General features: G+C 38.0%; 1 protein-coding gene across 2 annotated transcripts; it reads left to right on the top strand.

Annotated features, from left to right (window-relative positions):
* Positions 1–58650: 58650 nt before the first annotated feature.
* On the top strand, positions 58651–121418 carry ELMOD1 (ELMO domain containing 1; the record flags this gene model as incomplete). Of its 2 annotated transcripts, XM_081238863.1 has the most annotated exons (11): positions 58651–58667; positions 77678–77823; positions 77961–77989; positions 78839–78936; positions 82245–82374; positions 103616–103749; positions 107408–107476; positions 107978–108001; positions 110924–110974; positions 112074–112207; positions 121246–121418. In XM_081238863.1, 11 exons carry the CDS (start codon positions 58651–58653, stop codon positions 121416–121418), a joined length of 1005 nt encoding a protein of 334 aa, XP_081094989.1. The 2 variants fall into 2 exon arrangements, with proteins under 2 accessions (XP_081094989.1, XP_081094988.1); XM_081238862.1 differs by lacking the exons at positions 58651–58667; positions 107978–108001 and having other exon boundaries at positions 77547–77823.
* Between the last annotated feature and the right edge of the window lie 1008 nt (positions 121419–122426).

The following is a 122426-nucleotide window of genomic DNA, read 5'->3' as shown; positions in this document are numbered from 1 at the left end:
AGCCATAAAAAGAAACGAAATTGAGCTATTTGTAGTGAGGTGCATAGACCTAGAGTCTGTCATACAGAGTGAAGTAAGTCAGAAAGAGAAAGACAAATACTGTATGCTAACACATATGTATGGAATTTAAGAAAAAAAATGTCATGAAGAACCTAGGGGTTAAACAGGAATAAAAACACAGACCTACTTGAGAATGGACCTAAGGATATGGGGAGGGGGAAGGGTAAGCTGTGACAAAGCGAGAGAGAGGCATGGACATATATACACTACCAAACGTTAGGTAGATAGCTAGTGGGAAGCAGATGTATTGCACAAGCAGATCAGATCAGTGCTTTGTGACTGCCTGGAAGGGTGGGATAGGGAGGTTGGGAGGGAGGGAGACGCAAGAGGGAAGGGATATGGGAACAGATATATATGTATAACTGATTCACTGTGTTATAAAGCAGAAAGTAACACACCATTGTGAAGCAATTATACTCCAATAAAGAAAAGATAAAAATAATTATCTATCCTAAAAAAAAAAAAAAAAAAACCTCATGGTAACTGCAAACCAAAACTCTACAGTAGATACACACACACACACAAAGGACACTAAAGTTTCTCATCAAATAACCAGAGAAGAGAACAAAAGAATATAGGAAGAAAAAATACCTACAAAAACAAGTCCCAAACAATTAACAAAATGGCAAGAAGAACACACATATCATTAGTTACCTTAAATGTAAATGGATTAAATTCTCCAACCAAAGGCATAGAGTGAATGAATGAATAGAAAAACAAGACCCATATATAAGCTGTCTACAAGAGACCCACTTCAGATCAAGGGACACATACGAAGTGAAAGTGAGGGGATCGAAAAATGTATTCCATGCAAATGGAAATCTAAAGAAAGCTGGAGTAGCAATACTCATGTCGGCTGAAGTAAACTTTAAAATAAAGACTGTTACAAGAGATAAAGGAGGACACTGCATAATGATCATGTGATCATTCCAAGAAGAAGATATAACAATTGTAAATATATATGCACCCACCATAGGAGCACCACAATATATAAGACAAATACTAACAACCATAAAAGGAGAAATCAACAGTAACACAAAAATAATGGGGGATTTTAACATACCACTTTCATCAATAGACAGATTATCCACACAGAAATTTAAGGAAACACAGACCTTATATGACACATTAAACCAGATGGACTTAATTCATATTTATAAAGCATTCCATCCAAAAGCAGCAGAATACAGATTCTTCTCAAGTGCACATAGAACATTCTCCAGGATTGATCACATGCTGCACCACAAAGCAAGCCTTGGTAAATTTAAGAAAATTGAAATCATATCAAGCATATTTTTTTCCAACTACAACACTATGATATTTGAAATCAACTACAAGAAAAAAACAAAAACATGTGGAAGCTAAACAATATGCTACTAAACAACCAACAGATCACTGAAGAAATCAAAGAGGAAATCAAAAAATACCTAGAGGCAAATGAAAATGAAAATACAATGATCCAAAACCTATGGGATTCAGGAGGGGAATAGGGGGTTGGATGAATTGGGAGATTGGGATTGACATGTATACACTACTAAGTATAAAATAGATAACTAATGAGAACCTACTGTATAGCACAGGAAGCTCTACTCAATGCTCTGTGGTAACCTAAATGGGAAAGAAATCTAAAAAAGAGTGGATGTATTTGTACGCATAAATGATTCAATATGCTGCACATCAGAAACACAACATTGTAAAGCAACTATACTCCAATAAAAATTAATTTTAAAAAAAGAACTATGGGGTGCAGCAAAAGCAGTTCTAAGAGGGAAGTTTATAGCAATACACTCTTACCTCAGGAAACAAGAAAAATCTCAAATAAACAACCAAAGCTCACAACTAAAGCAACTAGAGAGAGAGGAACAAACAAAACCCAAAGTTAGTGAAAGGAAAGAAATCATAAAGATCAGAGCAGAAATAAATGAAATAGAGACAAAGAAAACAATAGAAAAGATCAAGGAAACTAAAAGCTGGTTCTTTGAAGAGATAAACAAAATTGACAAACCTTTAGCCAGACTGATCAAGAAAAAGAGGGAGAGGGCTCAAATTAGTAAAATTAGAAATGGAAAAGGGGAAGTTACAACAGACACCACAGAAATACAAAGGATCATAAGAGACTACTACAGACAACTATATGCCTATAAAATGGACAACCTAGAAGAAATGGACAAATGCTTAAAAAGGTACAATCTACCAAGACTGAACCAGGAAGAAATAGAAAATATGAACAGACAAATCACAAGTACTCAAATTGAAAACGTGATTTAAAAAATTCCAACAAACAAGAGTCCAGGACCAGATGGCTTCACAGGCAAATTCTATCAAACATTTAGAGAAGAGTTAACACCTATCCTTCTGAAACTATTCCAAAAAATCTCAGAGGGAGGAACTCTCCCAAACTCATTCTATGAGGCCACCATCACCCTGATACCAAAACCAGAAAAAGATACCACAAAAAAAAAAGAAAATTACAGGCCAATATCATTGATGAACATAGATGCAAAAATCCTCAACAAGATACTAGCAAACAGAATCCAAGAATACTTTAAAAGGATCATACACCATGATCAAGTGGGATTTATCTCAGGGATGCAAGGATTTTTCAATATCTGGAAATCAATCAGTGTGATACACCACAACAACAAATTGAAAAATAAAAACCATATGATCATCTCAACAGATGAAGAAAAAAGCGTTTGAAAAACTTCAACACTCATTCATGATAAAAAGTCTCCAGAAAGTGTGCATAGAGGGAACATACTTCAACATAATAAAGGCCATATATGACAAACCTACAGCTAACATCATACTCAACAGTGAGAAGCTGAAAACATTTCCTCTAAGATCAGGAACTGATCTCGGAGAGACAGCAGTGAGTGGTGGGGTGAAGTGAGATCTTAATTCCCTGCCCAGGAATTGAACCTGGGTAGCCTGGATGAAAACCAGGAATCCTAGCCACCACACCCCCTGGCTCTTGCCCCCAGTGAAAAATGTATTTCTCAAGGAGGCAAAACAGTAAAAACAGGTACAAAGTTTATTATTAGAGACATAGCACAACAACAAGTGGGAAAGCACACATCATTTTAATCATCACCTTTTTCAGTTTTCATATTAAATTAGTAGGAGAAATGTCTCCATTATATGGTAACATATTTTATGAACCAAATACTGAGACTCATCATTTAAAATACAATCTGACAATAAAAGAATATATTTGAGATCTGGAGAGTCTCAGGAAATTCTGGATGGCTGAATACCTCATCCATGTTAGCAAAAACCTAAATCAAATTCTTCTCCACCACATAAATAACTATCACGAAAAAAAATCCATGCTTTCTTTATTATATTTTCCCCTCTTTCAGCAGAAAGCTGGTAGATTCTGAAGAAAAAATAAATTTAAAGCACTAATATCTATAACAAACTTGATCTTCAGTGCTATCTTACTTGAAAATGAATTAATTACATAGATTTTCAAAGAATCAGAATTATTCAGTTTTGAAATAAAAGAAGTCTGTTCCACAGACGCAAATAAGCCTTTAGGTTTTATGTTGATTGTAAGATAAAGAGAGTATACAAGATAAAGGCAAATGGCACAATATATATGTGGGGTAAACCATATAAAAATATTTTGGAATAAAATAGTGAATTGACAATATGTGTTGGAATAAGAAACTTGTAATTATGTTGTGTAATAGCCATTTGTTATAACTTTTGTTATAGCTGTATTTCATTTGTATCCTTTCAATAATTCATTTATTTATTTATTTATTTATTTATTTATTTTGGCTGCTCTGGGTCTTAGTTGAGGCATGTGGGCTTCTTAATTGCAGCATGTGGACTTCTTAGTTGCGGCATGTGAACTCTCAGTTGCTGCATGCATGTGGGATCTAGTTCCCTGACCAGGGATCGAACCCAGGCCCCCTGCATTGGGAGTGTGCAGTTTTACCCACTGGACCACCAGGGAAGTCCCTCCTTTCAATAGCTTAATATGACCAAACCATCTGTTTTAAGTGTAATTTTGCCTGAGATATTTTTCCCCTTCCTTCTTTTTTTTTTTTTTTATCTCTGGACTACATGTCCAGCAGAATTCTCTTAAATAAACTAGGTCCTGATTTGAATTTTTCACTGTATCCACATTGGCCATTTAGATTGCTCCCAAAAGTCAACAAAAGGCTGTTCATTGGCAGATTTACCATGGTAAAGAACATAACATAAGAAAATAGGCCATTATTTTAATGAAAACTGTATGTGAGATCCAAATAATTTAGGCTACTTATATATCTATTCTTGAAAAAAGTACAGATTTAAAATTTTTCCATATGATTCCTGACCCTAGCTCACTTTTTCTTTCCCTAAATGGAAAACTATTTTCTTCCTAGTGTTGAGAAATATCTCTTTTTCTAGGAATGGAGACTTCTATCCACACAATGGATTAGAAAAAAAGGAACCACTTCCTTGCCATGCTGGCCACGGCTTTCCTGACTGCATCTTCCAAGTCAATGCCAGAAGTTACAGGGAGCTGGATATTGTTGAGTATGTTCTGAGACTCTTGGACATTGATTCCGTCAAGCCTGACCACCAGAGCTATGAGTTCTGGTGTTCAGCAGTCTTTGATGATATCATCAGCAATGATAGCAAATTTCACTATTTACCTTAGGATCAGCAATGAGCAAATAAAATATTTAATACACTGAGCTTCCCTAACACTGAGATCCAAGAAGTTGGTTGGGCTTTGACCATGAAGAGAAATGATGTCATATGGAGCTATGTCTAGTCCATCACTATTCACAAACAGTTGGTATTCCCATTTAGTTTTATGTATTTTAGGTCATATCTACTAACTTAATTTTGAGTAGATGCATTTTTTATTTGTTGTCCATGGCAAATATATCTTTTTGTAGATATCTTGAATTGTCCTCAAAGTGTATCTTGGCATCAAAACAGACAACTTGTCTTTCTGGAATTTCACCAAAGGGTTTCAGTTCAACCTAAGTAGCATAAATTTCTAGGAAGAAATTCCATAACTTCTTAATTTGATTCACAGCCTAATTTTCATAGACCCCATAGAAGCCTAAATTTTCTCCTGTCCACTGAATTTGACTGTTCATCAAAACTGTCTTCAAAAGTGTAAATTTGCTCCTTAAAAATATATTCTGGTATAGAAGCAGTCACTGATTAAGTTTCAATGCCCCTGCCTGAGGCTGCCCATCAGCAAAGGCCATTGCAGGATGGGCCCATTTAAATTTCCAAGTAGGGACTTCCCTGGTGTTCCAGTGGTAAAGAATCTGCTGTACAATGCAGGGGACGCAGATTCAATCCCTGGTCAGGGACCTAAGATCCCACATGCCACAGGGCAATTATGTCCACATGCCACAACTACTGAGCTTATGTGCCTCAACTACGGAGCCTGCGTGCTGCAAACTACAAAGCCCACGTGCTCTGGAGCCTGCGTGCCACAACTACAGAACCCATGCACCCTAGAGCCTGCACGCCACAATTAGAGAAGAGAAAAACCTGCATGCCACAACTAGAGAGTCCTGCACATCAAAACAAAAGATCCTGCATGCCTCAACAAAGATCCCATGTGCCACAACTAAGACCCAACACAGACATAAATAAATAAATAAATAAATCTGAAAAGAAAGTCTATTTGTTTAAAAAAATTTTTCCAAGTAGGAGCATCATACAGTGTCAGTCACAATGTATTTGAACTATTGTCTTGTTGTCTAACATTATTTTCTTATTCTTGGATCCCTGCAGGATCAGCCATCTTTTAGAGATTAATTAAATTTTCTTGGACTTGGTTGACAGAGTGAGGGCACCAAGACTCACAGATGTTTTGGACCTGCATTGCCATGGGGGAATGACATCTTAAACAAATACCAAGCACAAAGGAGTCTGACTGGGTGATTGAGATGAGAGGAGAAGGACGCTTAGTAGAGATTTAATTCTTTATTGGAAACAAACCTGAAGAAAACACCCAGTTGTGTGTGTGTGTGTGTGTGTGTGAATGTGCACACGTGTTTGTGGCTGGTTTTTTGCAGTTTTTTTTTCTTGTAGTTGATTTCTAGTCTCATAGCATTGTGGTTGGAAAAGATGCTTGATATGATTTCAGTTTTCTTAAATTTTACTGAGACTTATTTTGTGACCTAGCATGTGATCTGTCTTGGAGAATATCCCATGTGCACTTAAAAAGAATGTGTATTCTGCAGCTTTTTGATGGAATGTTCTATACATATCTATTAAGTCAATTTTGTCTAATGTGTCTTTTCAGGCCAGTGTTTTCTTATTGGTTTTCTGTCTGAATGATCTTCCATTGATGTACCAATAAGTAGGATGTTAAAGTCTCCTATTTTAACATCCTGTCAGTTTCTCCCTTTGTTTCTGTAAGTATTTGCATTATGTATTTAGGTGCTGTTATATTGGGTGCATATATATTCACAATTGTTATATCTTTATGTTGGATTGACCCCTTGATCATTATGTATTATCCTTCTTTGTTTCTTGTTACAGTCTTTGTTTTAAAGTCTATTTTGTCTGACATATGTATTGCTACTTCAGATTTTTAGAAAATTTCCATTTGCCTGGAGTACCTTTTTCCATGCCCTCACTTTCAGCCTGTGTGTGTCTTTAGGTCTGAAGTCAGACTTTTGTAGGCAGCAAATACATGAGTCTTGTTTTTGTATCCATTCAGCCACTCTATGTCTTTTGACTAGAGCATTTTGTCCATTTACACTTAAAGTAATTATTGATAGGTATGTACTTACTGCCATTTTGTTCATTGTTTTGGGGTTGTTTTTGTAGTTCTTTTTTGTTCCTTTCTTCTTTTGTTCTCTTCCCTTGTGACTTGATGACTCTTTAGTGTTGTTTGGATTCCTTTCTCTTTGTGTCTGTATCTATTATAGATTTTTGATTTGTGGTTACTATAACATTTATATGTAGCAATCTAAATATATACATAATTAATTTAAGTTGCTGATCTCTTAATTTCAAATGCAGTTTAACAACCTTGCCTGCATTTTTACTCCACCCACCACATTTACTGCTTTTGACATCAAACTTACATCTTTTTGTTTTGTGTATTCCTTAACTGCTTATTGAGGATATAGATGATTTTACCACTTTAGTCTTTTAACCTTCCTTCTATCTTTGCATGTGGTTGATTTACTACCTTTACTGTATATTTGCCTTTAGCAATGAACATTTTCCTTTCATAATTTCATGTTTCTAGTTGTGGCCATTTTTGTTCACTTAGAGAAGTTTCTTTAACATTTCTTGTAAAGCTGGTTTCATGGGACTGAACTCTGTTAGCTCTGCTTGTCCATAAAATATTAATTTTTTTTTATTGGGGTATAGTTGTCTTACAATGTTGTGATAGTTTCTACTGTACAGTGAAGAGAAGTAGAGTTCCCCATGCTACACATCAGTTTCTCATTAGTTATCTATTTTATACATATTAGTGTATATATGTCAATCCCAATCTCCCAATTCATCCCCCCCATGCTTTCCCCCCTTGGTGTCCATACATTTGTTCTCTACATCTGTGTCTCTATTTTTGCCTTGCAAATTGGTTCATCTGTACCATTATTCTAGATTCCACATATATGCGTTAATATATGATATTTATTTTTCTGACTTACTTCACTCTGTATCATAGTCTGTAGGTCCATCCACGTCTCTGAAAATGACCCAATTTCATTCCTTTTTATGGCTAATATTCCACTGTATATATGTACCACATCCTCTTTAACCATTCAAACTGTCACTGTTTGCAGATGACATGATACTATATATACAAAATTCTAAAGATTCCACCAGAAAACTACTAGAGCTAATTGATGCATTTGTTAAAGTTGCAGGATACAAAATTAATGCACAGAAATCTCTTGCATTCCTATACACTAAAAATGAAAGAGAAATTGAGGAAACAATCCCATTCACCATTGCAACAAAAAAATAGAATACCTAGGAATAAACCTACCCAAGGATGTAAAAGACCTGTACTCAGAAAACTATAAGACACTGATGAAAGAAATCAAAGGTGACACAAACAGATGGAGAGATATACCATCTTCTTGGACTGGAAGAATCAAATATGTGAAATGACTATATTACCCAAAGCAATCTACAGATTACTGCAATCCCTATCAAATTACCAATGGCATTTTTTACAGAACTAAAACAAAAAATCCTAAAATTTGTATGGAGACAGAAAAGACCCTGAATAACCAAAGCAATCTTGAGAAGAAAAAAAAAATGGAGCTGCAGGAATCAGACTCCCTGACTATATAACAAAGCTACAGTAATCAAGACAATATGGTACTGGCACAAAAACAGAAATGTAGATCAATGGAACAGGGTAGAAAGCCCAGAGATAAACCCATGCACCTATGGTCAACTAATTTATGACAAAGGAGTCAAGGATACACAATGGCGAAAAGATAGTCTCTTCAATAAGTGGTGCTGGGAAAACTAGACAGCTACATGTAAAAGAATAAAAGTAGAACACTCCCTAACACCATACACAAAAATAAACTCAAAATGGATTAAAGACCTAAATGTAAGACCTGACACTATAAAACTCTTAGAGGAAAGCATAGGAAGAACACTCTTTGACAAGAAAGATATTTTTTGACTCACCTCTTATAGTAATGGAAATAAAAACAAAAACAAACAAATGGGACCTAATGAAACTTAAAAGCTTTTGCACAGCAAAGGAAACTATAAAAAAGATGAAAAGACAGCCCTCAGAATGGGAGAAAATATTTGCAAACGAATCAACGGACAAAGGATTACTCTCCAAAATATATAAATGGCTCATGAAGCTCAATATCAAAAAAACAAACAACCCAATTAAAAAATGGGCAGAAGACCTAAATAGAAATTTCACCAAAGAAGACATACAGATGGCCAAGAGGCACATGAAAAGCTGCTCAACATCACTAAGTATTAGAGAAATGCAAATCAAAACTACAGTGAGGTATCACCTCACACCAGTTACAGTGGGCATCATCAGAAAATCTACAAACAATAAATTCTGGAGAGGGTGTGGAGGAAAGGGAACCCTCTTGCACTGTTGGTGGGAATGTAAATAGATACAACCACTATGGAGAACAGTATAGAGGGTCCTTAAAAAACTAAAATAGAATTACCATATGACCCAGCAATCCTACTCCTGGGCATATACCCAGAGAAAACCATAAACCAAAAAGACACATGCACTCCAATGTTCATTGCAGCACTATTTACAATAACCAGGTCATGGAAGCAACCTAAATGTCCATCAACAGACAAATTGTCCATAAAATTTTGATCTCTCCTTCAAATCTGAATGAAAACCTTGCCAGGTATTCTTGGTTGCAGGTTTTCCCCTTTCATTACTTTAAACATATCATGCCACTCCCTTCTGGCCTGCAGAGTTTCTGCTGAAAAGTCAGCTGAGAGCCTTATGGGAGTTCCCTTGTACATAACATTTTGCTTTTCCCTTGCTGCTTTTAATATTCTCTATCTTTAATTTTTGTCATTTTAATTACAATGTGTCCTCTTTGTGTTGATCCTGTTTGGGACCCTGTGCTTCCTGCACCTGAATGTCTGTTTCCTTTCCCAGGTTAGGGAAGATTTTAGCTCTTATATTTTCAAATATGTTCTCTGTCCCTTTTTTCTCTCACTCTTCTCCTTCAAGGACCCCTATAATGTGAATGCTAGTGTGCTTGATATTGTCTCAGAGGTCTCTTAGACTGCCTTCATCTCTTTTTTTTTCTTTTTTCTGTTCAGCTTCATTGATTTCCACTGCTCTGTCATCCAGCTCACTGATTGGTTCCTCTGTGTCATCTAATCTACTAGTGATTCCTTCTAGCATGTTTTTTTCATTTCAGTTATTGTGTTCTTCATCTGTTTGTTTCATCTTTATATTTTCCAACTCCTTATTAAAAACTTCTAAGTTCTCACTCTGTTCATCCATTCTTCTCCCAAGTCCTTTGATCATTTTTATGATCATTACCTTGAACTCTTTATCAGGTAGATTACCTAATCTTCACTCTATTTAGTTCTTCTTCTGAGGTTTTGTTCCATCTTATTCCTTCATTTGGAACATGTTTCTCTGTCACCTCGTTTTGCTTAATTTACTATTTTTAGTTCTATGTATTTGGTAGGTTGGTTATGTTTCCTGACCTTGAAGAAATGATTGTGGCTTATGAGTTCTTCAAGATCAATACAGTGTTTTATTCATCTTTGTATCCCCAGCATCTAAGGTAGTGTATTATATATACTAGGTACTCAATAACTGACTATTAAGTGAATTATTAAGTGAATTAATAATCATTTTGGGGACTTCCCTGGTGGCACAGTGGTTAAGATTCTGCCTGCCAATGCAGGGGACGTGGGTTCGAGCCCTGGTCCTGGAAGATCCCACATGCCGTGGAGCAGCTGAGCCTGTGCACCACAACTACTGAGCCTGAGCTCTAGAGCCCACGAGCCATAACTACTGAGCCTGCGTGCCACACCTACTGAAGCCTGCATGCCTAGACCCCATGCTCTGCAACAAAAGAAGCCACCACAACAAAGAGTAGTCCCTGCTTGCCACAACTAAAGAAAACCTACTCGCAGCAATGAAGACCCAATGCAGTCAAAAATAAAAATTAATTAATTAATTAAAAATAATCATTTTGGACCAGTCTTTAGGCCACTGGAAAGCCTTCTCTAGATCATGTTTTGAGAAGTACTGCCATAGCAGCATGTCTAAGGATCTTAGTTTATTTTGTTTAAAGCATTCTCTGGCAGAATGAATAACTCACATAATCTAGGTCACAATTTTATCAATATAGATATTAACAGCCATACTGGGTCCAACTGTCACTTCAGTTTTGTACATAGAATTCCATAGGTCTATAAAATTTATTCTATTGGAAAGCAGAGTGGTCTTAATTTTTAAATTTTACACAACAATTGAGTAAAATTGAGACAAGGACTAATACTTTTTAAGCTCAGAGGTTTCATTTCTACTTTCATTGTGAAGACAATACATACAATACATACATCTCCTACTACAAATTCTTCCAGTCACAACACTTAAGACCAGAGCTAGATTAAAAATAAATAAATGGACCAGGACTCCCACTCCACCCACAAAATAAGCCAGGCAGGAAATTCCTACTTGCCCATTGCTCAGTCTAACCTTGCTAAAGAAAGAGACCTTTGGGTGGGGAAGTTCTTATTCAAATGAATTCCTAAGGATGGTGCTCAGTAAGAGATCCACCTGTCTGGAAAAGACCCAAACTCTGTGTCACTCGTAATGGACCAATGTGGCGTCCAAACAGATCACAGAGCACAGCATCTCCTAGGTCTTCCCTTCCTCCTCAGCCCCACTGCTGTAATTTGCGCAGACTTTAGAGGCACAACTTCCTCCTCCATGGATTCTCTATTCATCACTTCTAAATACTACATCAGGTAATCTCAGTTTCTTCAACTACCTCTCTGTTGATCTCATGGTACTCTGTTAAATATGCTTTTTAACCAGAAATAATGCAGCTGGATTCATGGCTAACATTTATGGACCACTATGGACCAGCCACTATGCTAAGCACTTTACAAATCATTTACTAATTTAATCCTGCCAGCAACAACACGAGGTAAATATTCTTTATTATTATCATCCTCACTTTAGAGATAAAGCTGAAAGAAGTTAAGTCCAGGTCCCCTAACTTCCAGGCTGGTGCTTGAACATTATGTAACCCTGTTGTAGCAAATGTCACCAAACACATTACAGCCTTCATTCAAACAATTAATCGTGAGACAGGCTGGGACCTGGGACCCTTTGCTGCAGTGCTGCAATACTTGCACTTGGACAAATGTCTCCTTGAGCAACAAAATCCAAAGAAACTATAAGAGACTAAAAATAATTGTATGCATGTGCAGTTGGGACAAACTAAGGACAAGAAGATATAAAAAGACCAAAAAACCCAACTGCCACTTCTGAAGAGCTGGGAGCAAAAACAAGGTGTCAGTAGCAAAAGCAGGGTACTGCGAATGCCCCCTGCACTCAACACCACCAAAGGGGTGGACAAAACACCTAAGCTACCTCTTCAGCCCGACCCATAGACTCACCACTACCTACCCTCACTCCATATAAGGAAACAGCTTGCCGTCCCCTCGGGGAGCAAGAAAGGGAAACCGTTGCTTGTTTTCACTCCCTCCTGCAGCTGCAGGAGCCCCATTAAAGCCTTCCCTGAATTTCTGGTCTGACATTTAGTCAATTTTTATTCACTGGGGTAAGGCCAAGAACCTTGGTTGATATCAATTTCCTTCAAATTACCTGGGCATGGGTCCCTGCCAGTTTGGCAGCCCATGAGAATTTCCTGGATTAATTCAAAGATATATTAGTCTCCAACAAGTCTATTACCTGAAATTCTATAAACCTCTCTGTATGTCATCCTACTAGATTATCTATTAGCTGTATTTTCCCAATGTTTATTAACTGATGAGAAATGCTTTATTTGTTTGCCTGTGACAAAGCTGCATATCATAGTAGTTTTCCTTGAACAGTACCTAGTAGTCAACTAAAAGATAAAAGATGTTTGATGATGGGGATATGTAGGAAAGCTGCTTCAGTTAGCAGAGCACAAGGTCTTGCACCTTTATGTACTTATAGGCTTAGCAGGTGTAACTGTAGCCATCATGAAGCAGAAAAGAAATGCCTGGAAATGGGAATGGGCCAAGGAGTTTTCTTTAAAACTCATTCTTTAAAACCCTGGGAGCTTTATAATAGATAGCTTATTTTTAGATATCTTAAAAGGACACTATGGTCAAGTCAGTTTTCTTAACAAACTCTGGATATGTTTATTAGAAGATGGAAGATAGTTGAGAGAGATGGGAGAAAGAGAAAAGTTGGTGATAGCCAGAAGATAGGGAATAAAGATGGAAGAGGATAGCCTATTGGTACAAACTAGCTCAAGATTGAAGAGAATATCTACTCTGCTGAGATTGATTAGGAAGAGGAAAGAAAGGGTGTGGAGGAAATACTTACATTAATAAGGTAATTCCTAGGGTGATGGTACTCAAGGGTCTCTCTTCTCTGGTGCAGTGGGGAGAGCTGGATGTACATTGTTAAAAACATGGTAGGTTGAGGAGGTGGAAAGAGAAAAATTTTAAAGATAGTTGCTGTGGATTGGAGGAACCAATAGTGATACTGATTTATAGATGATAGGTTGTGGCTTTAGCTAAAACACACAAATTTGTAATGAATTATGTCTAGGATTTTCTTTCACAATGCTATGTGGACCCTGAATTGTAGAAATCTGTGAATTTGTGACTAGAGGGAAATTAGTAGACTAGGAAGGGGAAAAACTGACCCAAATACTAGGTTTATTAGGAAGACCAATTAGAAAAGACCTATGGTCTGAGGAATCAAGAAGGGTTGAGAACCTGTATACATTCATTCATTCATTTTACAACCTTTTATTGATGATATGTCACATATTAATTGTCTGTTAAATTCTTTAATACAAGGATGAATAAGATCCTGCCCTGAGTTAAATGTTAATAGGTGGCAAGGCTGTCACTAATTGCTATGGAATACATGTGTACAAATATACTTTGGAAAAGTTGGTTCCAAGTGGTGCCAAGTCTGTCTCACATTCAGACAATAAGAGAAACAGAGAGAAAAGCTTAAGTTATTCAGACAGTAGGTAGATCCAAACAGTCAAATGATATACAACAGAGAATAACGATTGACATAAATAGAGGACAAAGGTGGTGAGAAAGTGAGGGTTTGTGAGTGGTACATGATCCTGAAGTTTGAGATGTTTGAGATGTAGGAGATATGGGAGTCCAGGCTGAATCTGGCCATTGGAGAAATGTCATTCCTTGAGCTCAGAAAAAATATATAATTTGGTATGGGGATTAAACTCTCTGGTCTTCCTCCATCCCCTTTCATTCATCATATGAATTGCAGGTAACTACCTAGAGAAATTAGCTGAGGGAGTCAAATGAAAGGAGTAAAAATCATTGGGAGGGATCCATGTCCATGTAGTTTGGTCGACCTAGGGTCAATATTAATATTTTTATTGATGTTTTTGAGAGGATGAATCAAGGCCTATAGATTAATTTGATGAACAACACAAAGACAAAAAATACTTGACTTGTGTCCTTGGAGATTATTCACTTTTTAGGTGTTTATTGCCTATTTTCTTCAAACTAGATTCTAAGTTCCATGAGGGCAGTCTTGTTCATTGTTGTTCTCCCAGCACCCAGAACTGTGCCTGCACATAATAGTTGCTCAGTAAATTGTTTTACATTGATTAAACAATAGCAGTAGACTGTGATAAGTGCTGTGATACCAGTACTCACCAGTGCTCTGGCAGCAGAGCATTAATTCTGCCTTGGGGGTTGGGGAAGCTTTCAGAAAGAAGGTGGGATTTGAGCTTGAAGAATGGGTAGGACTTTGTGAAGTGGAATGGAAAGAGAAGAGTCTTCCAGAAAGGTTGGAACACCATAAATAAAAGCAAAGCAGTATGAAACACATTGTATGTTTGGGGAATATTGAAAAGTTTATTTTTTGAACATGGATACTTTAAAATGTACTTAGTGTCTGTGGAAAGTAAATTTCCTTCCATACAGGTATACCTTACTTTATGGAATAGTTATGAAAGAAGGACCACAAGGAAATGTAAGAAAATTAAATTACTTTAAAAAGAATTTGGAGTGAAATTCTTCTGTCATGTGGATAAACCTGCCCACAGTGAATCTCTCCTGAAAAGCTTTTCCTTCCAAAGAGGCCTCATATATGGCCTTGGTCTAACTTTTTCCAAGAGGTTTATTCAGGAAGTATGAAGAAACTGGAGAGTCGAAAGAAAAGGTAATAGAGGCTAATGCTTCTAAAAACAATAAAAAGCTAGAAGGATCAAGGGTTTATTATTATTTAATGTGAGGAAGGAACACAACAAATATTCAGCATTTAAGGACTATCATTAATCTAACCTTTCATAAAAACAGTATAGTGGAGGTGGAACCTGCAGAGACTTTTATTTAGTGAACATCTACTATGGAACAGGTGCTTTGCATTCATTGCCTTACTTAATCCTCGCAACAGTCCAGAGAGACAGGGATTACCACTCTCCATTTTATAGATGAGGTAAGAGAGGGGCAGAATAGCTGGGTAAACTACTGTGGTGGTAAATGAAATTGAAATCAAGGTCGACCGTGAAGGTCACTGTCTTTCCCCTACCCTATGCTGCCTCTAACTTAAGAAACTTTTTAATTAGAGAGAAACGTTCGTTATTAATATGAAACATAATACGAAAGAGAGGCACAGGTCTCCGTGTGTGTGTGTGTGTGTGTGTGTGTGTGTGTGTGTGTGTGTGTGTGTGTGAAGTGAGTCCTGGTCCAAGTCCTATAGCCCCAGGCTTTGGTGTCTATAATTCATCCATTATAATTAACCCCAGGGTTAAGGTATTGTTTCTGAAACCTGATTAAAATGCAAATATGTAACCTGAGAGGACTGAGGCCATCTCTGTTACAAACCTGGGAGCTGGCTCTTTGAGAACTTGACCCGACTAGTCCAGTAGTCGGGAAAGCGGGGATTGCCCCGGCATCCCTGCAGGAGAGGTCCCTAGGCACAGGAAAGCAGGTGAGGGGTGGATGCCTGGTTTGGGGGAGCCACTCGGTGAGATCGCAGAGGTTGGAGCTAAGCTGAAAAACAAACGTGGCCCTCTGAACAGTTCTCTGCGGAGGGAGCGAGGAATACACCTTGCCTTCTTATTCCAGGACTCTTTGGGAATCCCATAGGCAGTCTTCCGAGGTTCACCATGTTCCAGACCACGGTTCCTCCCGGGGGTAGGCCCAGGAGCAATTAAACTCTGCCAGTGGAGCCTACTCCCCGCTCTCTGCCTAAGAAGCAGGGTCCGCAGATTTAACCCTTTCTCTCCAGACTCCCGCGCTCCCTCCCCCGCACCGTGTGGGCGGCTTGGCGACTGGGCATGCTCAGTCGCCGCCCGCGGTGTGCTTCCAGGGAAACCTCCGCACTCCCTACCCGGGCTGCTCTCAGTTGCCTCCTTGCCGCCGGCCTCCTGGGGTCCATCCCAGCTTGCTCTGCTCCTAGCGACCCAGATTCCTGCCCCGCCTCCTCCCCTCCCGCGCCCGCAGCCGGTGCTGCAGCCGCGGCCACCCTGGTGCAGGCTCTGCGCCCGGGACCGACCTCGTCGATCGCCGCGGTGGAGCTTGCAGCTGGAGCCTTTGGGGAGCGCGGAGATGGAGACCCGGCTGCCGCACGCCAGGACCTGCTGAGCTTCTGCCGCCGCTGAATTCATGTGAGTAGCTGCGTCCAGGGGCGACCCAACAGGAGCGGAGGGGAGAGGGGCGAATGCCCTTGAACAGGAGAGAGGTGGCGGCGAGGACTTTTGGCACCGTGAGAGCTGCGCTGTGTATGGGGCGCAACAGAAATGCCAAGACTGTGACAGAGGGGGCAGGAATGAACGTGCATACTACTTCGGTTCAGAGGCTTCGTGGTCACTCAAGACCGTCATCTGTTCTCCCATTTTGACCCCCAAATTGAACACCCGGGGGATACAGGTCTGCGCGAGAGGCTGCATCTTGGCCGGGGCGCGGGTCACGTAGTAACTGAACGCCGAGGGCTCTGGAGGAGGCATGCCTGGCAGAGGCCAAAATGCGAGGTGGGGACGAAGGTAGGCCTGGTCCGGGCGAGTGGCCTGTCCAGGTCCTGGGGTCCTCTGCCCCATGGCCTTAGGCCTCTGGGGCAGTTCAGGACTTCGGATTGGCGGACCGCAGAGCTGGGGGGTCATCAGCGCTACGAACCCGGAGGAACTGTCTGAGGGGCTGGTGCGCGGTGCCTCCTCCTACTGCCAGGTTCCCCTCACTTATTGGGGCACCTTCTTTCCTAGGCAGGTAGAATTGAACAGGCGAGTGGGGTGCCACGGCTGACAGAGCTATTAAAAGCAAAACAGTGAAGTGTGGTGGTGAGGCGTGCTGTTGTGAGTGCCTTTTTTCCAAGTGTGAGTACAGAGTGCCCCTATTCACGGTGTTTCTACTCCACCTCTAAGTAGCGAGTCCGGTAACACACCTTATGAATATTTCAGGAACGACCTCGCAGGCTCGGTTGCTTCAGATCAAGTTTAATGAATATGTTTGTCAGCTTTTCTGCTCTGCACAGGCAGGTGGAAGCCCCGTGCCTCAGCTTTCCAAATCTCATCCCTTCCCTGTACCAACTAGGAAAAAGACGCTAATAACCCCCAGTGAGCTTTAGATGGGTACCATAAATTGAGTCTGTCCTTTGGAGAGACCAGTCTTGGGCAGATATCCAGGCATTGTTCTGCATCTCTGCAGTGTGCGTGTTGTGCCTGGAGCTTGACAAACTGGAGCTGCCAATATGGTGGAAAGCAGGTAATGGGCTTATGTTGGAATAAACGTCTTAATTCATTATCATCTTACAACACCAGGTAGTTACACAGACTTAGTCATTCTCTCCCTTAAAGTTGAATATGAGATCTAGTTGAAATTTTTAAGAAGGCAAAATTTGTATCCCTCTACACTGGGAGGCTTCCATCTTTCCTAAATTCTTTCATGGAAATAAGAAATGAACGTCTTTTCTGTAATCACTGTCAAGAACACTGAAAGAACACATTAATGTAACGAACTTTCAGAATTGGAACGAGCTGTACGGCGTCTTTCCTTACACTTTAGGTTATAACTTCCATTGCACCATCACCATTAATCAGTAAACCAACACACACAACAGTTAATACTCTAAAATGGTGCTCCTTTGCAGAAGAAACCTGCTTTTTCCTCCCTCAATGAGACAAGGTATGTCTCTAAATGATCTGTGAGGAATTTCTCTGTTGACCAAGATTTCAAGCCTCCAAGATTTACATGATGCTGAAGGAGGCAACTCTCTTCTCTTGCCAGCCCATACACAGTGAAGCGGAAGCAATTCAGTTTACAGATATTCCACATTTAGAGAAGGCTCTTCCAAAAAGACCCACTGCAGTTACACCACAGGCTCCACCTCCACCTGCCAGGCTGCTCCTCCCCAGCCTGTTAGTGAGGACAGTATGTCTTATTGTGCTTGATTAATGAAGAAAAGGAATCCCAAAATGAAAGACATTTATTTCCCATATTGTGTTTTCAAAATTAAATTTTCAAAAAATTTTAATTATTAATACATAAAGACAAGGATTTAATTCAGGCATAGTAATGACTCTATGAATATCAGCTTTCCAAGAGATTTGGGGCAACATTACAGTATCCTTTGTGCTGAAATTATTGATAGATGGTATTAGAAGGGAATTCTATGAAATTAACAAGATAAGTAAAATTTTTATATAATAAACAGCATTTCCTAAAGTATGTTACTGAGATGCTCAGAAAGTAACCCAGCTGCATTAACAGACATAAAATATGGCCAACTGAGAAGTTTGCAGAGCTTGGATACAAACATCCAGGTGCTCTAAAGAAGCATTCCTTGAGTCCTCTGAGAATTTTTAAAGAGTCATTGGTAGAGCTGCCAGATTCAGCAATTAAAAATACAGGCTGTTCATCAGTTAAATTCAAATTTCAGATAAGCAATGAATAATTGTTTTTAGTATAGGTATATCCCATGCACTGTTTGGGATATACTTACACCAAAAATTTTTAAATTTGTTGTTCATCTGAAATTCAGTTTTGACTGAGCAGCCTGTATTTTATTTGGCAACTCTATAGTCACTGGAAATTTCTCATTCCTCTTTTTGGGGTCACTATGGTTTGAAAAAATAAAGTGGAGCAGAGATCATATGCAGTTCTGCAGGCAATCTGGGACAAGCCCAGTTCTGGTTCTAGCTATTGAAAATAACTCATGCTTAAAAGTGAGTAGTTTCAGTTCAACACACCTCGGCTTGCTAGGTTTAGTGAGAAGTGCCAAAACATACAAAGATGAGTAGGGGGAGTGGGGGTGGGGGAAGGGATCTACATCATAAGATACAAGACTTGCAGGGTCCACTCTAGGAGCCTGGGAAGGACACTGAATTCTTCTGAGCAGCTCCAGTCAGGGAGTGAGATGACCGCCAGTTTTGACAAGTCTGGCTTTGAATGAGAGAGTAAGATCTTATCCTGGGAGGCAAGGAATATAGAAACCCATGGCTTTATACCTAATGGAGTGGAGCTGGAAGTTGATGGCCTCAGTTAGAGGACAGAGAAGCCTGCGGGAAGTGAGAAGGGGATTCTAAAGGATGTTACATAGTTGCTGATGGGAGTGGAAGAGGGAGGTGAAAAGGGACAAGTGCAAGGATTGGTAACTGGTACTTGGGTGAATGCATCTCATTGCATTTAAAAAAAACAGTTGGTCTGCCCTTTGACTAATACCCAAAGGGCTCCTTCACTATTCTGCTACCATTCTGGTTTCCTCAGGTAAAAAAGCATCATCAAACAAATAGTTTTATTACTTTTATATAAAAGATGGTATTTAAATGTAATATTTGAGATGCTGATCAATATTCTGTTGCTTTGGCACAGATTCCTGAAATAAGATAAGCAGATGTTTTGGTTTTAGCAAATCTGTTGCTTCAAATAGGAAAAGATACTAAATTGCAATCATTTTCTGATTTAGTCCAGCTGTCTTTAAGGAAGCAGATTCTGATGATGGAAAGAATGTAGATTTTACAGAAATAGCACTATGTGAAAATGACCATATGCTTGTAGTACCAGAGAATACCTACTGAGAATGTTCCAAATTCAATTAATTCCAAAAAATAGCACACCACTTACATTTGTGTCTCTGAAGACCCAGTGGGTACTTTGACTATTGATCATTATAGGAATTTTCCAGGGAAGTGGAAGATCAAACCACTACAGAAAATCTTCATTTTCTGAAGATTCCAGTTTGCCAATCTCAAGCAAATGATGATAGAGAGCTATTCTAGATTGCACTTCTGTCAACAAATTTAGTTATCTCTAGGGACCATCTTCAGAAGAGCCTCATATGTTTATCATATGTATGGTTAAATTTCTACTTCATATTTTATAATAAGTTTTTAAAATCATAAAAATTACGCTCTGCTAAAATGTATAGTGAAACAGTTAATTTGGTACTTTCTTATAAAATGATTATTCCTTAAAATAGAACAGAAAATGCTTCTATTTCAGGTATTTGTATTGTTCCTTTTTGTAGTGTCTGCCAAACATGTCCTGCCTTATAATTCTGATAGTACATGAGAAAAAGAGTGATCAAGGACATACTGAAGTTGCTAAAATCTCAAGGCAATTAGACTATAGTTTCTATTTTCAGCGAAGTTTCATATGGATATGACTTATTAAAGAAAGCCTTACTTCAGTGATCTCTAATGACAACTTACGCAGACTGTCACCCAGAGAGAGCTTTAACTGAAATTGTGTGCTCAATTCACATTCTAAGTCTTCAGTAAATACTTTGAATTTAAAGAATCTGAAGACAGCATGTTCTTGCATCCCAGGAGCTTTTAACCCTCCAGCTCACTTATGCTGACCACAAGCAAGTCTTATTTTACATCAGTTTCTGTGCTATAAAATGGAAGATTTGCACATTTAAAAAGAGAATATTGTGTCAACTCCAATCATCTATGTCTATAAAATAAACATTGTGTTCTAAAGGATAAACAATGCCATTCTCAAAGTAATTAGACAATTTCTATATTGTCTATGTACTCTCTATAATGTTTCAGATGTCATCAAAATAATTCACAATTTGCTGTGTTTGATTTTTTGCTTTTTTGTTACAAAGCAAGATGATGATGGTAAATGCTTAAGGAGAGCTCATTAAGCTTCTTTAAAAAATCAGTTTCAAACAAGCTAATGACTGCAGATTCAAAGGTCTTTACATAGCTTTTAAACATAGTTTCCATTTTAATTATTGGGATTGGGACTTCATTAATTAGAATGCATGGTATAAGAGCTTATTTCAGCTGCTATAACTCTCAGTCCTATCCTTTGTATAAGTAGATTGCCATATGTTTTGAAGCTTTCATTCATGATGAAACTAATAATTTATTTATCCCACAGCTGCTTTTTGGTTTAGCAAATATCATCAATGATATCATAATCTCTGTTCCCTAATTGTTTTTTACATTACCATTTGGCATTATAAATATTTTAAGTATGAATCCGTCTCTGGAATGAATTTACTATACAAATACATTTCTTCCTTTTCCTTCAGAAGAAGAATCAGAATGCTCTACCCTTCAGTATTTGGAAGCCAGATTTTCTGAAGAGTCTATATTCCAGTAGAACACTTACATTTTAATTTCAGATTTTCTTTGGTCTTAGAATCCATTTAAGTCAGCAAAAATCTTAAAACAGTTATTTTTAATTGAGCAGTTTTATCATACATTCTTTTAAATGGTAAACGTTTATCAAAGCTTTTTCAATTAAAATATATATTATGCACATCATTAGTCAAAACAGTTATAAATATATATTCACCTAACATAGGCCACCTAAATACATGTATAATGTGTATGTAGCCCAATATGTGAACCAGTATATGAAAATCAAGACATAAAATAAAAAGTTTGGGTTATAGTTTTTGCTTCACTAAAGATTCAGTGTTGTATCAAATATTTCTTCTATTATTCCTTTAAATTATAGATAACCTACAATATTTAAAATAGAGCCAGACTCATCAAATTTTTACATCTACTCTATCCTTCTGGGACACATCTATCAATTAGACAAGTAATCCTTGTAGGTAAGATGCAGAAATGAGGTCTGGGATATGATTTAATAGCTGGATTCATCAGCTGTAACCAAAGAATGTTTACAGGTCTGAAAGCCACATAGAAGGTGGTTTCTGTTGGCCTCCTTCAGAGCTCTTCCCTTGACCCTGACATTTCTACAATTTTATCAGTGACTCAGATATACTTAGACCATACATATATCAGGTTTGTTGATAATGCAAAGCTCCAAGAACTAGTGAATTTGAATGACAATCAGGATTAAACTTAATATCCCTTAGCCCAGAGCAAGGGCTGAAACTAAGATTATATTCAGAAAGAATAAATGTTGGCTTCATTTAGTTTCTAAAATTAGTTGCCTAAGGATAGGGAGTGGAAGTCCTACTTTAACAACAGTTTGAGTTGTAAAAATTAGTTTTAGTTCACCTGAGTATCAACCAACAGTACAGAAGAAATTAATGCTTTCTTTGGTTGGATTCATAGAGTCCATATGAAAAGATCAGAAACAGACACTATAACACACTGTATTGAAAGTGATGCATTTTGGGCCACCTGTCAGTGATGTAATAAGGGGGACTGGCTCATGTGAGCCTGGGTAGGATGTTGGCTCACATGACCTTAAAAGCACCTCCTAAATAAGTTTATGCAGTTTAAATTGAGTTCCCAGGCACTTATACATGAATCTGCCAACGTCTAATTCAGCTTAGTAACATTTATGTAGCATATAACTATTGTACATCCTTTTCTTGATTAATAATGAATACCCTTATTATTTTCTACTTAAAGATTATTCCATAGATAATTAATCAATCATCACTTAAAATAAATGTATCTACTTTGTGACCACTACTGGGTTTACTTAGCTAAGATCATACTTGAAATTCTTAGATGAAATGATATGTACTTTGAATAGCCACGAAATAGGCACGTGTCCAGGTTCTAAAATAAAATTGCACAAATTAGACAAAGATGAAAGGCAAATGTATTCACTCAGTGTATTCTGTGTGTACTCTATTAGTCTACACTGTGTTTTGGCTTTCAAAGGTGTTTGTTTATAGTGTAGAGTGGACACCCATCATTCCTCTTGAACACTGCTATCTGAACCCCTTTCCCATGTTGGGGGGGGGGCTCTCCCACATTATGAGATAGAGGCCACTTCTCACTATAGAAGCTAAAAGTGCCAGATACTTCCTCTCCCAGACATCCTTGCATCATAGACATGGACCCAGATGCTGTCCCAGTGGCAGATGTTTCGGTTGGCAACACCCTTGACCAGTGCTGGGGCAGGGTTGGTGGAGCCAGTTACTGAGTCTGAACCTGGTAGTGGCAGTAGAGGTGTCTTTACTGGACTGGCTTTGTGTCATCATTTTAAGCATTATTTTTGACTACGTAACCTCTAAACCCGGTTCTCTAGCCCTCCTGGAGGTTCTGTGGAATTACCTTCAGAACAAATATCTTTTCTGCTTAAACAGGCAGAGCTAGTTTCTGTTCCTTGTAATAATAATCCCTGCTGGTACAGGGCACAAGTCCATGCTTACATTGGCATATTAGTCAGTCACTGGGACGTACTGAGTATAAAGCACTCTGAAAAGTGAAAAAGGAAATATTTATTCATTCTCTGAGTATTTCTGAAACAAGGAAACTTGCTTGGCATTTGATAGAAGGAGAGGCAAACAAAATTGGTATTTTCAAATTAGTGCTATGAGGACAAGTAGGAGAAGGTAGGGATACCACTGTCAAACTACAATGGAGGCAGATATTATGTGGATCTACTGATTCTCAAGATTGATTTAGTGTGGGGATGAAGGGTTGGGATAAGAAGAGATGCTTTTGGGGGAAAATATTGTGTTTCATCAATTCCAAGACTCAAATTGTTTTCTTCATCTTAACATTTATGAAATTGGGAACGATTATTAGAGTGTGTCATGTTTTAATTGCCACTTTTTCTCCTCAATCCATCTAACGTATTTTACCGAATCTAAGATGTAATTGATATATCTACTATTACACTTTTTACCATTAAGAAAAAAAGCTCAGTAAGTAATTACTAAAAAATGATGATACTTAACATCATACTGGGGGCTCTGGAGTAGAAGATTTAAAGAGAACCTAGGAGAATTAGGTCAGTCATGGAAATGTTGTGAGTTAAAATCCAAATTCCTTTTCATTGTTCTATTAGTCTCCCAAAGCTGTTGAAGACTAATAGATTCACCTGTAACTTCTGTTGTGAACAAATTCAAGTACTAATCATTATAGCCTTGCTTGGCTATAAAATATGCCCAGTAGAGTGACTCTCAGTTTTGTGGATGGCACTATTATTTCTGATAACTTTTTTATTTGGAAATTTTCAAATATATACAAAAGTAGACAGAATAATAACATAATGGATCCTAGCATTCAATAATTATCAACTCATGATCAATGCTCTTTGATTTCTAGCCCTACTCTCTATTCACCCAATTTTATTTTGAAGCAAATCTCAGATGCTATACCATACCATTTGTAAATACTTCAGTATATATCTCTAAAACACATACTCAAAATATTGTTACTATATTCCTAGAAATAAAATCTATAGTTTGTAGCACCTTTTTTAATAGACAAGTTTTGTATTTATTTTAAGTAGGTTTTAAGCTACCTTTTGTGGGGGAGGTTTTTAAAAAGAAAACCAAATGAGGAATACTTCAATGTCCACTGATTTCTTTTTAAGAAATTTATGTGATGCTAGTAGGTCATATCACAATCCTTCAATAATATCTATCTTGATTTTTCACTCTGAACTTTCTTTTGAATACGTTCTCTAGTTGAGGATTTGTTTAAAGAATATACTGCTGTTCTTGCCATTTCCAAAGCAATCTTCAGAAAAGTCATATCTATCCCTTTATTATTTTTGGTCCCAAAAGGAGGATTCATAATTACTGTATCAAATGACTTGAACCATGTCAACATTTGTCAGCTCAAACTCTTCCACTTTTCTATTAAATATTTTCATCTGTGTCAAATTCAACAAACAACCTGCAGTGCGTGGCCTGATGGATACTGTTCTAAAGTAACTTGGGCTTCTGAAACCATCTACTTGATGCAGGTGACTTTCTAGTTCCTTGAACCTTAGTTTCTTCTTTTTTGTTTTTTTAAAGTGTGGGTTCACAGGGTTAACGGACATTGATGGACCTCAGGAGTCTGGAATCACCACCATATGTGTGTCACCTTTTTTAAATTTAAGTTTTTTGTTTTGTTTTGTTTTGGGTTTTTTTGTGGTACACGAGCCTCTCACTGTTGTGGCCTCTCCCGTTGTGGAGCACAGGCTCCGGACGTGCAGGCTCAGAGGCCATGGCTCACGGGCCTAGCCGCTCCACAGCATGTGGGATCTTCCCAGACCGGGGCACGAACCTGTGTCCCCTGCATCAGCAGGCAGACTCTCAAACACTGCGCCACCAAGGAAGCCCTAAGCTTTTGTTTTTAATCAAAGTAATACTTACATATCATTAAAAACATCATATAATTATACAACATTATAATGAAAAATAGACCTGTTGCCCAGATTTCTTTCTCAGGTATACTCACTTTAATCCTTTTAGCTGATTCTTCTGATGTGTTCCACCTTATAATCTGCTAATATTGCTATTCCTCAATATTTAAAAGTATCAGATCTACTGATTTTCTACTACAGGAGTGAAGATTTAACTTTCATACCTAACTTGTCTCCCTTATATGCATTCACTTCTCTTTCCTCAGTTCTCCCATTATCACTGTTTTTGCCTAGGAGAGATACACATGTGTCTTGGTTTGGATGGTTTTCTGAGGGATAAATCTCCTGAGGACTAGTATTCTGGCTTCCTCTGTTCTGGGATTTGAGTGGAAGAAGGAGGCTGGATAAATTTCATGTTTATCATGTAGACTTTCATTTAACCTCCTAGTATTCAGTATGACAGCTCAATCTCATTTTCTTGTTTCCAAAAGTTCAGAGCCTCTCTAGCTCAACCTCTTCAATAGTTAATCTCACCTCTTTTGATAGAATGGAGAGGGGTTATGCCTACTTTCGTAAGGTGGGGCGGAGATCTAAGCCCTAACTAATCCTTATGAAAACTTTCAGCCAAGTTGTGTTGACTTCATTTTACACTCCACTTTCAGAAGACCTAGGCATCCCTAACTCCTGAACATGACTGAGATTATGTACTCTAATTTGTATTGCCTTTGGGTCACTTCCCTCACTGCAGGTTTAGTCAATTAGGCTAAGTAAATTACCATTTTCCCATCTTCTTTTAGCTTCCAGAATTCTGCTGACATCTCATGTGCACTCCTGTTACCCTTAGCCTTATGGATATATGCTTTTTGATTTCTTTACTCTTACGTTGGTGGGATTACATGTGTTTTATTTGTCATGTTTACATGTAAGCCCATGACACAAGTTTTAAGGGTACACTTAAAAGGAATTAAAGATGTGAAATAATGTAAATGAATCAGCAATAATTATAGTGAATTAATTACTGCTTAGTAAGTGTATCACATTGCCTATGTAAACTTCCACAATTACCATACTTGTTTTGCTTACTCCTCTTTTCTCCTTTACCCATAGTAAATTTTAATACTCTCTTAACCTAGTCATGCCACCTTCTTAGCAAAATATCCTACTTAACACATACTACTGTAAATAATATGTATCCCCAGTTGTAAAGAAGAAGAATTTCATACAATTAGTGATCAGAATTTTGTCACACATCTGTGAAGAGTCCATAGAACTGACATGTTGGTTAGGTACCCTTGTCTTAGAGTATAGTCCAGTTTAGTCTGACATGACTGAAACGAATTTTCATTGGAGACAGCTCAGAGATTCTATACTGACTTCAGAAAGGGCACTAGATTCCATGCGTGAGAACTGTTAGATTTCCCATTCCTTGTGGGCAAAGACTGTCTTATTTTGTGTCTCTAGTGCTTAGAAAGAACTGAACATAATAAGTGCATGATAAAGCTTACTGACTAGAATTAAGAGCTGAGGTCTTTTCCTACCAAATGGCTGTCTGTCCTTGGATAAGTCATTTGTTGGATTTGTTTGAGGCTCCAAGAGGTCACTTAGGAAAGGTATCGTGGCAGAAAAGGCCAAGAATGGAATATTGGGGAAGACCTACACTTAAAAGGCAGGCAGAGGAAGAGTGTGAGACAGATGGAAAACCAGGAGAACATGGAAACATGGAAGCCAAAAGCAGGCCTTTCAAGAAGTAACATCACATGAAATCACATCAAATAAGATAAAGATAAGAAAATGGAGCTTGGACTAGACCATGCTCTGCCTTCAACCAAACATTTATCTACCCACTCACTCACTGTGTAGATAAATGTTTATCACTTCTGAGATGTTTATGGTCGGAGCTATCTTTGTAGTATAAGGAAGTTGTCTTGAGTCCTGTGTATGTGTGAGGATGCATATGTGTGTGAATGTGAATGGAGGGATTGTGATAGGGGAAGGAAACCAGAGCTCAGACAGACTATGCAGGAAGGAGTTGGGAGGCTCTTTAGGAGGCTAAGAAGGACATGAGTTAGTCATATGTAATCAACCTATAACATATTGTAGAATTACTTAATTAACCTGGTTTAACCTGAATAAAAATGTTTGAGTCAGAGAGTAAGATTCTTGTGTGATTTGCTGCAGGCCATTTGTATTCTCTTTCATCAACCAATGGAATCTTCGAAGAAACACTGTAGCCTGGAATTTGGAAATAAATGGGCTTCAATCTTACTGTATTTCATCAATTCTTCCCCCCACCCCATCACTGAAATTGGGATTCATCATAATTTAATTAGCAACATTTTAATTTTCCTTAAAGGCACATGACGTAATGGTACACTTTACCATTGATGGTGCTGATGAAATTCCACTGGAAAGAATCAAACAATACTCATTCAGCATACATTTATCAAGTCATGCATATCAAATCATAGCTCTAAAGTGAGGTTAAAACTTTTTTTTTTTTTTTTTTTTTTTGCGGTACGTGGGCCTCTCACTGCTGTGGCCTCTCCCATGGCGGAGCACAGGCTCCAGACGCGCAGGCCCAGCGGCCATGGCTCACGAGCCCAGCCGCTCCGCGGCATGTGGGGTCCTCCCGGACCGGGACACGAACCTGTGTCCCCTGCATCAGCAGGCGGACTCTCAACCACTGCGCCACCAGGGAAGCCCAAACTATTTTTAAAATTTGTTTTACAGCACAAATTGTTGCAGAAGCCCAATCTAAATGGTCTACTTCTCAGAAGCATTCTCAGAAGAATGCTATTATCTCATCTGTGTGATCAGAGTCAGCAGTTGCCTTCAGAGCACGATACCCTGTTTGCCTTCAGGCCCGTGTAAATATCTGAATTTGTTTGAACTTTTCTGTCAAATGTTTATAGGTAGATACCCTCTCTTTGTTCTCATTATATGAAATTGAAAATTCTGCAAAAAGCATCAGTCTAGATTGGCAAAATCATATTCATTTAATTTTTATGCAAACATAAGTTTACCATTCTTTTATTGTGGTTTAATTTAGAAATTTAACTTTTAAAGCTAAAAAGTTTTTAAAACTAAAACTATTATATAGTTGAGAACATACAAAATCTAGATTGAGTATTTTTGTAGAAAATGGATTAATATTTAGATTTAGAAATTTCCTTATTCTTTTGTAGATTAAAGACAAATTTCATCAATCCTGCTCTCCCTCTCTTTGCTCCCTCCCTGAAAACAATAGATAGATGTAGGTGAGCACAGTGAAAGCCAGAAAATCACTATACTTTTAAAGTAAATCATAAACATATTTGCAGACAATCCTGAATTCTGTGGCTGGCATGGCCTCCGTTGTTATAAATCACAAAAATAAACTTTGGATGAGTGTTTAATTCCTGAACAAGGAAAAACGCTTGTCATTTTAGTGAGTATCAGCAGAACATTTTTTCAAGTGAATCACCAGAGAAGGAAGAAAGGAGAGTTCTGGAATGTGACCTTAAGCAGATTATTATGCATGAGCATTATACCTCTAATATGACATGCTGCATAGCATGTATGAAATGTAAATGCATAATATGAAAGATATTTTTATTTCTCTGGGATAGTAATTTTTTATATTGCTCTCCTCTCTCCTCATGTGCATATCTATATTAAGTAAAAAATTGCAATTTATACATGTTTCAGGTGCTCATAAATAGCCTTAGAAATTTTTCTTTCCCTTCTCCTTCCTCCCTTCCCACTCTGTTCCCTTCCCTTCTTGTTTCACATGGTAAGTCTGATTGCAGTACATCTTTTGAAGACTGAGTTCCTCATCTGTCTGTGTCTTCCTTGAACTGAAACTGTGCTTCTTAGGACTTGACAAAATAGGGAGCATAATGCAAACTTAGTCATTATCTAAATTTGCTAATTCAGAACTTATTTATTTGCCTAATTTGAACCTGATACTTGACCCACCTGATTTAAGAAGACTGACCTCCTTGTTTTGTTTTTGGGGTTGACTCAGCCAGAGCCCAGCAACTCACATTGCAGGTGACTTACCTGCTCCTTCTTACCCACAAACCACCTGTGCCCTTGCCTGGTGTTCTCACAGAGATGTGCTTCCTGCCAAAAGGTCAGGCTTGTTTCAGAGAACTTTCTCTAATTTCTTGAACACCATCCACAGGCATTCATACATGCAGAGCATAATAGAGAATTACTGGGAACTGTGAGCTGAATTAATCATATCTTCAAACTACCTTGACTTCAATTATCTGTAAGTTTTGGCCTATATCAGAATAGTGGCCTTTCTCTTCCATTTTACATTTTCCACCTAGATATAGCTTTTGCTGAAGAAAATGTGGGAAAAGAGAAGTCTATATCTGTTTCTGCAAAAGTCTCTACCTGACTGACTAATTGAGAGATGTCACCATTATGATTTCATTAGACTCTAGCAGGGCACAAGTACATACTATGAGACCATTTAGTAGGAAAACTAAAATTTCCACATAAGTTAAGATCATTTACTTGGAGTTTATCATTGTCATCAGGAAATTTTTTCAGTTACTTTTAGAAAATATTTAAGTGACATAGTATAATGATGACACAGGATAAATGGAATTGAACCAAATTAGCCATAGTCTTTCCTCTGATACCCAAAGCAGCTTTTGATCAATCTTACTCTTAGGGAAGAAAACTGTAAAAGTTATTATTTATGAATCTTATGGTTTAACATGTCATTGCTTTTGTTCTTCCTTCACCTGAAATGAGAAGAATAATTCAAACTGAGAAATTAAATCAGTGACAAATAATTTTGATATTGCTGATCTTGAATTTATCATCTGGAGAGTAAAGTTGTGTGTGTGCTCCCCTCTCTCAACTGCTAAGTGAATTTTTTTCACTGCTGCTAAAAAATGTTGCCCAAACTTTCTCTTTTTAATCTAGATTCTGGGGAGGGGGAGTAGAATGTGTTTTCATCTTTTTTTTTTTTTTTTTTTTTTTACAGTACATGGACCTCTCATCTTTTGATTATCATTAATTACAGTAAGTTATATTTTGAGGTTGACCCACTTGATTGATTTTTTTTTTCACCTAGAAGTGTTGCAGTATGAAAATGAAACAATAACAAGAAGCAATTAGGGAAATGTAAAGGAGAATGGAACTTATTTTGCTTTTTGATGAATGTAAGAAAACTCATTCAAGTTAGTATATATCTCCTAGGTAGATTTGGAATATTTTACCAGCCATTAGATGTATTTTATGTACGGTAAAAAAAAAAAAAAGGCAAACAAATATTGTCATCTACAAAGGGAAAGATGTAATGTATTACAGAAACTAAAGCATATAGAGGTAGACTGAAAGAAAAACAAGGGAAAAAGTTGATTTGAAGATGCTGTCACACGGACCAATGATTCAAAGAATAATTTGAGGAGAATGAAATCACCACACAAATAGCAGTGTGGACCAGGAGCTTGAATTTCATTGGATTTTTCTAAACCCAAGGGAACACAAGATTTACATTGGGGAGGGTGTTTTTATTAAGTTATTTCAGAAATACACTGCCAAGGATTCATATACCCTTGGAAATTAGGCCTCAAGGCAGAATGTAAAACCATCCTTTTTTGGCTCTGTTGTATAACTTTTTTCCATAAAACTTGCTTTAGAAACTTTTCAGACTAGTAGTACATTTGCTTTGAGAAAGGAAAGAGGTTAATTTTCAGTGGCATAGTAACTCTTATTATTCAAGAATCCCCCAGCTAGCTTCCAAAGAATGCTTAAGTTTTGAGGTGCAGCTATACATCCAGGCCTTGATTATCTACAGCTCAGCATTTTCATTTGAATTGAATACACACTATTATGCCAATCCAGAATTTTACCTCAGCGTTTTCCAGAGGCAGCACAGGACAGTGATTAACAGCAATGCTTTAGAAGCCAGGCTGCTAGGGTGACCTTGAAAGGTTGCTTAACTTTTCTGTACCTCAACTTTCTCAGCTGTAAAATGGAGATACTGACTATTATTCACTTCGTAGGATGACTATTAAGTGAGTTAATATAAATAAAGCTCATAGAATATTGCCTGGCAGACCCTCAAGATGGCAGAGGAGTAAGATGTGGAGATCACCTTCCTCCCCACAGACACATCAGAAATACATCTACATGTGGAACAACTCCTAGAACACCTACTGAACACTGGCAGAAGACCTCAGACTTCCCAAAAGGCAAGAAACTCCCCATGTACCTGAGTAGGGTAAAAGAAAAAAGGAAAAACAGAGACAAAAGAATAGGGAAAGGACCTGCAACTTGGAGAAGGAGCTGTGAAGGAGGAGAAGTTTCCAGACACTAGGAAGCCCCTTCACTGGCAGAGATGGCAGGTGGCGGGGGGTAAGCTTCAGAGCCATGGAGGAGAACGCAGCAACAGGCGTACAGAGGGCAAAGCAGAGAGATTCCCGCACAGAACATCAGTGCTGACCAGCATTCACCTGCCTGAGAGGCTTGTCTGCTCACCCACTGGGTCAGGTGGGGTCTGGGAGCTGAGGCTCTGCTTCAGAGGTCAGATCCCAGGGAGAGGACTGGGGTTGGCTGGATAAACACAGCCTGAGGAGGCTAGTGCACCACAACTAACTGGAAGGGAGTCTGAGAAAAAGTCTGGAACTGCCTAAGGGTCAAGAGACCATTGTTTCAGGGCGTGTGAGGAGAGGGGATTCAGAGCACCACCTAAACGAGCTCCAGAGATGGGCGCGAGCCACGGCTATCAGCATGGACAAAACAGACGGGCATGAAATGCCAAGGCAGCTGTTGCAGCCAACAAGAAGCCTGTGTGCAAGCACAGGTCAGTCTCCACACCTCCCTTCCCAAGAGCCTGTGCAGCCCGCCACTGCCAGGGTCCCGTGATACAGGGACAACTTCCCCGGGAGAACACACAGCACACCTCAGTCTGGTGCAACGTCATGCCGGCCACTGCCGCCAGAGGCTTGCCCCGCATTCCATACCCCTCCCTCCCCACACCTGAGTGAGCCAGGTCAGCTGCTACTTTAACCCCGTCCTGTCTGAGCAAAGAAGAGATGCCCTCAGGCGACCTACATGCAGAGGTGGGGCCAAATCCAAAGCTGAACCCCAGGAGCTGTGCGAACAAAGAAGAGAAAGGGAAATTTCTCCCAACAGCCTCAGGAACAGTAGATTAAATCTCCACAATCAATTTGATGTACCCTGCATCTGTGGAATATCTGAATAGGCAACGAATCATCCCAAAATTGAGGCAGTGGACTTTGGGAGCAACTGTAGACTTGGGGTTTTCTTTCTGCATCTAATTTGTTTCTGGTTTTATGTTTATCTTAGTTTAGTACTTAGAGTTAATTATCATTGGTAGATTTGTTTATTGATTTGGTTGCTCTCTTCCTGTTTTTTTAATATATATATATATTTTTTTCCTTTTTCTCTTTTTGTGAGTGTATATCTGTATGCTTCTTTGTGTGATTTTTTCTGGATAGCTTTGCTTTTACCATGTGCCCTAGGGTTCTGTCTTTCTGATTTTATTTTTTTTAGTATAGTTTTTAGCACTTGTTATCATTGGTGGATTTGTTTTTTGGTTTGGTTGCTTGTTCTTTCTATTTTTATGACTTTTTAATTTTTAATAATATTTTTTAATTTTAATAACTATATTTTATTTTATTTATTTTTTCTTTCTTTCCTTCTTTCTTTCTTTTTCTCACTTTTCTTCTGAGCCATGTGGCTGACAGGGTCTTGGTGTTTCGGCTGGATGCCAGGCCTGTGCCTCTGAGGTGTAAGAGCCAAGTTCAGAGCATTGGTCCACCAGAGACCTCCTGGCTCCACATAATATCAAACAGCAAAAGCTCTCTCAGAGATCTACATCTCAATGCTAAGACCCAGCTCCACTCAATGACGAGCAAGCTACAGTGCTGGACAACCTATGCTAAGACAGGAACACAACCCCACCCACTAGCATAGAGGCTGCCTAAAATCATAATAAGGTCACAGACACCCCAAAACACACCACCAGACGCAGTCCTGCCCATCAGAAAGACAAGATCCAGTGTCATCCACCAGAACGCAGGCACCAGTCCCCTCCACCAGGAAGCCTACAGAAACCACTGAACTAAACTTAGCCAATGGGGACAGGCACCAAAAATAACAGTAACTATGAACTTTCAGCCTGCAGAAAGGAGACAACAAAAACAATAAGTTAAGCAAAATGAGAAGACAGAGAAGTATGCAGCAGATGAAGGAGCAAGGTAAAAACCCACCAGACCAAACAAATGAAGAGGAAATAGGCAGTCTACCTGAAAAGAATTCAGAGTAGTGATAGTAAAGATGATTCAAAATCTTGGAAATAGAATGGAGAAAATACAAGAAACATTTAACAAGGACCTAGAAGAACTAAAGACCAAAAAACAATGATGAAAAACAACACAATAAATGAAACTAAAAATTCTCTAAAAGGAATCAATAGCAGAATAAGTGAAGCAGAAGAACAGAAAACTGACCTGGAAGATAAAATAATGGAAATAACTACCACAGAGCAGAATAAAGAAAAAAGAATGAAAAGAATTGAGGAGAGTCTCAGACTTCTGGGACAACATTAAATGCACCAGCATTCAAATTATAGGGGTCCAAGAAGAAGAAGAAAAAAAGAAAGGGACTGAGAAAATATTTGAAGAGATTATACTTGAAAACATCCCTAATATGGGAAAGGAAATAGTCAATCAACTCCAGGAAGCTCAGAGAGTCCCATACCGGATAAATCTAAGGAGAAACACACCAAGACACATATTAATCAAACTATCAAAAATTCAGTACCATGAGAAAATATTAAAAGTGGCAAGGGAAAACAACAAATAACATACAAGGTAATCCCCATAAGGTTAACAGCTGAACTTTCAGCAGAAAATCTGCAAGCCTGAAGGGAGTGGCAGGACATATTTAAACTGATGAAAGGGAAGAACCTACAACCAAAATTATTCTATCCAGCAAGGATTTCATTCAGATTCGATGGAGAAATTAAAACCTTTAGAGACAAGCAAAAGTAAGAGAATTCAGCACCAACAAACCAGCTTTACAACAAATGTGAAAGGAACTTCACTAGGCAAGAAACACAAGAGAAGGAAAAGATCAACAATAACAAACCCAAAACAATTAAGAAAATGGTAATAGGAACACACGTATCAATAACTACCTTAAATGTAAATGGATTAAATGCTCCAACCAAAAGACATAGACGGGCTGAATGGATACAAAAACAGGACCCGTATATATGCTGTTTACATCAGACCCACTTCAGACCTAGGGACACATACGGACTGAAAGTGAGGGGATGGGAAAAGATATTCCATGCAAATGGAAATCAAAAGAAAGCTGAAGTAGCAATTTTCATATCACACAAAATACACTTTAAAATAAAGACTGTTACAAGAGACACAGAAGGACACTACATAATGATCAAAGGATCAAGCCAAGAAGATATAACAATTGTAAATATTTATGCACCCAACAAAGGAGCAGCTCCATTCATAAGGCAAATGCTAACAGCCATAAAAGAGGAAATCAACAGTAACACAATCATACTAGGGGACTATAACACCCCACTTTCACCACTGGACAGATCATCCAAAATGAAAATAAATAAGGGAACACAAGCTTTAAATGATACATTAAACAAGATGCACTTAGTTGATATTTATAGGACATTCCATCCAAAAACAACAGAATACACTTTCTTTTCAAGTGCTCATGGAACATTCTCCATGATAGATCATATCTTGGGTCACAAATCAAGCCTTGGTAAATTTAAGAAAATTGAAATTGTATCAAGTATCTTTTCCAACGACAATGTTGTGAGATTAGATATCAATTCAGGAAAAAAATCTGTAAACAATAGAAACATGTGGAGGCTAAACAATACACTACTGAATAACCAAAAGATCACTGAAGAAATCAAAGAGGAAATCAAAAAATAGCTAGGAACAAATGACAATGAAAACACCATGACCCAAAACCTGTGGGATGCAGCAAAAGCAGTTCTAAGAGGGAAGTTTATAGCAATACAATCCTACCTCAAGAACAAGAAACATCTTAAATAAAACAACCTAACCTTACACCTAAAGCAATTAGACAAAAAGAACAAAAAACCCCAAAGTTAGCAAAAGGGAAGAAATCATAAAGATCAGATCAGAAATAAATGAAAAAGAAATGAAGGAAATAATAGCAAAGATCAAGAAAACTAAAAGCTGGTTCTTTGAGAACATAAACAAAATTGATAAACCATTAGCCAGACTCATCAAGAAACGGAGAAGACTCAAAAAATAGCATTAGAAACGAAAAAGGAGAAGTAACAACTGACACTGCAGAAATACAAAGGATCATGAGAGATTACTACAATCAATGATATGCCCATGAAATGGACAACCTGGAAGAAATGGACAAATTCTTAGAAAAACACAACCTTCCAAGACTGAACCAGGAAGAAATAGAAAATATAAACAGACCAATTACAAACACTGAAATTTAGACTGTGACTAAAAATTTTCCAACAAACAAAAACCGAGGACCAGATGGCTTCACAGGTGAATTCTATCAAACATTTAGAGAAGAGCTAAAACCAATCCTTCTCAAACTCTTCCAAAATATATCAGAGGGGGGAACACTTCCAAACACATTCTATGAGGCCACCATCACCCTGATACTAGAACCAGACAAAGATGTCACAAAGAGGGAAAACTACAGGCCAATATCACTGATGAACATAGATGCAAAAATCTCAACAAAATACTAGCAAAGAGAATCCAACAGCACATTAAAAGGATCATACACCATGTTCAAGTGTGGTTTATCCCAGATTGCAAGGATTCTTCAATATATGCAAATCAATCAATGTGATACACCATATTAACAAATTGAAGGATAAAATCCATATGATCATCTCAATAGATGCAGAAAAAGCTTTCAAGAAAATTCAACAACAATTTGTGACAAAAAACTTCCAGAAAGTAGGCACAGAGGGAAGTTACCTCAACATAATAAAGGTCATATATGACAAACCTACAGCCAACATCATTCTCAACTGTGAGAAATTGAAACCATTTCCTCTAAGATCAGGAACAAGACAAGGTTGTCCACTCTCACCACTCTTATTCAACATAGTTTTGGAAGATTTAGCCACAGCAATCAGAGAAGAAACAGAAATAAAAGGAATCCAATTCAGAAAAGAAGAAGTAAAACTGTCACTGTTTGCAGATGACATGATACTATACATAGAGAATCCTAAAGATGCTCCCAGAAAACTATTAGAGCTCATCAACGAATTTGGTAAAGTAGCAGGATACACAATAAATGCACAGAAACCTCCTGCATTCCTATACACTAATGATGAAAAATCTGAAAGAGAAATTAAGGAAACACTCCCATTTACCATTGCAACAGCAAGAATAAAATACCTAGGAATAAACCTATCTAAGGAGACAAAAGACTTGTATGCAGAAAACTATAGACACTGATGAAGGAAATCAAAGATGCTACAAACAGATGGAAAGATATATCATGCTCTTGGGTTGGAAGAATCAACATTGTGAAAATGATTATACTACCAAAAATAATCTTCAGATTCAATGCAATCCCTATCAAACTACCAATGGCATTTTTCAGAGAACTAGAACAAAAAATTTCACAATTTGTATGGAAACACAAAAGACCTGAAATAGCCAAAGCAATCTTGAGAAAGAAAAACGGAGCTGGAGGAATCAGGCTCCTGGACTTCAGAATATACTACAAAGCTACAGTAATCAAGACTGTATGGTACTGGCACAAAACCAGAAACATAGATCAATAGAACAGGATAGAAAGCCCAGAGATAAACCCACACACATATGGTCACCTTATCTTTGATAAAGGAGGCAAGAATATACAATGGAGAAAAGACAGCCTCTTCAATAAGGCTTGGAAAATGGACAGCTACATGTAAAGGAATGAAATTAGAATACTCTCTAACACCATACACAAAAATAAACTCAAAATTTATTAAAGACCTGAACCTAAGGCCAGACACTATAAAACTCTTAGAGGAAAACATAGGCAGAACACTTTATGACATAAATCACAGGAAGATCCTTTGTGACCCACCTCCTGCAGAAATGGAAAGAAAAAGAAAAATAAACAAATGGGACCTAATGAACCTTAAAGCTTTTGCACAACAAAAGAAAACATAAACAAGAAGAAAAGACAACCTTCAGAATGGGAGAAAATATTTGCAAATGAAACAACTGACAAAGGATTAATCTCCAAAATTTATAAGCAGCTCATGAAGCTCAATACAGAGAAAACAAAGAGCCCAATCCAAAAATGGGCAGAAGACCTAAAAGATAGACATTTCTCCAAAGAAGATATACAGATTTACAACAAACACATGAAAGGATGCTCAATATCACTAATTATTAGAGAAATGCAAATCAAAATACAATGACGTACCACGTCACACCAGTCAGAATGGCCAGCATCAAAAAATATGTATAACTGATTAAATTTGTTATAAAGCAAAAAATAAAAAAAAATTTTTAAAAATCTACAAACAACAAATGCTGGAGAGGGAGTGGAGAAAAGGGAACCCTCTTGCACTGTTGGTGGGAATGTAAATTGATACAGCCACTATGGAGAACAGTATTGAGGTTCCTTAAAATAAAAATAGAACTACCATACGACACAGCAATTCCACTACTGGGCATATATCGTGAAAAAAACATAATTCAAAAAGAGCCATGTACCTCAATGTTCATTGCAGCTCTATTTACAATTGTCAGGACATGGAAGCAACCTAAGTGTCCATCAACAGATGAATGGATAAAGAAGATGTGGCACATACATACAATGGAATATTACTCAGCCATAACAAGAAACAAAGTTGAGTTATTTGTAGTGAGGTGGATGGACCTAGAGTCTGTCATACATAGTGAAATAAGTCAGAAAGAGAAAAACAAATACCATATACTAACACATATATATGGAATCTAAAAAAATGAAAAAAAAAGTTTCTGAAGAGCTAAGGCGCAGGACAGGAATAAAGATGCAGATGTAGAGAATGGACTTGAGGACACAGGGTATGGGAAGGGTAAGCTGGTATGAAATGAGAGAGTGGCACGGACATATATACACTACCAAATGTAAAATAGATAGCTAGTGGGAAGCTGCCACATGGCACAGGAAGATCTGCTTGGTGCTTTGTCTCCACCTAGGGGGGTGGGAAAGGGAGGGTGGGAGGGAAACACAAGAGGGAGGAGTTATGGGGATATATGTATAGTTGATTCACTTTGTTATAAAGCAGAAACTAACACACAATTGTAAAGCAATTATACTTCAATAAAGATGTTAAAAAAAAAAAAAGCATCAGCCCACAATGGTAAACTGGAAATAAACTTAAAAAAATAAAAGAATATTGCCTGGCATATGGTAAGCACTTTGAAAATATTGGCTGTTATTCACAAAATCTTAAGCTGAGACTAAATTATTTTAATTAAATTTTATTTTTAAATGTACTGTATACAACATTTAAAAAGGCATCATTTCAAATTAGGCAAATTATAACAATGGAACAGTATTTGCTTTGTGGATTGTCTTTTATTTATGTATAAACATTATGAGTCCACAAGCATTTTGGTTGTTACAGGGCATACAGTCAGTTAGAATTTGAAGGACTACATAGAAAGTATTGTATTGGGCAAAAAGTTCATTCGGAAAATCCCGAACAAACTTTTTGGCCCACCGAGTAGCCTTTTCCGTCTCATGTAGGGATTCAGACCTTAAAGAAAGGAATTAGTTTCCCTGTCATTAAGTCTCTCATTCCCTGCAATGCTCAATAGATGGATTGGCTTCTAAGAGGTAGGGTCACCCTGTGGTACTTTACAAAGAGCCTCGGTGACTTCTTGCTCATAGGAAGCAGGGCAGGCTCCTCGATGCCAGGTAAGAGGACGAATTTTCAGAAGCAACAGACCATTCCTTGTGCCCCAAGGCTCATGTAACCCTGCACACAGCACTGAAGTGTCAGTCGAACTCCAGAGCACAATCATTTGATCCTTCCCTTCAGAATAGGGCAGGACAATATCCCTGTACACATGGAGATAAATTACTGCAGATAAGGGGAAAGGGTCAGGAAACCAGGATTATGATTATACTCTTTACTTTGGTTTAAAAAAAAAAAAAACAGGGATTTTTTTTTCTTCCAATGGGGAGATTTTTTGTTTGTTTTATTAGTGCTGTTATTGAACAGTGCTGTTAAAGAAGTGAATTTCTCGAGAAAGATGCAGAGTTCATTTCAATAAATATGTACTGAGCACTGAATGTACCAGGCACTGTATGAGGCCCTGGGGCTTCCCTGGTGCCCTGGAGGAGCATGTAGTCCAGAGGGAAAAGAAACATGAAATAGATCATTTCAGAACAATAGGAGAGATTTAAAATATAGCACATAATTCTGTTATCCACCCTGGGTTAAAAATCTCTTTAGAAACGAAGTTACAGGGAAGGGATAGCAGCCAGAGCTGTTTCCGTGTTCTCCTTGTGTGCTGTGGAACAGGTGGCTTTGGAGCTAATGTCTGACCAAGAAAGGGTGAACTTTATGTAAATAATACCTCAGTAAGTCTGAATTAAACAAAAAGTTAATATATATCAGTGTTTTTCAATTAGACAGATATAAACAACACAAGTAACATATTTCATCAAGTTAAAGTCTGGTGCATAAAACAGGCTGGTGTGTAAAATACTTGAGAAGTCTATCAGGGCTACCGTTTTATTAGAGGGCTGTGCAAACCAAAAGTAAACTCAAATTCTTCCTGAGTTTAGGCCTTGCCCAACCACTTGAGAAATGTTGTTTTGGCTACAAAGGAGTAGATTAACTCAGCACCACTCGTGGAAAAACAGTTCAAAGGACATTTCTTTTTTTTTTTTTCTTACATCTTTATTGGACTATAATTGCTTTACAATGGTGTGTTAGTTTCTGCTTTATAACAAAGTGAATCAGTTATGCATATACATATGTTCCCATATTTCTTCCCTCTTGCATCTCCCTCCCTCCCACCCTCCCTATCCCACCCCTCTAAGTGGTCACAAAGCACCAAGCTGATCTCCCTGTGCTATGCGGCTGCTTCCCACTAGCTATCTATTTTACGTTTGGTAGTGTATGCATGTCCATGCCACTCTCTCACTTTGTCACAGTTTACCCTTCCCCCTCCCCATATCCTCAAGTCCATTCTCTAGTAGGCAAAGGACATTTCTTATCAATAGTGGCTCAGAGTATCGTACATTGCACACCAACTATGATTTGTTCCTGTCTTTTATATAGATTTTCTAGTTAACTGTAATTAGGACATTAACAAGTGTGCCTCCTTTAAAACAAAGCTAGATTTAAAAATAAAGTAAGCAGTAATTCTTTTTGTTTTTCTATGGAAAACATTTAGAGAAGTTATTTAATGAGCACCCAACAAGCAGTGAGTTAAATAGCATTTGCAAAAGGCTTTCTTCCACCACCCAAAGCCATTTTTGGTGTTTCCTCTTTGGGGGCAGATAATTAGAACTAATTGTTGTCTTTGTTTCCTGTTTGGGGGACAGATATTTAGAACCAATTATTAGTTCCCTTCACCTGTCCCACCCAATCAGCAAGTCCAATTGATTCTACCTTCTTCATCACCACTGTTGGTGTCCCAGTTCAGGTCACAATTTACCAGAATTTATCTAAACAGTCTCCTAAGTGATTCTTTACTTGACAAAATGATCTTTTACTTTAGAGGAGGATATAATAAGAATGAGAAAATAATAATACCAGAAATGAGTAGCAACTCATTGATTGCATATTATATACATCTAACTATGCTAAGCACCTTACATGCTTTGGTTCATTCAATCCTTAGAACAGTCATACGAGGTAGTTGTGATTTCTCTCTCTATCTAAGGAGAAGAAAACTGAACCCCAGAGAGATTAAGCAACTTGTCTAAAGCCATTTGGCTATCGGTAGTGCCTCAGACATGAATTCTCTGTCTCCAAAACTCGTGCTCTTAACTACCATGCACGCTCTCTGCCATATTTGCCCAAATTTCCCTTAAATAGTAAAGATCCTTTGCCATATTAAACTATGTTGCATTACCAGAACAGTGCTGGGCACATAAACATTCGAAAAATTTTTTGTTTTGTTTTGTTTTAATGGACAGACTCAGGAACCCCTATGTACAGGACTGGAAGCTGAAATATTATAATACTTCATTTATTCCACATCATTAGGAATGAGTTTTTTAGGTGAACCAGTTTTCTAGCTAACTGAAATTAAACTATTTAAGGATATATTTTTTAATTTTTATAAAATCTTTCTGAAATGTATTCCATTACTTTTTTGCCTCAGTAGTATGATAGTTCTAATTTAATATTATCCTAATGACAAAAAATATTGTTATGACAAACAAATGTTGCATATGCTGTTTATTTAGTATTTCATCTAGGCTATGGTTTTAATTACCATTTATATGCTGAGGAAGCCCAAATCTTTGTCTCCAACTGGGATTTCTCTCCTGATCTTCAGATCCATGTATTATATATCCACATTCCCACTTACCCTGAAAATTCAAAATGAACCAAAGATCCCCAAATACACCTAGACCCCCAAATCTGTATCTCCAGAATTCCATATCTTAGTGAAAGATTATACTGTCTACCGAGCTGCTAGCCATAAACATGGGCATAATGTTTGACTCTTCCTTTTCCTTCATTAACTAACCCCCCAATCAGTCAATCAACAAAAGTCCTATTGATTTTGTCTTCTATATATCTCACCAATCCAAAACATTCTGTCTCTGTCTTTTGCTTTATCCTGCCATTATTATGTTTGCCTAGATGATTGTAACCTTATAAATGATGCCCCTACCTATAATTTCACCACAATCTAATTTATTCTCTATACTACAGTGAGATTACATTTTTAAAACTAGAACTCTGATTATGTCACATCCCGGTCTATAATTTTCAATAGTTCTTCACTGCTCATGGGATAAGGTTCAAAGGTCTTTAATATTGCATAAAGCCTTTGATGATCTGACCCCTTCTTGCCCTTCTGTATTTTGCCATCCCTGTTTTTACCTGTTCCTCTCATTGAGTACCACACTAGGTCATATTGAATGTTTTCCCCTCTATACATCGTGTATTTTCTTGCTTCTAGGAATTTGCATGTGCTATTTGGGGAACCCCCAGAATCCTACATCTAAGGTAAGCATCTCTCACATTCACTGTCACAGCACCTATTTCCACTGGTAATATTGTGGTTTAGTACCTATTTGTTTTTGCGTATCATCTTCTCCTCTGTCTTCCTCAAGACTGTTGGGTCTGGAGGATGGAATTCATGCCCCTCTTGTTCACCCTGTATCCCTAGTGCCTAACTCTGTGTCTAGAGCATAGTAGGCAGTAACATATTGTAATAATTTTTTTTAATTTTTAGAATAGTTTTAGGTTTATAGAAACATTACAAAGATACTACAGAAAGTTTCCTTATACTAGCACACAGTCTCTTCTATTGTTAACATCTTACATTAATACGATACATTTGTCACAATTAATGGACTGATATTGACACCAAATTTTTAACTAAAATCTATGCTTATTCAGATTTCCCTACTTTTTTTTAATTGGGGTATAATTGTTTTACAATGTTGTGTTAGTTTCTGCTGTACAGAGAAATGGAGTTCCCTGTGGTATACAGCAAGTTCTCATTAGTTATCTATTTTATACGTTTTAGTGTATATATGTCAATCCCAATCTCCCAATTCATCCCAGCCCCCCATTCCCCCTTGGTGTCCAGACATTTGTTCTCTACCTTAGTGTCTACGTTTGTGTCTCTATTTCTGCTTTGCAGACAGGTACCATTTTTCTAGATTCCACATATACACGTTAATATATGATATTTGTTTTTCCCTTTCTGACTTATTTCACTCTGTATGACAGTCTCTAGGTCTCTAGGTCCATCCACATCTCTATGACCCAATTTCGTTCCTTTTTAGGGCTGAGTAATATTCCATTGTATATATGTACCACATCTTCTTTATCCATTCATCTGTCAATGGGCATTGAGGCTGCTTCCATGACCTGGCTGTTGTAAATAGTGCTGCAATGAATATTGGGGTGCATGTGTCTTTTTGAATTATGGTTTTCTCTGGGTATATGCCTAGTAGTGGGATTGCTGTGTCATATGGTAAATCTATTTTTATTTTTTTAAGGAACCTCCATACTGTTCTCCATAGTGGTTGTATCCATTTACATTCCCACCAACAGTGCAAGAGGGTTCCCTTTTCTCTACACCTGCTCCAGCATTTATTTTTTGTAGATTTTTTGATGATGCCATTCTGACTAGTGGAAGATGATATCTTAGTGTAGTTTTGATATTCATTTCTCTAAAACTTAGTGATGTTGAGCATCTTTTCATGTGCCTCTTGGCCATCTGTATGTCTTCTTTGGAGAAATGCCTATTTAGGTCTTCACCCATTTTTGAATTGGGTTGTTTGTTTTTTGATATGGAGCTGCATGAGCTGTTTATATATTTTGGAGATTAATCCTTTGTCCATTGATTCATTTGCAAATATTTTCTCCCATTCTGAGGCTTGTCTTTTCATCTTGTTTATGTTTTCCTTTGCTGTACAAAAGCTTTCAAGTTTCATTAGGTCCCATTTATTTTTGCTTTTATTTCCATTACTCTAGAAGGTGGGTCAAAAAGATCTTGCTGAGGGCTTCCCTGGTGGCGCAGTGGTTGAGAGTCCGCCTGCCGATGCAGGGGACGCGGGTTCGTGCCCCGGTCTGGGAAGATCCCACATGCTGCGGAGCAGCTGGGCCCGTGAGCCATGGCCGCTGAGCCTGCGCATCCGGAGCCTGTGCTCCGCAATGGGAGAGGCCACAACAGTGAGAGGCCCGCGTACCGCAAAAAAAAAAAAAAAAAAAAAAAGATCTTGCTGTGATTTATGTCAAAGACTGTTTTGCCTATGTTTTCCTCTAAGAGTTTTATAGTGTCTGGTCTTACATCTAGGTGTTTAATCCATTTTGAGTTTATTTCTGTGTGTGGTGTTAGGGAGTGTTCTAATTTCATTCTTTTACCTGTAGCTGTCCAGTTTTCCCCACACAATTTATTGAAGAGACAGTCTTTTCTCCATTGTATATTCTTGTCTCCTTTGTCATAGACTAGATGACCATAGGTACGTGGGTTTATCTCTGAACTTTCTATCCTGTTCCATCGATCTATATTTCTGTTTTGCTGCCAGTACCATATTGTCTTGATTACGGTAGCTTTGTACTATAGTCTGAAGTCAGGGAGCCTGATTCCTCCAACTCTGCTTTTATCTCAAGATTGCTTTGGCTATTTGGGGTCTTTTTTTTTTTTTTTTTTTTTTTGCGGTACGCGGGCTTCTCACTGTTGTGGCCTCTCCCGTTGTGGGGCACAGGCTCCAGACATGCAGGCTCAGCGGCCACAGCTCACAGGTCCAGCTACTCCATGGCATGTGGGATCCTCCCGGACCGGGACATGAACCCATGTCCCCTGCATTGGCAGGCGGACTCTCAACCACTGCGCCACCAGGGAAGCCCTATTTGGGGTCTTTTGTGTCTCCATACACATTTTAAGAATTTTTGTTCTAGTTCCTTAAAAACTGTCATCAGTAATTTGATAGGAATTGCACTGAATCTATAGATTGCTTTAGGTAGTATAGTTAGTTTCACAATATTGTTTCTTCTAATCCAAGAACATGATATATCTCTCCATCTGTTTATGTCATCTTTGATTTCTTTCATCAGTGTTTTATAGTTTCTGATTACAGGTTTTTTACCTCCTTGGGTAGGTTTATTCCTAGGTATTTCATTCTTTTTGTTGCAATGGTGAATGGGAATATTTCCTTAATTTCTCTTTCTGATCTTTCATTGTTAGTTTATAGGAATGCAAGAGATTTCTGTGCATTAATTTTGCAGCCTGAAACTTTACCAAATTCATTGATTAGTTCTAGTAGTTTTCTGGTGTCATCTTTAGGATTTTCTATGTATAGTATCATGTCATCTGCAAACAGTGACAGTTTCACTTCTTATTTTTCAGTTTGTATTCCTTTTCTTACTTTTTCTTCTCTGATTGCCATGGCTAAGACTTCCAAAACTGTGTTGAGTAATAGTGGCAAGAGTGGACATCCTTGTCTTGTTACTGATCTTAGAGGAAATGCTGTCAGTTTTTCACCATTGAGAATGATGTTTGCTGTGGGTCTATCATATATGGCCTTTATTATGTTGAGATAGTGTCCCTCTATGCCCACTTTCTGGAGAGTTTTTATCATAAATGGGTGTTGAATTTTGTCAAAAGCTTTTTCTGCAACTATTGAGATGATCACATGGTTTTTGTTCTACAGTTTGTTAATGTGGTGTATCACATTGATTGATTTGCATATATTGAAGAATCCTTGCATCCCTGGGATAAATCCCACTTCATCATGGTGTATGATCCTTTTAATGTTTTGCTGAATTCTGTTTGCTAGTGTTTTGTTGACGATTTTTGTGTCTATATTCATCAGTGATACTGCTCTGTAATTTTCTTTTTTCGTGATATCTTTGATACTTTTTGGTTTCAGGGTGATGCTGGTCTCATCGAATGAGTGTAGAATTATTTTTTCCTCTGCAATTTTTTGGAATAGTTTGAGAAGGATGGGTGTCAGCTCTTCTCTAAATGTTTGATAGGATTCACCTGTGAAGCCATGTGGTCCTGGACTTTTGTTTGTGGGAAGATTTTTAATCACTGTTTCAATTTCCTTACTTGTGATTGGTCTGTTCATATTTACTATTTCTTCCTGGTTCAGTCTTGGAAGATTATACCTTTCTAAGAATTTGTCCATTTCTTCCAGGTTTTCCATTTTATTGGCATATAGTTGCTTGTAGTAGTCTCTTATGATGCTATGTATTTCTGTGGTGTCCATTGTAAGTTCTCCGTTTTCATTTCCAACTTTATTGATCTGAGTCCTCTCCCTCTTTTTCTTAATAAGTCTAGCTAAAGGTTTATCAATTTTGTTTATCTTCTCAAAGAACCAGATTTTAGTTTTATTGATCTTTGCTGTTGTTTTCTTTTTTTGTATTTCATGTATTTCTGCTCTGATCTTTATGATTTCTTTCCTTCTACTAAATTTGGGGGTTTTGTTGCTGTTGTTCTTCTTTCTCCAGTTGTTTTAAGTGTAGGGTTAGGTTGTTTATTTGAGATTTTTCTTGTTTCTTGAGGTAAGATTTTATTGCTTTAAACTTCCCTTTTAGGACTGCTTTTGCTGCATCCCATAGGTTTTTTATTGTGTTTTAGTTGTCATTTGTCTCTAGGTAGTTTTTTATTTCCTCTTTGATTTCTTCAGTGATCTCTTGGTTATTTAGTTGCACAATGTTTAGCCTCCATGTGTTTGTGTTTTTTACAGTTTTTTTTTCCTGTAATTGATTTCTAATCTCATAGCATTGTGGTCCGAAAAGATGCTCAGTACAATTTCCTATTTCTTAAATTTACCAAAGCTTGATTTGTGACCCAAGGTGTGATCTATCCTGAAGAATATTACATGTGCACTTGAGAAGAAAGTGTATTCTTCTGTCTTCAGATGGAATGTCTTATAAATATCAATTAAACCTATCTGGTTTATTGTGTCATTTAAAGCTTGTGTTTCCTTATTGATTTTCTGTCTGGATGATCTGTCCATTGGTGTAAATGAGGTGTTAAAGTCCTCTGCTATTATTGTGTTACTGTTGATATCTCCTTTTATAACTGTTAACATTTGCCTTATGTATTGAGGTGCTCCTATGTTGGGTGCACAAATATTTATAATTGTTATATCTTCTTGGATTGATCCCTTAATCATTATGTAGTGTCCTTCATTGTCTCTCGTAACAACCTTTATCTTAAAGTCTATTTTATCTGATATAAGTATTGCTACTCCAGCTTTCTTTTGATTTACGTTTGCATGGAATATCCTTTCCATCCCCTCACTTTCAGTCTGTATGTGTCCCTAGGTCTGAAGTGGGTCTCTTATAGACAACATAAATATGGTTCTTGTTTTTGTATCCATTCAGCGAGTCTGTGTCTTTTGGTTGGAGCATTTAATCCATTTATATTTAAGGTAATTATCAGTATGTATGTTCCTATTACAATTTTCTTAATTTTTTTGGATTTGTTTTTGTAGGTCTTTTGCTTCTCTTGTGTTTTCCACTTAGAGAAGTTCCTTTAGCATTTGTTGTAAAGTTGGTTTGGTGGTGCTGAATTCTCTTAGCTTTTGCTTGTCTGTAAAGTTTTTGATTTCTCTGTTGAATCTGAATGAGTTCCTTGTTGGGTAGAGTAATCTTAGTTGTAGGTTTTTCCCTTTCATCACTTTAAATGTGCTCTGTCACTCCCTTCTGGCCTGCAGGGTTTCTGCTGAAAAATCAGTTGATAACCTTATGGGGATTCCCTTGTATGTTATTTGTTGCTTTCCCTTGCTGTTTTTAATATTTTTTCTTTGCATTTAATTTTTGATTGTTTGATTAACATGTGTTTCAGCATGTTTCTCCTTGGTTTTATCCTGTATGGGACTCTCTGCACTTCCTGAACTTGATTGACTATTTCCTTTCCCATGTTAGAGAAATTTTCAACTATAATCTCTTCAAATATTTTCTCAGACCCTTTCTCTTTCTCTTCTTCTTCTCGGACCCCTATAATTCGAATGTTCATGAGTTTAATGTTGTCCCAGAAGTCTCTGAGACTGTTCTCAATTCTTTTTATTCTTTATTCTGCTCTGCAGCAATTATTTCCACCATTCTATCTTGCGGCTCACTTATCCATTCTTCTGCCTCAGTTATTCTGCTATTGATTCCTTCTAGAGTATTTTTAATTTCAGTTATTGTGTTGTTCATCACTCTTTGTTTGTTCTTTAGTTCTTCTAGGTCCTTGTTAAATGTTTCTTGTATTTTCTCCCTTCTGTTTCTGACATTTTGGATCACCTTTACTATCATAACTCAGGTAGACTCCTTATTTCCTCATTATTTGTTTGGACTTATGGTTTTTTACCTTGCTCCTTCATCTGCAGCATATTTCTCTGTCTTCTCATTTTGTTTAACTTACTGTGTTTGGGATTTCCTTTCTGCAGGCTGCAGGATCGTAATTCCTCTTCTGGTGTCTGCCCCCAGTGAGTGAGCTTGGTCCAGTGGCTTGTGTAGGCTTCCTGGAGGGGGGGACTGGTGCCTGTGTTCTGGTGGGTGGAGCTGGATCTTGTCCCTCTGATGGGCAGGGCCATGTCTGGTGGTGTGTTTTGTGGTGTTTGTGAGCTTAGTATGACTTTAGGCAGGCTTTCTGTTAATGGGTGGAGTTGTGTTCCTGTTTTGTTAGTTGTTTGGTGTGAGGCCTCCAGCACTGGAGTTCGCTGGGCGTTGGGTGGAGCTGGGTCTTGATGTTGAGATGGGGACCTCTAGGAGAGCTCTTGCTGATTAATATTCCCTGGGACTGGGAGTTCTCTGTTGGTCCAACATCCTGGACTTGGCTCTCCCACCTCAGAGACTCAGGCCCAAACCTTGTCCAGAGCAGCAAGACCTTCCAAGCCACACGGCACAGAAGGAAAGGAAAAAATAAACGAACAGAAAAACCCCAAGACTAATGGTAAAAGCAAAACCAAACACAGACACAGACACACATACACACACACACACACACACACACACACAAACAAGAGAAAACATAAAAGAGAGCAACTGAACAAACAAATGAAGCCAAAAATGAAACCAAACACTAAAAACTAAACTAACAAAAATAAAAAAACAAAAACAAATCAAAAGCAGAAAGCAAACTCTAGGTAGGTCTCTGGACCTGCTGTGGGCACTGTGGAGCCAGCTTAGACTCTGACCTGGCCCAGCTCCTGTGTGTACTTGCCCCCAAAGTCCACAGCCTCAATTGTGGGAAAGCTCATCTTTTCAGATATTCCACAGATGCAGGGTTTACCAAGCTGATTGCAGGGATTTAATCAGCTGCCCCTGTGGCTGCACAGAGAGATTTCCCTTCCTCTTCTTTGGTCACACCACCCCTGGAGTTCAGCTTTGGTTTTGGCCCCACCAAAACCAAAGCATGTGGTTTTGGTATGTGGGCCACACTCAGGCATCTGTTCTCCCCCCAGGCAAGAGGGCGAGAAAGCAGTGGCTGATTTGGGTTCACTTGCTCACTCAGGCCAGGGAGAAGGAGGGATTGCAGTCACAATTGGGTTCTGTGGGGAGTGCCTGCAGTGGCAGAGGCTGGCAGGAAGTTACAACAGCCTGCGGCATGCTGTGCACTCTCTTAGGGAAGTTGGCCCCAGATTGCAGGACCCTTGGCAATGGAGGGCTGCAGAGACTCCCAGGAAGGTGTGGGCAGTGACCTGTGCTTGGTCTCAGGAGGCTTGGTGGCAATGGTGGCAGTGGTAGCTGTCGCACCCACCTCTGGGGTCCGAGGTAGCAGCCGCAGCTTGCCCCAACCTGGAGCTCATTTAGTCGGTGCCCTGCTGTCTGTGAGTGCATGGAGAAAGAACTTCCTATGGCAGGCCCCTCCTTCTATTTGAGCACCACACAACAATGGTCACTTACTCTCTGGTTGGCCCAGGCTTCTTCCCGGACTCCCTCAGCTGTGGTTCACTAGCCGCCTCAGGCTGTCTTCATGCAGCCAATCCCAGTCCTCTCCCTGGGGTCTGACCTCTAAAGCCCGAGCCTCAGCACCCAGCCCCCACCTGCCCTGGTGTGCAAACAAGCATCTCAGGCTGGAGAGTGCTGGTCGGCACTGATCCTCTGGACAGGATTCTCTCTGCTTTGCCCTCCGTACCCCTGTTGCTGCACTTTTCTCTGAGGCTCCAAAGCTCCCCCCATCCCCGCCAGTGAGGGGGTTTCCCAGCGTGTGGAAACTTTTCCTCCTTCACAGCTTCCTCCCAGAGACGCAGGTCCCATCCCAATTCCTTTGTCTATTTTTTCTTTTGCCCTACCCAGTTACATGGAGATTTTCCTGCCTTTTTGGAGGTCTGAGGTCTTCCTAGCATTCAGTAGGTGTTCTGAAGGAATTGTTCGACATGTAGATGTATTTTTGATATATCTGCAGGGAAGAAGGTGATCTCCATGTCTTACTTCTTTGCCATCTTCCCATATCCCTCCTAGATTTCCCTAGTTTTAACTTAATGTCCTTTTTCTATCCCAGGATCCCATCCTTGATACCACATTGCATTTAGTAATCATGTCTCCTCCGGAGACAGCTTCCCAGATTTTCCTTGTTTTTGATCTTGAGAGTTTTGAGGAATACTGGATATTTTCTGGTATATCCCTCATTAGGTGTTTTTCTGGTGAAGGATCTTGCCTCGATGTTGATGGCTGCTGACTGATCAGGGTGGTGGTTGCTAAAGGTTGGTGTGGCTGTGGCAATTTCTTAAAATAAGACAACAACAAAGTTTGGTGCATCATTTGGCTCTTTCTTCCATGAACAATTTCTCTGTAGCTGTTTGATGGCATTTTACTCACAGAAGAACTTCTTTCAGAGTTGGAGTCAGTCCTCTCAAGCCCTGCCACTGCTTTATCAACTAAGTTTATTAAATCCATTTTTGTCATTTCAACAGTCTTCATAGCATCTTCACCAGGAGTTGATTCCATCCCAAGAAACCACTTTCTTTGCAACTCCTCATCCGTTCAAATTTTCTGAGATTGAAGCAATTTAGTCACAGACTCGGACTTCACTTCTAATTCTAGTTCTCTTGCTGTTTTCACCATATTTTCAGTTACTTCCTCCACTGAAGTCTTCAACCCCTCGAAGTCGTCCATGAAAGTTGGAATCAACTTCTTCCAAAATCCTGTTAATCATGAATGTTCTCAGTAGCATCTAGAATGGTGAATCCTTTCCAAAAGGTTTTCAATTGACTTTGAAATCCACTAGAGGAATCATCTATGATGGCTATAGCCTTACTAACATATTTCTTAAATAATAAGACTTTAAAGTTGGAATGACTCCTTGACCCATGGACTGCTGGATGGATGTTGTCTTAGCAGACATGAAAACAATGTGAATCTCATTGTACATCTCCATCAGAGCTCTTGGGTGACAGGTGCATTGACAATGAGCAGTAATATATTCAAAGGAATCCTTTTTTCTAGCAGAAGGTCTCAACAGTGGCCTTAAAAGAGTCAGTAAACCATGTTGTAAACAGATGTGCTGTCATCAGGCTTTGTTGTTCCATTTATAGAGCACAGGTAGAGTAGATTTATCCTGATTCTTATGGGATCTAGGATTTTCCAAATGGTAAATGAGCACTGGCTTCAACTAAGGTCACCAGCTGCATTGACCCCTAACAAGAGAGTCAGCTTGTCCTTTGAAGCTTTGACACCAAGCAATGACTTCTCCTCTCTAGCTGTAAAAGTCTTAGGTGACATCTTCTTCCAATAGAAGACTGTTTTGTCTACATTGAAAACCTGCTTAGAGGAGCCACATTCATGAATTACCTTAGCTAGATCTTTTGGATAACTTTTTGCAGCTTCTACGTCAGCACTTGCTGAATTTTGCACTTTGATGTTATAGAGATGACTTCTTTCCTTAAACCTCATGAACAAACCCCTGCTAGCTTCAAACTTTTCTTCTGCAGTTTCCTCACCTTCATAGAATTGAGGAGAGTTAGGACCTTCCTCTGGATTAGGCTTTGGCTTAAGGGAGTATTGTGGCTGGTTTGATCTTCTATCCAGATCACTAAAACTTTCTCCATATCAGCAGTGAGACTGTTTTACTTTCTTATCATCTGTGTGTTCACTGGAGTAGCACTTTTAATTTCCTTCAAAAGCTTTTTCTTTGCATTCATAATTCAGCTAACTGTTTGACACAAGAGGCTTAGCTTTTGACCTACCTTGGTTTCAACAGTCCTTCCTCACTAAGCTTAATCATTTCTAGCTTTTGATTTAAAGTGAGAGATGTGTGACTCTTCCTTTCACTTGAACACTTAGAGGCCACAGTAGGGTTATTAACAGACCTAATTTCAATATTCTTGCATCTCAGGGAATAGTGACGCCCAAGGAGAAGGAGAAAGACAGGGGGATGACTGGTTGGTGCAGCAATCAGAATACGCACAACATTTATCAATTAAGTTTGCCATCTTATGTGGAAGCAGTTCATGGTGCCCCAAAACATTACAATAGTAACATCAAAGATCATAATCACAGATAGAAATAACAAATATAATAATAATGAAAAATATTGAAATATTGTAAGAATTAGCAGAATCTGACATAGAGACACAAAGTAATGAAATGCTACTGGAAAAATGTCACTAATAGACTCACTTAGCACAGGATTTCCACAAACTTTCAATTTGTAAAAAAAATGCAATATCTGTGAAGACAATAAAGTGAAGCACAATAAAACAAGGTATGCTTGTATGTCCAGCCTGTATTTAAAGGGTAAAGAGTTATGCTCCACCTCCTTGAGGACAGAGTATCTACAGAAATTATTTGGAATTCTTTTGTGTGAAAGATTTATGTACATTTATTTATGTATTCAGTCATTTATTTATATCAGTATGTAGTCATGGATATTTATTTTATACTTTGAGTTATTATCCAATAATACTTTATTTTGTTACTCAAATTGTTCTGCTTTGACCATCAGGAGCTCTTTCAGTTGGCTCCTGTGTTTATTTGATATATCCCCAGTTGTTTGTCTTTTGAGCACTTCCTTACTTTCTGGCACAAGAAGACACAGCAGGCTTACCTTGTATATTTCCTTCCCAAACACTAGAATCAGTCATTTTTCCAAGGAGCCCTGGTTCCTTTAACTGGAGAATGTATTTGAAACCATGATCTGGGCTCTGGGTGAGCACTAACAGTTTTTAATTAAAATTTGGATTTGTTTCTAAAAGGCCCAAAAGTACAAGAGTAATATACATTCCCACCTCTCAAAATGAACACATTTTCCTCTTTATTTTGCTTTTTAATAAATAAAACACTTATAAAATTGAAGGCCATTTTCCCACTCCCCAATCCTAAAACACTCCCTCTTTTCCCAGAAACAACCACAATCTTAAGTTGACATGTAGACATTTTTTTCAAGCATGCATGAAATATTTACAGAAATAGCTATGTATTAAAGAAAATATTGGCAAAACTCCCAAGAAACAAAAGTCCAGCCACCAGATAGCTTTAGAGGTGAATTCTACCAAACATTTAAAGAAGAGTTGACACCTATCCTTCTCAAACTATTCCAAAAAATTGCAGAGGAAAAAATGCTTCTGCACTCATTTGATGAGGTCAGCATCACTCTGATACCAAAACTAGACAAAGATATCACACAAAAAGAAAATTATAGGCCAATATCACTGATGAACATAGATGCAAAAACCTCAACAAAATATTAGCAAATTGAATCCAACAGTCTAAAAGGATCATTTACCATACTCAAGTGGAATTTATCCCAGGGATGCAAGGATGTTTCAGTATCCACAAACCAATCAATGTGATATACCACATTAACACATTGAAGAATAAAAACCATATGATTGAGAGGGGCAAGAGACAAGATGGCAGAGCAGAAGAAATTGAGCTCATCTCCTCTCATGAAAAAAACAAATTCACAATTAACTGCTGAACAACCATCAATAAAAAAGACTTGAACCTACTGAAAAAGATATTCTACACCCAAAGACAGAGAAGAAGCCACGAGATGATAGGAAGGGTGCTTTTGCAATATAATCAAATCCCATATCTGCCAGATGAGTGACCCACAAACTAGAAAATAATTATATTGCAGAGGTTCTCCCACAGGAGTGAGAGTTGTGAGCCCCACATTATGTGCCTCACCCTGGGGGTCTGGCATCAGGTGGAGGAGCCTCTAAAACATCTGCTGTTGAAAGGCCAGTGGAGTTTGAATGAAGGAGCTCCACAGAACTGGGGGAAACAGGACTCCACTCTTGGAGGTCACACACAAGGTTTCACATGCATTGGGACCCAGCGCAAAGCAGTGACTCCATAGAAGCCTGGGCCAGACCTATCTACATTTCTTGGAGGGTCTTCTGGCAGATGGGGAGTGGTTATGGCTCACTGTGGGGGTGAGGGCACTGGTGGTAGAGGCCTCGGGATATTCATTGGTGTAAGCTCTCCTGGAGGACACCATTTTGGCATGAGATCTGGCCCCATGCAACAGCCTGCAGGCTCCAGCACTGGGATGCTCAGGTCAAACAACCAACAGGGTGGGAGCACAGCCCCACCCATCAGCAGACAGGCTGCCTAAAGTCATTCTGAGCCCACTGCCAGCTCTAAACACACCCGTTCCCACCAAAGGGATAAGACCCAGCTCCACCCACCAGTGGGCAGGCACCATTTCCTCCCACCAGGAAGCTGCACACCTTCTAGACCAGTGTCACTCACCAGGGGTCAGACACCAAAAGAAAAAGGAACTACAGTCCTGCAGCCTGAGGAACAGAGACCACAAACAGAGAAAGTTAGACAAAATGAGATGACAGAGAAAGATGTTCCAGACGAAGGAACAAGATAAAACCTCAGAAGAACAGCTAAGTGAAGTAGAGGTATGCAATCTACCTGAAAAAGAATTCAGAGTAATGATAGTAAAGATGATCCAAGATCTCGGAAAAGGAATGGAGGCACAGACTGAAAGGATACAAGAAAAGTTTAATAAAGAGCTAGAAGTTTTAAAGAACAAACAAACAGAGATGAACAGTATATATTCAACACCCATTTATGATAAAAACTCTCCAGAAAGTGGGCATATAGGGAACATACCTTTATTATAACATAACATAATAAAGACTATATATGACAAACCCACAGTTAGCATCATACTCAACAGTGAAAAGCTGAAAGTATTTCCTCTAAGATCAGGAACAAGACAAGGCTGTCCATTCTCACCACTTTTATTCAACATAGTTTTGGAAGTCTGAGCCAGGGCAATCAGAGAAGAAAAAAAATAAAAGGAATCCAAATTGGAAAAGAAGAAGTAAAACAAACTTGGTTTGCAGATGACATGATATTATACACAGAAAATCCTAAAGATGCTACCAGAAAACTACTAGAGCTCATGAATGAATTCAGTAAATTTGCAGAATACAAACTTAATACACAGAAATCTGTTGCATTTCTATACACTAACAATGAAAGATCAGAAAGAGAAATTAAGGAAATAATCCCATTTACCACCACATCAAAAAGAATAAAATACCTAGATATAAATCTACCTAAGGAGGCAAAAGGCCTGTACTCTGAAAACTATAAGACGCTGATGAAGGAAATTAAAGATGAGGGCTTCCCTGGTGGCGCAGTGGCCAATGCAGGGAACATGGGCTCGATCCCTGGTCTGGGAAGATCCCACAGTCCACGGAGCAACTAAGCCCACAAGCCACAGCTACTGAGCTTGTGTGCCACAACTACTGAAGCCCGTGTGCCTATAGCCCTGCTCTGCAGCAAGAAAAGCCACCACAATGAGAAACCCATGCACCACAACGAAGAGTAGCTCCCGCTCGCTGCAACTAGGGAAAGCCTGTGCACAGCAACAAAGACCAAACACAGTCAAAAATAAATTAATTAATTAAAAAATAAATAAAAAATGACACAAACACACGGAAAGACATACCATGTTCTTGGATTGGAAGAATGAATATTGTCAAAATGACTATACTACCCAAGGCAATCTACAGATTTAATGTAATCCCTATCAAATTACCAATGGCATTTTTCACAGAACTAGAACAAAAAATTTTACAATTTGTATGGAAACACAAAAGACCCCAAATAGCCAAAGCAATCTTGAGAAAGAAAAACAGAGCTGGAGAATCAGGCTCCCTGACTTCAGACTATACTACGAAGCTACAGTCATCAAGACATTATGGTACTGGCAGAAAAACAGAAATGTAGATCAATGAAACAGGATAGAAAGCCCAGAAATAAACCCACTCACCTATGGTCAATTAATCTATTGACAAAGGAGGTAAGAATATATAGTGGAGAAAAGGCAGCCTCTTCAATAAGTGGTGCTGAGAAAACTGGACAGCTACATGCAAAAGAATGAAAAAGAATGTTAGGACATTCTCTAACACCATACACAAAAATAAACTCAAAATGGATTAAATACCTAAATGTTAGTCCAGATACTATAAAACTCTTAGAGGAAAACATAGGCAAAACACTTTACAACATAAATTGCAGCAATATATTTTTGTATCCACCTCTTGGAATAATGAAAATAAAAACAAAAATAAACAAATGGGGAACTAATTTTGCACAGCAAAGGAAAGCATAAACAAAATCAAAAGACAACCCAAAGAATTGGAGAAAATATTTGCAAATGAAGTGACTGACAAGGGATTAATCTCCAAAATATGCAGCTCAATATCAAAAAAACAGACAGCGCAATCAAAAATGGGCAGAAGATTGAAATAGACATTCCTCTGTAGAAGACATACAGATGTCCAAAAAGCACATGAAAAGATACTCAACATCACTAATTATTAATGAAATACAAAACTACAATGAGGTATCACCTCAGACTGGTCAGAATGGCCATCATCAAAAAGTTGACAAACAATAAATGCTGGTGAGAGTGTGGAAAAAAAGTAAATCTTGTCCACTGTTGGGAATGTAAATTGGTGTAGCCAGTGTGGAAAACAGTATAGCCCTTCTCAAAAAAATAAAAATATTACTACCATATGAGCCAGCAATTCTATTCCTGGGTATGTTTACAAAAAAAATGAAAACACTAAAAGATACATGCACCCCAATATCATAGCAACATTATTTACAGTTGCCAAGATATGGAAGCAACTAAAGTGTCCATCAACAGATGAGTGGGTAAAAAGGATGTGGTATATATACACAATGGAATACTACTCAGCCATAAAAGAGAACAAGATTTTGATATTTGCAACAACATGGATGGGCTTGAAGGGTATTATGCTAAGTGAAATAAGTCAGAGAATAACATAATGCATGATATCACTTATATATGGAAGCTAAAAAAATAGTAAGTATAGCAAAAAGAAACAGACTCATAGATATAGAGAACAAGCTAGTGGTTACCAGTGGGGTGAGGGATGGGGGAGGGGCAAGTGACAAATAGGGGATTAAGAGATACAAACTACTATATATATAATAAATAAGCTACAAGGATATATTGTACAGAACAGGGAATATATCCAATATTTTACAATAAGTATAAATGGAGTATAACCTTTAAAAATTGTGAATCACTATGTTGTACATCTGAAACTTATGTAATATTGTAAATTATCTATACCTCAATTTTTTAAAAAGCGAAAAGACTGGCTTTTGTTTAGGCTGAGTTTCCATATTCCCTGGGCCGTTCTAGTGGGTAATTGTATCTCTGCAGTAAGCCATTTGTCCACAAGGTAGTACCTTACCTTGCTGTTGCAGCTAGCATTCCGTTTGTCTCTCTCTCATGAGGTAACTTCATTCTGCTATTGCTTCCAGCCACTATCTCTTCTCTAGTCTGTTTCTTCACATCTCATACCAATTTGCTGCTTTGTAGGCAGCTTCTGGTGTCCTTCCTTGTTGGAAGACCAATAACTTGATATAGTGGATTTTGTGAAAGTATATTGTAAACTGAAATGTGCTAAACAATTATATAATTTCACTGTGTTATTCAAAAAGCCCCCCAAAATGGGACATATCATTCATTTGTTTGCAGTACCTGCTCTTTATCAGCTATTTTTTAGCTTAGAGACATTACCAGTTGCTTTTAGTTATTTTTTGAGTTGTACTTCTGGAAGGTTGAGGCTGCCAGATTTAAGAACATTTGCGGGCTTCCCTGGTGGCGCAGTGGTTGAGAGTCCGCCTGCCGATGCGGGGGACGCGGGTTCGTGCCCCGGTCTGGGAGGATCCCACATGCCATGGAGCGGCTGGGCCTGTGAGCCATGACTGCTGGGCCTGCGCGTCCGGAGCCTGTGCTCCACAACGGGAGAAGCCACAACAGTGAGAGGCCCGCGTACCGCAAAAAAAAAAAAAAAAAGAACATTTGCTATCTGGAAATCAGAATAGTTAATTTAACAGTTCTTCATTTTTATCTTTCATACAAATACTGTTCTTCAAAATATAGGAACAGTATCCAAAATAGAGGAAAAGTTTACTATTGAAGGGATTGCTCGTGAAACTAACAATTTCTCCAGCAAGTGACTTAAAATGAGACACTAATTGTGTAATTATAAAGTGAAAGGCTTTAGCTATAATTGCCATCCATTGAATTGTATTGCTGTGTGGGCAGTTCAGCTGGTAAAGTTCTGGGTGCATAGTACCTTATCTGCTTACTAAAGTAAGCAGAAATTTGGGGGTTGGGATTTCCAGCTCCATTAACAGTAAGTGTATCTAATTTCTTCCACAGGTTACATTTACTTTGACATAGGCAAATTTGGAAGCAATTACTTGAGAACCATTTGTATAACACCTGGATAATCAAAACAGGCACAATGAAGCACTTCCTGAGGTAAGTATTTATGGTTTCCTGGATGAGCACTCTGAAATGGAGAAACTTCCTTAACAATTAGTATAATATTTCTGTTCACCATTTGTGATCCTATAACCAGTTCTCTAGGACTGCATAAAATAGCATTGTATTTTGGCTAAGAACAATTTTGCCATAAGGTTTCTCTGCCAACTCTATACCCATACTGATGTTAAGAGAGAGCACTTACAAGTAAGAGATTACAAGATATTATAAAAGAATATAGGCACAAAACCATAGGGCAGGCACACTTTGATGCCTTGTGTTTCTAAAGCCCCAAGGTTCAGGTTTGAGGCGTTAGTAGTCAAGGAATCAATATAATTTGTGTAGAATCATTTTCCTAAAAAAAAGTAATTTTAAATGTAGATTTTGGTTGGCTGGCCAACCCATAGAGGCATTTTCAAATGTTTGTTTTTGGTGAAAAATATATGTTCTAAGCTTTTGCTTTTCCTGCCTCAGTGATGTCTCTTAAATCTGCATTAATTTTTGGTTCCCTGAAGACTGTGCTGTATAGGGTACCATATATGTTTGTGTGTTTTAGAGTGATCATGTTTTGTTTTGAAAGCCATTTAGCTGGACCTATAGTTATAATTATTTTCAAGAATATTGACTGTCATTCACAATTCTATAAATAAAATTCTCAGAGAAATTTTACATTATATTAAAATATGACAAAATAAAGTTAATTTGGTCCTGAAAGTTAGAAAATAAGACACACTTTCTAGAACATTGAGTTTCTTTCCTGCAAGATGGTGGCCTACCTATATTGCATATTCTCGTCCCTTGTTCTGGCTATTTTCTATAAGAAAATAATTAGTGGGTTTACTTCTTTTAGGAAGTGATTTAATTCTTTCAGTGGCTGCAATTTAAGATTTTCTTTTTCCCACTGGTTTTCATTGCATTGTAATTCTGGAGCATCTAGGTCATTTTGGGTGGGATTCACTATGTTTTGGTGTAGCTACTGGTGTTTCACAATTCAATCTTAGAATTGCAAAAACCTCTCAGAAGGTCATTATTAAACCATTTACAGGCATTAACATTTGTTTTATTATACAGAATACTCCTCAGCCTGTTTATCTCAGATGTGTAAAAAGATAGTATTTGAAAAATCACTAGGTCATTTACCACCAAAGTATTTAACTCGATACATTTTTGGTTGCCATGACATTAACATATCTGTTTACACACTCATGAAAAATTGGTATCTATAAATCCCCCTTGAGTGTAAACGTCGTGTTTTTTAGCTGTAGACTAGTGTTAACAGAGAGCTTTAGTGTTAGCTGAAGCTTAGAAGTCAGGAGCTCCTTTTGTAAAAGGGGAGGTGGTAGTGGTGAAGTTTGTGCCAAGACTTGTACTACTGAATTTCTTCTTCAGTGTTTTTGTTTTAGAAAAACTTGAGAGGGCTCAAAACCAGCCATTTTAGGAGAAATAGTAGCATTTGTTTCTGTTAGTTTTTGTTAAATTGAATAAGTGCAAAACTATGTTTAATAGAGATTATATTTTTAAATTAATTTGTATTTGATGATTTAAAAATGATATAGTGAAAAATCTACCACTCTAATTTCACACAGAGCAGCACCAAGGGTAATGGAACTGGCATATCCCTATCAGTTATGTGTTCTGATACAAATTTTTCTCTTTTAACTTGACACGTTTGTTTTATAAATATGACTTAACATTGATAATTTGTGTGAAACTGAAGCTAGCATAATAAATGACACATCAAGAAAGAAACTTGAGGATTTTCATTGACCATTGGTTTCAAAATAATAACAATCTTTTTTTTTTTACCTTTTTGGACTATAATTTCTTCACAATGCTGTATTAGTTTCTGCTTTATAGCAAAGTGAATCAGTTATACATATACATCTGTTCCCATATCCCTTCCCTCTTGCGTCTCCCTCCCTCCCACCCTACCTATCCCACCCCTGTAGTCAGTCAAAAAGCACCGAGCTGATATCCCACTGCAATGTGGCTGCTTCCCACTAGCTATCGACCTTACGTTTGGTAGTGTATATATGTCCATGCCACTCTCTCGCTTTGTCACAGCTTACCCTTCCTGCTCCCCATATCCTCAAGTCCATTCTCAAGTAGGTCTGTGTCTTTATTCCTGTTTAACCCCTAGGTTCTTCATGACATTTTTTTTTCTTAAATTCCGTATGTATGTGTTAGCATATGGTATTTCTCTTTCTCTTTCTGACTTACTTCACTCTGTATGACAGACTCTAGGTCTATCCAACTCATTACAAATAGCTCAATTTCATTTCTTTTTATGGCTGAGTAATATTCCATTGTATACATGTGCCACATCTTCTTTATCCATTCATCGGATGATGGACACTTAGGTTATTTCGATCTCTGGGCTATTGTGAATAGAGCTGCAATGAACATTTTGGTACATGACTCTTTGAATTATGGTTTTCTCAGGTTATATGCCCAGTAGTGGGATTGCTGGGTCATATGGTAGTTTTATTTGTAGTTTTTTAAGGAACCTCCATACTGTTCTCCATAGTGGCTGTACCAATTCACATACCCACCAGCAGTGCAAGAGTGTGCCCTTTTCTCCACATCCTCTCCAGCATTTATTGTTTCTAGATTTTTTGATGAGAGCCATTCTGACTGGTGTGAGATGATACCTCACTGTAGTTTTGATTTGCATTTCTCAAATGATTAATGATGTTGAGCATTCTTTCATGTGTTTGTTGGCAGTCTGTATATCTTCTTTGGAGAAATGTCTATGTAGGTCTTCTGCCCATTTTTGGATTGTGTTTTTTGATTTTTTGTTATTGAGCTACATGAGCTGCTTATAAATTTTGGAGATGAATCCTTTGTCAGTTGCTTCATTTGCAAATATTTTCTCCCATTCTGAGGGTTGTCTTTGGGTCTTGTTTATGGTTTCATTTGCTGTGCTAAAGCTTTGAAGTTTCATTAGGTCCCATTTCTTTATCTTTGTTTTTATTTCCATTTCTCTAGGAGGTGGGTCAAAAAGGATCTTGCTGTGATTTATGTCATAGAGTGTTCTGCCTATGTTTTCTTCTAAGAGTTTGATAGTTTCTGGCCTTACATTTAGGTCTTTAATCCATTTTGAGTTTATTTTTGTGTAAGCTGTTAGGGAGTGATCTAATCTCACACTTTTACATGTACCTGTCCAGTTTTCCCAGCACCACTTATTGAAGAGGCTGTCCTTTCTCCACTGTACATTCCTGCCTCCTTTATCAAAGATAAGGTGACCATATGTGCGTGGGTTTATCTCTGGGCTTTCTCTCCTGTTCCATTGATCTATCTTTCTGTTTTTGTGCCAGTACCATACTGTCCTGATTATTGTAGCTTTGTAGAATAGTCTGAAGTCAGGGAGCCTGATTCCTCCAGCTCCGTTTTTCATTCTCAAGATTGCTTTGGCTATTCGGGGTCTTTCGTGTTTCCATACAAATTGTAAAACTTTTTGTTCTAGTTCTGTGAAAAATGCCAGTGGAAGTTTGAAAGGGATTGCATTGAATCATTAGATTGCATTGGGTAGTAGAGTCATTTTCACAATATTGATTCTTCCAATCCAGGAACATGGTATATCTCTCCATCTATTTGTATCAGCTTTAATTTCTTTAATCAGTGTCTTATAATTTTCTGCATACAGCTCTTTTGTCTCCTTAGGTAAGTTGATTCCTAGATATTTTATTCTTTTTGTTGCAATGGTAAATGGGAGTGTTTCCTTGATTTCACTTTCAGATTTTTCATCCTTAGTGTACAGGAATGCCAGAGATTTCTGTGCATTAATTTTGTATCCTGCTACTTTACCAAATTCATTGATTAGCTCTAGTAGTTTTCTGGTAGCATCTTTAGGATTCTCTATGTATAGTATCATGTCATCTGCAAACAATGACAACTTTACTTCTTCTTTTCCAATTTGGATTCCTTTCATTTCCTTTTCTTCTCTGATTGCTGTGGCTAAAATTTCCAAAACTATGTTGAATAAGAGTGGTGAGAGTGGGCAAATTTGTCTTGTTCCTGGTCTTAGTGGAAATGGTTTCCATTTTTCACCATTGAGGATGATGTTGGCTGTGGGTTTGTCATATATGGCCTTTATTATGTTGAGAAAAGTTCCCTCTATGCCTACTTTCTACAGGATTTTTATGATAAATGGGTGTTGAATTTTGTCGAAAGCTTTCTCTGCATCTATTGAGATGATCATATGGTTTTTCTCCTTCAGTTTGTTAATATGGTGTATCACATTGATTGATTTGCGTATATTGAAGAATCCTTGCATTCCTGGAATAAACCCCACTTGATCATGGTGTATGATCCTTTTAATGTGCTGTTGGATTCTCTTTGCTAGTATTTTGTTGAGGACTTTTGTATCTATGTTCATCAGTGATATTGGCCTATAGTTTTCTTTCTTTGTGACATCCTTGTCTGGTTTTGGTATCAAGGTGATGGTGGCCTCGTAGAATGAGTTTGGGAGTGTTCCTCCCTCTGCTATATTTTGGAATGTTTGATAGAATTCGCCTGTGAAGCCATCTGGTCCTGGGCTTTTGTTTGTTGGAAGATTTTTAATCACAGTTTCAATTTCTGTGCTTGTGATTGGTCTATTAATATTTTCTCTTTCTTCCTAATTCAGTCTTGGCAGGTTGTGCATTTCTAAGAATTTGTCCATTTCTTCCAGGTTGTCCATTTTATTGGCATAGAGTTGCTTGTAGTAATCTCTCATGATCTTTTGTACTTCTGCAGTGTCAGTTTTTACTTCTCCTTTTTCGTTTCTAATTCTATTGATTTGAGTCTTCTCCCTTTTTTTCTTGATGAGTCTGGGTAATGGTTTATCAGTTTTGTTTTTGTTCTCAAAAAACCAGCTTTTAGTTTTATGGATCATTGCTATCGTTTCCTTCATTGCTTTTTCATTTATTTCTGATCTGATCCTTATGATTTCTTTCCTTCCACTAACTTTGGGGGGCTTTTTTTCTTCTTTCTCTAATTGCTTTAGGTGCAGGGTCAGGTTGTATACTCGAGGCGTTTCCTGTTTCTTAAAGTGGGATTGTATTGCTATAATCTTCCTTCTTAGAACTGCTTTTCCTGCATCCCATAGGTTTTGGGTCATCGTGTCTCCATTGTCATTTGTTTCTAGGTATTTTTTTATTTCCTCTTTGATTTCTTCAGTTATCACTTCATTATTAAGTAGTGTATTGTTTAGCCTCCATGTGTTTGTATTTTTTACAGATCTTTTCCTGTAATTGATATCTAGTCTCATAGCATTGTGGTCGGAAAAGATACTTGATACAATTTCAATTTTCTTAAATTTACCAAGGCTTGATTTGTGACACCCAAAAAATGATCTAACCTGGAGAATGTTCCATGAGCACTTGAGAAAAATGTGTATTCTGTTGTTTTTGGATGGAAGGTCCTATAAATTTTAATTAAGTCCATCTTGTTTAATGTATCACTTAAAGCTTCTGTTTCCTTATTTATTTTCATTTTGGATGATCTGTCCATTGGTGAAAGAGGGGTCTTAAAGTCCCCTAGTATGAATGTGTTACTGTCGATTTCCTCCTTTATGGCTGTTAGTATTTGTCTTTTGTATTGAGGTGCTCCTATGTTCGGTGCATAAACAATTACAACTGTTATATCTTCTTCTTGGATGGATCCCTTGATCATTATGTAGTGTGTTTCTTTGTCTCTTCTAATAGTCTTTATTTTAAAGTCTATTTTGTCTGATATGGGAATTGCTCCTCCAGCTTTCTTTTGATTTCCATTTGCATGGAATATCTTTTTCCATCCCCTAACTTTCAGTCTGTATGTGTCTCTATGTCTGAAGTGGGTCTCTTGTAGACAGCATATATATGGGTCTTGTTTTTGTATCCATTCAGCCACTCTGTGTCTTTTGGTGGGAGCTTTTAATGCATTTATATTTAATGCATGTATGTTCCTATTCCCATTTTCTTAATTGTTTTGAGTTTGTTATTGTAGGTCTTTTCCTTCTCTTGTGTTTCTTGCCTAGAGAAGGTCCTTTAGCATTTGTTTTAAAGCCTGTTTGGTGGTGCTGAACTCTCTCAGCTTTTGCTTGTCTGTAAAGGTTTTTATGTCTCCATCAAATCTGAATGAGATCCTTGCTGAGTAGAGCAATCTTGGTTGTAGGTTTTTCTCCTTCATCACTTTAAGTATGTCCTGCCAGTCCCTTCTGGCTTGCAGAGTTCCTGCTGAAAGATCTGCTGTTAACCGTATGGGGATTCCCTTGTGTATTATTTGTTGTTTTTCCCTTGTTGCTGTTAATATGTTTTCTTCATATTTAATTTTTGACAGTTTGATTAATATGTGCCTTGGCGTGTTTCTCCTTGGATTTGTCCTGTATGGGACTCTCTGTGCTTCCTGGAGTTGATTAACTATTTCCTTTCACATATTAGGGAAGTTTTCAACTATAATCTCTTCAAATATTTTCTCAGTCCCTTTCATTCTCTCTTCTTCTGGAACCCCTATTATTCGAATGTTTGTTTTTTTAATGTTGTCCCCGAGGTCTCTGAGACTGTCCTCAGTTCTTTTCATTCTTTTTTCTTTATTCTGCTCTGCAGTAGTTATTTCCACTATTTTATCTTCCACGTCACTTATCCGTTCTTCTGCCTCAGTTATTCTGCTATTGATCCCATCTAGAGTATTTTTTATTTCATTTATTGTGATGTTCATCATTGCTTGTTTCAGCTTTATTTCCTCTAGGTCCTTGTTAAATGTTTCTTGCATTTTGTCTATTCTATTTTCAAGATTTTGTATCATCTCTACTATCATTATTCTGAATTCTTTTTCAGGTAGACTGCCTATTTCCTCTTCATTTGTTAGGTCTGGTGGGTTTTTATCTTACTCCTTCACCTTCTGTGTGTTTTTCTGTCTTCTCATTTTGCTTATCTTACGGTGTTTGGGGTCTCCTTTTTGCTGGCTGCATGTTCGTATATCCCGTTGTTTTAGGTGTCTCTCCCCAGTGGCTAAAGTTGGTTCAGTGGGTTGTGTAGGCTTCCTTGTGGAGCGACTAGTGCCTGTGTTCTAGTGGATGAGGCTGGATCTTGTCTTCCTGGTGGGCAGATCCACATCTGGTGGTGTGTTTTGGGGTGTCTGTGGACTTATTATGATTTTAGGCAGCCTCTCTGCTAATGGGTGGGGTTGTGTTCCTGTCTTGCTAGTTGTTTGGCATAGGGTGTCCACACTGTAGCTTGCTGGTCATTGAGTGAAGCTGGGTGCTGGTGTTGAGATGGAGATCTCTGGGAGATTTTCGCCGTTTGATATTATGTAGAGCTGGGAGGTCTCTTGTGGACCAGTGTCCTGAAGTTGGCTCTCCCACCTCAGAGGCACAGCACTGACTCCTGGCTGCAGCACCAAAAGCCTTTCATCCCCACGGCTTAGAATAAAAGGATAAAGTAATACAAAGTAAGATAAAATAAAATAAATTTATTAAAATAAAAAATAATTATTAAGAAAAAAAAAACACTAAAAATGTCGGATAGAACCCTAGGACAAATGGTGAAAGCAAAGCTATACAGGCAAAATCTCACACAGAAACATGCACATACACACTCACAAAAAGAGGAAAAGGGGAAAAAATCTTAAATCTTGCTCTCAAAGTCCACCTCCTCAATTTGGGATGATTCGTTCTCTATTCAGGTATTCCACACATGCAGGGTACATCAAGTTGATTGTGGAGCTTTAATCTGCTGCTTCTGAGGCTGCTGGGAGAGATTTCCCTTTCTCTTCTTTATTCTCACAGCTCCCAGGCTCAGCTTTGGATTTGGTCCTGCCTCTGCGTGTAGGTCGCCGTAGTGTGTCTGTACTTCGCTCAGACAGGACGGGGTTAAAGGAGCAGCTGCTTTGGGGACTCTGGCTCACTCAGGCCGGGGGGAGGGAGGGCTGCGGATGTGGGGCGAGCACGTAGCGGCAGAGGCCGGCGGGACGTTGCACCAGCCTGAGGCGCGCCGTGCACTCTCCCGGGGAAGTTGTCCGTGGATCCCGGGACCCTGGCAGTGGCGGGCTGCACAGGCTCCCCGGAAGGAGGGTGTGGATAGTGACCTGTGCTTGCACACAGGCTTATTGGTGGCGGCAGCAGCAGCCTTAGCGTCTCATGCCCGTCTCTGGAGCTCCTTTAAGCAGTGCTCTTAATCCTCTCTCCTCGCGCACCAGGAAACAAAGAGGGAAGAAAACGTCTCTTGCCTCTTCGGTAGGTCCAGACTTTTCCCCGGACTCCCTCCCGGCTAGCCGTGGTACACTAGCCCCCTTCAGGCTGTGTTCAAGCCGCCAACCCCAGTCCTCTCCCTGCGCTCCGACCAAAGCCCGAGCCTCAGTTCCCAGCCCCGCCTGCCCCGGCGTGTGAGCAGTCAAGCCTCTGGGGCTGGTGAGTGCTGGTCGGCACCGATCCTCTGTGCGGGAATCACTCCGCTTTGCCCTCCACACCCCTGTTGCTGTGCTCTCCTCCGTGGCTTCGAAGCTTTCCCCCTCCGCCATCCACAGTCTCCGCCCGCGAAGGGTCTCCTAGTGTGTGGAAACCTTTCCTCCTTCACGGCTCCCTCCCACTGGTGCAGGTCCCGTCCCTATCCTTTTGTCTCTGTTTTTTCTTTTTTCTTTTGCCCTACCCAGGTACGTGGGGAGTTTCTTGCCTTTTGGGGTGTCTGAGGTCTTCGGCCTGCGTTCAGTAGGTGTTCTGTAGGAGTTGTTCCACGTGTAGATGTATTTCTGGTGTATCTGTGGGGAGGAAGGTGATCTCTGCGTCTTACTCTTCTGCCATCTTCCCGATTCCCAGCTAAATGCTTCTTAAGTGTCAAAGCATAATGTGTTTGCTGCTTCCCTTATAAATAAGCTAATAAATGTATTATCCAATTAGAAAAAATCTGAATTTTAAAAATAAATCTTGGAAAGTGTATGTATTTAATCATTAAATTTTTATTTGAATAGTGATGTCATTAGTAATCTAAGAGAAACTTGTCTCCCTTTCTTTGAAAGGAAAAGGATAAACCATTAATTTATTTATTATTTTAGTTTTACCACAGTCAGCTATTGCTCTCTAATCCCTCGTATGAAATTTCCCTGGAATTAAAAATAGTGCCCTTTACTATAGCAATAAAATTTGTAATAATATCTCTCCATGATAGATTTATACCCACTACCTTTAAAAAGCAGCATGATTTCTTCAGGTAAAGAATGATAGAAAAGGGGGGACTTCCTAAGCGGTCCGGTGGTTGGGACTCCATGCTTCCACTGCAGGGGGCGTGTATTCGAGCCCTGGTTGGGGAACTGAGATCCCACATGCCACACGACGAAAAAAAAAAAAAAAAGAATGATGCAAAAGACCAGGGGCTCCACACTGCCTCCCCACTGCTCAATGTGCGAAATAATCTTGTTTTTCTAGAGGCCCACAAATGGTTTCTTTGTATGATTTCACTTTTCCAGTTCAAGTATCAAGTCCTCTGTGGCCTCTTTTCCTAGTAGAATGCTCATTATTTAGAGGGGCCCATTTACTAGGCCAAATACCTGTTGACAAATTAATTTCCAACTGACTGTCAGTGCCCCTAATTAGGAACTTCAACAGAGCAGCTAAAATTTTTTTAAATGTCATTTTAGAAAGTACATGAAATGCTGGAAACATTGAGCACTCTGCTGTTCTTTATGGCCGTTTAGATGAAAAGTGTTCTGTTTAGAAAAGTTGATTTTGATCCAAGAATTGTGATTATTTTGTATGTATGCTTCCTCACCAACAGTGTACTTCTTGTTTATTACAGGATTTCTTCAAGCAAGAATTAACTTTCATTAGCAAATTCATTGAAACTGTTCAAAATAAGCCACTTTTCTCTTACTATTCCAAAAGAAGATGTCAGAGTCACAAATTTAAGATGATGGAGTAGTGTTGTACTACAGGTACCCACACCCCCTCACCCCAGAGGCAGGAGACTACATGGTCCTAGGTGCATCTCCTGTTTCAGAGGCCTCATCCCTGCTGAATGGATTCCTCTAACAAAGAAGCACAAGACAGGAGCTCACTTTTATTTGGTAGCAGAAATATGATTCATTTTGAATAAGTTATTTATATTGGGTGGCTATTCTTGTGCCAGCTAGAGGATGAATGTTAAATGATAAAAGTGATCATAATTGCCTTATGGAAGGACACTGTTGTGAACTCAGCATAAACTTCACTCTGCAGCATATCAGTAAATGGCAGTAACAGAAAATGTTGGAAATAGAACATGTGTAAGTAGCTCTTTTTATTAAATCAGATTCTTCCAGTGCTTAAGCAAGGCATTCATCTTTGGAAACTACAGTGGCTCCTTTTGGAACACAATCAGAAAGCTATGATTGAAAACACAGAAACAAACATAAAAAAACTGCCATCTATGCATATAGTTGTTAAAAATAGGAGATGGTGGGGATTCCTTAGTGGTCCAGTGGTTAGGACTCCACACTTTCACTGTGGAGGGCCCTGGTTTAACCCCTGAGTTGAGGAACTAAGATCCAGCAAGCCATGCAGCACAGAAAAAAAAAAAAAAAAAAAAAAAAAAAAAAACCAAATGAACAAAAAACACACACGTAAAAAAAAAAAATAAGGGCTTCCCTGGTGGCGCAGTGGTTGAGAGTCCGCCTGCCGATGCAGGGGACACGGGTTCGTGCCCCGGTCTGGGAGGATCCCACATGCCGCGGAGCGGATGGGCCCGTGAGCCATGGCTGCTGGGCCTGCGCGTCCGGAGCCTGTGCTCCGCAACGGGAGAGGCCACAACGGTGAGGGGCCCGCGTACCGCCAAAAAAAAAAAAAAAAAAAAAAAAAAATAAGAGATGGTGATCAGTATTTTCTCCTTGTAGTCTTGACAATTTGATTGTTGTTCCTACAAAATGTAGCAGATCTTTTCAATAGTGATTTGCGAATCTTCAATCAGAAATAAGAAAACTAAGTCTAGTGTTATGAAGAATAAAAGCAAAATATTCCTGTAAATAAACCTAAGATTACTGGTTTGATGATTCAGGCTAGGAGATAAAAATAAAACAAGCACAGCTATAAACCCTCTGAACATAGGGTTCAGATGGTGGAGAGAGTGTGGCAGTAATTCTTCTTCTAAGGATAGGAACAGGAGGATAGGATTAAAGAAAGCAAATGGGATCTGCTACACAGGTACATCTGAGATGCCTTCACTCCAGGCATGTAGTCAGAAACATAAAGGAGATAAAGGAAATTAAAAGGAGGAAAGGTACTATAAATACAAAAGTTCCTATTCCTAAACTCAGATTGGAAAGGGACACACTTTTCCTACCTTTCTCCCTCCCTCCCTTTCTTCCTTCCTTTCTTTCTTTTTTCCTAAACCAACTACTGATTAGTTTTAAAGCTTTAAAGATTCATTTCTTCCTTTAAGGGTAAACATGCCAAACCAATTTAACATTCTCCCCAAATATTTAATCATTTTGATTGTTCTCTCTACCTTAAGTAGTTTTCCCATAAACTGAGGCACTTAAATAGGACCAAACATTTAAGAAGTGATCTCTTGGTAGCGCTTGATGGTGAAGAACAGCCATCCTGAGATGCTCATATGGAGGTTTTGCTGATCTGGTCCTTTCACGAGAAAGCAAATTGGGTATTTGTTCGCTCATCAAAATCGGGCTTCCAGGCTTCCCTGGTGGCGCAGTGGTTGAGAGTCTGCCTGCCAATGCAGGGGACACGGGTTCGTGCCCCGGTCCGTGAAGATCCCACATGCTGCGGAGTGGCTGGGCCCGTGAGCCATGGCCGCTGAGCCTGCACGTCCGGAGCCTGTGCTCTGCAACGGGAGAGGCCACAACAGTGAGAGGCACACGTACAGCAAAAAAATAAATAAATAAAAAATCGGGCTTCCAAAGTAAGGGGTAGCGCTGGTATTTCCATCTCTGACCATGCCTTACATTTACGATCGATCTAAGTGCAAAATAAATTGTATCTGTCAAGGCATTGTTTGATCTGATGATCTTGTTTGAAAAAATATAATACATAACATAGAAAGAAAGTACAGTGCCTAGCATAACAAGCTGGTTTTTAATGAAATATTTGTAGGCCTGTTGGCCCATTACAAAAAAAAGGAAAAAATCAAAATATATCCTGGATAATAAATAACATTATCAGGACACTCGCCCAGAAATTATGAAAGGGTAAGGAAGCAGTGTATAAATGTCAGTTCACAATTGAAATGAGCATTTCTCTTTCATGATTTGTGTTATTGTTTCTGTGATTATGTGAGAGGGTTGTGATACACCTCACAGAGCAGTGAGCCCTAAGAAATGATGCATCATCTCTAACTCCTCACTGTGGATTTCCACTGGATTTCCCTGTCTTTGACAGTCTGAATACCCTCAGGGGAATTGAAAAAAAGAAAAAAGAAAAGCATAGAACGTGATGTCTTTTCTCTCCTTTTATATAAGACTGTCTTGATGCAAAACAGTTCCCCAGGCATTTTCTTCTCATATGCAAGGAGGCCAGTGGGAGAAATTTTAGATGGGCTATAAGTCACTCACATCTGGATGCTTCCTGCCACATAGGATGACACCTCTAGGTCTCAAGCCACATCTTTGTATAGATCTGATGAAGAAGTTGCATAGGGGAAACTTTCTGTAGTTTAATTTAATTGGCTTGTATACTAAGTAGGCTGAATACAAAAATACTCCTTAAGCTGTAATTAGAACCTTTTTCTCTAGGACGATTTAGTACTACAAGAACCTGATTATTATGGAGTCCTAATGCATAGACATAAAAGAGGCATCATTTGAGAACCTGGCCCACATACTGGGCAAACTTTACTGGAATTTGCACATGGGTTCCATAAGGGCAGATATCATGGAAAGATTTTTCCCTGACTTGTAATAGGATTAATGCCAACCAGTTATTAATATCATTACCATTAGGCTGATAACAAGTTAACAAGGATATTTCTCAATCTTTTCTTCTGTCATAGCTATCCAATAGTTGGAAGAATGGAAAACTTTTTCCAAGAGACCATGTTGTTGTTCTATAAAATTTCTCACTCATCTAATTAAAATGTTCCATTAATTATTTTCAGGGTTACTGTTTTTTGGAAGCTGATAATCTAAATCATAACAGATCTTAGAACATATTTGACTAAAACAGTTGAATTTCAGACTTCACAACATAGTAAATCCATTTTTTGTCTTTCAGCAGAATATGACTTCACATAGAAACTTCATATGTACTTTTGTAATGATTTTTGGTGATCATTTTATACATTTTAATTGTAGTTATAACTTTCTTCTTAAATAAAATAATATATACATACTAAAAAAAGAAAATATACCTAACCAGAAAAGAAAATTAAAATTACTCATAATTCCATTACCCAGAAAAACCACTGTTAATCATTTTGTTGTATATCCTGCCAGTCTTTTTCTTCTCGTTTATATATCATCATTAAATTTTTGGTTTTATTTACTAAAGAAAAAATATATTATTCCACACATGTTCTTTCCAAACATTTTTCTATTTGATAAGCATATTATGGACATTTTATGTTATTAGTTACTCCAGAATACAATTCTAATGCCTACAAAGGATTCTACCACATTTTAGTGTAGAAATTTAGTTACTTATATGTTTCCTCCATTCCCTGTGCCTTTTTAAAAATTTTATTAACATCTTTATTGTCTTTTTTTTAACATCTTTATTGGAGTATAATTGCTTTACAGTAGTGTGTTAGTTGCTGCTTTATAACAAAGTGAATCAGCTATATATATACATATATCCCCATATCTCCTCCCTCTTGCTTCTCCCTCCCACCCTGCCTATCCCATCCCTCTAGGTGGACACAAAGCACCAAGCTGATCTCCCTGTGCTATGTGGCTGCTTCCCACTAGCTATCTGTTTTACATTTGGTAGTGTATATAAGTCCATGCCACTCTCTCACTTCATCCCAGCTTACGCTTTCCCCTCCCATGTCCCCAAGTCCATTCTCTACATCTGCATCTTTATTCCTGTCCTGCCCCTAGGTTCTTCAGAACCATTTTTTTTAGATTCCATATATATGTTAGCATACAGTGTTTTTCTCTTTCTGACTTACTTCACTCTGTATGACAGACTCTACATCCATCCACCTCACTACAAGTAACTTAATTTTGTTTCTTTTTATGGCTGAGTAATATTACATTGTACATATGTGCCACATGGACACTTAGGTTGCTTCCATGTCCTGGCTATTGTAAGTAGAGCTGCAGTGAACACTGTGGTACATGACCCTTTGAATTATGGTTTTCTCAAGGTATATGCCCAGTAGTGGGATTGCTGGGTCATATGATACTTCTATTTTTAGTTTCTTTAAGGAACCTCCATAGTGTTCTCCATAGTGGCTGTATCAATTTATATTCCCACTAACAGTGCAATGTAAATTTTCTCCACACCCTCTCTAGCATTTATTGTTTCTAGATTTTTTGATGATGGCCATTCTGAGTGGTATGACGTGATACCCCATTGTAGTTTTGATTTGCATTTCTCTAATGATTAGTGATGCTACGCATCCTTTCATGTGTTTGTTGGCAATCTGTATATCTTCTTTGGAGAAATGTCTCTTTAGGTCTTCTGCCCATTTTTGGATTGGGTTGTTTGTTTTTTTGATATTGAGCTGCATGGGCTGCTTGTAAATTTTGGAGATTAATCCTTTGTCAGTTGCTTCATTTGCAAATGTTTTCTCCCATTCTAAGGGTTGTCTTTTCTTCTTGTTTATGTTTTCCTTTGTTGTGCAAAAGCTTTTAAGTTTCATTAGGTCCCATTTGTTTTTATTTACATTTCTGTAAGAGGTGGGTCCAAAAAGATCTTGCTGTGATTTCTGTCATAGAGCGTTCTGCCTATGTTTTCCTCTAAGAGTTTTACAGTGTCTTGTTTTACATTTAGGTGTTTAATCCATTTATTTGTTGTTTTTCCCTTCCTGCTTTTAATATTTTTTCTTTGTATTTAACTTTTGATAGTTTGATTAATATCTGTCTTAGCATGTTTCTCCTTGGATTCATCCTGTAGGGGACTCTCCACGCTTCCTGGTCTTGACTATTTCCTTCCCCATATAAGGGAAGTTTTCAACTATAATCTCTTAGAATATTTTCTCAGTCCCTTTCTTTTTCTCTTCTTCTGGGACCCCTATAATTCTAATGTTGGTTCGTTTAATGTTGTCCCAGACGTCTCTGAGACTGTCCTCACTTCTTTTCATTCTTTTTTCTTTATTCTGCTCTGTGGTAGTTATTTCCACTATTTTATCTTCCAGCTGTTCTTCCTCCTCAGTTATTCTGCTGTTGATTCCTTCTAGAGAATTTTTAGTTCCATTTATTGTGTTGTTCATCATTGTTTGTTTGCTCTTTAGTTCTTCTAGGTCTTTGTTAAACATTTCTTGTATTTTCTCCATCCTATTTCCAAGATTTTGGATCATCTTTACTATCATTACTCTGAAATCTTTTTCAGGTAGACTGCCTATTTCTTCTTCATTCTTTTGGTCTGGTGGGTTTTTACCTTTTTCCTTCATCTGCTGTGTTTCTCTGTCTTCTCATTTTGCTGAACTTACTGTGTTTGGGGTCTCCTTTTCACAGGCTGCAGGTTCGTAGTTCCCATTGATTTTGGTGTCTGCCCCCAGTGGCTAAGGTTGGTTCAGTGGCTTGTGTAGGCTTTCTGATGGAGGGGACTGGTGCCTGTGTTCTGGTGGATGACACTGGATCTTGTCTTTCTGGTGGGCAAGACTGCATCTGGTGGTATGTTCAGGGGTGTCTGTGACCTTATTATGTTTTAGGCAGCCTCTCTGCTAATGGGTGGGGGGGTGTTCCTGTCCTGCTCATTGTTAGGCATAGGGTGTCCAGCACTGTAGCTTGCTGGTTGTTGAGTGGAACTGGGTCTTAGCATTGAGATGGCGATCTCTGGGAGAGCTTTCACCATTTGATATTACGCGGAGCCAGGAGGTCTCTGGTGGACCAGTGTTCTGAACTCGGGTCTCCCACCTCAGAGGCACAGGCCTGACACCTGGCTGGAGCACCAAGAACCTGTCAGCTACATGGCTCAAAAGTAAAGGGAGAAAAAAAAAGAAAGAAAGAAAAAGATACAATCAAGTTATTAAAATAAAAAATACTAAAAATAAAAGAATTAGAAAGTAATATAAGAAAGAAAGAAAGAAGAGAGCAACCAAACCAATAAACAAATCCACCAATGATAACAAGTGCTAGAAAGTATACTAAAAAAAATTTTTTAAAAACAGACAGACAGAACCCTAGAACAAATGGTAAAAGCAAAGCTATACAGACAAAATCACACAAAGAAGCATACACATACACACAAAAAGAGAAAAAGGAAAAAATATATATATCTATATATTAAAAAGAAAAAGGGAAGAGAGCGACCAAATCAATAAAAAGATCTACCAATGATAATAAACTCTAAATACTAAACTAAGATAAACATAAAACCAGAAACAAATTAGGTGCAGAAAGCAACCTCCAAGTCTACAGTTGTTCCCAAAGTCCACCACCTCAATTTTGGAATGATTCATTGTCTACTCAGGTATTCCAGAGATGCAGGGTACATCAAGTTGATTGTGGAGATTTAATCTGCTGCTTCTGAGGCTGCTGGGAGAGATTTCCTTTTCTCTTCTTTGTTCACACAGCTCCTGGGGTTCAGCTTTGGATTTGGCTCCACCTTTGTGTGTAGGTCACCTGAGGGTGTCTGTTCTTCACTCAGACAGGACAGGGTTAAAATAGCAGCTGATTAGAGGGCTCTGGCTCCCTCAGGCTGGGGGGGGGAGGGAAGGGTACACAATGTGGGGTGAGTCTGTGGCGGCAGTGACCAGCATGACGTTGCCAGCCTGAGGTGCGCCGTGTGTTCTCCCATGGAAGTTGTTCCTGGATCACAGGACTCTGGCAGTGGCAGGCTGCACCGGCTCTCAGAAGGGGAGGTGCGGATAGTGACCTGTGCTTGCACACAGGCTTCTTGGTGGCTGCAGCAGCAGCCTTAGTGTTTCAGGCCCATCTCTTGTGTCCTCACTGATAGCCGCGGCTCACGCCCATTTCTGGAGCTTGTTTAGGCAGCGCTCTGAATCCCCTCTCCTCATGCAACCCGAAACAATGGTCTCTTGCCTCTTAGGCAGTTCCAGACTTTTCCCCAGACTCCCTCCCGGCTAACTGTGGTGCACTAGCCCTCTTCAGGCTGTGTGCACGCAGCCAATCCCAGTCCTCTCCCTGGGATCTGACCTCCGAAGCCGGAGCCTCAACTCCCAGCCCCCACCCACCCCGGCAGTTGAGCAGCCAAGCCTCTCAGGCTGGTGAGTGCTGGTCAGCACTGATCCTCTGTGCGGGAATCTCTCCGCGTTGCCCTCTGCACCCCTGTTGCTGCACTCTCCTCTATGGCTCCGAAGCTTCCCCCCCTCCCCATCTCTGCCAGTGAAGGGTCTTCCTACTGTGTGGAATAATTTCCTCCTTCACAGCTCCCTCCCAGAGTTGCAGGTCCTGTCCCTATTCTTTGTCTCTGTTTTTCCTTTTGCCCTACCCAGGTACGTTGGGAGTTTCTTGCCTTTTGGGAAGTTTGAGGTCTTCTGCCAGCATTCAGTAGGTGTTCTGTAGGAGCTGTTCCACATGTAGATGTTTTCCTGATGTATTTGTGGGGAGGAAGGTGATCTCCATGTCTTACTCCTCCGCCATCTTGAAGGTCTCTGTTCCAGTGCACTTATATGTTACAGACCATGCTTTTGTATAAGTCAGTTGGAATTGTTATTTTTAACACAGGCTGTTCAAGATATTGGAGCCAGAACAATTGAACAAAGGAACACAATCAAGGTTTTGGTTCAAATTCAGGGATTAACCACATCATTGAGGATATTAATTAACTACACAAATTCATCTTAATGACCCTGGATCACCTTATGTTAGAGCTGGGGGGAATTAGTGAACATATGAGAAAAAGAAATATCTTTTAGAAATGACACCAATAGGAAGTAATATAAATAATTCTGCCTTCTAGGAAAATAATTCTGCCTTATAGGAAAACTCTAGTATTCAGAGAAGATGGGTTGAATATAAGTTCCTGGATGATAAGTCCTCTTTACTTCTATAGCTTGAGTCATTTTGAGATGCTGAGCAGTTCCATGAAGTAGTAGACACTCACATATTAAAAACTAAAAGTTGGCATAAAACACAAATTCACATGTGCCAGAGGCATTGTGAATAAGTGCATGATTGGTGACCATATACTTTATAGTTTGTTATGGGATTATTGGAGTGAGATAGGGTGTGCAATGAAGAAAACTTTGTTTAGCAGGAGTCAAGAACAAATTGTCAAGAGGTGGAGTTTTTGGAAGGTTTAAATCAGAGAATGTTGAAGAACCAAAGGTCAACATGCTTGTTCAGTGAACTGTTGTGGAGGCATTCTGGCACATCCAAGAAGTATTGGGATTTGTCAGCAGAGAAGATGGTGGCCACACAACAAAGTCCTCAAAGAGGACAACAGTACAGAAAGGAAAGCAGAGGGAAGGGGGAAAAAAATGGGAGCAGGGGAAGAAATAACACAGAAGCCAAAAATAAGACACTAAGGAGAAGCTGGAAGTGAATTGGGGCTGGCTGAGAGGCTATTCGTGGGGGCAGAAGATGGCAGATGCCACAGCATGCCCTTTCCCTGTGTCTATGGGGGACAGCTTCTAAAACACAAGTGTTCTGTTTTCGAGGTACTGATTTGCTTTGAAAATATTTTTAGGCAAAGGTAGGAAAAGAATGGATCCCTGTGCTTCACTCTTAGTTTGTTGGTGTGTCAAATTTACTAGAATAGGGTATTCTGGAGCTTGCAGTCATAGTAAGTGTGTGCTTACAGACCTTGGGCTTCCCTCCCAATGATGGGTTTTGTAGCTACCTCAAATAAAATAACATGGGGTTAGAATAATGAAATATGCTTGTAAACCCAGGAGTCTAATGGTTGATTTTCTTCTGGGCTTGTTTGCTTGCTGGTGGTGGCTGCTTTCTATTCTCTTACAGAGTTCTATTGGAAGAGTGCTATCTTTTGTTTTTGACAGAATGCTGATCCAGGTGTGCCTGTATTTTTACTGTAAATTTTTGTGGCGTTGTCTGAAATTTGTAATGAGAAAGCTGACTGGAAGATGTGAACTGCAACGGATCTGTTATAATACCAAGCCTGGAGCTTCTAGAACTATGAAAATCGGTAAGCATGAAACAAAGCAGTAAGCAAAATGTAGGCTTTCTGGAATTGAGGATACACTGTTATTTTTCAGTATAGTAATTGTAAACCACTTGTAAAAGATAATTTTTGAATGGCTTTTTAAATCATCTCTTTTCCAGAAACATCACTGAGGGATTCAAAAAGTAAGGTAAGTAAAATTGTTCCTATATTTTTCAGCAACTTTTCAATTGAAGACTTACCTCCATCATCAAAAAGTAAAAATTTTAAGAAAGAAAAATATACTTTTGGCTATGAATACTAATGCAAACTGAGAAGAATGAATTGTTTTCCCATCACAAACCACTGTACTTTTTACATGAGAGCAGCCACTCAAGAATTTCTAGGCAGATTTATGACACACATATTACTTCATTGTTGAATTAATCCTTTTTTATACCTCTTTCCAAATCATAAAATAAATATTCCATGAAAATAAGAGCAGTGGTAACTCTCTGGTATTTCATCAATATCCAAATCATTTAACTTTATACTCAAGATTTTCCAAGAAAATCAAAGAAGCCACTATGCTAGCATTTATAGCACATAGTTAAGCATCCACATAAGACAGAAAAATCTGCTTCTCAAGATTCTTGAATATTTAATTTAATTTTGGCATCCTTAGGACTATATCCCCCATGTACTTCACACAGTCATAGACATAATGCCCATTAACAATGGAAGCCATGTGTGTTGAGTGAGAAAAGGAAAATATAATATTTCTATGTAAGTAGCTTAAAACAGATGAAGATGGTAAAAGAAAAACTTACGTATTTTTGTTTTGTTATGTTAATTACCTTAATCAGGAAAATTGTACTACCCCCAATGTGAAAATATCAAATTTACTAGAATTCAAATACTACATCAGTTTTTGCCTTTAGTTTAGTTTCTTATCTTCATATAGAAGTTTTAAACAAATATTTGAGGCCCCTATTTAAATAGACCCCACTTAAGACACCAGTGTTCATGACAAAGCAACTGATTGAAACATGTTTTCCAGCTACTGCAGACTTCAGTGAGTGTTCATCCTGATGCTATTGAAAAAACTATAGAAGACATTATGGAACTGAAAAAAATTAACCCTGACATAAATCCACAGTAAGAATATGTTTATTATGTTGTAAATATAAAACAGCAGTCACATGCCACATATTTAGTAGTTCTAAATACTCTATCTCTAACTACGCTCTCACACGCTCTTTCTCTCTCTCTCTCTTCCCTGCCCCAAATAATCATCTGCATGTTGTGACTTTCAGATGAAAAATAAAGAAAAAAGATGCCTTTTTCATATTTGTAAATATCAGCAGCTTTGTACTTCTGTTGTGATTTATACTTATGCTTCTGAGATGCAATGAATGTAAGAAATCTAGTAGATGCCCCGATATCAGAAGGTGAAATTAAGGGAGACCATTCGTCAACAGTCGCTCCATATGATGCCTGTGTTTTACATTAACAGTAAATGTTCAGATTGTAAATGTGCCTGAGCTGATTCTGCTCCATAAAGAATATTTCTTCAGTTCATGACAGGCTGATAATCTTGGAGACAGTTTCTACCTGCTTGTGAAGGAGACAGGCATGTGTGGGAGAGAGAGAGAGATAGTTTTTATATGAAGACTTTAGAACTTTGTAATTTAGTCATCTCATCTTGAAAGTATTAAAATGCATTTGGCGATGTACATGACATTTAAAATTAGCTTTATATTTTCCATTGTGTACAGGAATTTTTCGGTAAAATTTTAGGCTAAGGATATTGGGTAGAATAAATTCTGTATGCAGATATATTCAGATAAAGTTTAGGTAAGTAACAAACTGTCTTTTAGATGTGCATACTTAAGAACTTCAGATGTTGTCACTAAAGAAAGTTTTTACTTGCCAAAGATGAGGAGCTGTAGTCAAAGGGAATTTCAGAGTGCACTTTGCATGGGTCTGTATCTTGAAGGGATTCTAGTACTAGCTGATTGAAGCTCATCACAAAACTCCATTTCCACGTAGTCTCCATAGTATTCTTCTGTAGAAGCTTCAGCTAATTAGCTGCCTTTTCCTTATTCAGCCATTAAGTGTGATTTCATTATACAGTAAATGTCTTTCTGAAACCTTCTGACATATTTTATTTCTCTGGGAAGCTGGTAAGAATGAAATTCATTTTAAATTAAGTTGAACCAAAAATTTATGATTACAATTAGGCATGAGAGATATATTAGACCTATAATCATATTTAGAGATTGGGTTAGATTTAATAGCAAATCTTTTCAGTCTCTTTTATGAAAGTTATATATTTCATTCAAAGGTGTTTCCTTACCATCTATTCTTTTGATTTCCTTTAGGGAGAAAAAAATCCTTATAGGTAGTAGATTGTGTTTTTTAAAGCTCAATATGGATTTTAGTGGGGTTTTTTTCCAGGTTGACATTGACAAAATGTGATTTTTTTTAATTGAATAATTTTCTGGAAAAAAATCAAGAAATAGAGAGGGCTGGGGGAAATACCTTGTAATTTATCAAGCCATTACTACTATTAACCTTACTTTGTTTTATACATTTTTTTCAGGTGCCACTTAACAGTGGTGGTAAGAATTACTACAGTAAAATTGAATTGGGTCCCTTGTTTTTTTCTTTTTTATTTCTCTCACTCCTTTCTTTCCCTCAAAATTAACTCTCTGGGCTTCCCTGGTGACGCAGTGGTTGAGAGTCCGCCTGTCGTTGCAGGGGACACGGGTTCGTGCCCCGGTCCGGGAAGATCCCACATGCCGCAGAGCGGCTAGGCCCGTGAGACATGGCCGATGATCCTGCGCGTCCGGAGCCTGTGCTCTGCAACGGGAGAGGCCACAACAGTGAGAGGCCAGCGTACCGCAAAAAAAAAAAACAAAATTAACTCTCTTCTCAGTCCTGTGTTGATTTTATGGGTGACGAGTACCACAGTGCCATTTTCCTAAATATCTGATTTAGTTTTTTTTTAACTGAACACTCAATTTTATTTAAGTTTAGTATTCTGGGTTATCTGACACTGCCTTCTATGTTTGGAGTAAGCATACAATCCTAAAACTTAAATTTTTCTATTGCCCCCAACTTTACACTTAACCTCTATACATCTCATCTCCCCCCAAAAATATGATTATGACACTCATTGTGATTATGGTGACCCCCCCAACTCCAAAAAAAATGCTTAAATTTAGTGAGTGAATTAGAAGTTGGAGTATATTGAACAGTAAATCCTAGGCTGAATCATATGCAATTGCTATTGTTGAATCACAAAAGTGAATAACTATAAAGAAATTAGCAGGAAAAAATAAACATGAAATACTACCTTTAGATTTAAAAATGCCATCAAATGAGTACAGAAAGATAATTTATGTAACAGTAGTTTATAGGAAAAAAGGATCTTGGTGATTATTTAGCCACCTGTTTAATAAACTTGTAATGTTATGTGACTGCTTAAAGAGACCCTATTTTACTTTCTGTGTTGTAGGAGAGAAAAACAGCATTCAGATCACAGGAAGTAATGATCCTCTCTATGTCACGCTTGCCAGATTCTTTTTTGTTCCAGTGATACGTTTTAAGGGGACTGTTAATCATACAAACTGTGCATTCAAGAAGACTGAGCAAGATAGTAAAACATCTGAAAACCATGTCCCATGAGAAGGAATTGAAGGAAGAGGGGAGTTTTTTTTGTTTGTTTGTTTGTTTTTAACCCTGGAGATGAGAATAGAAGAAAGAATTCTTCCTGTCTTAAAACGAATAGGCATGGCAGGGAAAAAGTGGAAGTGAATTTGCTCTGAGAACAGCGTTTGAACCACTTGGTGATAAAGAAAGCAGATTTTGTTTCAGCATAAGAATAGGCATTCAGATAAGTAGAGCAGTCAGAATGGAATGGGAAATTTTGTAAAGTACTGAGTTCTTTCTCTTGGCATTGCCTTATCTGTCAGGGGTGCTCTGCAAGCAGAGGTATTTTTATTGTTGTTGTTTTTATTTGCTTTGAAATTTTTCTTACCCCTAAGCCCCTGAGGGCTATTTCTCTCTCTCTCACTGACACCTCCCCACACACACCCTTTTGAAGTGTTTCTGATATATCTACCTAGGGGAGCTAAATGATCCCTAAGAAACCATGATCACCTATATTTTCTACATCTTTCAAATCACTTGCATAAAGAGTTCCCTTGTTTTTAAGCCATATTATTGCAATTTGGCTTAAGAAAAGGCTGGAATGAGAGGTAAATTTTAGCCAAGTTCCACAACTGTCCATGTGGAGCTTCAGTTAAAAATTGTGCTTCTATTAGATAGATCCTATTTGAGCAATTTCCAAATATTATATAAATATGAAAAGTCCTATTGTGCATACATCAAGTGAACAAATGCCAGAGAGTGTGGGTTTTTTTCCTCATGTGTGTTTCTTCTATTTTTTAACATGTTAGGTTGGGAATCTCTCTTCAAGCTTGCCTTCTGCAAATTGTTGGGTACAGAAACCTTATTGCAGATGTGGAAAAACTGCGCAGAGAACCCTATGACTCTGATAATCCCCAACATGAAGAAATGCTTTTGAAGGTTAGTCCTTGAACACATTTCAGTTATTCGCTTAGGTCAGCTAAATGTTTGCCAAACTCCTGCTGTGTGCTAGGTACTGCTCTGGACATGGCGGGGCACAAAGGTGAATACGACATGGACACTGAACTAATTGGTAAAGCCTACATTTTCTTGCTGGTTCAGATGTTGTAGGTAAATTTTTCAATAGAAAATTCATGTGAGAAGTTAAATATAATGCCAATTTTCATTTGGAATCTGAGAAAGCATCAGAGGTGATTTCTATGGCCTGTCACATTTGGCTCAAGTTTAGATTGTTTAACTGTGTTGAAAGCCAGTAGGAGAAATAGAATTTGTCAAAGAGTGACCTAGGATTTCCATTTATGACTTTTAATAGACATCAGAGAAGATGAAGTTGGTTTCTGCTTCCACAATAGCTCCCTGGGGAAATTACCCAAGATCTTAATGCTGATTATTTATTCATGTAACTTGAGTATTAGAAGAGTAAGTAAAGGTTTACATATGGTGTATTAAAACTGTTTGAAGAATAATATGCAGTTATAAATACTCCTTCTTGGCTGTCAAACAAAACCTTAAAAATCATATCTGATCTGATAGTGTATTATGACACATCAATAAAACTTTAAAAAATTAAGACAAAAAAATTAAGACAAACCTTTAGAACTACTAATCTGAAATGTTTTATAAATCCATTTCTGAAAATAGATGCTTTTTAGGATGGAGTGCTTCTTTATCCTTTCCTAGAATTCAAAAATGCAGTAATGAAATTGGAGGAACACATTTGTTTAGCTGCCTTAACTTTATTTTATTGAAAGATGTAAATAGAAGCTGCCATTTTAAAAATGTATCCTGTTGTGTTTTTGTGTGGAGTGTGTATTTTTGTGTATGTGGGTACTTAAGCAGATGATTCATTTGTCTCTACTAATTAGTGCTAGACCTGATGTCAATCATTAAAATTAAAGAGGCCTGGACTTCCCTGGTGGCACAGTGGTTGAGAGTCCGCCTGCCGATACAGGGGACACGGGTTCGTGCCCCGGTCTGGGAAGATCTCATGTGCCGCGGAGCGGCTGGGCCTGTGAGCCATGGCTGCTGAGCCTGTGCGTCCGAAGCCTGTGCTCCGCAACGGGAGAGGCCACAACAGTGAGAGGCCCGCGTACCGCAAAAAAAAAAAAAAAAAAAAAAAAAAATTAAAGAGGCCTCATTCTTACCAATGGTTTCTTCTTCCCTTTCTCCTCTGCTTAATTTTAGCCAAGCTACTGGCTGAGCTTCATCTCTTTGACTGCTTTTTTCCTTATGTTCTGATAGAGATAGTCAAGTTTAATAAAATGAACTCAAGGTGGGAAATAAGAGGTGATGAAAGAGAAAAGAGGTGTTATAATTAACAGACTGGCCACAGCTCCTGAACAATTCATTAAAATGGCTGAAATGCCCTCTGAATCAATGACATTTGGGTACCTGCTATATGTCATCTTAGTTGATCTGTTGTATGTGTGCTGGCACATAGGTTTTCAACAAATATGATTGAATGCATGAATTATTGAAGTCATTAGATACAGGTCAAGAACTTTTATGGAATGACTTTTACCTGTGGTCACAATGTGAGTATGTAGGTATTATTTTTTATAGTCACAGTTATAAGAGGTAGGCAAGGTGACAGTTATCTTTATTTTTTTCATCATTAACTTTATTTAAAAAACATTTTTACTTAGGTGCAGTTGGTGTACAATATTATATGTTTCAGGTTATATAGCATAGTGATTCATAATTTTTAAAGCTTATACTCCATTTATGGTTATAAAATATTGGATATATTTTCTGTGCTGTACAAAATATCCTTGTAGCTTATTTTATACGTAGTTGTACCTCTTAATCCCCTACCCCTGTCTTGACCCTCCATGCTTCCCTCTCCCAACTGGTAACCACTAGTTTGTTCTCTATATCTGTGAGTCTATTTCTTCTTTGTTGTATTTACTAGTTTGTTTTATTTTTTTAGGTTCCATATATAAGTGATATCATGCAGTATTTGTCTTTAACTATCTGACTTATTTCACTTAGCATAGTACCTCCAAGTCCATCCATGTTGCTGCAAATGGCAAAATTTTATTCTTTTTAGGGCTGAATATATATACCACCATTATATATATATATATATATATACATCACATAGTCTTTTTTTAAAAATAAATTTATTTATTTATTTTTGGCTGCATTGGGTCTTTGTTGCTGCGTGCGGGCTTTCTCTAGTTGCGGCAAGCAGGGGCTACTCTTCATTGTGGTGTGTGGGTGTCTCATTGCAGGTGGCTTCTCTTGTTGTGGGGCATGGGCTCTAGGCATGTGGGCTTCAGTAGTTGTGGCACACAGGCTCAGTAGTTGTGGCTCGTGGGCTCTAGAGCACAGGCTCAGTAGCTGTGGCGCACGGGCTTAGGTGCTCAGTAGCATGTGGGATCTTCCCCGACCAGGGCTTGAGCCCTTGTCCCCTGCATTGGCAGGCAGATTCTTAACCACTGCACCACCAGGGAAGTCCCTATAACCACATATTCTTTATCCATTTTTCTGATGATGGACATTTAGGTTGCTTCCATATCCTGGCAACTGTAAATAATGCTGCTATGAACATTGGGGTGCATGTATCCTTTCAAAGTAGTGTTTTCAATTTTTTCAAATATATACCCAGGAGTAGAATTGCTGGGTCATGTAGTAGCTTTATTTTTAGTTTTCTGAAGCTGCCATACTATTCTCCACAGTGGCTGCACCAATTTATATTACTACCAACAGTGTACAAGGGCTCCCTTTTCTCCACATCCTCATCAACATTTATTATTTGTGGCCTTTCTGATGATAGCCATTTTGACAGGCATGAGGTGATATCTCATTGTGGTTTTGACTTGCATTTCTCTGATGATTAATGATGTTGAGCATCTTTTCAGTGCCTGTTGGTCAAATTTATGTCCTCTTAGGAAAAATGTCTATTCAGGTCTTCTGCCTATTTTTTAATTGGGTTTTTTTTTAAGTTTTATTTTTATTGAAGTATAGTTGATTTACAATGTTGTGTTAGTTTCTGGTGTACAGCAAAGTGATTCAGTTTCATATATATATATATGTATACACACACACTCACATATATATATATTCTTTTCCATTGTGGTTTATTACAGGGTATTAAATATAGCAGTAAGAACTTGTTTATCCATTCCATATATGATAGTTTGCATCTGCTAATCCCAAACTCCCAATCAATCCCTCCCCTACCACAATCTGTTCTCTATGTCTGTGAGTCTGTTTCTGTTTTATAAATAAGTTCATTTGTGTCATATTTTAGATTCCACATATAAGTGATATCATATGGTATTTGTCTTCTCTGTCTGACTTACTTCACTTAGTATGATAATCTCTAGGTGCATTCATGTTGCTGCAAATGGCATTATTTCATTCTTTTTTATGGCTGAGCTGTATTCTGTCTTTATCCACTCATCTGTCAATGACATTTAGGTTGTTTCTGTATCTTGGCTGTTGTAAATATTGCTGCTATGAACATTGGGGTTCAGGGCTTCCCTGGTGACGCAGTGGTTGAGAATCTGCCTGCTAATGCAGGGGACACGGGTTCGAGCCCTGGTCTGGGAAGATCCCACATGCCGCGGCGCAACTAGGCCCGTGAGCCACGACTACTGAGCCTGCGCGTCTGGAGCCTGTGCTCCACAACAAGAGAGGCCGCGATAGTGAGAGGCCTGCGCACCGCGATGAAGAGTGGCCCCCACTAGCCACAACTAGAGAAAGCCCTCGCACAGAAGTGAAGACCCAACACAGCCAAAATTAAATAAACAAATAAATGAATAAATAAAAAGATAAGCATTTGAAGCTCTTTAAAAAAAAAAAGAAAAAAAAAAAAGAAAAAAAAAAAAAACATTGGGGTTCATGTATCTTTTTGAATTATAGTTTTGTCCAGATATATGCCCAGGAGTGGGATTACTGGATCATATGGCAACTCTATGTTTAGTTTTTTGAGGAACCTCTGCACTGTTTTCCAAGGTGGCTGCACCAGTTTACATTCCCAACAACAGTGTAAGAGGGTTCCCTTTCCTCCACACCCTCTCCAGCATTTGTTATTTGTAAAGATTTTAATGATGGCCATTCTGACTGGTGTAAGGTGATACCTCATTGTAGTTTTGATTTGCATTTCTCTAGTAATTAGCGATGTTGAGCATCTTTTCATGTGCCTATTGCCCATCTGTATGTCTTCCATGGAGAAATGTCTGTTTAGATCTTCTGCCCATTTTTTGGTTGGGTTGTTTGTTGTTTTGTCATTGAGTTGTATGAGCTGTTTGTATATTTTGGAAATTGAGCCCTTGTCGGTCACATTGTTTAAAAATATTTTCTCCCAATACATAGGTTGTCTTGTCATTTTGTTTATGTTTTCCTTTTTTGTGTAAAGCTTATAAGTTTGATTATCCCCATTTATTTATTTTTGCTTTTACTTCTATTGCCTTGGGAGACTGCTGGTGCTGGACTTATGTTTGTTGAGAGTTTTTTAAATTACTGATTCAATTTCATTACTGGCAATTGATCTGTTCACATTTTCTATTTCTTCCTCATTCAGTCCTGGGAGATCGTACATTTCTAGGAATTTGTCCATTTTTTCTAGGTTGTTCATTTTCTTGCCATACAATTATTCATAGTAGTCTATTATGATCCTTTATATTTCTGTGGTGTCAGTTTTAATTACTCCTATTTCATTTCTGATTTTATTGATTTGGGCCCCTTCTCTTTTTGTCTTGGTGAATCTGGCTAAAGGTTTATCTATTTGCTTATCTTTTCAAAAATCCAGCTCTTAGTTTAATTGATATTTTCTATTGTTTTTTTAGACTCTATTTCATTTATTTCTGCTCTGATCATTATAATTTTTCTTCCCTTCTACTAACTTTGGGTTTTATTTGTTCTTTCTCTAGTTCTTTTGGTGTAAGGTTGTTTATTTGAGATTTTTCTTGTTTCCTGAGGTAAACTTGCATTACTATAAACTTTCCTCTTAGAACTGCTTTTGCTGCATCCTGTAGATTTTGGTTCATTGGGTTTTCATTTTCATTTGTCCCCAGGTACTTTTTAATTTCTTCCTTTATTTCTTCAGTGATCCATTGGTTGTTCAGTAGCATATTGTTTAGCCTTCATGTGTTTGTGTTTTTTGCAGTTTTTTTCTTGTAGTTGATTTCTAGTCTCATAGCATTGTGGTCGGAAAAGATGCTTGATATGATTTCAATTTTCTGAAATTACTGGGGCTTGTTCAGTGCCCAGCATGTGATCTATCCTAGAGAATGTTCCACGTGCACTCAAAAAGAATGTGTATTCTGTTGCTTTTGGATGGAATGCATTGTGTGTGTGTGTGTGTGTGTGTGTATACACATACACACACGTATATGGATATATATATATCCATATATGTCTAATGTGTCTTTTAAGTCCCGTGTTTCCTTATTGATTTTCTGTCTGGGATCTGTCCATTGATGTAAATGGGGTGTTAAAGTCCCCTATTATTATTGTGTTACTGTCAATTTCTCCCTCTACATTGTTAATATTTACTTTATGTATCTAGGTGCTCTTATGTTGGGTGCAAATATATTTACAGTTGTTTTATCTTATTCTTGGATTGATCTCTTGATCATTATGTAATGTCCTCCCTTGTATCCCATACCAGTATTTTAAAGTCTATTGTGTCTGATATAAGTATTGCTACCCCAGCTTTCTTTTTATTTCCATTTGCATGGAATACCTTTTTCCACCACTCACTTTCAGTCTGTGTGTGTCTTTAGATCTGAAGTGAGTCTCTTGTAGGCAATATATATACAGGTCTTGTTTTTGTACCTATTCAGCCATTCTATATTTTTGATTAGAGCATTTATTCCATTTACATTTAAAGTAATTGTTGATAGGTGTGTTCTCTTTGCTGTTTTGTTAATTGTTTGGGAGTTGTTTTGTAGTTCTTTTTCGGTCCTTTCTCCTTTGATCTCTTCTTTTGTGATTTGATGACGATTTTTTGTGTTATGTTTGGATTCCTTTTTCTTTTTTGTGTGTATCTATTATAGAGTTTTGGTTTGAGGTTACCATGAGGTTTTTATATTTTATGTATTATATATATGCACTTGATTGTTTTAAGTTGCTGATCTCTTAATTTCAAATGCATCTTAATAACCCTGCATTTGTACTCTCCTCCCCTCATGATTACTGTTTTTGAAATCATATTTTACATCTAATTGTTTTTGTATCCCTTAACTGCTTATTGTGGATGTAGATGATTTTACTACTTTTGCCTTTTAACCTTCCCACTATCTTTGTGTGTAGATGATTTCCTATCTTTACTGTACATTTGCCTTTACCAATGAGCTCTTGTAATTTTCATGTTTTTAGTTGTAACCCTTTCTTTTTCACTTACAGAAGTCCTTTTAACATTTCTTGCAAAGCTGGTTTGATGCTGCTGAACTCTTTTTAGCTTTTCCTTGTCTATAAAGCTTTTGATTTCTCCATCAAATCTGAATGAGAGCCTTGCCAGATACGGTATTCTTGGTTACAGGTTCTTCCCTTTCATCACTTTAAATATATCATGCCAGTCCCTTCTGGCCTGCAGAGTTACTACTGAAACGTCAGCTGACAGACTTATGGGAGTTCCCTTGCATGTAATGTGTTGTTTTTCCCCTGCTGCTTTTAATATTTAATCCTGTATGGAACTCTCTGTGCTTCCTGAGCTTGGGTGATGTTTCCTTTCCCAGGTTAGGGAAGTTTTCATCTGTTATGTCTTCAAATATGTCCTCAGCCAGCCCCTTTCTCTCTCTGTTCTCCTTCTGGGACCCCTTTAATGCAAATATTAGTGTGCTTGATGTGGTCCCAGAGGTCCTCATTAAACTGTCCTCATTTCTTTTCATGCTTTTTTTTGTCTTTTCAACATCAGTGATTTACACACTCTCTATTCCAGCTCGCTGATCCATTCCTCTATATCATTTAGTCTGCTGTTTATTCCTTCTAGTGTATTTTTCATTTCAGCTACTATATTCTTCACCTCTAGTTTTTCTTTATATTTCCTAACTCTGTTAAAAACTAACTTTTTGCTGTGTGCAGCCATTCTTCTCCCAAGTTCTTGATCATCTTTATAATCACTACCCTGCATACCTTCTTAAGTAGATTGGCTATTTCCACTTCACTTATTTCTTCTTCTGGAGCTATATATTGTTCCTTCATTTGGAACATGTTCCTTTGTCACCTCATTGTGACCTGGTTGCTGTTTTTATTTTTATGAATCTGGTAGGTTAGTTACATTTCCCAACCTTGGAGTCATGGCTTTTTGTAGGAGATGTCCTATGTATCCCAGCAGCGAACTTCTCTCTCTTTACCTGAGCTATATATGCTCTAGGGCTTCCCCCATGAGGACTGCATGGGTCTTTCTGTTGTGGTGGGCTAACTATGTGGGCAATCTGGTAGGCTTGGTTGGTCACTAATCTGGTTGGTTGCCAGACTCTGCCTTGTGTGGGGGCTGTTGGCTGCTGGCTGGTGGGACTAGGTCAGAAGGCAGCTGGCTGCAGAATCCTGGGTGGCCCTGAGGCTAGTGCTAGCACACTGCTGAGTGGAGTCAAGGTCCAAGAGTCTGGTTGCAGGGCGCAGGGGTCCCAGAGCTGCTGTCAGATTGCTGGTGGATGGTGTCAGTTCCTGATACAGTTGGGTGCAGGGTCTGGGGCATCCTGAAGCTTGTATTGGTTTTTTCATAGCTGACCCCAGTGTGGGGCCTGGCCTACTGGTAGGCAGGCCAGGTATGCAGGCTGAGGAACTGTGGTTTTCTTGTGGCTGTTGTCTGCCCCCTGGTGGGTGAGGCTTCTCTGGAAGCTAGAGCAGGTACCCTGGAGAGCAGGGCCGGGGCCCAGATGATTCTTGGACTGGTGCCTGCCCAGTGGTTGGTGGAGCTGAATCCTTGGCTCTCTGGTGAGCATGACCATATCCAGAAGCAGCTGCCGGTTTAGGATGTCTTAACGTAGCCTATCTGCTGGTGGGTGGGGCTGTGTCTCCATCCAGTCAGTTCCTTGGCCTGAGGTACCCCAGTGCTGGTGCCTACAGACTGTTGGGCCATGGCAAGGCTTGTTCCTGGGTCTAATTAGCTAGAGGGAGGATTCTACAATGGTGCTTGCCAGCACCATTTTCCATGTGGTAGAATGAACTCCCCAAGATAGCAGCCATAAATGTCTATGTTCTCAGGGTGAGCTGCAGTTGCCTCCTGCCTCTCTGGGAGACTCTCCAAGATCAACATAAATGTCTATGTTCTCAGGGTGAGCTGCAGTTGCCTCTTCCTCTCTGGAAGACTCTCCAAGATCAGCAGGCGCCTATCAAATTACTGCTTCTTCCCTGGGTCCTGCAGCATGTGAGATTTTGTGTGTGCCCTTTAAGAGTGAAGTCTCGGGGCTTCCCTGGTGACGCAGTGGTTGAGAATCTGCCTGCCAGTGCAGGAGACACAGGTTTGAGCCCTGGTCTGGGAAGATCCCACATGCCGTGGAGCAACTAGAACCCATACACCACAGCTACTGAACCTGCGCATCTGGAGCCTGTGTTCCGCAACAAGAGAGGCCGCGATAGTGAGAGGCCCGTGCACTGCAATAAAGAGTGGCCCCCGCTCGCCACAACTAGAGAAAACCCTCGCACAGAAACGAAGACCCAACACAGCCAAAAATAAATTAATTCATTCATTAATTAAAAAAAAAAGAGTGAAGTCTCTATTTCCTCCAGCCACTTGGGACTTCAGAAAGAAAGACCCACCGGCCTTCAAAGTCAATGCTCTGGGGGCTCATCTTCCCAGTGCAGGACCCCCAGGCTAAGGAGTCTGATGTGGGGCTTGGACCTCTCACTCCATTGAGAGAACCTCTGCATTTGTAATTATTCTCCCATTTGTGGATCACACACCTGGGGTATGGGACTTGACTATACTGCAACTCCACCCACCCCTACCATCTTTTTGTTGTTCCTTTTGTTTATCTTTAGTTGTAGAAGATCTTTTCTTGTAGGTTTTGATCCTTTTCATCGATGGTAGCTCTGCAGATAGTTGTGATTTTGGTGTGCCTATAAGAGGAGGTGAGATCAAGGTCTTTCTACTCCGCCATCTTGGCTAACCTTAATTATGTTTACTTTAGAGATAAGCAAATTACAAGCATTTTATTCCAGGCTCTGAGTCACACAGCTAGTATATTATAAAGCCAGGACTGTTCACCCCTACAGTAGGCACTTTGAGGAAAGGCATCTTTTCTACCCTCAAGTGGCTTGCAGTCTAATTGGGGAGGTACTCTGCATCTACAAAAATCACTAAATCTTATCCATAGAGCTTCTCCAAAATACCTCTCAAATGTTTGCTGTTCCCATTGCCTTATTCTAGCCATGATCTCCAACCTGAACTATTAAAGTAGCCTTTTAATTCTACCACTAACCATTAGCCTCCTTCCTTCCGTCTTCTACAGTACCACCGGAGGGATTATCTAGTCATGTTATTCTCTAGGTTACAAATTTCAGGTTCTCTATGTCTGATCGTAGAAAACCCATGCATCTTAGCATGCATTTTGAACCCTTTCCAGTTTATTTCTTTAAGCTATTTCTCCTCTATCCCATTATGTACAGCCTGTTTCCTCCATGCTCTGTCATTCACCATGACCCATGCCATCCTATATGCCCAGATATTTGCTCATGCGGTTCCCTGTTACCCATTATTCTCAGAGTAGAATCTGGCTCTTTTTTTAAAATTATTACTCATTGAGTTTTGAAATCTTCTCTAGCAAATTCAGGAGTGGGATCTTTATTCTCTTCTTCAGTTAATTCAAATTGCACATCTGATAATGAAATCAATAATAATAACACATTCATTGAGTGTTTAGTATGTGCTAGTTGTTAAAGTAAGTGTTTTATAGCATTATTTCATTTAATTGTCACAAAAACCTTGTAGTGAGATATTGGTATTATCCTCATTTTTCACATAGTTAGAAAGGGCTCTTAATTCCTGCACTACACTATCTCTTGAGGGAAAAACCATGTCTTGTTCACATTTGTATTTCCAGAGGCTGGCCCATGGTTTGTATTTAACTTCTTGAGCTTAGGCTTCTTCATCTTTAAAATGGGTAATTATACCCTTGTTATCTACTTCATAAAATTATTTAGAGCTAGGGTAAGCAAATTAAGGCCTGTAGGTCAAATCTGACCTGCCATCCATTTTTCTAAGTAAGGTTTTATAGGAACACATCCACACTCATTCATTAATATGCTGTCTTTGGCTGCTTTTGTACTCCATTGGCAAAATTAAGTCATTGTGGCAGTGACCTTATGGCCTACAAAGCTTAAAATATTTACTGTCTAGCCCTTTATAGGCAAACTTTGCTGGTTTAGAGGCTCGGGTGATATATTGCCATATTGTTTAATTGATTTCATTTATATAAACATAGGAGAACATTATCAGTGTTTTTACTTACAGACTATGAAAAAGAAACCTGGATTTTATGGTCATTTAAACATAGGCTGGTATAAAACTGATCACATCACTTTACATTCATGTAGCACTGTCCATATGAGTTATTCAAAAGGACATTTCTATTAAATGTTTTCTAACCAAAATAATAGTAAAGGTAAAAATTTAGGTGGATTCATGTACTTAATAGAAAAAAATATAATCCAGAATTAAAAGATCTCCTGATGGGTAGAGCTGCTTCTCCTAGAATGAATGGATGGACAAATGCCCTTGCTCTTTCTATTCTGCAGCAGACCTGAGACAGGGCAGAAGTGTTCAAATAAGCTTGAGATAAAGACTGAATGCAAAGAGAAGAGAATTATACAGAGCACAGGCCATGATGAATGGTGTGCTGACTCAGCGTGCAGCCTCCACATCTGTAGCTTGTCACCTGCCTTGGGAATCACCCTTCCTAGCTCTCATCTCCTGCACTTGGCAGGTGGCTTTGTAATAACACTACATCCAGTAGTATAGCTTTAGGTGGCTAGACTCCTCAGATCCCCCCACCAGAGGCCCACCACTTTAGTTCAGATTTCCAGTCAGCTTCCTAGGTACAAGAAATGACCTTACCTTTCAGAGCTATCCTCCCTCCTCCCTTTATTTTTCAAGGAAGAACTTATCTATCAGAAGAGAATCCAGTAACTCAAGAATTTTTACAGGAAATGTAATACTTGGTAGTATTTCGTATAAGTGGTTTAGCATAATCGACTTTCATTTTCCATGAAAGTGACCCGTATTAAAGCAGACAGTATTAAGAACTTATTAAGAACACTTTTTAGCCATTAATCTTGTTTGTTGTGGTACATGAAATTATTAAAATAGAATTTCTTTTCTTGTAATTTATTTTTGAAATATTTTATTATTCAAAGCTTTTACTCTCCCAAAGTATTCCTTGAATGAAGGAGGTTTATAACTTAGTTGTAGAAATGAAATCCTTGCTGTTGCCATTTTACTCCACTCACTTAATGAGACCATATATTTTTAAACTGTGTAGGGCCCTGAGATTACTTCCAATCATTGTTCAGGTGAATGTGATGAGCTTTGCAATCTGTTTCCTTTTGTTTTGTTTTGTTTTCATTGTGGCAGTAACCAAATCAGTTGCCAAAGGATTTTTTAAAGGAGATATATTTTCTCAGTTTTTAGTACTCTTCTGATGAATTAAAACATTTTCTGTTTTGAAGAATACAGAGCACTGGCAAATTCTTATATGTATAATGTAAAAAGAGATTTCTTATGCCAATGTTTTGCTTTCACGCATGATAGATTTACTTTCTTCCCTCTGAAACTTTTGTCTCACCCTTTAGATTGAATTAACCTATTGTGCTAAAACATAAAATATTGTATCATTTGAATAATAAGTAATTTTGGATTACTGTGTAAAATAACTTTGATGAATTACAACTTTTTTTTGGTTAGTATTTCCTATCTTGGACATTGCTTTATATTATGTCAAATGTGACAGTTCACTATAACGCAAGATGTTTGCATATTACTGTCCTGTATAAGCTTTAAAATCCATATAACATAGAATTAGCAATTTAAAAGATGAATTATGTCATGCAGCTCAATATTAAAAAAACAAACAACCCAATCAAAAAATGGGCAGAAGACCTAAATAGACATTTCTCCAAAGAAGACATACAGATGGCCAAGAGGCACATGAAAAGATGCTCAACATCACTAATTATTAGAGAAATGCAAATCAAAACTACAACAAGGTATCACCACACACCAGTAAGAATGGGCATCATCAGAAAATCTACAAACAACAAATGCTGGAGAGGGTGTGGAGAAAAAGGAACCCTATTGCACTGTTGGTGGGAACATAAATTGATACAGCCACGATGGAGAACAGTATGGAGGTTCCTTAAAAAACTAGGAGTACCATATGACCCAGCAATCCCACTACTGGGCATATACCCCGAGAAAACCATAATTCAAAAAGAGACATGCACCCCAGTGTTCATTGCAGCACTATTTACAATAGCCAGGACATGGAAACAAGCTAAATGCCCATCAACAGACAAATGGATAAAGAAGATGTGGTACATGTATACAATGGAATATTACTCAGCCATAAAAAGGAACAAAACTGGGTCATTGTAGAGACGTGGACAGCTCTACAGACTGTCATACAGAGTGAAGTAAGTAAGAAAGAGAAAAACAACAAATATCGTATACTAATGCATATATGTGGACTCTAGAAAAATGGTACAGATGAACCATTTTGCAAGACAGAAATAGAGACACAGATGTAGACAACAAACGTATGGACACCAAGGGGGGAAAGCGGTGTGGGGAGAGGGTGGTGGTGGTGGGATGAATTGGGAGATTGGGATTGACATATATACACTAATATGTATAAAATAGATAACTGATAAGAACCTGCTGTATAAAAAAATAAAAGAATAAAATTCAAAAAAAAAGATGAATTATGTCTTAAGTAGTAATAGGAAATTTTATATATGTCCCTGTCCCTTCATTATATCTATGAAGATATAATATAAAATATTATTAATAGTCTAAAAAGTAAATTTGTTTACATGCCCATCTTTATTTACTAGAAAGAACTTATGTTTTGAAGTTACATGTTTATACATGTAATTTTGTGGATCTCAGTCTTTCTCCCTCTCTCAAGTAATGACATGCGCTGAGTCTATCTTTCTATGGGAAGTTTAAAAAGTACAACCAGTTTCTTAAGCAGTGAAGAGCATAGTGTTTAGAATTTATATTTGTCCATTAAAGTATAATTGATCATAATTAAAATTATTTCAGGTAACTCTTAAAGACGATAATAACTTTTGAGGTTTATTCATGAACATGACTGATTTTTCTTCTTTATTTTTTTTACTTTGCTTTACTCATTTATTTATTTATTTTTAACAACTTTATTGGAGTATAATTCCTTTAAAATTGTGTGTTAGTTTCTGCTTTATAACAAAGTGAATCAGCTATACATATACATATATCCCCATATCTCCTCCCTCTTGTGTCTCCCTCCCTCCCACCCTCCCTATCCCACCTGTCTAGGTGGTCACAAAGCACCGAGCTGATCTCCCTGTGCTATGCGGCTGCTTCCCATTAGATATCGATTTTACTTTTGGTAGTGTATATGTCCATGCCACTCTCTCACTTTGTCCCAGCTTACCCTTCCCCCTCCCCGTATCCTCAAGTCCATTCTCTAGTAGGTCTGCATCTTTATTCCCGTCCTGCCCCTAGGTTCTTCATGACCTTTTTTTTTTTTTTTTAGATTCCATATATATGTGTTAGCGTATGGTATTTGTTTTTCTCTTTCTGATTTACTTCATTCTCGATGACAGAATCTAGGTCCATCCACCTCACTACAAAAAACTCAATTTCGTTTCTTTTTATGGCTGAGTAATATTCCATTGTATATATGTGCCACATCTTCATTATCCATTAATCTGTCAGTGGACACTTAGGTGCTTCCATGGCCTGGATACTGTAAATATTGCTGCAATGAACATTGTGGTACATGACTCTTTTTGAATTAATGGTTTTCTCAGGGTATATGCCCAGTAGTGGGATTGCTGGGTCATATGGTAGCTCTATTTTTAGTTTTTTAAGGAACCTCCATACTGTTCTCCACAGTGGCTCTACCAATTCACATACCCACCAGCAGTGCAAGAGTGTTCCCTTTTACCCACACCCTCTCCAACATTTATTGTTTCTAGATTTTTTGATGAGGGCCATTCTGACTGATGTGAGGTGGTACCACATTGTAGTTTTGATTTGCATTTCTCTAATGATTAATGATGTTGAGCATTCTTTATGTGTTTGTTGGCAATCTGTATATCTTCTTTGGAGAAATGTCTCTTTAGGTCTTCTGGCCAATTTTGGATTGGGTTGTTTGTTTTTCTGATATTGAGCTGCATGAGCTGCTTGTAAATTTTGGAGATTAGTTCTTTGTCAGTTCCTTCATCTGCAAATATTTTCTCCCATTCTGGGGGTTGTCTTTTGGTCTTATTTATGGTTTCCTTTGCTGTGCAAAAACTTTGAAGTTTCATTAGTTCCCATTTGTTTATTTTTGTTTGTATTTCCATTTCTCTAGGAGGTGGGTCAAAAATGATCTTGCTGTGATTTATGTCATAGAGTGTTCTGCCTATGTTTTCCTCTAAGAGTTTTATAGCTTTATACACCTTACATTTAAGTCTTTAATCCATTTTGAGTTTATTTTTGTGTATGGTATTACAGAGTGTTTTAATTTCATTATTTTACATGTAGCTGTCCAGTTTTCTCAGCACCATTTATTGAAGAGGCTGCCTTTTATCTATTGAATATTCTTGCCTCCTTTATCAAAAATAAGGTGACAATATGTGCATGGGTTTATCTCTGGGCTTTCTATCCTGTTCCATTGAACAGGATATTTCTGTTTTTGTGCCATTACCATACTGTCTTGATTATTGTAGCTTTGTAGTATAGTCTGAAGTCAGGGAGCCTGATTCCTCCAGCTCCATTTTCCTTTCTCATGATGGCTTTGGCTATTTGGGGTCGTTTGTGTTTCCATACAAATTGTGAAATTTTCTGTTCTAGTTCTGTGAAAAATGCCATTGGTAGTTTCGTAGGGATTGCACTGAATCTGTAGATTGCTTTGGGTAATATAATCATTTTCACAATGTTGATTCTTCCCATCCAACAACATGGTATATCTCTCCATCTGTTTGTATCATCTTTGATTTTTTTAATCAGTGTCTTATAGTTTTCTGCATACAGGCCTTTGGTCTCCTTAGGTAGGTTTATTCTAGGGATTTTATTCTTTTTGTTGCAATGGTAAATAAGAGTGTTTCCTTAATTTCTCTTTCAGATTTTTCATCATTAGTGTATAGGAATGCAAGAGATTTCTGTGCATTAATTTTGTATCCTGCTACTTTACCAAATTCATTGATGAGCTCTAGTAATTTTGTGGTAGCATCTTTAGTATTCTCTATGTATAGTATCATGTCATCTGCAAACAGTGACAGATTTACTTCTTTTCCGATTTGGATTCCTTTTATTTCTTTTTCTTCTCTGATTGCTGTGGCTAAAACTTCCAAAACAATGTTGAATAATAGTGGTGAGAGTGGGCAACCTTGTCTTGTTCCTGATCTTAGTGGAAATGGTTTCAGTTTTTCACTATTGAGGACAATGTTGGCTGTGGGTTTGTCATATATGGCCTTTATTATGTTGAGGAAAGTGTCTTCTATGGCTACTTTCTGGAGGGTTTTTATCATAAATAGGTGTTGAATTTTGTCAAAACTTTTTCAGCATCTATTGGGAGGATGATAAAAATTTTATTCTTCAATTTGTTAATATGGTGTGTCACTTTGATTGATTTGCATATATTGAAGAATCCTTGCATTCCTGGGATAAACCCCACTTGAAGATGGCATATGATCCTTTTAATGTGCTGTTTGATTCTGTTTGCTAGTATTTTGTTGAGGATTTTTGCATCTGTGTTCATGAGTGATATCTTTCTTTATGACATCTTTGTCTGGTTTTGGTATCAGGGTGATGGTGGCCTCATAGAATGAGTTTGGGAGTGCTCTCCTTCTGCTATATTTTGGAAGAGTTTGAGAAGGATAGGTGTTAGCTCTTCTCTAAATGTTTGATACAATTCGCCTGTGAAGCCATCTGGTCCGGGGCTTTTGTTTTTTGGAAGATTTTTAATCACAGTTTCAATTTCAGTGATTGTGATTGGTCTGTTTATATTTTCTGTTTCTTCCTAGTTCAGTCTCGGAATGTTGTGCTTTTTTAAGAATTTGTCCATTTCTTCCATGTTGTCCATTTTATTGGCTTATAGTTGCTTGTAGTAATCTCTCATGATCCTTTGTATCATTGCAGTGTCACTTGTTAGTTCTCCTTTTTCATTTCTAATTCTGTTAATTTGAGTCTTCTCCCTTTTTTTCTTGATAAGTCTGGCTAATGGTTTATCAATTTTGTTTATCTTCTCAGAGAACCAGCTTTTAGTTTTATTGACCTTTGCTATTTTTTCCTTCATTTCTTTTCATTTATTTCTGATCTGATCTTTATGATTTCCTTCCTTCAGCTAACTTTGGAGTTTTGTTGTTCTTTCTCTAATTGCTTTAGGTGTAAGGTTAGGTTGTTTATTTGAGATGTTTCTTGTTTCTAAAGGTAGGACTGTATTGCTCTAAACTTCCCCCTTAGAACTGCTTTTGCTGCATCCCATAGGTTTTGGGTCATTGTGTTTTCATTGTCATTTATTTTTAGGTATTTTTTGATTTCCTCTTTGATTTCTTCAGTGATCTCTTTGCTATTAAGTAGTGTATTGTTTAGCTTCCATGTGTTTGTATTTTTTACATATTTTTCCTGTAATTGATATCTAGTCTCATAGCGTTGTTGTCAGAAAAGATACTTGATATGATTTCAATTTTCTAAAATTTACCAAGGCTTGATTTGTGACCCAAGATATGATCTATCCTGGAGAATGCTCCATGAGCACTTGAGAAGAAAGTGTATTCTGTTGTTTTTGGATGGAAGGTCCTATAAATATCAATTAAGTCCATCTTGTTTAATGTATCATTTAAAGCCTCTGTTTCCTTATTTAGTTTCATTTTGGATGATCTGTCCATTGGTGAAAATGGGGTGTTAAAGTCTCCTAGTATGATTGTGTTACTGTCAATTTCCCTTTTTATGGCTGTTAGCATTTGCCTTATGTATTGAAGTGCTCCTATATTGGGTGCATAAATATTTACAACTGTTATATATGCTTCTTGGATTGATCCCTTGATCATTATGTAGTGTACTTCTTTGTCTCTTGTAAATAGTCTTTGTTTTTAAGTCTATTTTGTCTGATATAAAAATTGCTACTCCAGCTTTCTTTTAATTTTCATTTGCATGGAATATCTTTTTCCATCCCCTCACTTTCAGTCTGTATGTGTCCCTAGGTCTGAAGTTGGTCTCTTGTAGACAGCATATACACAGATCTTGTTTTTGTATCCATTCAACCAGTCTATGTCTTTTGGTTCGAACATTTAATCCATTTACATTTAAGGTAATTATCGATATGCATGTTTCTATGACCATTTTCTTAACTGTTTTAGGTTTGTTATTGTAGGTCTTTTCCTTCTGTCATGTTTCCTGCCTAGAGAAGTTCCCTTAGCATTTGTTGTAAAGCTGGTTTGGTGGTGCTGAACTCTCTCAGCTTTTGCTTGTCTGTAAAGGTTTTAATTTCTCCATCAAATCTGAATGAGATCCTTGCTGGGTAGAGTAATCTTGGTTGTAGGTTTTTCCCTTTCATCACTTTAAATGTGTCCTGCCACTCCCTTCTGGCCTGCAGAGTTTCTACTGAAAGTTCAGCTGTTAACCTTATGGGGATTCCCTTGTATGTTACTTGTTGTTTTCCCTTGCTGCTTTTAATATGTTTTCTTGGTATTGAATTTTTGATAGTTTGATTAATATGTGTCTTGGCATGTTTCTCCTTGGATTTATCCTGTATGAGACTCTGTGCACTTCCTTGACTTGATTGACTATTTTCTTCCCCATATTAGGGAAGTTTTCAACTATAATCTCTTCAAATATCTTCTCAGTCCCTTTCTTTTTCTCTTCTTCTTCTGGGACCCCTACAATTCAAATGTTGTTGCATTTAATTTTGTCCCAGAGGTCTCTTAGACTGTCCTCAATTCTCTTCATTCTTTTTTTTATTCTGCTCTGCAGTAGTTATTTCCACTATTTCATCTTCCAGGTCACTTATCTGTTCTTCAGCCTCAGTTTTTCTGATATTTATTCCTTGTAGATAATTTTTAATTTCATTTATTGTGTTGTTCATCATTGTTTGTTTGCTCTTTAGTTCTTCTAGGTCCTTGTTAAACATTTCTTGCACTTTCTCCATTCTATTTCCAGGATTTTTGATCATCTTTACTATCATTACTCTGGAATCTTTTTCAGGTAGACTGCCTATTTCCTCTTCATTTTTTTGGTCTGGTGGGTTTTTACCTTGCTCCTTTATCTGCTGTGTGTTTCTCTGTCTTCTCATTTTGCTTAACTTACTGTTTTGGGGTTCTCCTTTTCACAGGCTGCAGGTTTGTAGTTCCCGTTATTTTTGGTGTCTGCCCTCAGTGGCTAAGGTTGGTTCAGTGGGTTGTGTCAGCTTCCTTTTGGAGGGGACTAGTGCCTGTGTTCTGGTGGATGAGGATGGATCTTGTCTTTCTTGTGGGCAGATCCACGTCTGGTGGTGTGTTTTGGGGTGTCTGTGACCTTATTATGATTTTAGGAAGCCTTTGTGCTAGTGGGTAGGGTTGTGTTCCTGTCTTGCTAATTGTTTGGCATAGGGTGTCCAGAATTACAGCTTGCTGGTCGTTGAGTGGAGCTGGGTCTTGGTGTTGAGATGGAGATATCTGGTACATTTTTGATATTTGATATTACGTGGAGCTGGGGGGTCTCTGGTGTACCAGTGTCCTGAACTCGGCTCTCCCACGTCAGAGGCACAGGGCAGACAGCCAGCCGGAGCACCAAAACCCTGTCAGCCTCACGGCTCAGAATAAAAGGTAGAAAAAAAGAAAGAAAGAAAGGAAAAATAAATAAATAAAATAAAGTTATTAAAATAAAAAATAATTATTAAAAATAAAAAAATTAAAAAGTAATATAGAAGAGAAAGAAAGAAGGAAAGAAGTGAACAACCAAGCCAAAAAACAAATCCACCAATGATATCAAGTGCTAAAAACTATACTAAAAGAAAAAAGGACAGTCATTACCCTAGGACAAATGGTACAAGCAAAGCTATACAGACAAAATCACACATAGAACTATACACATACACACTCACAAAAATAGAAAAAGGAAAAATATATATTTAGCATTGCCCCCAAAGTCCACCGCCTCAATTTGGGATGATTCGTTGTTTATTCAGGCATCCCACAGATGCAGGGTACATCAAGTTGATCGTAGAGATTTAATCTGCTGCTCCTGAGGCTGCTGGGAGAGATTTCCCTTTCTCTTCTTTGTTCGCACAGCTCCTGTGGTTCAGCTTTGGATTTGGCTCCACCTTTGCGTGTAGGACACCTGAGGGCGTCTGTTCTTCGCTTAAAGTAGCAGCTGATTAGGTGGTTCTGGCTCATTCAGCTGGTGGGAGGGGAGAGGAGTATGGAATGTGGGACGAGCCTGCTTCTGGGGAAGTTGTCCCTGGATCACAGGACTCTGGCAGTGGCAGGCTGAACAGGCTCCTGGAAGGGGAGGTGTGGATAGTGATCTGTTCTTGCACACAGGCTTCTTGGTGGCTGCAGCAGCAGCCTTAGCATCTTATGCCCGTCTCTGGGGTCCGCGCTGATAGCCGCAGCTCGCACCCGTCTCTGGAGCTCGTTCAGGCGGCGCTCCTAATCCCCTCTCCTCGCGCACCCGGAAACAAAGAGGCAAGAAAAAGTCTCTTGCTTCTTCGGCAGGTCCAGACTTTTTCCCGGACACACTCCTGGCTACCTGTAGCACAGTAGCCCCCTTCAGGCTGTGTTCACACATCCAACCCCAGTCCTCTCCCTGGGATCTGACCTCAGAAGCTGGAGCCTCAGCTCCCAGCCCCCACCTGCCCTGGCAGGTGAGCAGACAAGCCTCTCAGGCTGGTGAGTGCTGGTTGGCACTGATCCTCTGTGCAGGAATCTCTCCGCTTTGCTCTCTGCATCCCTGTTGCTGCACTCTCCTCCATGGCTCCGAAGCTCACCCCCCACCACCCTTGCCACCCACCATCTCTGCCAGTGAAGGCGCTTCCTAGCGTGTAGAAACTTTTCCACGTTCTCAGCTCCCTCCCACTGGTGCAGGTCCCGTCCCTATCCTTTTGTCTCTGTTTATTCTTTTATCTTTTGCCCTACCCAGGTACGTGGGTAGTTTTTTGCGTTTTGGGAGGTCTGAGGTCTTCTGCCAGCGTTCAGTAGGTGTTCTGTAGGAGTTGTTCCACATGTAGATGTATTTCTGATGTATTTGTGGGGAGGAAGGTGATCTCCACGTCTTACTCTTCTGCATTCTTGAAGGTCGCCCTACTGATCTTTCTTTATTCAGCTATATGACGCTTGTTTACTCTCACCCTTGTTATAGATGAGAAATGAAACTCGTCAGTTCACTTTTCTTTTTATTAATAATGCTGCTAAAAGTTTTGTTTGTAAAGTGAGATAATCATCTGAGGATTTGAATAATGCATACCCTCAAATTTTTTCCTCTTCTCCCATTCCCTTTATTCTCTTTATATTTTTGAAGACTCCAAAGAACTTTTGTAGAAGATTGTGTGTATGCGTATATATTTATACATACATACATACATATGTGTATATATATATATACAAACGCACACATGCACACACACACGCACACACACACACACATTTCTGTTTAGGAGCTAAAACAGAAATATTAAAAACAGCAAAATATACAAGTATACATTCCATTGCCTTCAGAGCAATTAGATCATCACATGTCATTCAGCCTCTTGAAAATTCCACTGTATTCTTATGAGAAGATGAGACTGAAACACAAGTAACCTCTTAGTTTTATTATGAAATAGTTTTTACCTCTCAGGCTCTCTGAAAAGGTCTTAGGGTCCCTCCTAGAAGTCTTTTGCTCATACTTTGAGAACTGCTGTCATAGATAATTGAAAGATGATCAAATCTTCAATTGTAATGTATTTGCATATATTCAGATTTCCAAAGTTCCTCCTAATAATGTAGTTTACTAAACTTCAGTCAATAAGAAAGAGTATTATATGTGTGTATATCAACAGGTTAATTTTTTTCTTTTCTTTAGTTATGGAAATTCTTGAAGCCCAATACTCCGCTGGAATCCCGGATTTCTAAGCAGTGGTGTGAAATTGGTTTCCAAGGTGATGATCCTAAAACAGATTTTCGAGGAATGGGACTCTTGGGACTGTACAATTTGCAGTAAGTAAAATGAAAAATGGTTGAGTTTTAAAGTGATGTTCTGGTCTCCTCACACTGAAATGTCAAAGTTGACTTAGTCCCAAAAGCCACTTCCCAGGAGACTCCAGGAAAACATTCAAGTCCTCTGACTCGAACTCAGGTTCATAAAATTTAAAAAGCTACTACCATCTTCCCTTTATCTGGCAAACTTCATGGATTCTTTTAAACAAATCTCAAATTTATTTTTAATTTTGTGTTATGAAAAATTTCAATTATATTCAAAAACAGAGGAAAGATTATAAAGAACCCCCTTTACACTGATCATCCAGATTCAGTAACTATTGAGATTTTGGAATACTTGCAACACTTGTTTTTTTGGTAGAAGTGTGTTAATGAAAATCCTATACTGTTTGTTGTTTCACCCTAATATTTCAATATATAGCTCTAAAAGACATCAATATTACCTTACATTAACCCCAATGACATTATTACACCTAACAAAATTAACAATGATTCCTTGGTACCATCTATATCCTGACCATATTCAAATTACCCAATTCTCTCAAATATGTCTTGTTACAGCTGGTTTGATCTGATACAGTTCCATGTAAGATCTATGCATTGCACTTAGTGATTATATCTCTCTCGTCTTTTTTTTTTTGTCATCTTATTTTTCTTTAATTAATTTTTATTGGAGTATAGGTGCTTTACAATGTTCTGTTAGTTTCTGTTGTACAACAAAGTGAATCAGCTATACGTATACATATATCCCCTCATTTTTGGATTTCCTTCCCATTTAGGTTACCACAGAGCATAGAGTAGAGTTCCCTGAGCTATACAGTAGGTTCTCGTTAGTTATCTAGTTTATACATAGTATCAGTAGTGTATATATGTCAATCCCAATCTCCCAATTCACCCCCCACCTTGCCCTCTTGGTAGACATACATTTGTTCTCTACCTCTGAGTCTCTCTTTCTACTGGGCTCTCTGGTCCTTTTTAATTAAATCAGTCTCTCCCCCTCCCTCCTCTCCTTTTGCCCCTCCATCACGTCATTAATTCACGAAAGATTCTAGGTCAACTGTCCTATAAAATATCCCACAATCTGTATTTGTCTGTTTGCATTTTTACCCAACCCCGGTATGCCCTGAAAATCAGAGGTACTCGGAAAGGCTTGAATAGGCTCATGTTGACATCTTGGTGGGAGGCCTGCAGTATCCCCACCCTCAGTCTTATGCTGAGATGGATCAGAGGAATCACAGCCTGATGGCTCCATTAGAAAGTCCCCATCAGCCCTTTATCTAACCATTTCCTCCAGTTATCTTCACTGAACCAATTAATTGTGCAAAGAGTGCTTTTCTAATTCTGTTATTCTTCCCACAGTTGTTGCCTAAAATTCTGTAAAGACAGTTTCCTTTATTAAATATGGTTATTTGGTTTCTCTAAAATATAGGCAGGGGGCTTCCTTGGCGGCGCAGTGGTTAAGAATCCACTTGCCAATGCAGGGGACACGGGTTCGAGCCCTGGTCCAGGGAGATCCCACATGCTGCAGAGCAACTAAGCCCATGTGCCACAACTACTGAGCCTGCACTCTAGGGCCCGCGAGCCACAGCTACTGAGCCCGCGTGTCACACTGTTGAAGCCCGCATGCCTAGAGCCCATGCTCCGGAGCAAGAGAAGCCACCACAATGAGAAGCCCGTGCACCGCAACGAAGAGTAGCCCCTCGCTCACCGCCAACTAGAGAAAGCCCGCACGCAGCAACGAAGGCACAACACAGCCAAAAAAAAAATTTTTTTTAAATAAGTAAAATAAATAAATTAAAATATAGGCAGGGCAGCTGCTCAAGTAAATAAGATGCCAATTTTCAGAGTGAGGAATTGGTGCCCTAGTCCCCCTTTTAGTGATCAAACTTTTTTTTTTTTGGCTTTATATTTTTAAATTATCACTTTAACTCCTGGTTTTCGTATGTTTATGTGATTTAATAATTGTGCTCATTATTTTTTTCATGTTTAAATTGGGTCATTTGTAGCCATTATTTTTCAAGAAAAAAGGAGTCCTTTTAGGTTGGTTCTTGTGTCCTTTGACACTACCCTACTAGTGAGGATAGTGATATATTTTTAAAAGAAAAAAAATGGCATTTTTAATGGCACCCATTTCTCCCTAAGATCTTTTATTTTAAATTTAGGAAGTTTAATAATCACCCATGCTTTTTTTTAAGATGATAATTTTTTATACAATTTTTAAAGGTTACACTCCATTTACAGTTATTACAAAATATTAGCTATATTCCCCGTGTTGTACAATACATCCTTGTAGCCTATCTTATACCTATAGTTTATACCTCCCACTCTCCCACTCCTATTTTTTCCCTCCTCCCCCTCCCCACTGGTAAATGTTTTAAATGTTACACTATCATGTAATGTGAGTGAATAAAAAAGTAAATTTTGATGACAACCGTGGTGTTACAAATAAGTGGGTAAAGACTGAGCTTTTAAATAAGTAGAGCTGGGGCAATTGGCCTTCCATTTGAAAATTAAATTAAATCTCTACCTTGCCTCAGTTTACAAATTGAATGTCAAAAACAAATATTTACAACATTTAGGAGAAAATCTTTAAGATATGTGAGTAAGGAGGGATCTCTTAAAAATAAAAACCAAAAAAGCACAAACTGTAAAAGAAAAATCAATAAATCTCACACATTAAAATCAAAATCTTCTATAAGCCACCATAAATAAAATGAAAAGAAAGCCAAGACTGACACTCACATAATTGATAAAGGATCTATATCCAGTATATTATTATCTGTAGGCTTATTTATTTGAGGACATTTTTAGTTATACTGGGCCAAGAAATGTGAACAGAAACCTAATTCTAATTTAAACCTATTCTATAAACCTAAATGACCAACAAAAGTATGAAGAGACTCAATTTCATTAATAATCATGGACATGTTTACTAAATTTGCTGACTAGCTTTGAACTTTTCTGAGAGAAAATTTAAGAGGTTGTTTTATCCTTTAGATATATGCAGGAAATACACATCAAATTAAATAATACATGCTATATGTAGTTGTATTTTATAATTGTTTTTATGAAGTATTTTTTATGATATATGTTTGAAGGTATGTAAGCTTTTTGTAAGCTTCATTGCCCCTTTCTTCTCAGAACAGATTTTTTTTAACATCTCTAAGCTCCATAAGATATTTTCATCCAGAATTCTAACACCTCGTGAATATTCTCCAAGAAAATCCATTTGAATTTTTATCACCTCCTCTAGTCTCATCCTTTCTCTGCACTTTGGCTGTCACAGCCTCTTACCATGTCCCTTCATCCAGACTTTTTCTGCCTTCTGAGGGGCCTCATCCTGCCTTCCTAATAAGAATCTATAACCCTCATTAATAAGAATATCTTTGGCTCGCTAGGGAATGGTAAAGTTCATAATTAAATTTTCAAACCTACTAGAATCATTCCTAAATCTTTGTGGGTTTTACAACTACCCTATTATACTGTCATTATATTTGGAAAATTCTATTATGAAAAGCTGTTCATTCTCTGGAGGAGCTGACACAGGTTGTATGCTTATGCCAGTGTACATCTCTGAATCCAAAATGGCCTCAAATTGGATTGAAATGAATGTATTCAAAAGGTATGGAATTATGGTTTTCTTTCCCTCCAACTGCAGGTATTTTGCAGAAAGGGATGCTGCAGCAGCTCAGCAGGTCCTATCTGATTCTCTTCATCCAAAATGCAGGTAATTGTTGAAAATGAAAGGTGGATTAGGCTTTGTGGATTAGGTAGAATTAATTTCATCTCCTATATGGCTTTATTGATGAAATTCTCAAGAGAGTCAACCCACCAGAAGTGAGGCTTAAAGCTCTTCCAACCAAGCCCTTTTGACAAATGCTGAATAGGAAGGTTATAATGTCAAGTACTTGTTACAGGATTTAGGATGTAAAGTGGCACGGTTCAAGTGAGATGTGTACTTGAGGGTTTGATAACATCTCTGGTGTCTAGGAAGATGAGGAGGTGGGCATAGAAGAAGGAGAAAGCAGAGTATGGAAGAAAGAGTTCAGAGACAAGGGACCACAGTGGGGGAATAGAGGGAAGAATGGAAGTCTTGAAGTCAGGGACCAAGTGAGAAAGTCTAAAATTGCTGAAGCTCTTTTTTTTTTTCTTAATAAAATTCTAGATTCTAAATTGTTTGCATTTTCATTTACGTTTCTAAATTTTTGTCTTTAACTGATTACGTTAGGGATATCACTAAAGAGGAAATAAGGTATTTTTCTTTGCTTTTGTTTCTTCTTGCTTTTACGTTATTTTAGAATAAGTATGGGTAAGAATTTTTAAAGTAATATAAATTCATGAACGTTTTTCAAAAAGCAAGCATTTCCCAACTTTTTATGTAATATAGTTCATTACATTGGGCTGTGTTTTGATGAAGGAAAAACCAGATTAGACTGACCTGATAGAAAATGTCAAAGAGCCTTTCTACAGCCATGTCTGTTGGAGAAACATTTTGAAACTTCACCTAAAGGCTGAACACATTACCACATCTACTCCAAGAGAGGGACATTTCATCTGGGAATGTTGCTGCACAGAGCAAATCCCTCTTCTATTAATGTATTTCTAATTGTATTACTATAAAGAGTGTATACATGCTTTAGTTACTCTTATTATAGGAATTCTTCTATTTTGTACTCATAGTTTTGTATCACTTTTTTCTCCTCAGCATGACAGGTTATCTTGTTAGTGTTCATGTTTGCTAAATAAGTCCCAAATTTTATCATACCACTCTCAAAATCTATAAACAGGTTGACTTTGTGGCTCCCCTCCCATCTTACTATTATACATACTCTAGCTTCAATTGGCTAAGATTCATTAAATTAAATTCATTAAATTATCGTATACTTCCCAAATTTATAATTATAATCTTTTTATAAGTTTAAATTTTCATTTTCTTTACGTTTTATTTACTTTGAAAAAAGCGCTAAAATCATAACTCTTTCTTCATATCACATGGTTAAAATCAAACTGTTTTAATTTTTTAACTACATTGTCTGAATTACATGTTTCTGTAATGTAGAGACTCTGAAACTTCTCTGATTAAAATTGGCTGGGGAGTCTGTGTGCACTGACATTCCTTGGAGAAGCATCAATTAAAAGACATGAATCCTCCATGGTCATTGGGAAGTGACAATAAGCTTAAAATATTTTTTTTTTATTAACCATTGGAGAGGGATTGATTTTGTCTATAAGCCATTCTCAAAGAAAGGCTTTATAATTTTATATCCTGTGTTGGCCCCTAGAGAGGAATTATTTGAGGGTGTGATTACTCTTATTTAAGAAGAGACTAGTATTTGTGTGTGTGTGTGTGTGTATGTGTGTGTCTGTGTGGGCATGCACACACTTTGTCCCTCAAGCTACAATAAAATTGACTAGATGAAGTTCAAGTATTAATCACTTCAAATTGATGGTAAATGTCATTGAATACAAATCAGAATGTTTTGAAAACGCTACTGTCCTTCACAAATGTCTGAAAGAATTATATATTAACCCATAGTGATATCAACATAGGTTCTTTCAGGCCCCGAATATTACAGGTGTTGAATAGGGAGAAACCATAAAATACTAAGGAAAGTTCTTTCTTGTCTACCCTTCAGCAAGCATTATACGTTATTGCTCTTGTGAAGATCAATATATTGAATTCTGAAGTAACTTGAGAGATAAAAGTAGGTTCAAGTTTAAGAGAAGAATTTTGATGGTTGTATTTTTGTTTGTTTGTTGTGTGTGTGTTTCCTGAAGAGAGGAATTCCTTCTGTTTGGGCCAGGATATCCTATAAGTAATCAAATGAGTGGAGGTCATTTGGCCTTTTCTTATATTTCCAATGCAGATAGATTTAATTTAACAAAATACAGAGATACTATGTATTTACAAAGCTTTGTTGAAGAGAATATAGGTGCTTATAAATTTGTTTATATAAAATTTCTTAAATTTCACACCTAACTCATTTTAGTTTGGATATGAGTCTTTTAAGGTAAAAATCTCCTGATGCCTCTTTGGCTGACTTGTTGGTTTAATTGGCTGTCGCACTTTAAAAAGAAGTGGCTTATTTTAACGTGAATTAAAGACAGCTACTTTGAATTAGAGCCAGTCATTTACAGAGTAGAAAGTAAGTATAGTAAAATAACAGTTTGCATCATGTTTTTGTGAGCCTGTGTTTTGTGTGTGTTACATGTGTGTCTTTTAATGTAGTGTTTGCATTGTTTTATAAAGAATTCTCCTTCCTCCTACTTAGATGGAAGCTAAATGTTCATAATAACTCTAGTTTTAAATTTTTATTTAATTCCAAGGCTAACCACAATTTTTAGTGTGGAACACTGAATGAAAGTTCACATTAGCCACAAAGAAGAGTGCAACATGGTTCCTGCCTACAAGATATTGGCAGTATGGAAGTGGGTGAGAATAGGGGGAATAAGAAAGTATACAAAGTAATAGAATGCAAGTCAGTGTTTTCAGAATGCTTTTATTATAGACCCCTTTCTTCAGTCTTATTCAGAAACTCAAATTATAAAAATGAATTTAAATGGAGCTACTATGATTTAGCTGTCTTAGCTTAGCCAGAGGAAATGCCACAGCACTTGTTGGAACAGAATTTTTAAAACCTATAAGTTCCTCTTTCCCTTCTTCCCTCCCTCCCTCTCTCCCTTTTATTCTTTCCTTCTTTCTTTTTTTCACTAACTCAATTATTTATCAGTAAACATTTATTTGGCATCTGCTGTGTGCCAGACATCACAAATAAGGCTGAGTAAGATAGTTGCCATGAGGGAAAACCAAACGAAATGCAGTGGGGAATCATTACTGAGGTAGCATCTTGCTAGAGGAAGAAGTATTATTTGATAATTAATGGATAATATAAAAGAGTATGGTTGGACTTTAGGTCTGTCTCTCACTGCTGTACTATAGTGAATAAGGGATAAGTAGCATGGCTTTAAATAATTCCATTTCTGAGCTCCATATAAATTGTATTGTGGCTTTTTAGTTAATTAAGTTATTAACATTTAAATTGATTAGTGTTTGATAACTGAGTTACAGACATCCCCACATCTAGTCAACAGTTTTAAGAAAAACATTAAAAGAGAACAGGTATCAATTAGAGAAGTCTTATTTATTTATTTACTTATTCATTCATTTATTCAGCAAATTCAGCAAAGCAGAATGGGAGAAGAAAAGGATGGATAAAGCAATTGGGTGAGTGTGGGACTTCATATATAAAGGTAGTCAGAAGAGCACTGCAAAAAATGACAAGGATGAAAATGCACTTGTCCTGATGGAAATACATAATCTAGTTGAATTTTGGAAAGGACCTGTTTATATGTTTTTGTATTTACTTGTATGAGTGTATGATACTACTTTGCCTGTGACCAAGTGATGAAGTTTAGAAAGTTATAACTGTATGGAAATGATTTTCAAAAATCATAATTTGGAATTGTATTTTCTAGTCTCTTTTAAGGATTTCTATCAAGTATCAGGCTATTAGTTAAAAGTTTACTTTAGAAGGTCTTTTTTTATAATGCCCCATTTCATCCAAAAATTTTTCTGAGCAGAGAACTCCTTTTTTTTTTTTTATGTGCTGGATTTATAATACCAGAGAGGACTTAAGAACTCAGTTTCACTTAATCTTAGATAGACATGTAGAAAATGGACTAGAAAATATACACTGAGTGTTAAAATACTAGTTAAATTTTTCCTCATTTTAAAGGTAATATAAGATTTATTATAGAAAATTTCAAAAATATAGGAAAGTAAACAAAACAAATCACCATAATATTATGCTAATATACCCATATTAATATTTTGTGGCATTTCACTCTAGTTTTTCTACACATTTGTGTGTATAATAAAACTTGGCTTGTTCTATACATAATGTTTTATATCCTGCTTAAATAATCTTTAGGAGTATGGTTTTTACTAGTTGTAATATGTTATATGAGATTACCATAATTTATTTCACCAATCATCTTCTTTAGGATATATGAATAGTTTACATCTTTGTCATACAAATAATGCTGTAATGACTATCATTGCATATAAAACTTTGCCATTTTCCATTTTTTTCTCTCATATAATTGGGAATGGCATTACCAATTCAAAGCATGCGAACTTTCAATTCTCTTGGCATATATTATTAAAATTTTCTGGTAATTTATAAGATTCAGGGTTTTGATAAGTTGGGGAGAGAAGGGAAATCTGACACTCTGATAATAGCAATTTAAATATCAAATTATCATTTTTTGAAATGCTTACTTCTCATATGTGATATACAGTTGGTGTGGCTTGCACTTTACAGGTACTCGTTTGCAATTGTGGGCATCAATATAACTGATCTGACATATAATCTACTGGTGAGTGGAGCTCTAAAAACTCATTTCTACAACATCGCTCCAGAAGCTCCAACATTATCTCACTTCCAGCAAACATTCTGTAAGTGTCCTGTTGCTTAATTATTGATATAGGTTTCTATAGAACACTCTAGACAAGAGTTGAAGCTGAGAGGTCTTTGTGATTTGGCTGCATTGGAGCCTTTGAACTTCCTTCTTTGGTTTTGATTTTGTTTTCTCATTCACAATCTACACATATTTTCAGGCATCATGAATCTTTCCTCGTTCCCAGCTCTTGCTTAATAAATATTTAATGTATCAACTTCCCATCTGACTTAAAGACATCAGAGATGTCTTTCTTCCTCTGATCCAGCATGGCATAACACTTAAGAGTGCAGGCTCTAAAGACAGCCTGAGTTGACTCTCAGATCTACGTTAACTACCATCTCTACGCCTCAGCTATCTCATCTATAAAATGAGTCCTTTCTTCATAGAGCTGCTATGGAGGTAAAATGAGATGAGGATAAAAAGGCTTTTTATTAGCTAGTCCCATAGTAGTGCTCAGTGAACATTAGAAAGAGAAGGTGGTGGTTTAATGGGTGATACAGATGGTGGTAGAGTTCTCATTGGTATTACTTTTACTGCTACCACTACTAGTGCTACAGAGGGTAGCGTTTGCAGCCCTTTCTAAGTGTAGGTGCTAGTAGAGAGAAGTATTTTTGACCCTGAACCAGAGCCTTATGTTGTCCTTGCCTGAGGGGTATCCTTTGGGGTTGCAGTTGTGCTGAGGTTTCAGAAGATAAAGACCGAGACCGTTTAGTAGAGCCCTCAGATGCTATTCTCTAATTTTAGAGGCAGAATCCTAAAAGGTAGCTGTGTGTCATTATGATCCTTGCTGGCCAGACATAAACTGGTATGGAGGAATATAGAACAATAGTCTACCAAGTCTTCAAGCAATCTAAGCAATTTAAAGGAGAAATGTCTTTTAAACCGTTTAAACCAGGCTTACTGCACTGAGGGCCTTGTACCTGAGCTTTCTTAGCAAGGAAATTTCAAAATTCTTCTCCTTATGTTTCTTTCAGGCTTTTTTCTGTTGTTATGTTGCTAAACAGGTCTGCCACTCTTTCTAAGTATGGTTAAGACACAATCATTCCACCCCAAATCTACCACAGGAGAGTGTTGTTCCCCAGTTCAAATTTAAAATGTGATAAAGTCACAAGTTAACAACCATTTACTTTATCTAAATTCCTAAATTAATAGTGATTATGTTATCTAGGATTCTGCCTTCTTTTACATCTGCTTAAGCAGGACTTCCAGTTAAAGATGACATAATTAGTGTATGCATTATTCTCCCTTCTGAAATTACACTAAAGTTAATAGAAAGAGATTTTCCTAAGAAAGGATAACCCACAAGGATAAAAATCAGAAACAAAGCACGAAAATCTCATTTTGAAATCTGGAAAACAGATTAAGTGGTAAATGATTTAGTAGTCTTGAGAGAGCAAATCCTTAACAGGTGGCATGGAAAGGTAAGAAGCAACTTGATTTATTCCACAGGACTCCCCAAAAGGTTCAAAAATTGGCAGCATTAGATATCTCAGAAATGAGGGTTAACATAATAAGACCAAAAATAGCAAGATTGCTTGAAAATATGTTAAGAAGCTCTTAGAGACCTAAATCCCCTTCCCCAGGAGACAGCTTCTGTCCTTACCCCTTCTTAGCAGAGGCTGGTGTACTTTACAGGGAGAGAAAAATAAAGGGTCTCTGGTCTGATGAGAATCAGATACAGCTGATGACAAACCATACTGAAAGTGATGATGAAGACAGAGACCCAGGCTCCTTCTCCTACCCAATTCCTATCACTTTGGCAAGAGACTGACAAGGGCCTTCTCTGAAATCTGAACATCTCAAGAGAAGATAGCTGAAGATGCTGACCTCTGGGTCTCCCCAGTGAAGCAGCCCAGTCATATCACTCTACAGTCATGCTCACCATCAACAAACCCTACCTACGTGCTCAGAGTTTCCAATCAGCTTTTAATCCAGTTGGATTTTTATTTAGTAAAAAATATTTACAGGTAACCAAATATTACCAGATGTTTGAGTGTGATGGTTAAAAACATGTTCTCAAATTCTTTGATAGTCTTCCCATTAAAAGGTAGGTTTTTATGTTCCTCTCACCCAGCCCAACTGGGCTGACCAGTTGGTTGACAAAGAGAATAAGCAGATTTGACACTATGTGACTTTTAGGGCTACATTAGAAAAGTCTTTCTTCTGTGGATAAAGAAGATGTGGTACATGTATACAATGAAATACTACTCAGCCATAAAAAAGAATGAAATAATGCCATTTGCAGCAACATGGATGCAACTAGAGATTATCATACTAAGTGAAGTCAGAAAGAGAAAGACAAATACCATATGATATCACTTATATGTGGAATCTAAAATATGACACAAATGAACCTACTTATGAAACAGAAACAAACTCATTGACATAGAGAACAGGCTTGTGGTTACCAAGGAAGAGGGGGTTGGGGGAGGAATAGAGTGGGACGTTGGGGTTAGCAGATGTTAGCTATTATATACAGAATGGTAAACAACAAGGTCCTACTGTATAGCATAGGGAACTATATTGAATATCCTATGATAAACCGTAATGGAAAAGATTATTAAAATAAGAATGTGTGTATGTATATATATATATATATATATATATATATATATATATATAAATGAATCACTTCGCTGTACAGCAGAAATTAATACAACATTGTAAGACAATTATACATCAATAAAAAAAATTTTTTTAAAGAAAAGGCTTTGATCGGGAGATCAGGGATTGAGCTGCCTTTGGAAGCATGAGCCACCATGTAAGGTATCTGATTCCTCTGTGTTGTAAAAAAGTCCAGGACATACAGAGCAATCATATGTAGGTAATCTGACTGACAGCCCCAGATGAGGTCCCAGCTGATAACATCTACCACTAGACTTGTGAGTGAAGATGCATCTAAATGATTCCTGCCACCAGCTGTCAAGTCACCCCCAACATTCAGATCTTCCTAGTTGAGATTCCAGACATTGTGGATCCATTCCTCCTCTACCCTTTCTGAATTCCAAACCCACTGAATTCATGAGAATATTAAAATGTTTTTTTTTAAGTCACTGAATTTTGGAATAATTTCTTAAGCAGCCCTAGATAACAAGAACAGTAAGGAAAGCCTCAAACATGAAAGAGTGTCTAAAACAGGAATAAATAAAGCCACTATAAAGAAACAGAAACCATGCAGAGAGAAGAAAACTTCAAAAATATGTATCAATATCCTCAAGAGATAAGAGAAGAAATTGCTACTATGAAACAAGAATAAGGTGCCATAGAAAGAGCATTCAGAGAATAAAAGAGTGTTCTTAGAAATTAAAAGTCAGATAACAGGAATGAAATTTCCAAGAAGGATTAGAAGATAAAGCTGAAAACTTCCAGAAAGTAGAACAGAAATTATAGATGAAAAATAGAAAATAAAGGTTGAGAAATTAAAGGACCATTCTTGAAAGTCTTATAAAAGGAGTGCCAGAAAAAAAGAACAGTGAAACTAAGGGGAGGGAATCAAACAAATAAATCAAGAAATATTTTCAGAACTGAAGGATGACTTCTCATATTTAAACTAGTAAGCACCAGGATAATAGATTAAAATGGATTCACACTCAGGTCCATATCATTGTGAAATTTTAATACATAGGAAAGAGATGATTCTAAAAATTTCCAAATCTGTCACATAAAGAATTGGGAGTCAAGATGACATTGGAGGGCTTCCCTGGTGGCGCAGTAGTTGAGAGTCCGCCTGCCCATGCAGGGGACATGGGTTCGTGCCCTGGTCTGGGAAGATCCCACATGCTGTGGAGCGGCTGGGCCCGTGAGCCATGGCCGCTGAGCCTGTGCTCCCAGAGCCTGTGCTCCGCAATGGGAGAGGCCACAACACTGAGAGGCCTGTGTACAGCAAAAAAAAAAAAAAAAAAAAGATGACATTGGATTTCTCAACAGCAACACTGTATTCTAGAAGAGAGTGGAATAATGTCTTCAAAGATTTAAGCAAATATTATTTAAAATCTAAGGGAATATGATTTCCAGTTTTGAATTCTATACCCAGTCCAACTTATCAATTAAGTGTGGAGTAGAATAAACACATTTTTTTGAGTGCAAGGTCTTAAACATTTTACCTTCTTGTACCTTTATAAGGAAGCTACTGAAAGATATTTTTCCATAAAATAAGAGAGTAATCCTAAGAGGAATAAGTGAGGTACAGAAAGCAGGAAATCCATGAGAAAAAAGAAGAGAAGAGAAGAGGGGAAGGGAGAGGAGGGGAAACGATAGGAGAGGAAAGAGAAGAGAATCTTCAAGATGAGGCAAGTCAAAAAATCAAACAATGGAAAGTATGTTATTTAGAGCTATGGAGGTCAATAATCAAAGAATCAGCTGGAAGAGTTGAAATGCTGCTTTAAGGAAGCAGGAATTAGGACAGGAAGTGTTGCTGGGTTTTTGTTTGCTTTTTGTAACAAGACTTATTAAACTATTTGACTCTATGTATAATTTGATGCTCAACGTAACTAATTATTAGAGAAATACTAATCAAACTACAATGAGGTATCACCTCACTCTGGTCAGAATGGCCATCATCAAAAACTCTACAAATAATAAATGTTGGAGAGGGTGTGAAGAAAAGGGAACCTACACTGCTGGTGGGATGTAAGTTGGTACAGCCGCTGTGGAGAAAAGTATGGAGGTTGCTTAAGAAACTAAAAATAGGGCTGCCATATGACCCAGCAATCCCACTCCTGGGCATATATCTGGAGAAAACTATAATTTGAAAAGATACATGCACCCCAATGTTCATTGCAGCACTATTTACAATAGCCAAGACATGGAAGCAACCTAAATGTCCATCAGCAGATGAATGGATAAAGAAGTGATATATATGTATATATGTACACACACACACACACACACACACACACTGGAATATTACTCAGTCATAAAAAATAAGGAAATAATGCCATTTGCAACAATATGGGTGGACCTAGATATTATCATACTAAATGAAGTAGGCCAGAGAAAGACAAATATTATATGATATTGCTTATATGTGGAATCTAACAACAACAAAACAATACAAATGAACTTTTTTACAAAACAGAGATAGACTGACCACAGACATGGAAAACACACTTATGGTTACCAAAGGGGAAAGATGGGGAGGGATAAATTAAGAGGTTGGGATTAACATATACACATGACTATATATAAAATAGATAACCAAGAAGGACCTACTGTATAGCACAGAGAACTATAATATGAATATGAAAAAGAATAGACATACATATGTATAATTGAATCATGCTGTACACCTGGAATTAACACATTGTAAATCAACTATACATCAATAAAAAATAAATAAAATAAATTATGTATAAGTTGAGTGAAAAAGCAAATTTTAAAATACATACATCTTTATGACTTGTTAATGGAAAATGTAAGTCCCCTACATTTGTGATTACAGCTCCTACTTTGACAACTAGATGATTATATTTACTCCTGTAACAATTCTGACCATTTCCAGCAAATAATATTGAGGTTTTACTACAGATCAGATTCTGTGTTGAGGAAGACAGACATCTAAACAAATAAAACACAGTGGGAAGAATTTTGTTATTGAAGAAGTAAAATCTCACTCAGTCTGGGCGTCAGGGAAAGCTTCCTAAAGCAAATTCCACTTTCCATGAGAACTGAAAAATAGGTAGCAGGAAATATAGCAGTGGTGGCCTAGTGGTCCAGCGAGAGGGAGTGGCACAGGCAAAGGCCACAAGACAAACAGCGTGGTGGATTCAAGGAATAGAGCATAGGATTTGGGGTGGGGGAGGGGTGTCTAGAGATGACAGTAGTAAGAACAGGAATGGGGAAGGGGGATATCTTGAAAGAGTTTTGTAAGCCATTTGAAAGAGCATAAACGTAGATAAATAGGACCCCTTGCTTTGTTTCTCTACCCCTCGTATTTACCCTATTCTATAGTTACCATGTTCCTTAGGGAAGCCAGGGAAGCAATTCTGAGGGAAAATAGAATGTGTTTAGTTTTAGGTATACCAGGGGTGGGTTCCTTTTGGGAAATAGTTGGCATTCCAATGAATAGTGGGCATTCTAATATAAGGTTGTGGAGCTCTGAAGAATTGCAAGGGCAGATTTGGGATTCATTAGCATTAAGGAGAAAATCAGAGCCATACAGTGGGGAGCTCTTGCAGGAGAGAATCAAAGTTAGAATCATAGGAATTGACATATAAGAGCAGGAATATTTGTTTTGTTCATGACTATATCCACAGCACAGAACCTAGTACAGAATAGGTGCTCAGTAAATATTTGTTGGATGGATGGATGGATGGGAGGCAAAAATATTGGCTGGTTTCCTTTTCAGGAGAAAGGAAGTCTAGTTACTCTGGAAAAATTTGGCCTTGGCCTGAATTGATAGGCTTCCAAGAGAATCTTAACCTGGGTGAGTAAGCAAGCAGTCGGATTACTTTTTTTTAAGGCCCTCACCAGGTTTTAGAAACAGCAGCAATCCCCCTGTGGACTGGGGTGAGGCAGAGGGACTCAGGTCTCTCTAGAAGAAGCAAACTGTGCCCTGAATTCGTTGCTCATCTATCAGACATGATCAGTTTTGCACTTCTTCTCTGTAGTATTCTTGCAATTACCTGTGTCCTTGTATCTCTGCAGTCTACTAACCGAATGCAGTGAAGCAAAACCAAGACACACTCAAGCAACAACAAATATGCTGCAGTCTTGGGTTGGAAAACCAAATTATTATTCCAAACAGGTATTTCATCTAGGTGAAAGAATATAAGAATATAATAGGTCTTATCATTTTGACTTTACAGTATTATTCAGTGAGCACTGCACTGCCAAGTCAGTATGCTATGAAAATCACATTCAATCTAAAGCTCCACTGAACAGGCAGCTACATTGAAATAAAGTAAGGTTAGGTGTAGTGAGCAGAAGGAAGTACAATAGCAAGAAGAGAAAAAAGAATTAGCTTTTCTTTGACCTTCAAAAGAAGGAGCTATCAGTAAGAATAAGAACCAGAAAAAGAGAGTACACTGGAAAAGGCAGCTGATTTCAGGTACTGGCTTCCAGCTTCCAGGTCTAATTGTGTGATTGTACACCAATGTCCTCATCTGCGTTACCTATTCCATAAAGCTGCTGTAAGAATTAAATAATAGACTATAAGCAACACCCTGGCCCCTCATTCCTCCCTCTGCTCTTCATGCCATTTTGTTAGCTTCCTTAGCTAGCAAATCATCATCTGAAAATTTCTACCTTGGTCCCTCTCCAAGAAACTGAGAATTGGGGAGCATAAGAACTCTACCTTTTTCTTGTATCTGTTACATATTTGTTAATTGGTAGATGGGCCAACTGATTAATTGGCCACATGAATTTATGAACACTCTGTAATGTTATATAAATGAGTGGAGTTTTATGATTATGATATGTACCCTGGAAGCCAAGCCACCATTTCTACATTTTGATAAAAAATCATGTTATACAGTGTCTAATTATTTTTCTGATGGGATAAAGAGAGTCCTAGGGAATCAGTTTGCAAGATTTACACCTTGACTTTTGTAGCCTTGAGAGAAAGGAGAATGGTGTTAGATTATTAACCACCCCTCTCCCTTCTACTCTTCTCCTAGCCTATCTTTTAAACCTTTCAAAATGTTTTCCTGTAGTTGCATGTAAGGTAGAAAAATGGTGAAACCAAAGGGATCTGAATTCTTCTAAAACTCTATGCTACCCTAGATCACTTCTAGAGTGAGAATGTACATTGTGGAAAAGTGAATTTCTCATTAAAGTATTTTTCACAGTGCCTACTTATTATTTTCAATAGGGGTAAATAACTTATTAATCATGAGATACCAATGAGATGCTTTTAATTCATCAGTATTGGAAACCTGACTCTATATACGAAACAGGTCAGGTATGTTTATTTAAGCTCAGAAGCAAAGTCAGGAAAATTATGTGTGTATTTTATTTAACAAGGAAGAAGAAATTATAAATGATCACAGATTTTATTTAGAACCATAAAAATTATAACATTCAGAAAGAATTGAGTATATTTGTCCCAAAGTTCTCTTCCCCTGCCCTATGTCATCTCTGCTGCTTACTCTTTCCCATGGAGGTGAAGAGTTAGGACTTAAACCAAGTTTCTGGCTCCAGAATCCTTCCTCTGAACTATCTCCTACTGCCTTCTAATATTAAGACAAAGTGAAGCTTGTGTAATGTTTGGTTTCCACTTTTCTAACTAGTATTATTTCCTTAAATACTTTTTTCTTATTATAGAGACACTTGAGCTTACTTTTGCTTTACTACATGAAAATACTTATTACTGTCTTTTAAAAAGCTATTCACATTTCAATTCTAAATGAGGAGGGAGGGGCACAGTGGGGAAACAAAACAATAAGTAGGTTCTCATATCAAATATTTAACATTTATTCCAAAAATGTTCCCAATCCACATAACATTTTTGAGACAAAAAAGTATTTGAATATGAAATTATGCTTCAGAGCAAAGATCTCTTATTAACAATTTCATATAGGTTAATGATCACTGTATTGTTCAGAGTTAATTTACAGTTTTTATTGTCTCATAATAGATTGTCAGAATGCATTCTTTTGATTTGTCAAGGTAATTTAAAACTTTACTCAAATCAAATATCAAGAGAAAAAAGGCTGAGTGGAGTACTTTTGAAAAATCACACCATTATGTTAATTTAATCAGGAGGTGAAGAATGAAGTAGTCACTGTCGACCTTTCAAAATACGTTCCAGTTGTTATTCATATTCTAGAAATGGCAGAATTGATTTTTCTTCCTGCTTGAGCAGAGTGAGAATAATTCTAGCACCAATTGCAAAAATCTTGCAGGTTGGTAGCTTCTATTGCACTGGTTTTAAAGAATAATTTTAACAGTAGTATTTGCTGTATTTTGATCTTATCTTTGAGTGACATGGTTGCTGTTAGTTGGTCTGACACCTTTTTCAGCATTCAGGGTGATTTTGAATATGATTAAGGATTTTTTTCCCTTGCATTCTTGTCACTGTCTTATCTCTAACAGGCTATTTGATGCACGAGTTTCATAAGTTTTGGATTGAAGAGGACCCCATGGACATAATGGAATTTAATCGTGTGCGGGAGAAATTCCGCAAGAGGATCATAAAACAGCTGCAGAATCCAGACATGGCATTGTGCCCACACTTTGCTGCCTCGGAAGGTTTAATCAACATATAGTCACCCACACTGGTTTTAATGGATACCCCAGGACAGTGCCTCATTACTGTGTTAGATCTCTGCTTAGGTCCCAGCTCACACACTGAATGCACACAGTGTTTGTATGCATGCCTGTTGGTACAGTGTTTCCACATCTTCATCATAATTACCAGATCCCCAAATACCACAATTTCTGCAGTATCTGTCATCCAGTGACTGCTCATACTGTGGCATCATGCAGTGTTACATCTTGCCTTGACACCTGGTATGGAGAGAGTTTTCTATTTTTTTAAATTGGCTTCCTCTCCCTCATAATTTAATGTTGAAGAATTGTATTTCTCTAGCTGTATTTTATATGTAAAAGATTTAGCTGAATTTTGTTCTGTGAAAGCCTTTTAATTTATTGATAAGTTTCATGACCATAGCTGCTAGCTCTTCAAGCCAGGTTCATGCTTAGACCTCATTCCAATAAAGTATGACTTTAAAATAATACAAACAGACACATGATAAGACAAATCATTCTTGCAAATACTGCTGCACTTCATGAAAATGTAACAAGGCTAACAAGAAGCAAATTTAGGTAGGTGCTGGGGTTTTCTGAAGTACCACAGAATTATATTGTAATTTACCCCCAGTTGTAATTGTGGCATAGTCATCTGGACATCAAATTATTTTATTCCCATAATTTTACTGGCTTGGATACCTAAATATGTTTATGATACTTGGAGCCTCAAAAAAGAAGTATGCACACTGCAAAAGCTCCAAAAGCTTTTTCACTGCCTGCCTCTTGCTGAACTCAGAGTTACACCCTGGCACTGTTCTGATCCAGGCATCTTTGATTGGGGCACTGAGTGCTGGCTGGTTTGTTGTCTATGTCAAGAGGTAATATTAAAAAACAATTTGCAAGAAAATGTGTTGCAAGAGAAGAACCTGAGCTATGTCATTCTGTAATATTTTTTGAAACTAATGACCTTGTCTTTTATCAGTGGAAGAAATAAATTGCTTGGAAAGAGAACAAAACCAAGTCAT

The sequence above is a fragment of the Mesoplodon bidens genome (genome assembly GCF_964165515.1).
Source record: "Mesoplodon bidens genome assembly, chromosome: 7".
NCBI classification, from domain to species: domain Eukaryota; kingdom Metazoa; phylum Chordata; class Mammalia; order Artiodactyla; family Ziphiidae; genus Mesoplodon; species Mesoplodon bidens.
This window is presented reverse-complemented; position numbering and strand designations above follow the sequence as displayed.